Raw genomic sequence first — 144,179 nt, 5'->3', positions numbered from 1 at the left:
AAGAGCTCAACTATACAGGACAAAATATAGAATTAAATAATAAAGAAGAGTTTGGAACATTTTTAGAAAGAAAATTAAAAAATCCCTGAAGACATTATGTTCCTCCTGCACACCCCAAACAATAGAAATGCAGGAAAAGGAGTGAATAAATACAGCTGGTGAGGGCAGTAACAGCAACAGTGTGACAACAGACAGAGTAGTAAGAGATTTCTTTCTGATGTACCAAAGGAGACATGAGTGAAAGCAGAAATCTGATAGAGGTAACAGTGAAGAGGCTGATGGGAATTATAGACAGAACCTGGCAATACCCTGCCTACAGGTGAATGTTTCTTTTGTGGGACTACATTGCAATTTGGGAGTGTACATAGAAGAGTGAGGAGGTAGAAGTGGGATAGAGAGATACACTGGGGCCAAATCAAGGACTAGCAATGAAGGGAAGGTGGCTTCTGTGTTCTTAGAAAGGGAAGAACCTACAGGGGAATAGGTGAGGAGGAGGGGGAAAAGATTGAAAAGATTATGGGGAGAAAAAAGGCAGTCTTCCTTTGGTAGTGGGAAGGGGTTCACTGCTGAATGTTCCAAGATGATCAGAGAAGGGTGATGAGGACCTTACACTGGGTGAAGCCAGGTGCCAACCTGGAAGAGTGGGAAAACATGGGTAAGGGTAGAGTTTCTAGGAAAATCTAGAAAAAAAGTCAACAAGAGAGATTATAGATCAACGGTGGGCTTCATGATCAGGGACTTAGTTGGGGAAGAGCACTCCAATGGCACAGTGTCCTCTCTGACACTAGCGGTAATTCTGGAAGTTCTGCAATGTTCTGGAAGTCAGACCCAATGGAAAAGGGGAATCTATGGGAACCCTATGAGGCAGTAGCAGAAAATTTCTAGAAGGGAGAGTCTAGAATGCATACCTTGGAAGCTTTGATTGCATGAAGAATACAGAGAAAAGAGGCCAGATAATTAGAGAGATCATGAATCAGAGAATGAGGCTCTAGAGTATACAGAAACAGAAGATGGATAATGAAGGGAACAAGAGAAACACTTTTTGGAAGAAATCTCAAACCTAAGGAATAATTAGTTGAAGGGGAGGAAAAAAAGAGGAATCTACTTGACTGAGAGGAAAAAAAACAGGGGGGGGGGAGAAATAAAAAATAAGATAAAAACAGGAGACAAAAAGGAAATAATAAAGCCCTAAAGGGAAAAGATCATCAAAACAGCAGAGGGATGAGGGGCCTGAGTAAGAGTAGGAACAGGGCCACTCTAAAAATATGAGAATAACCAAAGAAACATAATACTGTGTTAACAGCAGTAGAGGAAACTTGAAACTAAAAAGCTTCTCCACAGAAAATATTAATGCATCTAGGATAAGAAAAGAAGTGGTCAAATGGGAAAAAAATATTTGTACTAAATTTTTCAGATAATGATTTGATATCCATGATATATAAACAATCAAAAAGTTTATATAAGATTAATAGCCATTCCCCAATGTATAAAAAGATAAATGGTCAAAAGATATGAACAAACCATTCTCAAAAGAACTGCAAAATACTCAGAACTACAAGGAAAAAATATTCCAAATCACTAATAATAAGAAAAGGAGAAATCAAACAACTTTGAAGTGTCACCTCATGCCCTGTAAATGGGCAAAAAATGACGAAAATGGCAACAGTCAATGTTGTGGCACTATGGAAAGATAGAAATATTGTTTGTGTAGCTGTGAAATGGTAAAATCATTTTGGAAAGCAATTTGGAATTATATAAATAAGTGATTAAAATGTCCATGCCCTTTGAAACAGAGATTCCATTACCAGATTTATCTCCCAAGGAAGCCACTGATAAGAAGAAAAAGTCTCTATATACCTCAAAATATTTATAATGCAGCACTTTTTGTGATAACTAAAAATTGGAAATAAAGTAGATGCCTATCAGTTGGCTAATGGCTAAACAGATTGTGGTACATGAATGTAATGGAATATTATTGGGCTGTAAGAAATATCTGTAATGATTAACGAATACAGAGAAGCATTCAAAGAGCTATATGAATTGATACAGAGTGAAGTAAACATAGCCAAGAGTAGAATATACATAGTAACCACGACAATGCAAATGGAAAGCAAACCTACACATCAAAAAAAAAATCAAAAGTAAATGAAACAAAACTATAAGGATAAAATGGGACTTAAGAGTTGTGAAAATACATTGCCAACCTACCCCTTCTTGGAAGTAGGAGGTCTTCAAGTGTTAATGTGCACATGCCATATGGGATGACTTTCCAGGAAGGGAACATTGGATATTATGGTGATGTAAAAAATGGAACATATTGGTAAGATCACATAGTTATTATATAGAAGGAAGTATAGGTATTATGCAGAAAGAAAAGGAGTTGAATCCAGGTGCTCTCACACTAAATCCCATTATCTACACGTTTACAGAAGTCATCCCATTGTCTGAGGAGGGTATTCTATTGGAAAATAAAATGAAGGGTAAAAAACATAGAAGAATCCTTTGAGAATTGGGAGAAGAGAATAGAGTTCATAAAGATAAATGAAAATTAGAGGTGCTTGGGACCATGGCAATCAGTAAATCTAATCGCTTATTTTACATAGGATGAAACTCTGACCCAAAGATTTTGTTATTTGTTCGAGGCTGCAAAGCAATAAGCATGTGTTGGCTTCATATATGGAGTTAGCCTTTGGGGTTTTGAGTTCAGATATTCTGAATCCAGGTCTATGGCTCTTTTAATACTCATGAAAGAAAAATGGAATACTTAAATAGTATGATGGATATTAATATAAAACATTAAATATTGCAAAATGGATTGGGCAAAGTGAAACATATAGCAAATAAATCATCAACTTTACACAATTTTTCAGAATCGTAGATTAGTCAATTTTTGGATTCCATCTTTCTTAATTTAAGAACTTAGATACTCAGAATCAGAATAAGCTTAAACCTCCATTAGGTTATGTCCAGAAGTGTGCTGGAAAATATTTAATAACTGACTCTGAAAAAAAGTGATCCTCCTCTATCCCAAAGAGATCATAAAAATGGGAAAAGGACCCACATGTACAAAAACATTTATAGCAGTTCTTTTTGTGGTGGTCAAGAATTGGAAATTGAGGGGATGTCCATCAATTGGGGAATGGCTGAACAAGTTGTGGTATATGAACGTGATGGAATACTATTGTGCTATAAGAAATGATGAACAGGCATACTTCAGAAAAACCTGGAAAGACTTATATGTACTGATGCTGAGTGAAGGGAGCAGAACGGGGAGATCATTGTACACAGTAACAGTAACAATATGTGAGGACTGATTTTGACAGGCTTAGCCCTTCTCAGCAATGCAAGGACCTAAAACATTCCAAAGGACTAATGATGTTAAACGCCACCCAAATCCAGAGAAAGAACTATGGAGTTGAAATGCAGAGTGAAGCAGACTATTTTCTTTTTCTTTCTTTCTCATGGTTTCTCCCATTCATTGTAATTCTTCTATGCAACATGATTAATGTGAAAATGTGTTTAATAGGAATGTATATGTAGAGTCCATGTCAGATTGCATGCTTTCTTGGGGAGGGATGTGGGAGGGGGGGGGTAGAAATTTTAAAACTTATGGAAGTGAATGTTGAAAACTAAAAGTAAATTAATAAATTGGAAAAAAGTGACCCTCTTTTAAGTTTATTCTACATTATTAACACTTTCTCCATCTCTTAAATTTAGATAATCAACAAAATAATAAAGCAATGCCTAATTTGTTGCATTTTGCTTATTTTGGCCATATAATTTAACAAATTTAATAATTGTATCTTTCTTTTTTTAGGCAGTTTTGTAGACTTGCCCAGGGTTAAACAACTAATAAGTGTCTGAGGCCTGATTAAAACTCAAGTCTTCCTGATTCCAGGGCTGGTACTGTATCCACTGCACCACCGAGCTGTCCCAACAATTGGCTCTTGCAAGATGGTTTAAGCTTGTTCCATCAACAACCCTGGTTATATCTCAAAGCTGTTGATATCATGCCTATTTTCATAATGAAGAGCTAGTTTCTAGAATTTTTTTAATGGTTTCATGAGTTTTTGGTTTGGGGTTAGAACTTGTTACACTGTGGTCTGCAAGAACAATTAGCTGCAAATGATCTTGGTGTTTTAAACTTTTTTACTCCTAGGATACCATTTGACATGCTCATTTGAATTGCAGTGTCACATTATGAAATAACACAATCTGTTGCTTTTATAGTCACACAAATTAATTTTCAACGGAAGTATAAATGTCAGATGATGTATGTCTTATTCAGCTTAGAAAAATGTTTTTTCTCCTCTATAGCTTTTTTTTTCTCTCAGAAGAAAACATGCTTAGAATAAACTGTGAGGGCTATGAATTGAGAAGGGGAGCTATTCTCTTAGATTCAAATTAATTTTTCACACTGAAGCAGGATAAATACTCCTGGTGAAGTGTGTGTCTTAATTACAAACCTCAGGGATCTCAAGTTTTATGGCACCATTTTATCATTGAGACCTGTGCAGCATAACTTAAGGTAGCCACCTTGCTAACTGTAGTGTGATAAATCATTATTTTACATGAGGAGACATATTGAAAAAGAGGAAGAATTAGGGGCAAGTCCCTTTTTACCTCACCTAGACTGAATGCCGTTGATTTTCCAAAGAGCCTTCCACTCAGCAGACCCTCCTAGTCTGGCCTGGAAGCTGCATCATCCAGGTTCTTCAGGCAATCAAGAATCACCATTTTGGTTCTATGGCTAACAATTGAAATTTAGCCTTCAGATTAACTTCATTAGTATGCAGTTGATTAAGAGGTGCATGTTAGTAAATGGAAGGATCCCTGGATTTGCACACTGAGTGCAAAATCAGATTCCTAAAGATTTGGGGAACATATATTTTTTTTAATTTAAAGGGACATTTGTCAGCTTGGGAACCTAAAATTCTAAGCATAGTTTTTCAATTCTTTACTCAGTTCTTTTAATTATTTTTGGCTCTTCCTCCTATCCTTTGATTGCTTGTATGTGTGTGCACATGTGTGTGTGCATGTGCATGTGCATGTGTGTGTGTGCATGCACATGCATGTCTGCATAAAAAAGGGATCAATAACAATTGAGCAAATTTTCAACCATAACATGAATTAATAAGTTAATTAGAAACACTTCACATTTATGCTTGCATTTTGTTTTTGAAGTTCTCTTTTCTAAATAACTATAGCTATGGGGAGGAATTTTATACTTAGGGGGCACATAAAATATTAGAGAAGGAAACAACTCCTTGCCTCATATTTCTACCAAATGCCACTGGCTAGCTGTGCTGCCAGCCAGTATCGGAGCAGCTATTAATGCTTTTAATTCAGGTGCAGGATTTTAGATGCATTCTCCTCTAGCCCACTGGTTCATACCCAAGAAGGTCTTGGGCTATAGTCTGAGGATGCAATGTGTTGCTGGAAATGCTAGAGAAGTGGAGTACAATGCATAACCCTCAAATTGTTGTTTAATGTCCCTTTCTTCACACCTTCTATGTAACTTGGTAGGTGGTCAGTGGTTGAAAACTTCTAACTGATATTTTCAAATGGGCCAGTGTTTCCTCTTCTTTGATTTTAAATTTTGTAGAAAATAACCAAACAATTTCCTGCTGGGAGTATAAAGTATAAAATTTCTCTTCTCAACTTCAGTAACATATGCTATAACTGTAGGAAGTTATCTTTGGTCTTTTTTTCCTCCATAGGAAGGAAAAGAAAATGTAAGGATCATAACACCATTAGCATGTTCTTTCTTCCTTTTTTTAGGATTCTATTTCATTTTTTAATTTATTTTATTTTCAATTCAGGGAAAAAAAAAGCATTTCTACAACATAGTACAATAAAAAAGATGATTGCATATAACACTGCAAATCTGCCCCGTACGACTTGCTATTCTCTCTAAATATACAACAAAGTTATCATGTAAATTTCTTTTCTTTTCCTTTTTTTATTCTCTTCCCCCCTTCCCACCCCAGAGATAACTACCATTAGACACAACAGTCTTCTATTATTGTTCTGACACATATCCTCACTACACTCAAACTGCTAAATTAAGGGAGATTCTCAGTGGTGTTGTATGTAAAATCATATTTGTCACTATGGTTGTGTTAGTAAGCAGAATTATAGGCAACTATTGGACTAAAATGATGCTTCCCCTTTAGAACAGAAGCATCTCATACAGAAATGACAGCCCAGCATAGAAAGCACAATATACATTAGAAAAGATTCCAAGAGCCCATCTGCCTTAGCTACCTATGAATAAATAATCATTTTCTTCCTTCTGCCACGTTTCTGACTAAGGAAAGAGGAGAAGTAAATGGATGGAGGGACACCTTGGTATCTTTACAGCCTTGTGAGTAGCTATAATTTTAAAAGAAATTGACATCATTTAAAAAATTCTATGTGTATATTAGGAATTCTAGAGATCCAGCAATATACTACTCTTTTAAAATCTGTGTTTTTAAGTTCTTTCAGGTATGTGGGTATGCATGCACAAAACCCTGAATATTGTGTTTTCACTGGAAAATGAATCTCATTCTATTTATATTGTCATCATTTATTCACACGTAGCCTGATTTTGTTTAATACTTGATAAGCCTAAAGTTGAATTAACTTTTAATATTAGCCAATAAGGAATACATATACTTCAAAATGACCTTGAAAAATAGTTTTGACGATAGGCAGATGTTTATTACACTATTAAAAACCTGAACTGACTCCCTTTTGTCTATCAAATGAGTTCAGACTCATCAGCCTATCATTCTGAACCTTCTATGGCCTATTTGCCTCACTCTTTAGATGAAGTTAGGAGGTACGACAGATAGTGCCCTTGGCCTGGGCATCAGGAAGACAGATTCACATCCTGCCTCAGACACTTGCTACTGTGTGACCCTGGGCAACACTTAAGCTCTGTCTGCTTTAGTTTCTTCAACTGAAAATGGGGATAATTATAAACAACTACCTTTCAGGGTTGTTGTGAAGATCAAATGGGATAGTAGTTGTAAAGTGCTTAGCACAGTGCCTGGCACATAACAGGCATTTAATAAATGCTTTATTTCCTTCCTCTTCCATTTTTACACCCTATACTCCTTGACATGAACCCTCAAATTATTTATTCTCCTATATGTCCTGCTTATTCTTAGTTTTATGTCTTTGTCATATTCTTTCCCTTGCTTCTTAGGAAGCCTCTCCTTTCCACATATTAAGGAGGAAATATGTTATAAGGGAAAGAACACTGAACTATGAAATTAAGACCCTAGGTCTTTGTTCTAGCTCTGCCAGTAGCTAGTGAATCTTGGATGGGTTGCTTAAGTCCTCTGGGTCTTTACATCATTGTTTTGTAACATGCAAGGGTTGTGCTAGATGACCTCTATGGTCTCTTCCAGTTCCACAGTTCTATGATAAATCTAATCCAATCTTCAAAGCCCTGATCAAGGCCTATTTCTTCCATGAAGACTTCCTGAGGATTCTATATAACATTATAGCTTTCTTTTCTAAATTCCTATATTCCATATAGTCCAAATGATAAATATCAATCAGTCAACAAATATGTGTTAATCTCCTACTATGTGCCAAAGACTGTGTTAGGCTCTGGAGTTATAGTTATAAATAATGAAACACTCAATTCACAAGGAATTTGCATATAATGGGAGAGATAACAAGTGCATATAAAATACATACAGCATAAATATAATCAAAATGTATGCAAAATAGTTAAATATAGGATAATTTGGGAGGGAGGGCAGCAGATGTTGGGGCAATCAGGGAAGGCTTCATGTGGAAGATGTGTTTTAGCGGAGTCTTAAGAAAGAAAGGGTTCTATAAGGCAAGGATAAGGAAAGGGAATACATTCCACTCAAATGGAATGGCTGGTACAAAAGCAATTTGCTTATGTAATTCTGTAATCAAATAGCATTTGATCTTAAGAAGTTCTGTATTTTCTGATGCATTTTGTGTGGACAAGTTATGTGTCATCAGTAAGATTATAAGACTTTTCTTGTAGGTCTGTGTCTTGTGAATCTCTTTTGTCTACCCTAGCACATAGTTGGATGTGTAATATCAATCAATGGGGCAACAAGCATGTATTAAGTACATATTAGATGTCAGGTTCTGTGCTAAGCACCTGGGATATTAGCGTAAAATGAAAATTGTCCTAGCTCTTGAGGAAGTAATAGTCAATCAGGGGAGATAGTATGTACATATATGTGTAGGGAAATAAGTATAAAAATTAAAATGGGTTAATTAGGGAAGTGAGGGCACTAGTAGTTGGGGGATTCAGGAAAGGCTTCATTTAGAAGGTAGTGTTTTAGTAGAGTCTTTTTTATTTTTAGTTATTATTGCTATCATCTCTTTTGGAGGGGAGAGATAAGGAAGTGGGGCATGCCAAGCATGGGGACATCTATGCAAAGGAATGAAGGTGGAAGATGGAGTCATGTAGAAGGACTTGCAAGAAGGCTATTCTGACTAGATTTCAGATTGCATGCAGTATAAGAAGCAACGTATAACAAGCTTAGAAAAATAAGTTGGGGCCAAGTTTTTAAATGGCTTTAAAAGCCAAGCAAAGTTTGTATTTGGTCCAAAAAACAGAGGAGAGCTACTGGAGTTCATTTGGTGGAGTAGTGGCGTGGTCAGCACTACACTTTAGGAAAATCACTTTAGCAGCTATGTGGAGGATAAATTGGAGTGATGAACCAAGTTATTAGCATTAGAACGTTATATGAGGTTGGAATTTAATCTATCTGTTACACTGTTCATTATCTATAATTTAAATCTGGTGTCTAGTTTAAAGTATTCCCAGTTCAGGAAGAAATTTTAGATAACTCCTAAAGATAAAAATAAAATTTTAAAAAAGAGGAAGTAGGAGCTGGGATGAAAGGTTAAGGATGTTTAGATTATTTAGTCAAAAGAAGAGGAAGTTAATATGTGACTTAATTGAGTTCTGGTGGATTATGACTGTTCATTTTAATGAAGAGGGTAACCAGGGATGTATTTTAACTTAGGTATTAGGAAGGATGATTAATAAGTAATGAATGGTCAAAGGGAATTGGGATTTGACATAGAAGAAAGTCACCTGTTGTCTTCAGGTATACTTTAAAATTTTTTTTCATGGTGCAGGATGCTAACCAATATATTGTCAATGAAAAAAAATCTTTATTTGATGTAGGAAAGACTCTGGCTGGGTATAAGTAACAATACTATTTATTGTATTTATTACCATGTAAGGAAAAACTAAATTGTTAAGAAAATGAAATGGCAAATGAGAGAGGGAGGGAAAGAGAGAGGAGAGAGAGACAGAGAGTGAGAGAGACAGAGAGAGAGAGAGACAGAGAGTGAGAGAGACAGAGAGAGAGAGACAGAGAGAGACAGAGACACAGAGACAGACAGACAGACAGACAGACAGACACACACACACACACACACACACACACACACACACACACACAGAGAACCTGGTTAATAGAAAAGCACTCTAAATGGAATTAGAATACCTGGGTTCAAGTCTTAGATCTATTACTTCATAGTTCTGTGACATGGACGAATTACTTAAACTCTCTAAGCATTGGTTTATAACATGCAAAGGTGCTATAATATAGTGTTTAGTTAGATTTGACAAACATACTAAGTACCTTCTAGGTAAAAAGCAACAGACATAGCTCTTAGGATGTAGGTAAAAAGCAAGTTTCTTGAATTCAAGGAGTTTCTGATGACCGCATGAGATAAGACACACACACAAATAAGTATAAGAAAATGTATGGAAAATAATTTTATAGCATGCTTTAAAGTTCACAAAGAACTTTACCTACATTTTCTCATTTGAACCTCTCAACCACCCTGAAGGTCCAGGTGGTGGAGTATTATCCTGATATTGTAGATGAGGAAACAGCCTGAGAAAGACTACCTAACTCCTAGCCACACACCTAGTAAGTAGGAAATGCAGGATTTACATTCTGGTCTTCCTGGCTCCCAGGCCAGAATCAAATAGATTCTAGCATAAAACGATCTTTCAAGGTGGAGTATGATAAGAGCACAGCAGAGATGCAGAAATACAGAAAAAAATGAGGTAAAAGAGAAAACATTCAGCTAGGAGGACGAAGGAAAGCCTCATGGAGAGATTAGGAGGATTAAGTGAAATACAGCACATGAAAGTGTTATTCAGAGATAAATTCTTATTCTTAATTTGTAGTTCCCTTCTCTATTGACTTTGAAGACAATTGTGTATCCGGGAGCCAAATTTTTCTAGGTGAAAAAGATCTATTTTTCAATTTTACAAAGCCTTGAGGTCATTAGTGTGGGATTCAAGGAATTTGTTAGGAAAGAAGCTTCAAGGAAGGGAAGGCAGAAATACTTAAACAGAGTTGTGATGGGGCTACTTAGCTGTAGTAGCCACCTGATTGAGAATACTGCCAGACACAATCAGGTGGGGGTGATATAACATTGAAGACACCTGGTTTAGACATCATTTGCCTAAATGCAACTGACCAGATTAAATTATGTCCTTGAAGTCTTCTATCTCTGTTTTTCTAGCACCAAATGTACAGATAGGAACTATGTAACCATTTCAGAGATTGAAGTTGTAGAGAACAACCAACATATCTGATTTTGGTGGTAGCATTATACAGTGTTTCTCAAGACCTTGAAACTAAGTTAATCATTATGGTTTGCAAGTACTATTCTCCGGAAAAAGGTAGGAGATTTACTAGAAAAGAATGGAAGAATTTAAAGTTCTACTTTCAGTAATATTGTAGGTGCTAATACTGGATCTAATCTTCCAAATTTAATTTCTTTTAAGAATCTGTTAATTATTCACATAAATCCTTTAATATTTCAATTGTATAAAACCCCCTTTTGCTATAGCCTGTAATAGTTATGTCTGTATGCCTTTCATATCCATTGCAAGAATTTTCCCAAAATATTAATGCATTAGCAAAACTTTTCTTAAATTGTCTCTCTGTCATCAAAAGAAAAAAAAAACCCAAAACTTAGAGGCAAAGAACTAGCCTTGATGTGTTGAGGTACCTTCCAGGTTTGTAATTCTGTGAAAAATAGAAAACAGTTATGAGATCCCAGGATGATCCTAAGTAGAGGAAGACAAGAAAGCATCCATTTGTGATAGGAGGATTGAATTCAGTCTCCTTTAGAAATTCATTACTGTCATAAAAATGAAATATTTTCTCACTATATTGACTCCTGTGTTTTTGATCAATTTTAAGATTATTTTTAGTTCTTCTGAAGTCAGTATTTGCTTAATATTTTTCTTAAGTGTTAAAAGACAATCTGTAGGAAATTTGGGCATGAGAATGTTAGAAAAACCAAGTTCATGAACTCTTTTATGTGGAAACGTTGTTCCTCCACTCTTAGCTGATACCTTAATTTTTAATTTATAGATACCATTGTGATATGCCTCTACTAAAAAAAAAACAAAAGTAAAAATATGACACAAGGGAACATTAATATAATCCTTGAAAGATTTTCGCTGAGTCACAATCCTATCAAATTTACTGGCCAAGAAATAAGGGCAGCATATTTTATTATTTGCAAGAAAGGGAATTAAAGACTCATTTGTTTTAGTCAAATAGGAGAGTAGGAATAATTAGAAAGTAAGTGAACCGACTGAATTTCTTTTTTTTTTTTGCATGTATGTGGTAAGCCAAATTTTGTTCACCACAGAGACTTTCAGTAGCAGAAAAATGATACTCTTGTGAATCACTAACCTTCAAACACTGGAAGAGGTTACTGAGGAGAGGTGAGAAATTTCATTCATGGGGAATCATTAAATTCTCATCCATCTGGGGTGGTGACTTAGGAGTTGCCCTTTTTGAAAGCAGGGGAATGAATTAAATGATTCCTTAAGGATTCTTTTCTTCTCTTTTCCTTCCTTCCTTCCTTCTTTCCTTCCTTCCTTCCATCCTTCCTTCCTCACTCTTTCTTTCCTTCTTTCTTTCTTTCCTCTCTCCCTTTTCCTTTCTTCCCTCTTCCTTCCTTCCTTCCTTCTTTTTTCCTTCCCTCCTCCTTCCTTCCCTTCTTTCTTCCTTCCTTCCTTTTTCTCTCCTCCTTTCCTTCCTTTGTATATTTGACTCATAAATAGAATAAATTGCTTAGTCACCTGTTTTCTGAAATCATATATTACTGCTGAATAGAATGTTTATGTGGGCATGTATTACATATATACACATACATATAACATGCACATGTGAACACCTTTTCTTTACTTAAAGAAGTAGTGTGTATTTCCATAAGCAAGCCCACTGGAATGAACAAGTTTAGAGTTGTCATCTGCCCAACATGTAGTCTCAATAGTTCGAGTTAAACTTTCCAGTGAAGATTATTGTGCAAGAGGGCTTTGTTATAATGAGTTTGCTCACATATTGCGGATTAGGCCATCAATTGCCAATAATACTTGTTCATGATCTTTTTGTGCTTGTTTAGATGGAAAGCAGTGCCATTATTCACGCATTTTAATCACTCATTGAGTGTGGCCAGTTCCATTTTTTTCTGGTCCCTTAGGAGAGCAACCAGGACTTTGTTTCTTGTGCTCCTGTCTGTCGTAGTTTCTGAGACACATTTCAGGACAAAATGAAAAAGAAAACACTTTAACCTGGTAGAACAAATAACTGTGCTTATTAATATCAGCATTTTCTACTAAGAAAGTTATTTTTAAAAGATCCTCCTGATCATATGTGAAATACACAGAAAATAAAGTTTTAAATGGAATTTAGAAAAGGTACAAGTCTTGTTTTTACCAATTAGCTTTCCAGAAAGTGTTGTCCTGCAAGTAGTATTTTTATAAGGAGTCATATGTATTGGCATGTGTGACAAAGCTGGCATGGAAGATAATTTCCAGTCTCATTAAATGTGATTGTTTTCACTAGTACCCCTCAGCAAAATTATAAAGTGGGTTTGAAAGATGAGATTTCACTGTCCAAGGTAGGTGGGTTATTTTGGCATGTACTATATGCTTTTGCTTTTCCCATACCTTCCCATGCCCTTGGCACTCTTCCCTCCATCCATTCCCCCAGAAACCTTGTACCTTGAGGATGCTTTCAAGTTGTCTAAAGCTCCCTCTGCAACTTCTATTTAGGTTTATCTTCCTCCAGAGTGCTCCATGTTCCACAATTATCCCCTTTTTCTTTTCTCTCTCTCCCCCAATTAAAGCTCTTTCACCAGTTTGGCTGATCTTGTTTCTATGGAAGAAAGCAATCTGATTATCTGATTAAAGTAATTCACACTAAAGTGAAATCCCTTCTATATGCCAACCTAACCCCTTACATTCCAGAAAAGTAGGGGTTAGCGATTTGGCAACTCATTTGAGAGAGGTTGCCAATCCTTCTTGTACACAAGCAATATGCCTGATTCTCCTTTGGAGGCAGATCGGCTGTGCCTGTCCCTCTGGCCTCTTGAAAACTGTTCTTTGATGACTTTTTGTGTGTGCTGTGCTTTGGTTTATTTATGGGAAGACAAAGTAGTAGGCCTACCTTTGGTGCCTATTGGTTTTGTGTTATGGAGTGGAATAGGGATTGAGATATTTCTGAGATATTTCTGTAGTACAAAATGTTGATGTTGAAGTAAGATTTAGAAACCCCAACTGGCCAAATTCACATTTACCACTGTCTTTCCCTCAGGCTTGCTCCCTCCTTCAATGTTCTTCAAATTACTGTGCAAAGAGTGTTCTTGGTCATTATTGAGCTTTATTCCCATAACACATTATAGCACTCTAATTTCTGAGTGCTAAAGATATCCTACAACTATTTTGGAAAGATTGAAAAAGCAATTTACATAGAAGCCTTAAAGATTTTTAAAGCATTTCTTCTTGAACTCTTCCTAAGGGTGTTAGCCACAGTTTCATTATTTAGGTATCATGTAGCTTTGAAAAGAGTCAATCTCTTTGCAGGCAAAGGAAGAGGCATCCAGGTAAGCCAACCATCCTGAGAAATATAGTTTAGCATTTTCATGTATCTATGACTTGGTTGAGTCGAAGGAGTGACATTTACTTAGCTCTGATAATTTTTAAATTTAATTTTTATTTTATTTTACTCAATCACATGTAGTCAAAGTTTTTAGTATTCTTTTAAAAATAATTCTGGGTTAAAAATTCTCTCCTTTCCTTCCTTCCCCCCTCTTTGAGAAGGCAAGTAATTTGATGCAAAACATTTCCATATTACCCCTGTTGTAAGAGAAAACACAGACAGAAAAAAAGAAAGAATAGTAAGGAAAGTGAAAAAGTATGCTTCAGTCTTCATTCAGGCTCCATCAGTTCTTTGTCTGGAAGTGGATAGCATTTTTATCATAAGTCCTTTGGAATTATCTCGAATCATTGGATTGCTCAAAATGGCTAAATTGTTAACACTGATAATCATACAATATTGCTGTTACTGTGCACAATGTTCTGTTTATTCTGCTTATTTCACTTTGCATCAGTTCATGTAAATCTTTCCAGCTTTTTCTAAAAGCATCCCATTTGTCAATTCTTATAGCACAATAGTATCCCATCACAATCATATACCACAACTTGTTTAGTCATTCCCCGATTGATGGACATCCCCTCAATTTCCCATTCTTTGTCATCACAAAAAGAGCTGCCATGAATAGTTTGGTACATATAAGTCCTTTTTAAAAAAAATCTATTTATGATATAAATCTAGTAGTACTATTGCTTGACTAAAGGGTAGGCACAGTTTTTATAGCCTTTTGGGAATAGTTCCAAATTGCTCTCCAGAATGGTTGGATTGGGTTACAATTCTATCCACAGTGCATTAGTATCCCAATTTTCCCATATCCCCTCTAACATTTGTCATTTTTCTTTCCTGTCATATTAGCCAATCTGATAAGTTTGAGGTGGTATTCCAAAGTTGTTTTAATTTGCATGTCTCTAATCAATAGTGATATAGAGCACTTTTTCATATGACTATAGATAGCTTTGATTTCTTCTTCTGAAAACAGCTTGTTCATATCCTTTGACCATTTATCAATTGGGGAGAAACTTGTATTTTTATGAATTTGACTCAGTTTTCTATATATTTGAGAAATGAAATCTTTATGAGAAAACATTGATGTAAAAATTTCTCCTAGTTTTCTGCTTTCTTTCTAATCTACATTGGCTTTATTTGTCCAAAACCTTTTTAATTTGATGTAATTAAAATTATCCATATTTACATTCTGTAATGTTCTCTATACCTTGTCTGGTCATAAATTCTTATACATAGACCTGACAGGTTAACTATTCTATGCTCTACTAATTTACTTATGGTATCACCCTTCATATCTAAATCATGTTATCCATTCTTTTATCCACCTCCATTTTATGAGTGAGTTCATCTCACTCACATTAACAATTACTATTACTGACTGTATATTTCCCTCAATTCTACTTTCTCTCCCTCCTCCTATCTATCCTTCTATCTCTCTCCTTTCACCCTGTCCATCCTCAAAAGTATTTTGCTTCTGACCACTGCATCCACCAAATGACCTCCCTTCTATCAGCACCAACTTTCTTTCTTTTCCCCTTCCCCGCCTAATTCCCTGTAGGGTAAGGTAGATTCCTATACCCAGCCAAGTGTGTATATTATTTCCTCTTTGAGCCAATTCTGATGAGAGTGAGGTTTAAGTGTTGCCTACAACACCCCATTCCTATCTTCCCATCCATTATAATAATTCTTTTGTGCTTCTTCTATGTGAGATAATTTACCCCATTGCACCTCTCTGTTCTCCCTTCTCCAAGTACATTCCTATTTCTCATGCCTTAATTTTATTTTTTTGGATATACCATCCCATCATAATCAACTCACACCTGTGCCTTCCTTCTAACTGCCCTAATAGTGATAAAGTTCTTAGGAGTTACAAGTATCATCTTCTCATGTAGGAATATGCAGTTTAAACTTCTTAAATGCCTTATTTTTTTCTCTTCTTGTCTACTTTTTTTAAACCTTCTCTTGAGTCTTATGTTTGAAAATTAAATTTTCTATTCAGCCAAAAGGAGTACTAGAAAGTACTCTATTTCATTAAATGTCTGAATTGTCATTTTTATTATATTGGTTCAGTCTACTCATGAAAAATTAATATTTCTCCATTTGTTTACATCTGACTTTATTTGTGTGAAAAGCATTTTGTAATTGTATTCATGTAGTTCCTGGGTTTAACTTGGCAGGTAGACTCCCAAGTATTTTATATTGTCTGCAGTTATTTTAAATGGAATTTCTCTTTCGATCTCTTCCTCCTGGGATTTGTTGGAAATATGTAGAAATGCTGATGATTTATGTGGGCTTATTTTATATTCTGCATCTTTGATGAAAGTCTTAATTATTTTAACTTTTTTTAGTTGATTCTCTAGGATTATCTAAGTATAACATCATATCATCTACAAAGAGTGATAGTTTTATTTCCTCATTACCTATTTTTATGCCTTGAATTTCTTTTTCTTCTCTTATTGCTATAGCTAGCATTTTTCGAACAATATTGGATAATAGTGGTGATAATGTGCATCCTTGCTTCACCCCTGATCTTATTGGAAAGGCTTCTAGTTTATTTCCATTACAGATAACACTTGCTGATGGTTTTAGATAAATATTACTTAGAATTTTAAGGAAAACTCCATTTATTCCTGTGATTCCTAGTGGTTTTTTGAAGTAGGAATGAATATTGTATTTTGTCAAAAGCTTTTGCTGCATCTTTTGAAATAATCATGTACTTTTATTGGTTTTGTTATTGATATAGTCAATTACGCTGACAGTTTTCCTAGTAGTGAACTAGCCCTCTGTTCCTGGTATAAATCCCACTTGGTCATAGTGTATTATCCTGGTGATAAATTCTAATACTCTCCTTGCCAGTATTTTATTTAAAATATTTGCATCAATATTCACTAGGGAAATTGGTCTATAGTTTTCTTTAACTCAGGAGAATTTTGAATAGGGGTATGCAATAAGAGTTGGGGAAAAGAAACATAGGAATGAGCTGAAGATTGCAGAGGGTTATTTCAAGTTTACACATAACTGAGATAGCCAGCATTGTCTTCTACCAGAGGCAAATAGGGCTACAAAAACTAGAGTGAGAGATAAACCCAATTTTTATAAATTGTTCTCCATGTACAAATCCAGGTGGATAACAGAAAGTTGCTCTTGCCATTACTTTCTCTTTCCCTCTTCCCTTGTAGGATCATAGAACATATAGACTTAGAACCAGAAGGGGTATTGGAAGTCATCAAGACCAACCTCCTCTTTTTATAGTTGAGGAAACTTGAATCATATGGAGATTAAATGACTTGCTCAGGGTCACATAGTATGTAGAAGGTTGAATTTGAATCCAAGTCTTACTGACTTCAAGTTCAGTGTTCTATCTTTCCCTTACACCATGATGCTTCTCAAATTTTGAAAGCGACCTCCAGATATAAATCAGGGACCTCTTGATCTGTAGTCACATTCTACAACTAAACTATACATTTATCCAAAAGGAGTGGGATTTAAATCCAAAGTGTCTTGTTTCCTTTTTAGGCTGTTCTTCACTGTTTCAATACTAGTTTAATTAAAGTTTCTTTATATAAAAGATGAGGCAAATCTCAGTAGTTCTGCATGGATATCTTTAATTGAAAACAGAGAGTACAGCTCTAGTGTCTCTGGCTGTTTTGCCTGCACAGAATATATCTTTTGCAGCTTGGCAATTAGGTGCTACCTGGGGGAACAGTAAACCCTTTCCCCCTGTATTTTATTAATAATCCTATAAATTTCCCCAAAAAGGGCAGAGAAAGGATTTCTTGTCAACCTAGGTCATTGTCTCTGGACAAGTCATTGTTTGTAGGTTAGTAGTCTACATGCTTAAGGCTAGGCAATTCTGAGCGGGAGAGGGAGGCAGAAAGGGAGGGGAGACAGAGCAAAGGGAAGAAGAGAGAGAAAGAAGGGAAAGAGAGGAGAGGGGAGAGTAAAGGTAAAGACAAAATGGAAACTGACAGTAGTTGGCTGAGATAGGTATTACCTTTGAGATCAGCCTCGAAAGGGAGTGGGATGAAGCACTCTTCAGCCAGTCGTTCTTCATAATAATGCCTGCTGGTTACTTATTTAAAATATTGCTGGGGGGCGGGGGTGGAAGGAACCATTCCTCTTTCTCAAAAAATTAGTTCATAGTTTACATAAGCTAGTTTTTCTTGAGACTGAATTTTATATTTAGGTTTCTTGACTTGCCCCTGTGCTCTAAGCAAGTCTGTCATTTATTTTAGGTCAATTTAGACATACTATTTACATTTTTATTTCCTTGTCAGTTGAGGTTTAATTTGACTATTTGTTCCAGCATTCTGTCACTTTTTCTTTGCTAAAGAATTCTGACATAATATTCATTAGCAATTGACTTCTCTAACAATGAGAAGATTTGGGTACTAGGCCTAGTACCAGCACTGTTTAGTCACTTCAGCAAATCATTTTATCTTCATAGAGTCTCTAAACTGGCAAATGAAGGGGTTGGAACAAAAGCCTTTTGAAGTCTCTCCTATATTCTTTTTTGTTTGTTTCTTTAATTCTTTTTTGGCTTTATTTAAAAAAATAATATTCATTTTTGAAATTTTCAGTCTAAATGTTCTCCTTCCAGCTCCTCTCCTCTCCATTGACAAAGCAAGCAATATGATGCCCATTATACGTGTGAAGTCTGTTCTATATTTTAAGATTGTAACTTGACAATTCTGAGAATTGACCATTGTAGGGACAGCTTGAATTCCATATGCCCAAGCAAAATATTCCTCCAAAGTTCCCCTTGTAGTCCCAGAATGAATCCCTGTTTCAATATGATGATGATGTTGATGATGATAGCTAACATTTACATAGCGCTTGCTATGTGCCAGGTTCTATGATAAGTGCTCTACAATTTTTATCTCATTTGACTCTTACAGCAATCCTGGGAGGTAGATGTTGTTATTATCCCCATTTTATAGATGCAGAAACTGAAGCCACTTGCCCAGGGTGACACAGCTAGTAAGTGTCTGAGACTGGATTTGAACTTAAGTCCTCTTGATTCCACACTCAGTACTCTATCTACTTTGCTACCTACCTTCCTCTCTATGTCTGACATAACAGCAAGGTGTTTGAAAAAATCTTTGACATTATTGTTGAAGATAATATGGAAGGTTGTGGACTAGTCAAGTGGCTCTCCTTTGCCTCTAGGATAAAATACAAACTGCAATGTAGGGCATTTAAAGACCTTTACGATCTGTTCCTGCTCTGCCTTTTAGAATCCCCAGGTCTCCCCAAAGTTTGGCTTAAATGACACCTCCTATATGAGGTTTTTCCTGATTTACCCTGACTGCTTATCCCTTCCTCCCCCAAATTTCGTATTCATCTAGCATGTGTGTGTGTATTTTATATCCATATACATACACACATGTATTATGCATATACATGGATATACGTATATGTGTATGTGTGTATATATATATGTTTACTTTTATGTTTGCATGTTGTTTCTTTTGATAGGATACAAGCTCCTTATGGGCAGAGGTAATTTCATTTTTCTTTTCAATATTTAACACACTACCTGGAATATAGTAGGTGCTTTAACAAATGCCTGTTGAATTACTAGGTGATTCCTTAGGGTAGGTGCAGTTGGAGGTGGTTAATGATAAAACTCAAAGAATAACTCTTAATGATTGCATAGCAGCTGATAAAACCTAGAAGAAGGTATCTGGTGGCATTGCAAAGGGTTCAGTCCTTATACTTAATCACTTAAAATAACACTCTGCTAATTATCTGGACCACAAAGGAAAAAAGAATTAGTCCCTGCCATCAAGGGGTTACTTGCTACTTTTAAGATATAGCATGTACACAGATAATTAGATACGGAATAATTTGAAGAATGACTGTTAACATTACTTTCAGAGGAGGGGGAATGATACAACTTCCAATTTTTTGTCTCATATATCCCCAAATTATTGGGATTTCAAGACTCCTATGGTCTTTCGGCCTTGCTCTTAGTGTACCTACAAAACTGAATTCCACTAAACAACCACAGATTTTTTTTTTCTTGAGACAGATACTTAATAGGGATCACCAGAGTACTGAATATTGAGAAATTCTTAGCTCAGTAGTTAACATGCCATCTACAATAAGCTGAAATACCCAATTCATGGATCAGGGGAATAATTAGGTCAGCAACATTCAAATTTATCATTAATGATTTCTAGATGATAAAAACAAAATCTTAATAATAATCCTAAAAAATGTAAAACACATAATTATTCCTAAAAAAACTTATATGAGTGATTCAAGAAAAATAATGACTATAGCAATATAGACAGAAAGAACCTACAAAAATATTACAACTGAATGCTGTATACTGATAATGACCAAGCTTGGACCCAGAAAGAATGAGTTGGAAAAAGTCATCTCCCTTCCATCATTGCAGAGGAGGGAACTATGGGTAACAACTATGGCATATATAGGCAGAAAAGACTCTCCCTGTGTTGGTTAGTTTGACCTTTTTCTTTTCTTTTAAAATCTTTTTACAACAGATTGCTCCCTAGGTGTGTGTGTGTGTGTGTGTGTGTGTGTGTGTGTGTGTGTGTGTGCGCGTGTGTGTGTGCGTGCGTGTGTGTGTGTGTGCGTGTGCATGCATGTGTGTGTACATGAATATGCGTTTTCAGAAATGAATGTGAGGTAAAAAAAATAAACCAAAAGCATCCATATAAATAAGATTTAATTAAAAAGCATTCTTTTGAATATTACAATGATTGTAAGTAGAACCTATCATAGGTCAATAGTTCCTGCCTGGCCATGAGGAAATAGGCTTTTCAAATTCTAGAGGACAGATGAGAGAGGAGAGAAGAGGAGGAGGAGGAGAAGGGGAGACAGACGGGGAGAGAGAGAGAGAGAGAGAGAGAGAGAGAGAGAGAGAGAGAGAGAGAGAGAGAGAGAGAGGGAGAGAGAGAGAGAGAGAGAGAGAGAGAGAGAGAGAGAGAGAGAGAGAGAACACAGAACACAAGCAGGTACAAAGAGGGAAAGATAAGGAGCTAGTGAGCTCAGAGAAAACAAACAGGCTGCAAAGCTAGGTCTATAGTACTTGGCTGTAGGTAGTAAACAAGACCAGATGGGAAGAGGGTACAAAATTCTGCTAGGCAATGAAAGATGAAAGGAAGGTTCAACCAAGGATGGCTAATTTTTACTATAGTCAGAAGTGAAAAGAGAGCAAAGGTAGAAGCAGAGATAACAAACTTTCTCAGTAAGTAGTAGAAAAGAGACAAGATAAAGGAATAAAGCCATGTTTCTCAATTTCTTCATGGTTGCTTGAAGGAAGATGTCTGTGAGCCCAGCCACGTAATAGAAAGGGACATATGAACTAGGCGTGGTGATGGTGGCAAGTAGAAGAGGGATTTGCATTTTAAACTGAAGGCCACTAAAAGTTCTCAAACAGGATGGCAATATAGTCTGACTTCAGCCTTAGGAAGATTATTTTGCACTTACATAGAAGATTTATTGGAGTTAATGGTGAGAGTGAACACAGGGAGACCAGGTGAGATGTTATGAAGGCCTGATGTATTTTCTTTACATGAGTAGATAAAATGAAATGGATGTGAGAGATTTCATAGAGATATAATCAACAAGGCTTGGTAACTGGATATGGTATATGTGTGTGTGTGTGTGTGTGTGTGTGTGTGTGTGTGTGTGTGTATAGAGTGGGAATTGGGATGGGGAGGTGAGAGAAAGGAAAAATCCTAAATAGACTCCAAGGTTATGGTCTTGGGTGGCTGATGGGATGGTGGTGCTTTCATGAAAAGCAGGAAATTTGGAGAAGAGGCAGATTAAGGAAGGAAAATGATGGATTCTTTTTTTGGATATGTTGAGTTTGAGGTCCTGATGGGACATCTAGGTAGACATATCTAACCAGCTATTGATGATGGTGGGACTAGAGTACCAAGGAGGGATTAAGAATGCATTTGGAATAATAAGTGAACCAGCAGTAACTGCTCAATGAAGATAAGGGTGTGTGGGGGACTTTTATATATTTGCCTCACCTAGGTGAGATCACCAAGGAAATGAATATAGAAAAAGGAGAGATGAGAGCCCAGGAGAAAGGCTTGGTGGGTAGATAGTCATCTTTGGGAAACAAGAATAAGACGTGGATAATGAGCCCTGAAATTAATTTGAGAAGGAGCCATCTGACAGGCAAGAAGCTAAGCAGGAGCAAACAGTGTCATGGAAGGCAAAGGTAATATTCATGAAGATGGAGTAGTCACTCTCAAAGTATGGTCTGTGGACTCCTGGGGGGTCCCAAATATTTTTTCAAAAGGGGATCCATAAATTCAAAACTATTTTTATCCTAATACTAAGACATTTTAATATCTAATATGGTCAGTATTAATAGACATAGTACATATAACTAAAAGCTTTTGGGAGGGGTGTCCTCAGTAATTTTTAAAAGTGTAAAGAGATCTTAAGGAAAAGAAGTTTGTGAACTGCTAGTCTATGGTATCAAAAACAGTAGAGAATTCAAGGAGAACAAGGATGGGAAAAAGTCCTTTGGCTTTAGCAGCTAAATCATTGGTAACATTTATTTCAGTAGAGCAATGGATTTGGAAACTAGAATGCAAAGGGTTGAGGGGGAGTGATTGATGAAAACATGAAAGCAGAAAGAGTAGAGACTTTTTCTAAGATTTTGGCAGCGAATGAGAGGAAAGATTTTAGATAACAGCTTGAAGGACATTGAAAAGGAACTAATAGAAAAGGAGAAATTTAATAGGAGAAAGAGGAGAAAGAGATTGGGAAAATGATCAATGAATTAGAGTTCTTTATGGAAGGGCAGAAAGAGCATCAAAAGCACAAGTAAAGAGACTAACCTTATTAATAATGATAATAACTAACATTTACATAGTAATTCAAGATTTTCAGAGTACTTTATATTAATCATGTGAGATAGATAACTATAGATATTATCTCCATTTTATAAATGAAGAACTGAGGCTCAGAGTGGTTCACTGATTTTCCATTGTCACAGAGGAAATTGTTGTAGAGGCAGTGGGAAGCTGTGTTTCCCCTAACTCCAAGCCTGGCACTCTACCTAAGGGACCAGAGCAAATAAGGAGTAGATGAGTAAAGATTTTAAAGGATTTTGAGATGTTGGAGTTTGTCAGATGGGAGAACTATTTATAGAATAGCCTCAATTTTCTCTGCAAAATGTGATGTGAGGTGATCTGTTGAAAGACAGCGTGGTAGTGATGGTATTTGAGACTCTTAGAGAGAGGAAGGTTTATGGAAATAATCTATCAAGAAAGGGGAAAAAGTTAATATTCACATAGTGCTTCCTAAATAGTATTTCCTTTTTTCCCTTACAATGACCCTGGGAGGTAGATGCTATCATCATGCTTACTTTACATGAGGATACTGAGGCCGACAAAGGTTTAGTGCTTTGTTCAGGATCACATAGCTAGTAAATGTCTGAGTCTGGATATGAACTCAGATCTTCCTGGCTCTACGTCCAGCACTCTATTTACTGGACCATCTAGCTGCCTACTATGCATCAATGAAGAAGAGGTGGCATATGGGGGATTTTACATATCTGTGCCTCACCTAAGACTGACTTGTAGCTCTTTGTCTCAGGTTGGCCCTGAACATAAGTCTGAAAAGTTAAGGAGAGCAAAGGGATTGAGAAGAAGAGATTCATTTAGAGATGGGGGAAATTAGGGATATTATTTTGGGCATGTTGAGTTTAAGATGCATATGAATGAGGCATCCAATCTGAGATTCAAGATGAGGTTAGGACTGAAGTTAGGGTTGGAGAAATATATCTAACAATCACCTGTAAAGAGATTATTGAGAGGGATGGAGCCAAGATGGCAGAGTGAAAACAGGAACTTACTTGAGCTCTCCCACAAATCCCTCCAAACACCTCTAAAAATGACTCTAAACAAATTCCAGAGCTATAGAACCAACACAATGACAGAATGAAACAAGTCTCCAGCCCAAGACGGCCTGGATGGACACTGGAAAGGTCTATTACACTGTGCTGGGAGCAGAGCACACCCCCGGGGGGGGGGCAGCGCACAAGGACAGACCAGGCCAGAGCAGACCCAGGGTGGTGGAGGTGGCTATAGGCAGCTGTGGTAGCAGCAGTGGTGGCAGCAGCAGCAGCAGCAGTGGTGGTGGCTGATTCTGGAGCTCTAGGCCCACAGACAGTGGGGGGAATCAAATGGCTGATGAGAGGAGGAGTGCAGGGATCTCTTTGCTGGGGCTGAGGCAGGATTCTCTTGCTTGTCCTGCTTGGATCTGGGTCACAGTCCTGGCTGGTAGTCCTGGGGTGAGGAGGAGTGCTGTTGTGGCAGAGCTTGTGGTGGCTGTGGAGAGGGAGTCCTTCTGGTAATTACATTGCAGAGGAGTAAACACCTCTCATTGGATCATACCACCTCAGAAGAACTGAAAATTTACAGGCACCTAGAAGTAGCTCTGAAAACACAGCACAAAACCCCTGAAGCTTGGGACAGAGCAGAGTTCTACTTTGGCAGAGAGCTAAAAAGTCAAGTAATTGGCTGGAAAAATAAGCAGAGTGTAAAATACCTAGGACTATAGAATCTTACTTTGGTGACAAAGAAGATCAAAACATACAGCCAGAAGAAGACAACAAAATCAAAGATCCTACATCAAAAGCCTCTAAGAAAAATATGAATTGGTTTCAGGCCATAGAAGAGCTCAAAAAGGGTTTGGAAAATCAAGTAAGAGAAGTAGAGGAAAAATTGGGAAGAGAAGTGAGAGTGATGCAAGAAAATAATGAAAAACAAGTCAACAGCTTGCTAAAGGAGACCCAAAAAATACTGAAGAAAATTACACCTTAAAAAATAACTAACCCAAATGGCAAAGGAGGTTCAAAAAGCCAATGAGGAGAAGAATGCCTTAAAAAGCAGAATTGGTCAAATGGAAAAGGAGGTCCAAAAGATCACTGAAGAAAATAATTCCTTAAAAATTAGAATGGAACCAAAGGAAGCTAATGACTTTATGAGAAATCAATAAATTATAAAACAGAATCAAAAGAATGAAAAATAGAAGACAATGTGAAATACCTCATTGGAAAACCCACTGACCTGGAAAATAGATCCTGGAGAAATAATTTAAAAATTATTAGACTACCTAAAAGAGATGATCAAGAAAGAGCCTGGACATCATCTTTCAAGAAATTATCAAGGAAAACTGCCCCGATATTCTAGAACCAGAGGGTAAAATTGAAATTGAAAGAATCCACCAACTGCTTCTTGAAAAAGACCCTAAAAGGAAAACTCCTAGGAATATTGGTGCCAAATTCCAGAGTTCCCAGGTCAAGGAGAAAGTATTGCAAGCATCCAGAAATAAACAATTCAAATATTGTGGAAACATAATCAGGATAATACAAGATCTAGCAGCTTCTACATTAAAGAATTGAAGGGCTTGGAATACGATATTCTGGAGGTCAAAAGAGCTAGGTTTAAAACCAAGAATCACCTACCCAGCAAAACTGAGTATAACAGTTCAGGGCAAAAAATGGAATTTCAATGATATAGAGGACTTTCAATCATTCTTGAGGAAAAGACCAGAGCTGAATAGAAAACTTGACTTTCAAATATAAGACTCAAAGAAATCATGAAAAGGTAAACAGGAAAGAAAAAACATAAGGGACTTACCAAAGTTGAGCTGTTTACATTCCTACATGGAAAGATGATATTTGTAACTCATGTGACCTTTCTTAGTATTAGGGTAATAGAAGAGAATATACTATACTATATATATATATATATATATATATATATATATATATATATATATATATATAGAGAGAGAGAGAGAGAGAGAGAGAGAGAGAGAGAGAGAGAGAGAGCGCAAGGTGAGTTGAATATGAAGGAGTGATATCTAAAAAAATAAAATTAAGGGGTGAGAGAGGAATATATTGGGAGAAGAGGAAAAGGAGAGATAGAATGGTGCAAATTGTATCACATAATAGAGGCAAGAAAAAACAGTTATAATGGAAGGGAAGAGGGGGTGGGTGAAAGGGAATGAGTGATCCTTCCTCTTATCGGATTTGGCTTAAGAAGGGAATAACATACACACTCAGTTGGGTATCTTACCTTACAGAAGAGGGGATGATAAAAGGGAAGGCAGATTGGGGGAGGGGGTAGTCAAAAGCAAACACTTTTGAGGAGGGACAGGGTCTAAGGAGAAAATTGACAGAATAGGAAGGGGGAAAATATAGTTAGTCTTCACAACATGACTATTATGGAAGTGTTTTGCATAACAATACATGTATAACCTATATTGAATTACTTGCCTTTTCAAGGAGGGCTGGGTTGGGGAGGGAAGAAGGGAGAGAATTTGGAACTCAAAATTCTAAAAACAAATGTTAAAAACTGTTTTTATATGCATCCAGGGAATAAGATATACAGTCAATGGGGTATAGAAATCTATCTGGCCCTACAAGAAGGTAAGGGGGAATGAGATAAGGAGCAGGGAGTGGGCTGATAGAAGGGAGGGAAGACTGGGGAAATGAGCAATTAGAATGCATGCCACCTTGGGGTTGGGGGGGGAGGGTAGAGATGGGGAGAAAATTTGTAAGTCAAAATCTCGTGAAAATGAATGTTGAAAACTAAAAATAAATAAATTAATCTTAAAAAAAGAGATCATTGAATTGGGACCTATGAGATCAACAACATCAAAAAAATCATGCTGAGGGAAAAGAAAAGATGTCTGAGGAAATAGCCTTGGGGGACATCAATGATTAATGGGCATGACCTGGCTGAAGAGTCAACAAAGGAAAATGAGAAAGGGTGGCCAAATAGGCAAGAGAACCAGCAGAGAACAGTTTCAAGAAAAATAAGAAAGAAGAGTATCAAGGAGAAGAGTATTGTTGGGGTCTGCAGAGAAGGCACAAAGTATGGGGATTGAGAAAAAGCCATTCATTTTTGCAATGAAGAGGTCATTGGTATCTTTGCAGAGAGCATTTTCAGTTGAATGATGAAGTCAGAAGCCAGAATACAAAACATTAAGAAGAGGATGACAGATAGGGGGAGGAGGTAATCAAAAGCAAACACTTTTGAAAAGGGACAGGGGCAAGGGAGAAAACTGAATAAATGGGGACAGGATAGGAGGGAGGGAAATATAGTTAGTCTTTCACAACATGCATATTGTGGAAGTGTTTTACATAATGATACATGTGTGGCCTATGTTGAATTGCTTGCCTTCATAGGGAGGGTGGGTGGGGAGGGAAGAAGGGAGAGAATTTGGAACTCAAAGTCTTAAAATCAGATGCTCAAAAGAAAAAGTTGCTTTTGCATGCAACTGAGAAATAAGATATATAGGGAAGGGGGAATAGAAATCTATCCTGCCCTATAAGAAAGTAAGGGGAAAAGGGATGGGGGGTAGTGGGATGAATGAAGGGAGGGCTGACTGGGCAACAGGGCAATCAGAATATATGCCATCTTGGAGTGGGGGGGAGGATAGAAATGAGGAGAAAATTTGTAACTCAAAATCTTGTGGAAATAAATGTTGAAAACTAAAATATTAAATAAATAATAAATTTTTTAAAAAAGATGAGGATGAGAGGAAGGGGCATAGGGGCAGCCATTGCAGATGGCCTTCTCAAAGAGTTTAACCAGGAAATGGAGTAGAGTATAGGATGATAGCTAGTGGAAATGGACTAATCAAGTTAGGGTTAGTTTTTTTTATGGGAGAGACCTGGGTACATTTATAGACAATAGAGAGATAGCCAGTAGAAATGGAGCAATTGAAGATAAGTAAAGGAATGGGGATAATAGAGGGGTCAATCTGTTGGAGGAGGTGGGATGAAATAAGATCATATATGTAGTGGGGTTTTTCTTAAATACCAGAAGGCCACTTCATTATGTGAACAGGGGTGATGGAAAAAATAGTAGCAGAAGGCATTGCTGTCCTGTAAGATGAGGAGGAGAGAATAAGCAGGAGCTCTTAGAAATTAGCCTCAATTTTCTTTCCAGTAAAATATGAGGCAATGTTCTCAGTTTGGAGGGTAGAGAGAGGGAGCTGTGAGAGGTTTAAGGAGGGGTGAAAAAGTTTTGAAACAATGCTATAGACAGTGGGATAATGAAATGATTAAAGAGGTATAAAAGGATTGTCAAAACCTTATCCCAGTGAGGGCCCAGTTTAGGTGACCTATATAAATTTGTAGTAGACTCAGTCATCATGGTTTCATGATTTTTCCCAGCTTTGTTCAGCAACATATGATTGATAGTGAAGACAGCAGATGAGAAGAATAATCGAAGACTGAGTTTTGGCAGGGAATGATCTTTGACTGGCTATTGGAACAAGGAACTCGAGAGAACAGTATAGAGCTGAAATGGTTTGACAAGGACTCTAGAAGCAGAAGGACAGAGAGTGTTAACAATGCAGTGTGATGGCCTGGAAGAGCAATGGAGGATGGAAGGATTGGAGGTGATAGTAAGGAAGAAGAACAGGATTTGGAGTTTCAAGGCAAAAAGGGGGAGAATAACAACAGATTGTGATCAGATAAAGAAATTTCAGAGTTCTTGAACTCAGAAGTGGAACACTGCTGGTTACTGGTAAGATCAAGATTATGACCATCTCTGAGTGTAGTTGAGGAAAAGTGGAGGAGTATATTGTGGGAAATTAGTAAGTTGAGGAATTGGGAATTTAGTATGTTTGAGGTATGTATGTTGAAGACTCCTGTCATTACAGCATGGTTTTTAGAGGAGAGGAGCACTGTCAGCCAGTCACTGAAATCACAGAGGAAGGAAGGAGAACATGTTGGGGGTCAATAGAAAAGAATCTTGATTTCATGATAAACATGAATTGAATGAACCTCAAAGAAAAAGAGGGTTCCTGAGTGATAGTGGTTGAGGGAGGACCTGGAAATGGCAATGGGGAGTGAGGAGTGTTTCAACTCCCCCACCAGGCCCATTGAGTTGAGGACTATTGGTAAATATGAAATTAGTGCTGGATAGAATGGCCAGGGAATCTGTTTCATCAAGTGGGAGCTAGGTATCAGCAATGGCAAGAAGATGGAGAAATTGAGAAAAAAATAGTTTAAGATGAAAACAAATTTGTATTCTATGGAGCAGGCATTTCAAATTGCACAATGGAAAGGAAGAAAGCTTTAGAGTAGGACATGTAGGAAGGAGGGTTAGATTGAGCAATATGGGAATGTGACTGGTCATTAGGGGATAGAAAACAGGGTTTGACCAATGGCAGCCAATTGATCAGAATCATTGGGAGGGGTGGGAGATGATGAAATGGGAGTACATTAATCATTAAGGAATGAATTCAGGTAGGTTATCATTGCCCATCTAGGTTCAACTTTCCCACAGAGTTGTACCAGGGTATCAGATAGGTGTGTATCTGGAAAGCAGGGGCAAGACAATTGCTTTGGAGTCATAGGAAGTTGGAGAGGGTGCCTAGAGTGTGATGGAATGGCTGTTTGTGATGTGTAGGAAACTCCCCTCCTTGCATGACAGCTGCAGGTGAGGTGAGGCAAGGCAGGCAAAGGCTATGGAGTTGCAGAAGGCTGGAACTCTGTATTTTATATGGTTCCTGAGCTCTAAAAAATGTCAGATATGTGCATATTTTAACTAGGTGGAATAAATATGGTTTTATGCATACTCATCTATAGCCCAACTGATTCGCTTTAGAGTTTTGCTTAGCAAGATTATACTAATGTGGTAGGATCTGGGACAATTAAATTAGTCCTCAAATTAGCTCATAGTTACTTTTTTTTCTAGTATGTAGTATAATGTTTACAAAATGGTTCTCAAATTCAGACCCACCAAAATTATATTCAGCCCATAAAATGTGTATCAGTTCTTTCAAATTCATGAATGCCACTATCTCTCTCCTCTAGCCATCCCCAATTCTCTACTTCTCCCTGTATTACTAGAGAAAAAGAACATTGGTATCTGCTACCAGCTCCAATACCCAGAAGCAGTGATTTCAATGAAACCAAATGAAATGGAAATGAAAGACAGATAATATTCAGTTTTATCTATATTTTTTGAATCACTTAAACGTATCAGACTCAGAGCTGGAAAGAACCATAGAGATTTTGCATCATTAAAAGTCTTCTAGATGACATAGTTCTAGGAAAACTATTTTGAGGGCAATGTATTAATATAATTATGTGAACTTACATAGATCTATGAATCATTTGCATATTAAAGAGTTAACATATTCTACCAAATTTAAAGGGGGTAGGACTGATCATGGTTCCTACTTCATTTCCAAAGTATCCTTCACAAAACTGAGATTGCTTTAAAGAATATATGATTATAGTTGTAACATCAGACTAGGTTAAAGGCTAATTAATTTTTTATCTGATATCAATTAAGTGAACACACAGGTTGAGAGATGCAGAAAAGTTGTTCTACTGAAGAAGATCCTGAAAGTATTATCCTGGGAAAATGGAAAAGCAGAAATTAGATTTAGACTAACATTTTATACTGTATTTTTATAATAAATTCATAAAATACATGTGACATGAATACTAAATATGATGATGAAAATTAGACCAGCAGATCATATATCCCTTGTAATTATAATTAGGGCATGAATTCTTAACCAGCAAATGATAGATGTGATTACAAAAGACAAACTAGGCAATTTTAATTACATGGAATCAAAAAGCTTTTGTACAAACCAAACTAATGCAACAAGGATAAGAAGGAAAGAGATTGAGTGGGAAATATCTTTATATCAAATATCTCTGAAAAAGGTCTGATACCCAAGATATACACTCACAGCAAAAAAGAACATAGACCAAAAATCATTCCCAATAGGTAAGTGATCAATGGATATGAACAAACAGTTCTCAAAAGAATTGCAAACAATTAATAACCACACAATAGAATGCTTCAAGTCACTAACATTAATTGAAATGTGACCAAAATAGCCCTTAAGTTTTACTTCATATCTAGCAAACTATCAAAGATGATAAAAGATAGAATACTTGTTGTTGGAAATATCAGCATACAAATTTATTTTTGGTAGAGTTCACATTGATTCAACCACTCTGGAAGTCAATTTGAATTTAATTTAAACAGAGCTACTAAAATATCCAAACCTTTTGACTCAGTGTGCAACTACTAGGCATATATGCCAAAGAGGTCAGTGACCTGTTTCGTGGAACTTTTTGTAATAACAAAGAATTGTTAACAAATTATATGACCATTGATGAGTGAATTCCTAAACAAGATGTGGTACACAAATGCAAAGGAACATTTTTGTCTTGCAAAAAAATGATGAATGTGATGGAGGCAGAGAACCATGGGAAGACATATTATCTGATGCAAATTGAATAATCAAGATCAGGACAGCAATGTACATGATTCCTACAACAGTGCAAATGGAAATAGTAACAATCATAATAATAAAACAATGAAAACTGACTTATGAAATTATAATAACCAAACTTTGTACTAAAGAAGGCAAACCAATTACTTATTAATCCTTCTGCTTTTGCCTGAGAGTATCAGCATATATTTCAAGTCCGTCATCACTACTAAGTCATGCCTCTATGCCAGGCTTGTAATTCTTATCTTAATTCCCTTTGCATTTCTTGCTTAGGCCCAGATCATCTCCAATGTACTCTTGACAATATCAATTCTGTTTCTTCTTCCATTGATCTTCACCCAAATTTTCCCTACCCCCACTTCTTGGATTTGTCTATATATGACTTTAAAAAAATCTAAATTGGTCAATGTAGTAGCTATGCTTTTATATTTCTTTCTACAGAGGGTCCCTCCCTTTCTTCTTCATAAAAATATTTTTTTATCATCATAATTTGATTATTGTTATTTCTATCCTTCCTGCCCTATCTTGCCCTGTAGAATTTTAAACTTTGGGATCTTAACCTTTAAAAAATTATTTTATATTCATTCTCTCAAAGTCTAGGACAGGAGTGGGGAACCTGTGGCCTTGAGGACACAGGTGAGAGCATGTAGCAGGCTGTGCCTGGTTTTCCTCTCATCTCTCATAAACTTTAAATTTCACTGGTCAATTTACCTCAACATTTCTAGCTTTTCTACTTCAGCAAACAGTTCTGACTCTTTGATCAGAAATAAAGTCAGAATATTATTTTCCCTTGTTTCTCTTTAGAAAAATAAAATAATTATTCAGCTAAATCAAGAAATTATCTGGTGTTGTATAGGAGCTCTCTCTATGTCCACAGCAGAAGACTGGATATTTCAAGTGCCACATCACTCTTACATGATATATTCTTGTCAAGTTTTGTTATCTGTTTCCCAAACTTATCACCCATTTCCTTATTTTTGATATTCGTTCTGTTACTCTCTCCACTGATAATCATAAAAATTCCCATAACCGTTTAGATTTACAAGTGAATTCTACTAAACATTTAAGGAGTAATTAATGCCAATAATGTATAAATTATTTGAAAAAATAGGTAAGCAAGAAGTTGTACCAAATTCCTCTTTTGAAGCAAATAAAGTTTTGATGCCTAAACTAGGGAGAGCAAAAACAGAGAAAGAAAACAATAGACCAATTTCCCTAATGAATGGCAACACAAAAATTTTAAATAAAGTACTAATAAGGAGATTATAGCAATATGTCTTAAAGATTATAACCAGTTGGGATTTATACCAGGAACAAAGAGCTGGCTCAATATTAGGAAAACTATCAGCATAATTGACCTTATCAATAACAAAACTAACAAAAAATCATATGATTATATAACTGAGAGCAGAAAAAACCTTTGACAATATATAACACTCATCCCTATTAAAAACAATAGAAAAGGTAGTAACAAATGGAGTCTTTCTTCAAATAATGTATCTCTCTGAAACCAAGAGCAAACATTCTCTATGATGGGGATAAACTTGAAGCCTTTCCAGTAAGATCGGGGTAAAGCAAGGGTGTTCATTATCACCACTATTATTCAATATCGTTCCAGAAATCCTAGCTATAGCAATAAGAGAAGAAAAAGAAACTGAAGGAATTAAAATAGGCAATGTGGAAACAAAGTTATCACTTATAGTACACTTAAATCATAAACTTAGACAATTTAGATAATCAACTGAAAATAGCTGAAACAATGAACAACTTTAGCAATGTTGCAGGATACAGAATAAGCCCATATAAGTTATTAGCATTTCAATATACTACCAACAAAACCCAGCAGCAAGAGACAGAAAGAGGAAGAAAATTTAAAAAAAGACTGCAAACAAAATAAAATATTTGAAAGTCTACCTGCCATGACAAATCCAGAGATTATATAAACACAATTACAAAACACTTTTCACACAAATAAAGGCAGATCTAAACAACTTCTCATGTGTAGGCTGAGCCAATATAACGAAAATGACAATTCTACCTGTTAATTTACTTATTCAATGCCATATCAATCAAACTTCTAAAGAATTACTATATAGAGCTAGAAAAATTAATAACACAATTTAACTGGAAAAACAAAAAGTTGAGGATATCAAAGAAATCAATGAAAACATGCAAAGGAAAGTAGCCTAGCAGTAGCAGGTTTCAATCTATATTACAAAGTGGTAATCATGAAAGCAATCTGGTACAGGGTAAGAAATAAAGTGGTGGATCAGTGGAAAAGATGAGATACACAATACACAGCAAATTACCATAATAATCTAGTATTTGATAAACCCGAAGATCCAAGCTGTGGAGGTAAGAGCTCACCAATTGACAAAAATTGCTGGGAAAACTGGAAAGTATCTTGATAGAAACTAGATATAGACCAACATCTCACACCATATACCAAGATAATGTCAAAATGGATAAATGATTTAGACATAAAGGGTAATAGCGTAAGTAAATCAGGGTAGTATGGAAAAATTTACCTGTCAGATCACTTGATAAGAGAAGAGTTTATGACCAAACAAAATAGAGAGCATCATGGGAAGTAAAATAGAAAAATTTGATTATGTAAAATTAAAAATCATTTGCACAACTAAAATGAAAGCTAAAATTAGAAGGAAAATTGCACATTGTAAAAATATTTAAGACAAGTTTTTCATTTCTCAAATACGTAGAGAACTTGAGCCAGATTTATAAAAATAAAAGGCAATCCCCAATTGATAAATATTCAAAGAATATGAATAATCAATTTCTAGAACAAAAAATCAAGCTATCAATAGTCACATGAAAGAAATGCTTTAAATCACTACTGATTAGAGAAATGCAAATTAAAATGATTCTGAAGTACCACCTCAAACCTATCAGACTGGCTAACACAACAGAAAAGGAAAATGACAAATACTAGTATGCATGTGGAAAAATTGGGACTCTAATACACTCTAGGTAGAGTTGTGAACTAGTCCATCCATTTTTGGAAGCAATTTGGAACTATGCCCAAAGAGCTATAAAAACCCTTGACTCAGCAATATCATGATTAGGTCTATATCCCAAAGAGATCAAAAAAAGGGAAGATGATCCATTTGCATAAAAATATTTGTGGCAGCTTTTTTGTAGTGACAAAGAATTGGAAATTGAGGGGAGGCTCAGCAATTGGGGAATGACTGAACAAGTTGTGGTTTATGACTGTTATATAATGCTATTGTGCTATAAGAACTGACAAACAGGATGGTTTTGGAAAAATCTGGGAAGACTCATATGAACTCTTTCAAAGTGAAGTGAGCAGAACCAGGAGAACACTGTACACAGCAACAACAATATTGTACAGATGATCAACTGTGAAAGACTTAGCTCCAATCAAGACAATGGTCTAAGACAAATCCAAGGACCCATGATGAAAAATGCTCTCCACCTCCAGAGAGGGAACTGATAAACTTGCAATGCAAATTGAAATGTTATTTTTAAAGTTTCTTTATTTTTCTTGTGTTTTTTGCATGTATTTTCTTTCGCAACATGGCTAACATGGAAATATATTTCTCATGACCTCACATGTATAATCAATATCAAATTGATTGCCTCCTAATGAAGAGGGGAGGGGTAAGATGGGGGAAAAGAATTGGGAACTCAAAATTTAAAAAAAAGGATTGTTAAATTTTTTCTCATGTAATTGGGAAATATTCAATGAAATAAATACAATATGTTTTGAAAAAAAGAAGTGCATCTGCCACTGGAGAGGGTGGCAAAAGAAGGAGTGTCATCATAAGGGAAAAAATTTCAGAGCATGCCAAAAGGTAGAAGGAGTTAGAAAGGAAAATAGTTTAAGAAGAAAGGATGTTATTATTATAGAGCTAGCATTCCAAAGGGCACAGTAGAAGTGCCAGGGAGAACTGCGAGTGGGAAATTGAGTTGAGGAGCATGGGAATAAATGAGTGCACAGTTGGGGAAGGGGAATGAGATTAATGAACATATGTGATACACTTGTCTATATGCCTGATACATATATGTGCATATAATTTAATGTTGCTTTTCTTGAATATTGTCTCCTCTTGATCATGGCTCGTCTCATGTTTTTCTTTCTGTGTTGTATCTACTACTGCTTGTGGCTTGGAAGATAATGGGGGCAACTTCTTTTCCTTCTCTCTCCTTTTTTGGTTTAAGCCTTGTTCATTTTCATAGGAACAAACACATGTATGTGTGTATACATACATATACATGCATGCATGTATATATATGCATGTATGTATGTATGTGTGTATGCATGTGTGTATTTGTGTGTGTATTTCATCCCTCTTTTTACATTCTGGTTCTTGTTACAGACAATCCATACTTGACCAAGAATCTGTCAATCCTATATTTTAAGTGGTGATACAGAAATCTAAATCCTGTTCCTTGAAGAAAATCTTGTTAATCAGCTCTTTTCTTTCCTCGATCTGCTTTTCTCTTTTGAAGTCTCTGTCTTAAACTGAAAATATGAATGGAGAAAACTACCTTACCCCTTCCATCTTCAGTTTCTTGCCAAGGATATCATAATCCTTCAAATTATTTTTATATTTTTTCTTATAATGTCATTTATTTCAACATGAATTACTAAAAGCAAGTAGCAATGGCTGGGCTGGATAAGTCTTAGAAACATCTTATTTACCTGGTACAGTGGATAGAGCTCTGGACTTGGAGTTAGGAAGTTAGGAAGATTTGTGGTCAAATCTTGCCTTAGACATTTACTAGCCATAAGACCTTGGTCAAGTCATCTCCCTGGGTTGTTATGAGTATTAAATGAAGTAATTCTCTCCCTCTCCCTCTACCACTCCTTCTCCCTTTCCCTCTCATTCTCTCTTCCACTTTCTCTCCTTCCCTCCCTCCCTCCCTCTTTCTCTCTCTCTCTGTCTCTGTCTCTGTCTGTCTCTCTCTCTCTCTCTCTCTCTCTCTCTCTCTCTCTCTCTCTCTCTCTCTCTCTCTCTCATACACACACACACACACTCACCATGCACTTTGCAAACCTTAAAGCACTTCATAAATTAAATGTTAGCTATTATTTCTTGTTCTTGTTCTTCCTATTCCTTTTCCTTCTCTTCTTCCTTCATCCCCAAGTACACTTCATTTTTTTTTAATCTGCAGAGTATAGAATGGTTTTCCAGGACAAGTTGTAGTATGTTTATACAGAGCCACTCATGTTGTCTTTCCTGGATCTCCTTAAAACTGATAGCAATTGATTTAAAATTCCTCATAAAAAATGTGAAACAGTTGTTCTCTCTGTGAAGTCAGTTGACCCATATGGGCATTGAACCTGTGACCTTAGCATCACCAGCACTCTGCCCCAGCCAAATGAGTTATTGGGTTCATCACAAGCTGTCATTTCAATATCCCTCCAGGGGGACTTTTTAAAGGTCTAGTGAATTTCTGTCCTGGAAATTCTATTTGTTGTGACCTGCGGTATAATCATTCGGAAGTTTTAGGGTTTGAGAAATGCACATAGTGAGCCGGAAACATACTCCTTACATTTTTATAGCTATGGAAACCGGGGCTTGCATAAGTGAAGTACCTTGTCATCTTGCAGTATTGAGTTGGTTCTCAAGCCATTGATGTTATTCTTAGATCCAGACTATGCCAAGCTTAATAATGGTACAGAATAAGGCATATCTGTTTCATTCCAAACTTTTTTAGAAAGGTTTAATGTGGTCCAAAGACTAGGACCCGTCTCTGGAGCCAGGTCAATCTTCTAGCCTATACTTTCTAGTTAGTTTCTGCATTAGAAGAAAAATGACTTGGGAAAAAAGAAAAGACTCATAAAATAGACTATAAAAAGCCTAAGAGAGCATTTTAAAAGTGGGAATGATGGCTTTGAAGAAAATTGTAATACAATTGGCTAGACAGTGGAGTTGTGTCTGAGGGTTGTGATGTGATTGCATGTCTTTGAAAGTGTGAGAAATGTAGATGGTAATTTTCAGCACATACTGTGAGCTAGAGGGTTAGTACTAAAAAGAGACTTCAGAGAAGGGAATGATAGTATCTTAAACTAGAGGGTTATTTCATTTAAATTGCATAATCTAAAAGTGGCATTTTAGCTGTGTACTATGGAGAAATAGCTTGGGTAAATGGGTAAATGTTTTGTATTGAAATAAGTAACCTTGACCATGATTCGCATGCATTTATGTTTTCTGAGTTGTTAATAAATGGTTTAATTAGCAATTCCTAGTAAAACTTTTTACAGAAATGAATATTCTATAAATATAGATTAGATAGGAACATATTATTCTCTCCCATCAATAGGAATAGAACAAGAAGTAATAGATTTAAATTGCATTGAGGAAAATACTTCAATATAAGGAAAACATGAATAGAGTAAGCTCCCAATGGCCATTATGAGAGATATTCAAAGCTGACATGAAAGGGACACTAAGAGTCTGGAGTTATACATCCCTTTGAAATTCCTATACCTTCAATTCCCAAATTGATTCTAAAAATATATTGTGGTAAACATAAGCAGGAATAAGTTGGAGGTGAGACAAAAGATTTGAGTGAACCTTAGCTACCTGTGTGATAAGGCAGTTTAACCTAATCAGACTTCAGGAGCCAGAAAATTTACCTAGTCCTACCTGTCAACAGGCTACATTTTATTTTTTTTTGACAATTATATATTGAATTTATTATCTACTTAGAAAAGCAAATTCTTTTTTTAATTTTTTTATTTTTAGTTTACAACATTCGGTTCTACATAATTTTGAGTTCCAGATTTTCTTCCCTCTCTCCCCTCCTCCCTCCCCAAGATGGCATGGGATCCCATATAGCTTCCATGTATAACTTCGCAATGAATTAATTTACACACTAGTCAAGTTATGGAGAAGAACTGTGATCAACAAAATGAATCATGCAAAAGAAGAAACAGGACCAAAAAGAAAAACAACCCAAAAACAAAAACAAAAGAGAGAAAAAGAAAAAAAGGGGAGGGGGGGGAAGGCTAACATGAAGTGTGCCTCAATCTGCATTCATACTTCATAGTTCTTTCTGTCGATGTAGATAGCATTCTCCATCGTGAGTCCTTTGGAGTTGTCTTTGTATCTTGTGTTGCTGAAAAGAGCGAAGTCTGTTGGGGTTGGTCCTCACAGAATCCATATATCTGTGGTTGTGTATAATGTTCTTCTGGCTCTGCTCTGCTCACTCGGGATTATGTTGTGTAGGTTTTCCAGGTTGTTATGAAGTCCGTATCAACCCCATTTCTTATAGCAAAATAGTATTCCATTACCTTCATACACCACAGCTTGTTCAGCCATTCCCCAATTGATGGGCATCCCTTTGATTTCCAATTCTTAGCTACCACAAAAACAGCCACTATAAATATTTTTGTACATATGGGTCCTTTTCCTGCTTGTGTGATTTCTTTGGGATACAACCCTAGAAGTGGTATTGCTGTGTCAAAGGGTATGAACATTTTATAGCCCTTTGGGCATAGTTCCAAATTGCTCTCCAAAATGGCTGGATCAGCTCACAACTCCACCAGCAATGCAACAATGTTCCAATTTTCCCACATCCTCTCCAGCATTTATCATTTTCCTGTTTTGTTATTTTAGCCAATCTGACAGGAGAGATGTGGTATCTAAGAGTTGTTTTGATTTGCATTTCTCTAATCAGTAGTGATTTAGAGCATTTTTTTCATATGCCCATAAATATCTTTAATTTCTTCCTCTGAAAACTGTCTGTTCATATCCTTTGACCATTTCTCAATTGGGGAATGACTTGTATACCTATATATTTGGCTCAGTTCCCTGTATATTTTAGAAATGAGGCCTCTATCAGCAGGCTACATTTTATAAACTACTTGCTAAACAAAAATCTATGTTTACCTTTTATCATAACCTGATAATGTTATATAGCATTAAGATATTTTTTCATCAAGATTATTACTTACGTCTTGCTAACAATTTTCTTTCCTTTTTAATAGGTCAGTGACTTGTGATGAAACTTTAAATGTTTCTGTGGTATTTGACAACTGGTTTTGCACACAAAGAATAGGCAAAAACTAATATGATTTGCCTATAATTAAATATTAAGAAACATCACATTAAATATTTAATTCATTTTTTTGAACTGCAACAGAGTAGTTGAGAAATGTGAAACCTTCCTCTTCACTTAGAGGGACACTGGCTATATAACAAAATAAATTATTTAAACCTTTATTACTATTTAGACCTCTATTATCATCCAGTAATAGGTATGATAGGAATGTCTTTTCTTGCAACAGATAGCACCAGAGTCCTACAACAATGTGTTAATCTACTATGAGCCAAGAAAGTCAAAATATAAAATGACATGATTATTTATTAACACAACAAGTGATGTATGTGTTCTGTTGGCATGGTTTTATGACATAGTTTTAGTTGTACCTCGGGCCCACTCTTTTCTCCTGAAGTATAACCAACGACATAGGAAAAATCATTATAAATAAAGTGTATAAAGCAGGTGTTTGTCCTGCCCCCAACACCAGCATGATAGAAGGATTCTAATGTCATTGGAAGAGACACATTTTGCATCTTAGTCATGTGGACTATGTGCCAGAGAATGTTAAAGCTAGAAATAAAAAGAGCATTATTTGTATTCTGTTTAAGTTAACGAGGATCAATAAGAACCTTCTACTCAAGTTTGGCTTTGGGGTGTTTCAAGAATGTTTAAATATTTCTCAATTCAGTAGGCTAGATACTGAAGAGATAATTGTGCTGCATGTGGTGTGTGTGTGTGTGTGTGTGTGTGTGTGTGTGTGTGTGTCTGCGTTTGTCTGTACCCGCACAGGCACAGATATAAATTATTTGAAACCCTTTGAAAGCTCCAGACTGCAGTACAAAATGGGAGGATGAATCATGTGCATGGAGACTTTTCCTACAGGGAGCATGTAACTCTTGAGTCATTTATAGTTGGCTGTCTGTCCCACTTCATGTTGTCACCTTTTGCTGTGTGGAATCCCTTGGTGACTTATTTTCTGCTTACTTTGAAAATTGACTGTCTTTCCTTTTGGACTTGCTGTGGTAATTGAGACTGATGGAGGTGCAACTGGTAAGGAGCTAGGAGTTTGTATTTCTTGGGGTGGGGTTCAGGGGGACTTAATGAAGAGTCAAAGGCAGGCCTGAGTAATGTCCACAAAGTTAGCTTGGAAAATTCATGAAGCCAGATCATTGAACAGCATTTCTAAGGCCACTGGATACCCCTGTTCTTTTCTATCTCCCACTGGAAAAGCACAAGCATAGAACCCTGTTACAATTTTACTTCATTCCCTATGGGGGAACTCAATAAATTAATTAACAATTACTATATTTCATCAACTCTCTTCCCATTGCCTGACCTTCATCTGACTGCCTAGGTTCCTGCCAATGTTATTACCAAACAGACTAAATATAAGACAAGAGAGTTTTTAGATATGGTTTGTACCAGAATTAGAAAAAAGCAGTTAAAGGTATAGTCTCATATTCATATATAAGAATGCCATATGAGCTCATTCATTCATTCATTTGCTTAACAAACATTAATTAAATTCTTACTTTGGGTGATGTTGGGGAAAATAAAAGCTATATACAAAATAGTCCCTTCCCTTGTGGATCTTAAAAACACACATATAGACAACAGCAGTACACAGTAATACATGATGTATGTTAAAGAAGAGTAAAATCATGTGCTGTTTAATTGGGGGACATCAATGAAGTCTTCATGGAGGAGGTAATACTTGTGTTGAACCTTAAAGGATTAGCAGCAATTCAGTAGTTAAAGAGGAGAAGAATGGCTATGTCAGGGGTAAGAAACCACAAGAACAGAAGGACAGAGGTGTAACAGACTAGGCAGCATTCAGTGGGCAGTTCTATAGCCAGACTGCAGTGTACAAGCATGGTGAGGAAGTCTGAGTGGACTGAGAATGGCACCAGAGTGTAGAGAACCTTTTATATTACATAAATGAATTTCATCTCTATTTAAGCAATGGGAAGCCACTGAAGATTTTTGAACAGAGACCAACAGGACCAAATCATAAGGAAGACTATTCTGGTAGTGGATAAATTGAAAGCAGAAATACAACAGAGATAGAAAGCTCTATTAATAGTCCATTAGAATAATCCTGACATCAGCTCAGACATCTCATTTCTCACTTGGCTGCATTGCTTGGGGCCTTTTCTAATTGCTTTCTCCACTATGCCTCTGATTCAGATAGCTTCCTGCCTTCCCCCACCTCACCCCTTCCTCTTTTCAGCTTCCTTTTATGTTTTGTCTTCCCCAATTAAATTTTGAGCCCCTTGAGGGCAGGGACTGGCTTTCTTTTTTTGTAGTGAAGACAAATACTAGGGAAGTAGGAATGAGAAAAGGGATATTAATAGTGTTTATTTAAGATCCTTGAGGGCAGAGGTTGTTTTGATTTTGTTTCTCAAGTCCCTAGCATGGGTACCTAGCCTATATTGCTTGTGTAACAAATGCTTACTGAGTGACTTTATGAATTTAGAGCTGGAAGAGATGTTAACGATACTTATATTAATGAAAAGATAAGCTCAAATAAAAGAAGTGACTTATTGAAGGGTCACAAAGGTAGTGTAGAAATAACAGTCAGAGTTAAAACCAGGACCTCTAGCTCCAAATTCAGTGCTTTTTCCAGGATAAAATGCTGAAAGACCTGGAATAAAGAAACTGTAATAATACTTTTTCATCCTTGCTTTCCTTTTATTAATTTTTATTATTTAGGGCTTTTTGTTAACCCAAATCCTCTCTTCTGTTGATATTAACCTCACCCGACCAAAACCTGACTTTTAGAATAATAATATTAAGGAAAGACTGACATGCCTCTAATAAAAGCTGAAGGGGAGTTTGAGCTCTCCAAAGTGATTTAGTTTCTGTTAGCTTTCCTAGCTTCCTACAAGGAAGAATTTCCTTGATACTGGTTTTCTTGGTTATCTTGGTGACTCGTAAATCTTCCTCTTCAAACAGCCTATTGTGAACCTTCCAAATGTAGTTTAATCTGTAACCTGACTTAATTTGTCTAGACTCTATATAACTAGGTCTGTTTCCTTAGAGAATGTATAAAATTATAACTTTGATTAACTAAGTTTGTTCAGCTTTTATAACATTGAAGGAACCATGGGATTATCTGTCTTTTCTTTAACTTTTACATCCTAAGAGGAACGTACTAGACTGCAATATGTAAAAAGATTATTTCTCTGTCACTTTGATATAATTTTGTCTATAAGAGGCTTTTTAAGAATCTTAATCTCCATTCACATTTGATTTTTTTTGTCTGAGCTCTGAACCTATGTGTAAGCATAATATAATCTAAGTTTTAACTTTTATAATTTCTGCATTGTGGTAGATGAATTTTGGCAATGTCTACCTACTGCACAATATCAGAGAGGAATTATTTCTACCATAAAAAACCAGGATGGAAGAATAAATGACAGGACTTATGACTGAATAGGAAAGAATAGGGGAGAGTCAAAGATTCACCAAGGTTTCAAAACTTATGAAACTGGGTGAATCATGGTGACACTAATGGAAATACTGAAGTCAAATAGAGTAAACTGGTTTAAAGGCAAAAGGAATAAATTGGTTTAGAGAGTAGTAGGTCTTTTTTTATTTTATTGGAGACTTCATATAGCCAATAAATCAGTTGCAGTAAAAATGGAGTTTAGTGACCAGCATCATCTGCTGCTGGGACAAGTGTTTAAAGTTTTCCTGGATGTCTTTGCCAGTGCATCTGACCTTGCTCTGACGATCCATTTGCTGCTGTTTCATTACTGTGCTTCTTAGAGAGAAATTTCTAGGGAGAATCAAAGAATACTGGCTGCTGAAGTACAGGTAATGCATCCTTTACTGCTATTGCCAAATGCATGTTGGCTAAAAAATTACAGAAGTTGGATCTGATTTTCTTGCAGGTGATAACTTGTAAATAATTTGTTCATGGTCATGGTTTTATGCAATTTATTTGATAGAATACTTTGGAGTTGGACTACAATCACTCCATGGTTTTTGAGTACATTGTTTCATTTGGGTAAATATGAGTCCTAACAAGCAGTTCATGGAATCATAGATTTACACCTAAAAAGACTTTACTAGACTAGTTCAACCTCTTCATTTTGTAGATGAGGGAACTAAAGCCCAAAGTTGTCTAAGTCCTAATGGAGGCAAGATCTAAATTCAGGTCCTCTCATTCTAAGTTCAGTGTTCTTAATCCTACTGTACCATTCTGCCTTAACTTACCTCATTGCTACTCCCAGTCACTCTGCTTGGACAATGGGGCCATAAGGTTTGGCTTCCGTTTAAAAAGAAAGCTCACTCAGACATTTCTCACTGGGCTGCACTAATTTTTTTTTCTTCTCTGACTGACTTCTCCACCATGCCCCTGATTCAATATTATCCCCCCTTATTTTTAGATTCCCTCTGTGTTTTGTCTTCTCCCATTAATTATGAGTTCCTTGAGGGTAAGGACTGTCTTTTTTTTTGTTTGTTTTCTTTTTTTGTATCTCCAATGCTTAGCATAGTGTCATGGCACCTAGTAGGTACTTAATAAATGTCTATTGCCTGTTTACTATTATTAATGGTACTTATATATTATATTGTCTTATAATTTTTTGTGAATGTGTCATGCTTTTCTACTGAACTATGAGTTCCATGAGGGCAAAGATGATTGTGTTTTGCCTAAATCATTGGGCAGTCCTGAGTACAACTTTGCACTTTTGAGACATGATAAATAATTTAATTGAATTGAAGATGATAGGTTGCCTTAGGATTTGGTTCATTATTGTTCTGTTTTCAGGTCAATAGTGAGCATTTTGTGTCCTAGTACCTCTTTCTTATGTTAAATCTGAGATCTCCAGTCTTGGCAAGCTGATCTCTTATTCAACATTGGGCCAAGAAGCAAAGTCATAAAACCAGTTAAAATGTTCACTGGCTGGTCTGATGATGATTGACAACTCGGTCAACTGGAGACTGATAGAAAGAGGTGGAAGGATTGGTTTCCTGCTCTTTTATCCTTATGAGTCTCATAACTATTTTGGAGAGTCCATTAGTATTTTTATTTTGGGAAGGAGAGCCTTGTAAAGCATATATCATGAAGAAGAGATATAGGAGTCTTATTAGGCTGGATATGTGATTCAATGTACATTTTTACAACTGTCCTTAAAAATACATTTAATTCTTCTTAGGATGAAGATTAGAGATAGAAGCAATTTAAAAGAGAGGAATAGAGGCTTTGTTTTATCAGGTTTTAAATTATTGTATTATCATTGCCCATAATGAAAATTATGATTATTAATACTTTCCAGAGACTTTGAGATGTGTTCAGTGAACAGAGAAAGAGCATGGTATTTAGAGCATGGATTTGAATCCTGGCTCTGACTCTTAATACCTACATGACCTCAGGTGAGTTAATTTACTTCTGTGGGTCTTAGTTCCCACATCTATAAAGTCAAGTCATTGAATTAGATTATTTCTAAGGCCCCTTCTGGCTCCAGTATCCTACTTTAAATTTTAATGTCTCTTTGTATTGTTGGATCAACTGAGAAAAAAAGATTCTCCTCTAACTTCTCTTCTCTGAGGTAAAAGTTTTGTCCTAAATCCCCTTTTCTAAGGTTACTAGAAACAAGGTTGGTTTTGTGCCTAAGTTTTAGGGGCTCTGATTTCAAAAATGTTTTTAAATAGTTCCATTCATATATTCTGAAGGCAGTAAACTAAGAGGAGCATGAGGCAAAAGCCTTTCTTTTTCAGTTTTCCTTCTGTTGTGATATTAACACCTGAGTTCATGGTCCATAGACACTTTTCCTGAAAAGCAGAGCAGCAATGTCAAACCTTGAATTTTCATTAGAAGAGTCTTTCAAAGAAATTGTTCCTGCCAAAAGAGATGGGAAACAGACCCAAATCATTTGTTTCAGGCTCTTCTCCCATCTGCTGAAGGAAGTGAAATCTCTTTTAAAATGTCTCTGTAGGACCATAAAAGTGGTTACTGAATATAACAGGAGAGCACCAGTGATACCTGTGCCAGTTTCTAAGCTACCCCTGAGAGTTCATCTTTCTTCCTGTGCCATAAAAGTCATCTGAAGATGCATATTGGCCAAGATGTAAAACTGTGGGCAGATAGTTCATTTGTTCTGCAGCTGGAGAAACTATTGTGGTTTATTTGAGAATTATCTTAATCAGACTTCTCATTCTTTACCGCTATATGTTCACCTGATGAATAACTGCTACGTCTCCTAAAGTGACAGTCTCTGGAAGCTCCATGGGAATTACACTTTAATTCCTAGAGGTTTTAATATTGGGTATGTTGCAATTTAGGTTTGTATGTCCTTTTTCCTAGTCCATGTCAGTGTCATCTATTTTAGTGAAGGTTTTTGAAGACAGATACTTCTAAAAAGTGCATGGAATAATGCCAAAAACATTTAGGGTCTTGAGAAGTACATGATGACACTAGATTATAATACTAAATTATCTTTTTCAAGAAGCATTAATTAAGCACACCTTAGTATTAAACTTTTGACTCAAACTAGGTGTCCTGTAGACATCTTAAAGTCAACATGTTAAAAACTGAACTCATTTTCTTTCCCGCCAAAACACTCCCTGAACTTCTCCAAACTTTCCTATTACTGCAAAGGTCACCACCATTCCCTCAGTCTCCTGGGTTTTCAATGTCCTTCTTTGAAGTTCTATGTGATTTTTTTTTCTATTCTAAATTAAAGTTGAATAAAGTTAATCTTGTTTCAGAAGTTTTCTGATGTGCCTTGAAATGGCCAGAGAGATCTTAGAATGGGAAGAACTAGAATTGGGAAATTATTGGTCTAAAATAGGTGTTCTTAAACCTTTTGGGTCATAGACCCCTTTTGTAGTATGACAAAATCTAGACTCCTTTAAATAATTTTCTTAAATTCATCAAATAAAATATATAGGATTACAATAGATATCAATTATATTGAAATATAATCATACCTGTCTATGTGTCTATCTCTCTGTCTTTCTGTCTATCTCTATCTGCCTACCTAGCTACCTACATATCTACCTATCTACCTACCTACCTACCAATTCATAGACCCCAGGTTAAGATATATTGGTTCTAGAGGCTAATATCATTTTATTAGTTTGGTGATTCTTAATTTTTTTAATCTGCAGATACATTGGGGAATTGAACCCCAGATTAACCTCATTCCTCCTGGTCCCAGATAACTTTATGGGAACTAATGGGACAAATAGGACTTAGAGGAGATTATCTCAGTGGTCCTTTGAACTTCATATAAATGATCTTAGGATGACAATGTTGGTTTTGGAAAGTTTCTATAAAGTGGTGTGTTGTATCACTTAAGAAAGCTCCTATTTCATAAGAGAAAAAAAAAACATAGCCCTTGTATTTTGTAGCAGATACTAGCCTCTGGGCCACTGATAGTTACCAGATGAGTTGAAGTTGACATTATCGGTACTACAAAAGAGTATTTTTGTTTATTAGACATTAATTTACCTTATTATGCACATCACTATGGTCTATTCAGTTTTATGCACCAAATATTTAGTAAGCTTCTCCTATATGTGAGGCACTTTACTAGATGCTAGTGATACAAAGACATGATACTTAAGTCTTACTGGAATAGAAATTTATTTTGTTTTCTAGGAACTTTTTCCTCTCCAGGCATGATCACTAGCTTTTAATGTGACAGGAAAAAGAAAATGCAATTGATGGTGCAATGTTGACCTTGGATTTGATGAATAGGTATTCACTAAAACAAAGTCTAAGTTGCTCACTAAAACAAATTCCCTAAAAGGAACATTAATTCTGAACATAGAGCCTCAAAGTTTTTAGTGGGTGGTTCTGTACCTGTTCGCATAATTCAGCCAGAAAAAATGAATAGTGACAGTTGGCACCATGCCAAAAGCACATCATGTTATACCATTTAAATAAATTGGATTAGAAGATAAAAATAATGGCATTATGGGATAAGTATAAAACATGGCACATTTACCAGGTGTCCATTTCTGTTTAATTACCCATGCCCCTCTTGAAGCTTCTTTTTTTTTTGCCTTACTTTCTGATGAATTTTCAGTGACTTTTCCTTATATGTCCACTTTTGGGATAAAGAAAAATATTGGCCCAAGTGTTGAACAATCTTTCATTTAAAAAGCTCTTAATTAAAGCAATTTAACCTGACTATAAACCTGCTGTGTCTTACTATAGACCCGCTGTGATTTCCAGCCCTTTGGATTAGCCCCACAGTATGAACATAGAACTCTTGTTGTTTGGAAGGTTAATGATGGACGCATCTCATTTCCTAAGAGACAGAAAAAAAAGTAGGAAGATTGCTGTTTAAGGCTACTTTAACTAAATATGTGGCACTGATAAATGGCTTGATTATATCTAATTTGATACTGGTATCATGCTCTCTGAAGGTTTGCAACTCCTAATTTCAAGTTTGAAGTCACAGAAAAACTACAGCTGCAGAATTAAGATGAATATTTATGTTAATCCCGTGATTAAATTTTCTCTTCAATCTGTCATTATTTTTGTGAGACTCTGATGATACCTTGATTCAATATTCCTTAAGGTGATTTCTGTAGTTCCCAGAAACCTGGTACTGAGTGCTAGTCACATACTTTAAAAGATTCTGCTTGTCATTTTATTTAAGAGAAGATATATATTTAAGCTATTTCTCCCTTTCTTTTCCTACCAAATTTTTTCATTACCTTTTTTTTTTTTTTTTTTTGCATTACTCAGTTTTGCCTGGCTTTTTCTTTCTCTTAAAGTTCTTCTCATCTACAAATCCGGCTCCACTTTTCCCTTGATCTTTGACCTCAAAATGTACTCCCTTGGGGGGTAACTGTTGAGCTATGACTGAGGAGTTGCATAAATTGCTTTGTTCTTGGACAAAGATTTGTAAATTTCTGTATAAGCCAAAAAAAGAACTCTTTAATGAGTTGAAATGGAAAAATTAAAGCCCTAATATCAGCACACCTCTGGCACAAATTGGTCTCTGAACAAGCTTATTAGCAATTATATACATGTAATATGGATAAAGATATTTCTTTGAGACTTTTGCATTTCCTTTTTAAAATGTTATATGATAAGATTCTAATTCTGATATTGCTTGGTAAATTATTCTTAGTTTTTGAAAGAAAGAAAGTATGTTTTCAGATAAGTTTATAATGATATTGTTCTCTCCCACACTTTCCTTTGGAGCTTCCCATACACTTAACGAGCTCTGGCAATGTGTGTGTCAGCCTCATCATCCTATTTGTATATCCTTGGAAAGTATACTGCCAAGGTTAATTAATGTATCCACAGCTTCCAGTATTTCTCCATTTGCTGTAACCAAAGACTCCAAGTATGGAGAGTGTGGTGCTGGCTGGTGGAGCACCTATGCTTTCTCGGTATTAATTGTTAGGCCAAAATTAGCACAAGCACCATAGTTTATTGCTTCTCAGCCTCAGAGGCTTCACTGAGTGCGCAATCATCCGCACACAAAAAACAATGCACCAACTCTCCCTCCACTTTAGTCTTAGCTTGAAGCCTTTTCAAGTTAAATAATTTACTGTCAGTGCAGTAGCTGATGCCGTTTTCATGCTCACTGAAGGTGTCTGACAACATTGCTGAAAACATCATGTTAAAAAGCATGGGACCAAGCACATAGCCCTGCTCCACTCCACTGGTGACTGGGAAAGGGTGAGAGCATTGTCCATTATTCAGAACTTGTGCAAGCATGCTGCCATGAAACTGATGAATCATATTGATGAACTTCTCCAGGCAACCAAAGTTTCCAATAGCCCTCCTGACTGACAGTATCAAAGGCCTTGGTCAGATCAACAAACACTATCTGCGGAGCTCTGTTCTGCTCCTGGCATTTCTCCTGGAGTTGTCAGGCAGCAAACACCATATCAATCATTCCTTGGCCCTTTCTGAAGCCACATTGGCTCTCATATAGATGATTATATTCTAAGTGAAGGCTTGATCTATTAAGGAGGACTCTGCCAGCAATGACCAAGAGAGAGACCCCAACTGAAAGTCTACAGGACTGTTGTGCTGACCTCATTGTTGCATGCCTGTGAAACCTGGATAGAGTGACATGCCAAAATACTGAATCTCTTACATTTGAATTGTCTTAGAAGGATTCCGGAGATATGATACAGGACTCTGAGGTCCTTTCTGCAACTAAACTGGGAAGTATTCAAACTCTACCACAGAAAGTGCAATTCCAATGGGCTGGCCATGTTGTTCAAATGCCAAATGTATGTTCAAATGCCAAATAGTATTGAGGACTATTTTATGAAGAACTCCCGCAAGGCAAGTGTTCACCTGGAGGTCAGAAGAAGCAATCCAAGGACACTCTCAAGGTCTATCTCAAGAACTTTGGAATCAATTGCATGACATGGGAGACATTGGTAAAAGACTGTCCAGCATGGTGTTCTTGCATCAAAGAAACTGCTGTGTTCTGTGAGCAAAGCACAATTGCAGTAGCTCCAAAGAAACATGAGATAACACAAATTTGGAGACATCTCCACTCCAAATATCCACGTGGACTCTTTGTGCCCTACCTGTGGCAGAGCTCATATTGGTCTGATAGCCACAGTCAGACACACTGTACCTTGACTCCAACATAATGATATCATTTTGATCCTCTTTGAGAATTAAGGACAACAACCAACCAACCATCTAGCCAATCATACTGAAGGACTTACCTTCTTGACTTTCTCAGAGTCCAGTTAGTATATAAATAAACATATTGTCTGGGAAATGGGTAGCATATTAACCTCCTAGTCATTAGCTGTATTTTTGGGGGGTTCTTCATCCAGGCCATGTCTGCTAAACCTGGGTATCCCACAGGACATTGTCCTAAGCCTTCTTGTGTTCTCCCTCTACACAGTTTTACATGGTAATTTCACCAGGTCCCATGGATTCAATTATCATCTCTGTTAATGTTTTTCAAATCTATTTTTCAAACCATGATCTGCTTGCCTCCAGTCTCATATCTCCAACTGCCTTCAGACATCCCAAACTAGGTGTCCTGTAGACATCTTAAACTCAACATGTTCAAAACCAAACTCATTTTCCTTCCCTCCAAATCCTCTCTGAATCACTCCAAACTTTCCTGTTACTATAAAGGTCACCACTATCTCTCAGTCTCCTAGACTTGCAATTTAGGAACCATTCTTAACTCTTCACTCTCACCCATCACATCCAATCTGTTGGCAAGGCGTGTTGATTTTATCATTGTAACATCTCTCAAATACATTTCTTTCTCTTTTCTGATACTGCTGCAGCTGTAGTAAAGGGCCCTATCTCTGAACTATTACAATAATTTCTTTTTTGTTCTGTCTATCACAAATCTCTCCCCACCCCAGGACATCCTCCATTCAGCTGCCAAAGTGATTTTCCAGAAGCACTGATCCAATCATGTCAATGCCTTACTCAGTAAACTCCAGTGGTACCCTGTCACATCCAGATCACATATAAAATTCTCTGTTTTGTGTTTAAAGCTCTCTATAACCTAGCCTCCCCTTCCACATCTTTCTAGTCTTCTTATGTCCCCCACTCCCTCATGTACTGTTAGGTCAAGTGACCCTGGAAATCTTGCTGTTCTTTGAACAAGATACTCCATCTCTTTCCTCTGGGAATTTTCACTTACAGCTCCCATGCCGACGATGCTCTCCCTTCTAATCTCTACCCAGTGGCTTCTCTGGCTTTCCTTCAAGTCCCAGCTAAAATTTTACCTTCTGTAGGAAGCTTTCTCCTCAAGCACTAATTATATGTAGCACTAATCTGGCAAAAATTATATAATGCAGAGAATTTTTAGTTTGCTTTAAGCATGTTCACCCTGGCTCTCCAATGAGTTTATAAACTTTTTAATGAAGCAACTATCCCTTACACCTTTGTATCCCCTTTATCATGTAGCACAATATATTGCAAATGCATTCAATAAGTGTTCACTGATTTTTATTTGTTCCTGACAGTTTTCTTGGGACTGAATACAATGCATACTAACAAAACAAGTATGTTTACTTTGCAAATTATTTATGTCCATCATATAGTAGGTTAATAAACAATAACTGATGAAAATTCTATACTGGTACAGCCACTAAGCCTTTCCCACTAAAGAATAATTTGATTTTAAATGCTCAGAAAAATGATGAAAGCCCATAATTTATCCTTACTCCAAAGCAATAGCCAATTGAAAGTTCTCCAGCCCCAGCAAGCCAGCTACAATGGACAGAACTTCGGTCTTGGAATAAAGGAGACCTGATTTCAAATCCAGCCTTAGGTACTTAGCTGTGTGACCCTGGGCAAGTCACTTAACTTCTGTCAGGCTCAGTTTCTTCATCTGTAAAAGGGAAGTAGTAACAGTGCTTACCTGCCAGGATTGTTATAAGGATTGAATGAGAGTATGTGTAAAATATTTTGTAAATCTTAAAGTACTATATAAACATTATCATCATCATCTTAAAATATAAAAATGTTCTTAAAATAAAATAAAAATTAAAACCTGCATATCTGCTTCCCAAGGAAAGATACAGTGTAGTTTGTCAACAAGGGGAGCATGTGTGTGTTGTCAAGTAGCGGCAGTGAAAGGGAACCCCCCCAAGATGGAATCAACCATCCAATTTAAAGAGTATGAGGGGTTTGCATGCTTTTAGGAAATATGTCTCTGTCTCTGAAAATCAATAGAAGGCCGTAGGTAATTATATATCAGTTGATAAATGCATGTATTGTAGTATTATTATAGCCCAGCAAGTTGAAAAACTTTCTACTTAAGGACTCACAATAGTCTAAATGTAGACACAGATGTTGATGATTCAGATAAGATTCCTTTTTTAAGGGCTTTTCTTAAGAGGAAGGACTTATAGATCAGAACTATTAAGCAAAATTTTAAAAGGGAAAGTTTGAAGGTATTATAGTTAATTTTTATAAGTTGTCAAACATTTTTAACAGAAAAAATCCATAAATTCTATATTTGAATGTTTTGTAATGGGAAGGTGATAATTGCTAGTCTCTGTGTGCTAATACTAAAGGAACACCTAGGGCCATGTCTAGTCATTTAGAGACAAAATTCAACTTGAATTCTCAACTTTTTCTTCACTCCTTAAAGCCCTTTGGAAATCTTTAAGTGTCATGTAAGTGTTACTTGTTTTTATTATGTCAAGTTAAAAGTATCTATTCTTGTAGGTTCTGACATATCTGAACCCAAAATGTATATAAATGATAAATTGTTGATAGAATTTGAAAGGAAAATTAGATTGAATAAATAACACTGATGCGCAACTTTAACTTCCTTTGGTTAAAAAGTCTATGGATATTTTAGGGTTTTGTACAAAATTATTCTTCATTCTTGTTAGGAACTTAAAAGGTTTTTTAAGGGAAAGATTTGAATGTTACTTAGTATCATGTAAATTTGAAATGTAGGAAATAACTATGTTCCCTTTGTACCTTTAGTTTAAAATAGAATTTATACTTATTTTAATTAAACTTCCAGCTTATCAGGAAAATCCTTAACATCAATGCCAAAGGTGGCTTATTAGACAATTTCTGAGTTCCTTATTTAGTTATCTACATTAGTGAGTACACCTATAGATTTTTTATATGGGTAGTGATTCTTTTTGTTTATCACTACAACATTATTGTTATAAAGAAGAATGGGGATCTGAAGTGTTGTCAGGTTTTTAAAAATTATTTAATGAACTGGATCAAAGTCTCAGTACTTTAACAGAGTGAAGTATTTATACATAGGTGAAGATAGATTTAATAAACAGAAAAATAAATTCCTTCACTCTTTCAAAACTTTCATATTTTCATATAAGTACTACCGAGAAGCTTTGTTAGTAATTTGCTTCTTTCTTCTTAATATTTCAATGTAAAAACTGGAAACAAAACCACCAAAGCCAGGCAGCTCTTGAAAAATAGTAATAGGAGAAAAACTAAGAAAAATGCATGTATGGTGTCAACTTCAAAAGTCACAGAATAGGTTGTGTCTTTAAAGAAAGGAAGGCATAACCATGTAAATGCTCTATTTTGGAAAAAAAATTCAGGATCTCTGTTTCCATGTTTATGCAGAAAAGAACTTAAAGAAGAACATGAATGCATGGTAAGATACATGTGTATTTTTATGTGTGTGGTTAGTATATAAAAGGAGTGGAGGTGTGTAGTTAATGGGAAGATCCATGTCTAAACAGTGCAGTACAAAAAGAAATGGGATTTTGCTAGGGAATGTCAAGGTGAGGTCTACAGTAATGTTCTGTATTGCCCTTGGTGATAAAACAAACAGTGGATACTAGTTCTTGCTGTCTGAATTTTTCATTGATGAGTGGCTAGAGAACTAGACAGAGAATTGAAGTCTGTGTTTGAGCCTCCAGCTAGCCTTATTTCTGGATACCATAGGAAAGCAAGAAAAGAAGAAAGGAATGAAAATAAACTTAAAGGAGGGAAGATCATCAGTAACAATGTGCCAAATTGGCTAAATTTTTAATGATATAGGGTGGAAAGGCAAATGAGAATGCCCTAGGCCAGGCATGGTGGCTAGAGTCTATAATCTCTGCTACTGAGGATGTTAAGGTTGGTGGATTGTTTGAGTATGGCAATTCTGAACTGCAGTGGACTATGACCAATCAGGTATCCTTACTAAGTCTGGTGCTAATGTGGTAAACCCCAGGGAACAGAAGAACAACCAGGCTCTCTAAAGAAGGGCAAACTGGCCCAGGTCAGAAAAAAAAAGTAAGTCAAAGCTTCTGTGCTGATCAGAGTTGGCGTTGGACATACAAGTGGCCACTGTACTAAAAGATTGGGTGAGACAGGGACATCCCATCCTCCCTTTCCCTCAAAAATCATAGAAATCCCCATGTTCTGGGAAATTATATTTGTGATCTGACCTTATGCTACCTTAGAGAAGACTGATTTATATAAACTCCGAGAGGGTTGTTGTGAAGAACAAATGAGATATTTATAAAGAACTTATCGCAATGCCTGGCATATAGTAGGCACTTAACGAAATCTTCTTTCTTCCTCTCTTTATGAGGTAACTGGTAGCATAGTGGATAGCGCACTGGGTCTGGAGTTAGGAAGACCCGAGTTCAAATCCAGCCTCAGACTAGCTGTGTGACCTTGGGCAAGTCATTTAACCTCAATTTGCCTCACTTTATTCAAACTGTAAAATGGGGATAATAATACCTGTCTCGTGCGCAGTTAGGTAGCACAGTGGATAGAGTACTTGACCTGGAGTCAGGAAGATTTGCATTCCTGAGTTCAAATCTGGTTTCAGACATTAACTAGCTATGTGACCTTGGTCAAGTCACTTAACCCTATTTGCCTCAGTTCCTCATCTGTAAAATGTGTTGGAGAGGGCATCACTCCAATATCTTTGTCAATAAAACTCCAAATGGGGTCACCAAGAGTCTGACAGACTGAAACGATTGAACAACACCTATCTCAAAGAGTTGTAGTGAGGATCAAATGAGATATTTATAAAAAGCCCTTAATATAATGCCTGACGCATAATAGGAATTATATGAATGCTCATTCCCTGTCTCCTCCACCCTACGCCACAGTGCCTTAAAACAAAAATTCCTTCCTGTATGGCTAAGTGAGAGGAGGGAGGAGAAAGAATCTGTGTTATAAGAGGTCATTAGAAAGAGAGTATTCATCACTGAATAGGGACTAGAAATATATTTTAGAAAGGAAGAAAGGTTTCCTCCGGGAAAGACCACTGCCTAAAATCCCAGGGATTTGGCTGGAGTTAGTGCAAAGTACTTAATTTATTAATGTGACATATGTTTATTAAAAGTTCATTATCTGTGCAAAGCACTGAACCAGGTGCTAGCCAAAAGAGTTAGGGGAAGTGGTTCTTAGCCCCCTTAAAAGCTTACAGTATAATTGCAAGGCAATATTTTAACTAAGGGCATGTCTTGCATCCCACTTAGCATCTAGTGTGTTTCTGGGCACAAAGTAATAATAAGAACTTAAATTTATTTTTACTTAATTAAAAAAATATTTTCCTTGGAACAGTATTGCAAAGTAGAAAGGGCAGGTAGTATTCTCTACAGATAGGGAAGCTGAGATTTGGAGAAGCTAGAGATTTGCCCATGGCCATACAGCAGCTACTAAGTAAGTGGCAGAGATTGGATTGACTCTGAAGTCCCCAGATTCAAGGCCAGCATTCTCTCCTCTAGGCCACAGGGCGGCTCCTTTGATTAATGGACTGCTGACACATACTTTGGGGAAAAGGAATATTAACCTGTAGGTGGTATCAGAACAAGGTGATTCTTCAAAGACAAAGGACAGTTAGATAAGAAGACTGAAGTGAATGAAGGAAACATTTATAAGCATATCTTGAAATTCCTAATCCCCCCAAGTGGGTGTCATTAAGCATTGAAGCTTTAAATACATCCGGCTGTTCAAGTGCACCTTAACCATTTTCTTCCTTATTCTAGTTGTTTTCTCTATTCCCATCCCAGATAGTACTTGCCAAGGTTAAGTGAAAATATTTTATGACTTTTGCAAACACCCAGGCAAAAACAGTTAAGCTTCTCTTTTTTCACAGTAATCTGTTATCACCTTTATTTCCCTGCGTGATGCTTCTCTCCTTTTAAATTCAAGAATATTTTTTTTTCTCTTACCTTTCCTGTCTTTTGGAAGCTATACACTAGCTTTGGCTTCATTTTGTGCATCTGCTATTTTTCATCTTTAGAAGGGCAAGATGGGGGAGGGGAAGTGGGCAAGGTCATGGCAGTGGATTACCTGAAAAAAAAATCAAGGGGTTTTTTGTGTAGTACAGGCCCAATACTGCTCCATAAGCTTTGCTAAAATGGGTTCGGTTTCAAGGACCAGAGAAGCATTGTAATAGTTCCATTCTTCTGTGTCCCTGATGGACCACATCCAGCGTTATTAAACTCTGGTTCTGAAAACCACATTTCAGGGAGGACATTGACAAACTGGAGACAATCCTGAGGAGAGCAACGAGGACAGTGAAAGGTTTCATTATGCTGGATGAGAATTGGCTGAAAGAACTGGAGATCTTTAGCATGAAGAAGTGAAGGAAGAAGACAGGATGTGTGCCTTCAAGTATTTGAAAGACTGTCATGTTGATGCTTAAGTATACTTCTGCATGTGGCTCTAGAGGACAGGATTAGGATTAATGGGGAAAAGCTGCAAAAATAAACATTTAGTTGGGAAACATTGGGAAAAGGCTCCTTACTCCTCTTCCCTCCCCCAATATTATCCAAAGCTCTTTTTTTTAAAAAAGAAGCTATCCAAAATAGAAAGTCTTTGCCTCTGTAAGAAAGGAGCCCTTCTCACCTCCCGAGAGGTCTCAGAACAAAGGTTGGATGACCCTTTTCAGGTAGGTTGCAATGAGGATTTTTGTTCAAGTCAACAATCATTTATTAAGCAATTACCATGGGACAAGCACTATGCTAAGTGCTGATGATATAAATATAGTAAAAAGAAAGATAGCCCTTCTCCTTAAGGAATTTACATTGTATGGGGGTGGGGGAGGGGAACCATAAATGATAGGAAGCTGAGAAGCGAAAAAGGAAGAAGGTATCTATTGGGGGGGAACATTACATGGTGGTAAAGTACATAGAGTTAGGAGAGCCAGAAAAGGAATGAAGAATAGCTGGCCAGGGCCCTTCATCAAAATGGATACTCCAGGGGGAACTCAGCAATGGAAAAATCTCACCAGTGGGAGAAGGCTACAGGGGTGGAGGGATATTCCAGGGTGGGAAGGCCGCAGAGATTGAGGCTTCATTCAAACTCAGAGATTCTCTGTTTCTCCTATCTGCCCACATAGTCTAGCCTCTTTTCCACTTTCTACAACATTCTCATTCACCACTTTAAAAAAATCCTTGATCATTCTGGATTTAGCCAGTCTTGTTGCAGATGAAATTCATTTTCTCTAAAGTTCATTTTCATTATCTTCTTCATTTCTCTCCTTCCTTTCCTTAGGGTCCAAAATGTTGTTATCATTGGTTGCTTGAAACCACATTTATTGCTTCAACTAATTCGTCCCTGTTTAGTAACTGAATTAAGAAGAACATCTGTCTTCATTGATTCTTTCATCTTCTCTATGAGGAAATTGTTCTTATATACTGCAGTTTGTGAATGGTTTTTCTAGCCAAATATTTGGGTACTCTAAATCCCTTTCAATATAGCCAGACACTGATCTAAAATTGCTTAGGGAAGTTGACCAAAGACAGCCTCATTTACCTTCTCATAGTTGGTAAATATTTAATGGCTCCCTACTGCTCTTACTTTTTAACCCTTTTGCTTCAAGCAAGATCATTTCCATCTTGCTGCTTTTTTTTACATTACCCAAACCTTGGGGCATGTACATATTACTTTCTTGATATATGGTATACTTTTCTCCATGCTTGTATTTGTTCAAGGCTGATTTACTGTGAAGTTGAAAATTCTCATTTTAGGTCCACATAATCCATAAACCAAAAAGTTAGCTGTGTCTCAGGACAATTCCCACAGTGTTGACAAAGCACTCTGTGTGGTGAAGCTTCAGAATTTTGGCTATACCAAATATAATCAGTGTTTGACTGATTAAATACGTTACTTGCAAAATATTTTATTAGTATTGCAAACTCTAATACATGGCCTCCTGTCCTGTTTCTGATAGCTAAGGGTGGATGTGGAAAGTTTTAATACATCGAGTGTCTTCTCTTTCCTGATAGATGTCTCTGTAAAAAAATGGCCAAGGTGATGAGATCAGAATCAGCTATGTTTCTTATGCAGAACCGGTGCTTGAGATGCATGCTAACTCCCTAGCTATGCATCTCATTAACTTGCCATGCAGTAGGATCTGCATACTGACTTTGAAAATATTTCATTACTGTATTTTTCTAAAGGCAGCTTGCATTTGCCAAAGCACTGACAAGATATGTGTCTCTATAACTCAGCTAGTTTTATATTATGATCAATATGAAAGATTGCTTTTGATTAACTGAGGAGTCCATGAAACTGTTAAGATGTATTAAACTTGCAGTTTATTTTCGGATTGATTGAATTTGATAAAATTTAGAAAAGGGCAAATTGAAAGTTTTCTTTTTATTTTACATGATACTTCTACCTACTCATGCCTTCCTTTTTAAAATACCCAAAGCTAATTTATTGATTCAGGTAGCACCTTCACAAGGAGATTATAAGAATGGTTGTCTTTATTTCATAGAAGGAAAAAAATGGCAAAAACAAATGAGTTTTCTGAAATTATGAAACCAAAAGTAAAAGTTATTACTAACTTCCAGTTCTGTGCTTTTAATGGTGAAATAACATCCTCTAATAGACTTCCTCATAAGAGAATTGGTTCACAACTTGAAGCATTCATTTGTGCTGAAATGATTTTTAGGAGTAGAAGTTTTGAAGGAGAAGAGACCACGGGAGAGCCATAACTAGGCTAAAGAGAAGAATAATTTGTCCCAGGGTATTGAATTTAAAGGGAACTGATAATACTTAAAATCATCACATGGAAATTACAGAGCTTAGCACCTACTTAGCAAAAATACATTCTAGTATCTGTTCTCCTCAAACTCAGTGTCTTAAATCCCCTTAAGATTATCCACTCTTCTCCTCCCCGCTGCCCACCCCCCCTTTTATCTGCTTCAATCTCTGAAGAAGTGGCCCTTCTTGTCCAGGTCAGTCCCCCAACTTTTCTTTTGATCCCATTCCATCCCATATCCACTAGGAGTTTGTTCCTTTAATTACTGCCCCCAAACTTACCCCAACTTTTCATGTCTCCATTGGTTCCTTCTTGGCTGTCTAGAAACATACTCAGATGGCCTTCATTCTTTTTTTTTTGGTAATTTTTTTAAATTTTAAACTTAAATACAAAATGAGAAAAGAAAAAGAAATCATTGCCATGTGCACAGCAGACCATAAGAAAGGATTCAATATAAAGCAATACATTTGCATTTCCATTCAAAGAAACAAATTTCCATTTTCCGTAGCAAATGCCACACGTTGTTTTCAAAGCTGCCTAGCTTTTCTTTGCTTCCTTGTTGATTTTCTTTTGATCTCTGCTATATATTTTTTACATTATTTTTTCCCTTCCCACCCCAAACACCCTAAAGAAGGCTACAATTAAGTGTGGAAATGTATACATATATACCCACATACATCTACATACATGCATATGTGTGTGTGTATACACACATAGATATCTACAAACATATACATATATACACATATGTACTTATATATATACATATATATACATATACATACATACATACATATATATATGTATTTATATATATATATATATTCAAGACCATACTATGCTTATTCCCTCCTATTGTCTGTTTCTCTGAAGGTGGATAGCATCTTCCTTCATAAGTGCAAGTCTTTTCATATTTTTCTAATTCATTTCTAAGTCAATCTAAACCAACTTATCATTTCTATACCACAGCAATATTCCAACCAATCACATCCTATTTTAGAGATTGTCTATGAAAGTTTTTCTCTCTAATTTTCCACATTCCTTCTATTCTTAGCTATATAGGTTTTACTTATATAAGGAAATTTTAATTTAAAATAAAATAAATAAATAAAATAATTTAAAATGAAATAAAAATGATCATTTTTATACTTCAACAATGCTCTTTTCTTAAAATATACTTTAAAGTCTGGTACTGCTGAATCTGGTTATTTGCATCTTTCTTTCCTCTCTTTTCTTTTTCTGAAGTTCCTGACCTTTTGTTCTTCTTTTGTTATTATTTTTTTCTAACTCAGTAAAATACTTTTTTAGTAATTTAATTGGGATGACATTGAATGAATAGATTAGGTAAAATTGTCATTTAAAATTATATTGGCTTTACCTACCCATGAACAATAAATATTGCTTTAATTATTTAGATCTGGGTTTATTTGTATATAAAGTGTTCTATGTTTAAGTTCATATAGTTCCTGTTTATTTAGGTAGGCATATGCTCAGGTATTTTATACTCTCTAGGTGTTTTAAATAGTCTAAAACAATGTTGAATAATATTGCTAACACATAACATAGTTTCTCTGTTTTTCACTTTTGATTAAATCTGTTTTAACTTTAACTTTATCTGAGATTATGATTACTTCCCACCCCTTTTTTCAATATACTAATTCTTACTCTTTCCCTTTATTTTTTCTTTTTGTGTGTCTCTCATTATTATAATGTTTCTTGAAAGCAACACACCATTGAATTCAAATTTTTAATCTGCTATCCATTTCTGTTTTGTGGGTATATTCATCCCGTTCACATTCTAAACTACAATTTACTTGTTGTGTATTTTCATCCTTCCTATTTTTCCTCATTACCCTTTTCACCCTATTTACCCTACCTCTCCTCACTCCTCTACTTTGCTTCTACCCACTACCTTGCTCTCCTATTCCTTAACCTACCTACCCCTCTAAGAGTCCCTCCTTGATCTAGTCTCCAAATCAGTTGTTTTCTGATGAGATGTTTTACTTTCTCTTCCATTTTTTAATCCTTTTTATTGTGTTTTATGATTTCTTGGTGTCTTAGAACATCATTAGCTTCCCCTTGCTAAATTCTAGTTTTCGGGGAATTATTTTCTTCCTTAAGTTCTTGATTCTATCTTTCTAATTGGTTGACTTCCTTTTCATAATTTTCTTGATTTTCTTGGATTGGTCTTATTTTTTTCTAATTTTCCTTCAATTTCTCTTATTTGATTTTTAAAGTCCTTTTTAAGTTCTTCAAGAACTCTTTTTGTGCTTGGGAGCATTTTACATTTCTCATTGAAAAAGGAGATGCTTTTTTTAGTGCCATTGTCTTCCTCTGAATATGAACCCAGATCTTCTCTTAACCCACAGTAACTTTCGATGGCTGGATTTCTTCTTTGCTTACTCATATTTATTTACTTTTTGTTTTCTTTTCTTTTTTGGCAGCTATTAGTGTAATCAAGTTGTAGTCCTGAGGTATGGGGAATGATGCCCCAAGCCACAGGTGCTTCTTGCTGTTATTTCTGAGGTCTGTCTTGTGGGCCCACACTGGGCTCTCCTCTCCACTCCTAAGCCACAGGTAGGGACCCCAGACACACTGTCCCACAAATGCTCTTACTCCCTGCAGTACCTTGGGTGGCTGCAAACTTAGCTGCCCTCTCTGCCCGGAAACTGATACCAGGGACTCTGTTCAACTACAAGTGCCCACAGCCATTAGGGTCCCTGCTTCTTGCTACTGCATGCACCAAGTATGTGCTAGCTCCTTTTCCCCACAGCCATAGCCTAGGATGCATCTGATCAGCACAGTTGTGCAGTGCATCCCTCAACAATGGAAGCTCCTTTAATCTTCTACTCAGCCATCAGACCCCTACACTGTCTGCAAGGTGAAAGTTTCTGAGGCTGCCTCTCAACCCAGCTGCCCCCAGGGCTTGTTGTTTGTTGATTCTGTAGAACTGACCTGGAGGTGTTTTCACTTTACTCAAGCTCAACCTCCACCCCTGGAGGTCCAGTCTTCCCTGGGATCTTTTCACATTGTCTTAGTAGAACAACTGCTTTACCTCCTATTTATTTGTGATGCTCTGAGGAGATGTTCTGTCTTTTTCATGGAAAAAATTTAGAGATCCAAAAGTTTTCTGACCTACTCCACCATCTTCCCAGAATCCCCTCCTCAGACTTCATTCTTACAGAATTTTTTGACCCTGCCATCCTCTCATTCTACTCACACAGCCAAACTAGAAAAAGCCATTTTCTTGCCTTTTACTTTTTCACTTTCCATTTCAGTTCTTAACTCCTTTCAGTCTGATTTCCAGTTTTGTCATTCAACTGAAATTGTTTTCTCCAAAATTAACAATGAACTCTTAGCTATCAAATGCCCTGACATTTTTTCATTTATCATCTTTCTTTACTTCTCAGCAGTATCTGGCACTGTTAACCATCTCTCCTGGATGCTCTCTCTGTCTGTCAGAATGATGCATAAAGAGGGCAAGATTTGGACCTTCCAGTTCACTCTCTACCCTGAATCTGCAGTTCTGCTTGGCTTCAACTCCATTGAACACTTATAAGCTGCTCACCCGAAAACTCTTCACTCTGCTGCTGACTCAGCCTTAGATACTCAACACCATCCCAATTCCTTCAGCCTCCTCTCCATTCCGATCAGAGGAGCACTAAACTCTTCCCAAAGTTCTCCTTTAGAGAGGATAGGATCTGGAATTTCCAACTCTATCTCCATTTCCATCTGTAGCTCTAATTGGTTTCAATCCCACAGAATATGATACCACCCCATTCTCGGTACCCTCTGAGGTACTCTGCTTCTTGCTTCCTTTTGTGTGTTGACTTTCATCATTGGATTGTAATCTCCTTGAGGCCAGGGACTATTTTTCTTATTCTGATTTGTATCCCCAGATAGTTTAGCACAATGTCTGGCACATAGTAAGCACTTAATAATGCTTACTGAATTGAATTGATGCTTCTCAGTCTGCTTTGGTATATCATGATCCATGTACCATTCCCTAACCCCGGTTGCACTTCATTGATCTGTCCTGTGCTCTCTTTCTACATTCTCAGCTCCCATTAGCCCCTATGGATTCAATTATCATTTCTATGAACTAACTTCCAGATTTCCATATCCAGCCCTTATCTTTCTCTTTATCTCTAGTCCTACGTCACCAACATACTGCTGGACGTCTCCACTTGGGTGTCTCATCAGCATCTCAGGCTCAGTATGTCAAAAATCAAACTTGTCTTTTCCCCTAAGTCCACTCTTCTTCCCAAATTCCCTATTTATTTTGAGGACACAGGCATCCTTCCTATTACTCAGTTTTACAATTTAGGAGATATCTTTGACTTTACTCTCCTTCATCATCCTTATCCAATCAGTGGCCAAATCTACCTTCACACTCATATCTCTCCCCTTTTCTTCATCATCTTAGTTCTCAGCTCCCCTTGCTTGTAGTACTGCAGTAAGCTATTCATTAGTCTTCTACGTTTCAGTTTCTTTTTCTCCAATAAATCTTTCACATACTGCCCAAATGAAATTCTCCCCACCCACCCTGCCAATGATATTCCTAAAATATAAGAAAGATAATGATGGTCTCTTTGCTCAAGAAGCTTTGGTTCTTCCAGAATGAAATGCCACTTTCTCTTCTTGGCATCTGTCAATATTCATGATTTGGTTTCCACCTCACTTTCCAGGTTGATTTCATAAGACTCCTGAAAGAATCTATATTCCAAGCAAGCTGACTGACTTGATATTTCCTGTAATTATATCTTGTAACTTTATTCTTTTGCCAATTGTTTTTTTCATTCCTTCAGTGTCCTCCCTCCTCACCTCTGCCTCTTGTAATACCTATCACCACCTAGGGCTCAGCTCATCTTTTAATTCCTGTGTAACATATACACACATAGAGATATATGGATATAGATATAGATATAATGCCCTTCTGTCTCCCAATTACTTTTTATTGACTTAGAATATATTTTTTGTTTTGTGTGCATGTTTTCTGCCACCCCTCAGTAAAATATAAATTTCTTGATGGCAGGGGCTGTTTTCATTTTTTGTCCTCATATTTCCAAGGTCTAATGCAGTGCCTGGCACACATTGCATATCTAATTAAATTGTGGGAGAAATCTTCCCTGGATTTGTACTTTAAAGGATCAGGGTTCAAATCCTGTATCTGCATCTTATTAACTCTATAACCTTAGTGGGTCACTTCACTTATATAGTCTTTAATTTCCTGTTCTTAAAAATAAAGGGGATCCCCTCCAGCTCTAAATCTTACGATCTCAAATTAAGGATAACTCCCTCGGTTTATTCAATGAATTGAATTCCTATCGAACCACAGAATGAAATGAATAAATTAAATTCCAGTATATTGAAGGCCAGAATAGTTGTGACTTGACTAAATTCATGCATGTTGCTGCTTCTTGCCGTAACTAAAATTCTAACCTCATTGTTCTGGGTCCTAGTTCAATGATGTTTTTCACATGACGCTATCTTACTTAAAAGGTGGTAAGGAACACTGTGTATTGACTAAGGAGGCTATAATATGGAAGGTGAAGATAAAGGAAACTAGAAATTAGTTGAGAGACAGTGAGGAAATGTGCAAATTCTTGTGGGAAATGTTGCATAATAGGTGAAAACTGGTGAATGAGTGATAGATGACATAATTGGACAGATGTATTACTTTACACTCGTTTTTGGAGCCTACACATTACTTCTACTCCTATTTATGCCCTGCTATTTTATTTTAATTTGCACAATAATTATATTTGGGGAAAAATCTGATTTTTCCCCTTGCTTCATTCCTTATATCTTTTAATCTATTTTTTATACAATAAAAGCTATAAATTGTGAATCATTAGGGTGCCATAATCTTTTACTGAGTGAATGTGTGCCAGTTCTCTATGTTGCCTTTTTGTAGTAGCCCTTCTACTCAACTTGTTTTTCTGGGTACCATATGTGATTCTCTGTCTTCATCTATATCCAGTTGTGTGTGTGTGTGTGTGTGTGTGTGTGTGTGTGTGTGTGTGCATACCTGTATCTGACTACATAAACAAGGAGAAAATATGACATATGGTGCCTGAAAAGACAGACTCAATCCAGGGTTGTAATCAAGAGTGCAGATGTTTGGTATTTGGCAAATTGAAATTTGTATGTTAAGCTGTTTTAGTGTATTTAGTTAAAAGATGGAAAATTAGCTGCATTGTATAATGAAAATTTTTTTCTCAGTGAAAAGAAATTAAAAAGCGAATTTAACCAAGCAAACAAGCCAAGCCCCCAGTGGCCCCCTAAATATTTGTTTTTCAGGGACTCAGATTTCATTCTTATTTCCTCTTGGGGTTTTTGTTTTACTCCTGCCTTCATGATCTATTGTCCTAAGATAGCAAGTCTCCCCCCTCACCTGCTTTTTAAACATTAGCTTAACCCTCTGCTTTCCACCAGTCATTTAGAAATATAAAGGATTCATTAGATACTATAAAGCTTCCTTTCTCAGTGGTTTTTATTTTCCTTCAACTTCAATTTTTTGTCCTCCCCTTTCCTTACTTAGCCTATTAAGGTTTACAAAACCATTTATTTATATCCATTTGCTCTGCCCAACAACTCATTGCAGCATGTATTATGGGTGTTATTATCTGCATAACAGAGGAGGAAACTGAATCTCAGTGAGCTTAAGGGGCTTGCCTATGGCTACAAAGCTAAAAGCCATGGGAGGAGAGTGTATATTTTAGTAGAGAGGGTCAAAGTGTTGGGAAATGGGGAGCTATAGATGTGAAATGTGATACATAATTTCAGATGAGCTCACTGTATTATTAGTATTATTGTTTTCCTTTGTTATGAGAGACTTCTCATGAAGGGGTAATCCACTAAGTGTAATATAGAAACAAACACATCAATAAAATTTTTAAAAGGTCAAAAAATACCAAGGAGGATGGACACAGAAAAAAACGCGGCAACATGATTTGGCAGTTAGAAAGTCATCGCGGACCTTAGAGAGAACAGTTTCAGGAGAGATGATTGACATTTTAGTTCTCTCCAGATTCCCCTAATTACTGCTAAATCCTATCATTCAAGGAAGAATGAACTGTGTGTAGTGGGAATATCTCTGGATTTGACTTCGTAAAACCTGGGTTCAGATCCCAACTCTGCCACTTACTACCAGCGAGTCCTCAGGCAGGACTCATAATTGGAAGCCTCATTTCTCCCTCTATAAAGTAAAATATAATATTGTTGTGGGAGTATGCCGGCCTAGGTTCCATCAGATCCTAGGGAGAAATTTATCTACCATGAGGTATATAAGACTGGGGGCTTAAAAAGTGAGTAGCCTGACTGAAAGGTAAATAAATTCATTACTGCACCAAGGAAGACTGCTTGCTGTGGGAGATATGTCAGCTTTCTTAGGGTTTAGCTTGGGTTTTTATAGCTTTTCAGGCCCACTTAGAGCATACAGCCAATCAGTGGCCATCTGCAGAAATGGGGGATATGTACAACCCTTAGGATCACAGAATTTGCTAATGGTTAAGTTTGTTGTTGTGGGACATGCTTCTCTGTGTTTAGTCTTATCAGAATTCCTTGTAGTGAGAGGAAATCTCTAAAATGATGGAGGCCTCTTTTAAAATAGAATCATATTTGTTCATCCTGCTGTTGCCATTAATTTAGGGAAATTAAAAAGCAAATCCCACAGTTCTGTTTCCTTGTCCTAAAAGATGACTTTACCTGGGGAGCAGGTGTTCCTCCAAAAGTCATAGTGTGTAGGTTTACCAACCTCTTTCGCAACATCAAGCATTTGTACAGTGCTTTAAACTTTACAAAGTAATTTTATTTGATCTTCCTAGCCACATGTGAGGTATGTATTTTTCTAAAGATAATATTATTTCCATTTTATGGGTGAGGAGACTGTGATTCAGGGAAGTTAAGTGAGTTGCCCAAAGCTAGTTAGGAATATGAATAAAAGGATTCTAACATAGTTTCCTGATTTTGAGTCCTCCGTTCCTTCCATGATACCACTCTGACTTTCAGAATGAGTAAGTCTGAACTAATGCGATATATACTTATAAGTGCCATCTTCTTTGAAACCTTATTAAGTGTCTTTTATCAGTGCTTAACCTTAACCTGAGTTAGTTTATTATAAAGAAGAAAACTTTAGACTATCAGGAGTTAGATAACAGAATGTGGATGATGCAGCGATGTCCATCACTTTTAATTAAATTTAATTAAAATTTAATTAAATTTAATTAAAATTTCATTGCATTGCATTGGTAAGATGGATGCTGGGTTACTACTTTTTAAAAATTATATAACTGAAGAAGAGAGATGGGAAGCTGATCAACTTCAGAGTTTGAGCGATTCTTTCAGAATGGAGCTGTGATGGGGTAACCATCTCTTACTGGCAATAGTACAGCCTTTGAAAGCAAAGGATAATAGTTTGGGTAGTTTTTTTTCCTCTAGAAACTTCTCTTTTTTGGTTAGTTGTTTTTCATGATCTATCCTTTCCCTTTATTTAGATTAAAAGAATAATTGGAGCTAGTTGTGGTCACATGAGCTATAGGGGTTCAAGTTTGGGTCAGGTAATTTAAAGGGATTGGTGTAATGAACATTGTTAGAAATACCTACTTTGCAATTTTCCTCTTGTGTATTCAGTCACATTTTAAAAACTGCTGATTTAATGCTTAGTTTATAGAAAAGGATTCAGTGTATATTGCACTCAGGCAAGGTGCAGAAGGCCAAGTAGAATAATTTAGATAGTCATTAAAAGCCTTTTTCTTTCATGCAGAAGGCCAGCTCCCTTAACCTTTGGTCAAGTTATTGAAAGAGAGGGGATCTAGGTTAAGGTGAAAGCAAAGGTCTAATATTAGCCTACGAGAAATACCAAGATGCGATTTTAAGCTGTAAAAATTGTAGTTAATGTCAAAAGAAGAAAAAAAAAACTTTGATTTTATTCCTTCTTTTATAAAGGTAGAACTCAGCCTTAACAACTCTTTTTTGTGAAGGTAAAGAGTTGGAAATCCAGGGGACACCCATCAACTGGTGGATGGCTGAACAAGTTATCATATACAGTTGAGATGGAATACTACTGTGCTATAAGAAATGACAAAGAGGATGATTTCAGGAAAAAAAAAAGAAACCTTGGAAAGACCTGTATGAATTGATGCAGAGTATAGTGAGCAGAACCAGAAGATCATGGCACATTGTAACAGCAATATTGTAAAGATTATCAACTGAGAAAGACTTAGTTATTCTGATCAAAACAGTGATCCAAGATAATTCCCAAGGACTCATGATAAAAAATACTATCCACCTCCAGAGAGAGAAGTGATGAACTGAGTGCAAACTGAAATATATTTTTCGCTTTCTTTTTTCACTGCTTTTTTGCAACATAATTTATATAGAAATAGATTATGTATTTTTTCACATGTATAATTGATATCATATCACTTGACTTCTCAATTGGTCAAAGAGGGGCTGGAAAGAGGGAGAAAAGCTGAACTCAAAATTAAAAAAAATATTAAAGGGAAGAAAAAGCAACTCAGCCTTAATAACACTGGAAATTTCCCTGCTGGTTTACATTAGGATCTTGAAAGGTAGAAGTTGGTTGTAGCATTCCTCTAGAGGCTAAATTTTTGCTTTTTTCTCCCACACTGGATGTGCTAGTACCCGAGAAGTTTGTTTGCGATTCTACAAATTGTGCAGAGAAGTACAGTTTAGTTGCCTTGCTTCTCTTGGGATTAGGGTGGAATATCTGACTGGATATTCTATAGTTCTGGTTTTTTCCTCCTAGAAATTTCTCTTTGGTTTTAATTATAGTTGTGTTTTTGCTGTTGCTGGTTGTTGTTCAGTCATTTTTAGTCCCGTCTGACTCGTTGCCGCTGTATTTGGTATTTTCTTGGCAAAGATACAGGATTCAAATGCAATTTCCTTCTCTAGCTCATTTTACAGATGAGGAAACTGAAGTTTAAATTAAGGGTTAAGTGACTTGCGTAGGGTCACACAGCTAGTGAATGTCTGAGGCCACATTTTAACTCAGGAAGATGAGTTTTCCTTACTCCAGGTCCAGCACTCTATCCACTGTGCCACCTTGCTGCCCTTAAATGTGCTATATAAGTATTAACATAAGTTAGTTACCATTAGCCTAGAGCCATTAGAGAGAAGATAGTAACCCAAAACAAATTGAATACTTTCTTTGCCTATTCTGTCTGTAGCTTTCTTGTTAGTATCATCAGCCCCACAAATACATTTGGAAATCTAATTATGTTAACTATGAGGAAACATTTGTGTTATCAAATGATACAAGATTAAGGTTTGGTGTGGCAGCTGGGTGGCGCAGTGAATAGAGCACCAGCCCTGGAGTCAGGAGGACCTGAGTTCAAATGTGACCTCAGACACTTGACACACTAACTGCATGACCTTGGGCAAGTCACTGGACCCCAACTGCCCTGCCTTCCCCCCTCAAAAAAAAGATTAAGATGTGGAAAAGTTTAAGGGTTAAACTTGCTAAACACAAATGGAGATAACTTCAATTCCATGATTGGTCTCTAGGATTTCTCCTGCTAGACTGGAACATGATGTGAACCCTCACAGAATCTCCAAGTTTAAAGGGACCTCAGAGATGTGTCAGTCTCACCAACACTATACACTACAGGAATACCACTATAATAAGGATTGGCAAACTATGGGCCAGAGAGTCAAATTCTGTTTTCCTATTGTCAGTTAGCTTAGAGTGGTTTTTATGTTTTTAAATATAACAAAACTTGGTTGAAAATGTACTTCAGGAAATGGGAATTTTTTTTTTATTAAAGGACCATTCTTTGGCTCACTTCTTAAACAGCCTTAATCAATAAATGGGCATTGCCTCAGTCAAAGTGAGAACTGGGAAGGACTTTAGCTTAAAAAGACCAAGGTTTCCTACTGCATCTGAGGCCATCTTCAGTTGTCCTGATCTATATCTTGCCACTGTACCTAGATGGCTCCAGAGGAGAAAGTGAGGCTGGTGATTTTGCACAGCCCTCTCTCACTTAAATCCAATTCACTTGCAAGTCATGGCATCATCTTCTTGGTGTCATGGTCCTCTTCGAGAACAAAGAACAAAAGACAACAACAGGAAGTGCAAAGACAGATAGAAGGTTGTGTTTGTTTCATGGGCATAAGTTTTCTGAATCCTTCTCTGTCTTGTATACCATCCTCCTCTAAATATAGTCATCCACTTGTTCTGGAAAGATCTTTATTGAAAGTAATCTTACTACCTCCCCCAAATCTCATTTTTCTTTGGGAAAATTTAACTATTAATATCTTTTTCTCACATTAAGTCAAAAACACCTCTAAAACTTCTGCCTTTCTCCTAGAACTGCTCTGTGGGGCCAGGCAGAAAAAGTCTAACTTCTCTCTTACATGACAATCCTTCAAATATTTGAAATAGCTACCATGTTACCTTAAGTCTGCTTTTTTCAGCCCTGTTTCTTTCCCTGATTTTTATGTGGTATAGTGTCAAGACTTCTGACCATCCTGATTATTTTCTCCAAAAAAATGCTACAAATATATCCTGACCAAGGCAGAATGATCACTTGTCATACACTGAACACTCTGCCCATCTCAATACAATCTAAGATTTTATTAGTTTTTTGGTTGCCGTATAATATTGTGGATTTATAGTGAACTTGCAACCTAGTAAAACATCTAGATCTTTTACTCAGAAATCATTAGGTATCTAGGAAGCACAGCGCTGGGTTTAGAGTTAGGAAGAGCTGAGCTCAAATCTAGGCTTAAATACTTCCTAGCTGTGATACCCTGGGCAAGTCACTTAAACTTTGCCTCAGTTTCCTTACCTTTAAAATATTAGACCCTTCCATCTTGTTGTAAGGATAAAATGAGAAAATATTTGTATAATGCTTAGTGCAGTGTCTAACACAGAGTAAGCACTTAATAAATGCTTGTTTCCTTCCCTCCCTTCCCCACCTCATGGATAGGGATACACAGACACATAAACAGACACACAGACACATAAACAGACACACAGACACACACCCCCCTTATCATCATAGGTTATATGATGATGAGGGGTGTGTGTGTGCGTGCATGTGTGTGCGTGCGTGTGTGTGTGTGTGTGTGTGTGTGTGTGTGTGTGTATGTACATCCACACATATGCAGCTAGGTGGCACAGTGAATGGATCGATGGGCCTATTTTTAAAGGGCTTAGCACATGGCAATCTCCATATAAATACTTATTCCCTTCCCTATTTTTTATGTTTTATAGATACAGAGAGAGAAAGATGACAGATAAATAGCTAATAATAATGATAGCTAGAATTTGTATAGTGCTTTGATTGGCAAAATACTTTACAGATATTATCTCATTTGATCTCCACTACAATCCTGGGAGATGAGAAAGCTAAAGCAGACCAAGGTTAGATAGGATTTTAACTTAGGTCTTCCTGATTCTAGATCATGTTGACTATGACATACCTATCTGCCTTACTCTATCTACAAAGAAAGATAGTTTGTTATTGTTCAGTTATCTTTCAGTCCTGTAATCCCATTTTATGATCCCATTTGGAGTTTTCTTGGCAAAGATACTAGAGTCATTATTTTACAGATAAGGAACTGAGGCAAATAAGGTTAAGTGACTTGCCCAGGGTCACACTAAAGTAAATATCTGTAAAGCCAATCTGTAAGTGAAAGATCTTTCCTGCCCATTGAATAGGCCTCAGGTGGGGCCAACAGAGGGAGGCCTGATTAGAGGCAGCCCCATGCCTTTTCACTAACTAGGTTTGAGGCCCTAGGCCCCACACCTTTTTGCTAAGTAGGCTCTGAGCCAGCAGGGCCCTGAAAAAACAGGGCATAAAAGCTCTGAGGTTGGCATTTTGCATTTGGGGGCACACTCATTGGAAGAGTGTTGGTGATTTGGCTAGACAAGACTCAGGGTAGCTGTTGGAGACCCGCCCCCCTTTCCCACCTTTGAAAACCCAGATGCTGGTGCTTCTCTGGTAACTGTGTATTGTGATTTGGTTAGATGGAAATGTTGATCCATTTATATTGTCTCTGTTAGTAATTTCTGTTTGCTCTGAAGTTCAGAGTACTGACTTTCCCCCCGAACCAAGTGAATGATATATGCATGTTTAATTAAAGTAAGATTGTTAACCCCTTAAAGTTGCTATCCTTAGAAAAGCAGATCAAAGAACCTGTACTAGCAGCCCTCCTGTGTGCTGGTGTTATTGGCCTTACACAGATGCAGTAGTGACAAGCAACATTGTTGTTACAGTGTCTAAGGCTAGTTTTGAACACAGGAAGATTTATCTTCCTGGCTCTAAGGCCAGCGCTCTATCTACTGAACCACTGAGCTGCCCCACAGAAAGATATAGGTAAGATGATAAAGTAAGATAAGGTAAGGTATGAATTTATTAAACACTGTACCAGGCATTGTGCTAAGCAGTAATGATACAAAAAAAAAAAAAACAGAAGACCATAAGTTCTTTTTTTTTCATAGTTTATTATTTAATATTTTTAGTTTTCAACATTGATTTCCACAAGATTTTGAGTTACAAATTTTCTCCCCATTTCTACCCCCACCCCAAGCTGGCATATCTTCTGATTGCCCCATTCCCCAGTCAGCCCTTCCTTCTGTCACCCCACTCACCCCATCTCCTTTCCCCTTAATTTCTTGTAGGGCAAGATAGATTTCTATGCCCCATTGCCTGTGTATCTTATTTCCCATTTGCATGCAAAACAACTTTTTTGGGGGGCATCTGCTTTTAAAATTTTGAGTTCCAAAGTCTCTCCCCTCTTCCCTTCCAACCCACCCTCCCTAAGAAGGCAAGCAATTCAACATAGGCCACACATGTATCATTATGCAAAACACTTCCACAATAATCATGTTGTGGAAGACTAACTATAATTCCCTCCACCCTATCCTGTCTCCCTTTATCCAATTTGCTCCCTTGACCCTGTCCCTTTTCAAAAGTGTTTGCTTCTGAGTACCTCCTCCCCCATCTGCCCTCCCTTCTATCATCCCCCCTTATCCCCTTCCCCCTACTTTCCTGTGGAGTAAGATGACCAATTGAGTGGGTATGCTATTCCCTACTCAAGTTAAATCCAAAGAGAGCAAGATTCATTCATTCCACCTCACCCTTTTTCCTTCCAATAGAAGTGCTTTTTCTTACCACGTTTATATGAGATAATTTACCCCATTCTATCTTTCCCTTTCTCCTTCTTTGAATATATTCCTCTCTCACCCCTTAATTTTATTTTAGTTTTTATATATCATCCCTTCATATTGAACCCACCCTGTGCCCTCTGTCTATATATGTGTATATTTCTTTCAACTACCCTAATGCTGAGAAAGAGCTCATGAACTGCACATATCATCTTTCCAGGTAGGAATGTAAACAAAACAGTTCAACTTTAGTAAGTCCCTTATGAATTCTCTTTCTTGTTCACCTTTTCATGCTTCTCTTGATTCTTGTGTTTGAAAGTCAAATTTTATATCCAGCTCTGGTCTTTTCATTGAGAAAGCTTGAAAGTCCTCTATTTTATTGAAAATCCATATTTTGCCTTGGAGCATGACACTCAGCTTTGCTGGGTAGGTGATTCTTGGTTTTAATCCTAGCTCCTTTGAGTTCCGGAATATCATATTCCAAGCCCTTTGATCCCTTAACGTAGAAGCTGCTAGATCTTGTATTATCGTGATTGTGTTTCCACAATATTCAAATTGTTTCTTTCTGACTGCTTGAAGTATTTTCTCCTTGACCTGGGAACTCTGGAATTTGGAGACAATATTCCTAAGAATTTTCTTTTTGGGATCTTTCTCAAGAGGTGATTCAGCAGATTCTTTCAATTTCTATTCTAGAATATCAGGGCAGTTTTCCTTGATAATTTCTTGAAAGATAATATCTAGGCTCTGTTTTTTGATCACAGCTTTCAGGTAGACCAATAATTTTTAAATTATCTCTCCTGGATCTATTCTCCAGGTCAGTGGTTTTTCCAATGAGACATTTCACATTGCCTTCCATTTTTTTTCATTCCTTTGGTACTGTTTTATAATATCTTGATTTCTCATAAAGTCACTAGCTTCCACTTGCTCCAATCTAATTTTTAAGGTGGTATTTTCTTTAGTGGTCTTTTGGACTTCCTTTTCCATTTGGCTAATTCTGCCTTTCAAGGCATTCTTTTCCTCATTGGCTTTTTGGAGCTCTTTTGCTATTTGAGTTAGTCTATTTTTTAAGGTGTTATTTTCTTCAGTATTTTTTGGGTCTCCTTTAGCAAGTCATTGACTTGTTTTTCATCATTTTCTTGCATCACTCTCGTTTTCCTTCCAAATTTTTCCTCTACTTCTCCTACTTGCTTTTCCAAATCCTTTTTGAGCTCTTCCATGGCCTGAGACCAGTTCATGTTTTTCTTGGAGGCTTTTGATGTGGGCTCTCTGACTTTGTTGACTTGTTCTGGCTGTATGTTTTGGTCTTCTTTGTCACCAAGAAAAGATTCTATAGTCTGCATCCTTTTTCACTGCTTGTTCATGTTCCAGCCAATTACTTGACCCTGGAGCTTTTTGTCAGGATATGACTGCTTATAGAGTAGAGAGTAGTCTGTCCCAAGCTTTAGGGGCTGTACTGCTGTTTTCAAAGCTACTTCTACTTCACCCTCATTGCAAGCTCTGCCACACCAGCATTCCTCCTCCCCCAAGAACCATCAACCAGGACCATTACCCAGATCCAAGCAGGGCAAAGCAAGAGAACCTGCCTCTGCACCAGCAAAGCTCTCCCTGCACTCCCACTCTGATCCACCACTTGATTCCTCCCAAGGGGTGGGCCTGGGGACGGAGGCAACCACAGCTGGAAACAGCCAGAGGAGCTTCTTGCTGCTTCCATTGCTGCTGCACCATCTCCACTGCCCCCAGGGCTGGGGCTGGACCGCTCTCACTGGGATCCAGCAGTTTTCCCACTAACCTGCTCCTTTGGCTTTTGGTGTTTGTGGGTTGAGAAGTCTGGTAACTGCCACAGCTCAGTGATTCATGGCCCTCAGGCCTGCTCCATCGACTCCTGATCTGGTTGGTCCTGGTGTGGCCCACGCTGGGCTGCACTCTGCTCCCAGCACCATGTGATAGATCCTTCCCTGGCTGCCCTGGGCTGGAGACCTGCTTTCCTTTGCTATTCCATGAGTTCTGCAGGCCTGGAATTAATTCAGAGACATTTTTACAGGTATTTGGAAGGATTTGGGGGTGAGCTTAGGCAAGACCCTGCTTTCCAGCTGCCATCTTGGCTCCACCCCGCCCAAGCCCTTAAGTTCTAATTGTGGGAAGACAATACATAAAGGGCGGTTGTAACTGTGCCTCCCCCATAAAAAGCCTTATTCAGCAATTAAATGTAATTTCGTTAGATTCAACTATTCATTCGAGTATGTCAAGATGTCCTGCGATCATGATTGTCATCCATCATGTTACCTATCTTTTTCCAACTTTGTATAGTCCACACCCTTGATGAGCATGCCATCTTTGACTTGATCCAAATCCCTGACGAAGTTTTTTGAACAGCCCAGGTCCAAGCACAGATTCTGAGGTATTCTGTAAGAGGTCTCCTTCCTAATTAACTCTAGCTCATTATGATTTCTTTTGGGGTCTGGTCATTCAACCAGTTCTTGAATCTGCCTAACTGATCTAACTAGTTCACATCTTTCCATCTTGCCTGAAAGAGTAATGATAGATTATGCAAAATTCTTTATTGAAATCTAGGTGTGCTATTTCTGTAACTTTCCCTCAATCTACTAATTTAGCAACATCATTTAAAAAGGAAATGAGGTTAGTCTGTCATGACCTCCTTTTGAGTAAACCATGCTGACTATTAATGATATCCTCTTCTTTTTCTAAATACTCATAACTTAGAGATTTAACCATGCATTCTAGAATTTTGTGAGGCAGGAATATCTCTTGCTCACATGGAAAAGCACCAAGGGAAAGGCAGTCAGAAAAATACCTTCAACATAAGGCTTTCTTGGGCTTCAGGGTATTTGCTTCTAGTTCCCTCTTTTCCCCCAAATTTGCCATGTAGTCTCCATTTTGTATATTTTTAAAATATAATATTGATGTCACCACCATAGAATATACTCTCCTCAAGGCACAAGCTGTTCCATTTTTAACTCTGCATCCCCAGTGTCTTAATGATGAATCAATTGCAATAGTGTGAATTGTGATACCGGTTTCTCGCAGAAACAAAAAGCAGTCCCTAGAGCAGAGCTTGTTAACCTGGGGTTCAAAGACTCTTACAGTGTCCATGGAGAGATATCAGGGAATCTTTGAATGTGGATAAGAAAAATTATGTCCTTATTTCAGTATAATTACTTTCCCCTGTAATCCTATGTATTTTATTTTATGCATTTAAAACAATTTTTTTGAGAAGGATCCATATGTTTCACAAGACCACCAAAGAAATTCATGACATAACAAAGGGTACATGCCCCTGCAATGACTATTATTGTTATATAGCCTTACAAGTCCCATTATCTTTCTGTTCAAAGTCAGTTGTGCCTTCTAGATTATTCTTAGAGGCATTTACACTTGAAATAGAGAAAGAAAAGAGTTTATTTGTAGGGTCCACTATTTATTCCCTAATAAATGTGAGGACTGCATTTCAAGTTTTGTATTTGATCACAGACAGAATCTTTTTGTGACCTCTCTAAGCATCATCCTTCCTGTCTTGAGAGATAGGAAGTTCTGTTTTTAAAACAAGTAGCTGTTCATTTGTATGAAAGGTGAGTCATTGTGCTATAATATTTAAATTTATCAAAACAATTTGAATGATTTCTAAAATCAAATTCCATTTTAACATCTGCCTATTTAGGCTTTTGCTTGCAAATGTTTGTTCTTAGAATTTTGTTTGTTTAGCATTTCCTCATTATTTTTGGAGCAAAATTCTAAAGATGGATTGTTCTTTCTTAAAAGTATATTATGTTTTTTGTGAAATTCTATTCCATGTTCCAAGAAGAGAATATTCTACATATCTTAGATGATTAGATAAAGGCCTGAGGCCATTCTTGATATTGATAGAATTAAATAGGGATTTGAGTTGATTTAATACAGAAAAAGATGATTTAGAATCAAAGTCTGCTTATCTTTGTTTTTCTAGTAGAAACTTACCTCATCACATACAAATCATTTAGAAGATTTCTGACTCTACATTTTAATTTTCATTTTATGGAATAGCAGTCTGCTGTTATTAAAAAAGATTATTACATGTGGGAAGAGCATTCATCTGGTGTCTGTTTTCAAATACTGAGTTACAAAATTTGAAGTTAATTTCAGAGCACAAAAAGCTACTAGTCAAAACAGTGCTATCATTTTGAAAATGTTATTCAATTATTTAAAGTATATTTATGTGAAAATGTGGGGGATGGCTGCACAAATATCTTATAAAGAGAGCTTTAGACCAAAAAGCAACTACTGATCTGTAGCCTAGAAACTGGACAGAGGGATCTTGAGAGGATAATTGGGGCCTGCCTTGCCAATTGGACCACACTCAACCCTTTCCAGACAGATGGAGAATCAGTCCCATTTTAAAAGACCTGTGAAGTAGATTCTATTACCTCCTTCTATATCACATTACAGAATCTGAAAAGCCCCATGGTTAGGGTGTTTTTCCCTTTATTCACAATGCCAAACCTATAGTTTTAAATTCTGTCCTCTTATTTTCTAACAATGGTGATGGAAACTCAGTACACTCTTTGTCTCTCTCAACACTTCTTATAATTATGTTGAATTCCTCTATTTTTTCCTCATCAATATTGATTTCTACTCTCTAATTGTTGTCTTGATCTTCATAGTGTCAAGTTCTATGATCTTCATAGTGTCAGGATTAGTCTGTAGTGAACACTGGATTTAGAATGAAGAAACCTGGCCTCTAATCCTGCCCCTGCAACTTGTTAGTTATGTCTGTTTTCTCATCTGCAAAATAGAAATAAGAATACCTATACTACCTATTTCACCTGGCTTTTGTAAAAGACTTTGTAAATGGTGAGGTGATTTGTAAATCTCATCATTATACTTACCTCATTCTCATCTTTTTTTATACTTTTCAAATAGAAAAAATCCTGGAATAAATTGTTACACCGCTTTATACCTTTATATTCCTTTTTCCATGAACTATTTATCTAGGTAGATAAAAGAATCTGCTTTTTGTCACTGCATAAAATATTAAGTTGGAAACTCATTTTCTACAGGCTCACAGAAAGCATGACTACAAGACTTGATAACAGAGATAACATGTATTTCATCCTGTTCCCACATATTTAGATCTCCTTGTTCAAGTCTTTGTACTTTGGTTTTTATTTTTATTAATAGTATTTTATTTTTTTCCAATTATATGTGAAGATTTTTGTAAAATTTTAAGTTCCAAATTTCTCTCCCTCCCTCCCCTTCCTCCACCCAAGACTATAAGCAGTCTGATACAGGTTATGCGTGTAGAATCATGTTAAACGTTGTAAAAGAAGAATCAGAACGAAAGGGAAAAAACATGAAAAAAAATGAAGAGCCAAAAAAGTGAAAATAGTATGCTCTGATTTGCATTCAGACTCCACAGTTCTTTCTCTGGATGTGCTTAGCATTTCCCATCATGAGACTTTTAGAATTATCTTGGATCATTGTATTGCTGAGAAGAGCTAAGTCTATCATAGTTAATCATCATGTAATGTTGCTGTTGCTGTGTAAAACGTTCTCCTGGTTCTGCTCACTTTACTCAGCATCAGTTCATGTGAGTCTTTCCTGGTTTTTCTTAAATCTGCCTGCTCATCCTTTCTTATAGCACAGTAGTATTCCATTACATTCAGAGACTACAACTTGTTCAGCCATTCCCCAATTGATGGACATCCCCTCAATTTCCAATTCTTTGCCACCACAAAAAGAGCTGCTATAAATTTATTCGTACATCTGGATCTTTTTCCCTTTTATATAAACTCTTTGGGATATAGACCTAGTAGTGATATCGCTGGATCAAAGAGTATGCACAGTTTCATAGCCCTTTGGGCATAGTTCTAAATTGCTCCCCAGAAGGGTTGGATCAGTTCATAACTCCACTGACAATGCATTAATGTTCCAATTTTCCCACATTTATTATTTTCCTTTTCTGTCATGTTAGCCAATCTGCTAGGTGTGATGTGGCACCCCAGAGTTTTAATTTACATTTCTCCAATCAATAGTGATTTAGAGCATTTTTCATATGATTATAGATAGGTTTAATTTCTTCATCTGAAAACAGCCTGCTCATATCCCTTGACCACTTATCAATTGGGGAATGACTTGTATTCTTATAAATTTGACTCAGTTCTCTATATATTTTAGAAAGGAAGCCTTTATCAGAAACATTGGCTATAAAAATGTTTCCCAGCTTTCTGTTTTCCTTCTAATCTTGGTTGCGTTGGTTTCATTTTGCAAAATCTTTTAAATTAATGTAATGGAAATTTTCTATTTTGCATTTCATAATGTTCTCTATCTCTTGTTTGGTGATAACTCCTTCCCTTCTCCGTAGATCTGACAGGTAAACTGTTCCTTGCTCTTCTAATTTACTTATGGTATCATGTCTAAATCATGCACCCATTTAAACCTTATCTTGGTACAGGGTGTGAGATGTTGTTCTGTGCTTAGTTTCTGCCATACTATTTTCCATTTTTCCAAGCAGTTTTTGTCAAATAGCAAGTTCTAATCCTAGAAGCTGGAATCTTTGGGCTTAACAAAGAGTAGATTACTATAGTCATTGACTACCATGTTCAAGTCTTTTTACTTTGAAACTTTTTGTCCCACGTAAATATCAGGCCATTGGACCCAGATGGCTCTGGAGGAGAAAGTAAGTATGGCGAGCTTGCACAGTCCTCCATCACTCAAATCAAAGTCAACTGCAAGTCATGTCATCATTTCTCTGATGTCATGGTCCTCTTCAAGAATGAAGGACAAACACACAACAACCCATGTATCTTGGAGATTATTTGTATTTGAAATGGCAACATTGATTTGAAAAGTTCTGAAGTTTTTATGAATCAATATTAGGCCTGAGCAATTGCGGGCAACAAAAATAATTGTGTTCACTATAGTTTGTTGGTTGAAGCACCAAGAATATTTACGGGTCTATAGTGTAGTGTATAATGTGTAGCTATTCTCCCAAATCCTATTTGCATTGGTACTGGAGAAAATAAAGATAGTAAAAATAAATAGAGTGTTTTTCACATCTATTCTAGAATGACTTTCAAATTAGAATATAGTGGCTTCAGATTTTTTGGGTATTTTCCCAATCTGTTATGATCCATCTTAAAATTTTGAAAGTATACATTAATACTGGTACGTAGTAGGTAGTAATCACTTTAAACATGTTTTTCCCTTCAGCTTTGATATCTGTATGTTAGTAAGTCTCTTAAAGTTTTCAAATGAGCCCTTCTCTTTGATATACTTATGTTAATTTGTTTTGCCTGGAGTAGACCAAGGCATTTATAGGTGTTGCCTCAGTGTGATCTCCAGATTCAATCTTGATACCTTCAGTCTCTGTCTTTCCTTAGCATACATTCAGAATTTTACACTTAATGAGTCCAAATGATTTTTGATAACACTGGATAAAGATTCTATGAATTGAAGGAGCTACTTAATGTGTTTTTGGTAGATCCATCTTATTTATTGTCACCCATAGACATAAAGTGATTTTGATTAATAAAATATTTTAGTTAGGCTCCTATGATTTATAAGCCACGCTTAGTTCTTTTTAGGAGAGGTGGAAAGTTATTTAAGCCTAGGTTGAAACATAATGACCTTAATCTGTCTCCCTGAAAAAAATAACACATTTTAAACGATTATTTCTTGATGTTATTTGTGTTAGTGGCATCTTTTAAGTAGAAAACAATTTTCCATGTGAATATTAAATGCTTTCATGTTGTCATACTTTTTGGTCTGTTTTTATATTTATAGTATGTGAATAAGGGATGAGTGTAGAACTGAGTCACAGGCTTCAAAATAATCAAAAGTTTGTCATAGTGCTTGCAGGCAGTTTGTTCACTAATTACTTAATTGATAATGTTATTTCTTATTCCCCTGGAGCTTTCTGGCACACCCTCTTTGCTCTTAAACCAATAATAATTTTTCTTCTTGGAGCTGTTTATAGATTTTTGGGGGGGTATAGATAAAATATGTGAATAGTTTATTTCAGTATATACATGTATATTTGGCCTATATTTGGAGGATCTTGTTCTAATCTTTTGGAAATAGGTATGAGATACCTATTGATAAAAGCTAGTCAAGTGCATGACTAGTAATTAATGTACAACTGTTGAGTGAATAGTTGTCCTATTTTGTAATAGTCTCAGGGGCCTGGTTCTAGCTCTGGAATCATCAACTCCAAAACTTGAAGTCTTCCACTATTGCTATTTTTATACATAGGTCCAGAGCTATGTGACTTATTCTTTTAGTCACTCACAAAATGTTTCCATCATTTCCCTTAATCCAATACCCAAAAAGCCTACCATCATTTCAAATTGATTAATGATTGGTTCACACATTGAATTACAGAAAAAAAATCCTTAATGCCTATGTCATGCTGTTGGATAATTGATTGATTCAGTTGAATCATCTGGGGTTTCTCTGATCATATTGTTTGAAGTGCCAGTGAAACCTCCCACACTTTTAGTGAAGGTAAGGAGGGAGTGCATTCCAGGAATGGAGATAGCTTATGGAACATGAGATGCTGAGTACAGGAAACACATGAGCCAATTTGAATGGAATTTTGAGTTTATAAAGGGAAGTGGGAGCAGATTGTGAAAGGTTTTGAATGCCAAACTGGGGAGTTCATATTTTATCTTTGAAGTGATAGGGATCCAATGGATATTCTTAAGCAACAGAGTTACATGGTTAGGCTCTGCTTTATGAAGATTTATTTTGGCACCTTTGTAGAGGCTAGATTAGAGACTGGAAGCAGGATGACAATTGAAAATTCTCTTGGTGAGAGATGATGAGGGTCTGCATTGTTCATATTAACAATGGTAATAGTTAGCCTTTGAAAAGCTTCTTATGTCCATTATTCAATCTGGTTTTTATGAGAGACATAGAGGTACATACTGCCATTTTCCTTTTTTAATAAATAAGGAAGCTAGGAGAGGGTTTCTGGGCAAGTAGAGAGAGGGGACAGATAGAAGTAATATTGTGATGATTGAATAGATAACAATTGGCAACATCAGTTTGACTGTGGAGTGAAGGAGAGTGAAGATTTGAGGATGTCCTTAAGGTGTCTAGCAGGACAGTAGCAACCTCAACAGAAAAAGGAAAGTGATTTTGCCAAGGTCACACTCTTAGTAAACATCAGAGATTAGGTTTGAACAGGCCTTACGTTTCCTCAGATGGAATTTTTTCTGCAACATGCTTGCAATGCTTCTTATCTGTTCAAACTCCTCCAAGACAATGTAGAATATGTTAATTTTTTTTGAGCTTGACTATTGGCCCTTGTGGAACATGCATAAGAAGTGTCTCTAAGTTTTAAAAATATTTCTGAAAAATTGGGGAAAAATCTTTACAACCAGTGTCTCTGATAAAGGAATCATCTAAAATATGCAGGGAACTGAGCCAAGTTTATAGGAATACAAGCCATTCCTCAATTGAGAAGTGGTCAAAGAATATGAATAAGTGGTTTTCAGAGGAAGAAATTAAAGGTGTCTATAGGCATATGAAAAAATGCTCTAAATCACTATTGATTAGAGAAATGCAAATCAAAACATCTCTCAGGCACCACATCTCTCCTGTCAGATTGGCTACCATGACAAAACAGGAAAATGATAAATGCTGGAGAGGATGTGGGAAAATTGGAACATTGTTACATTGTTGGTAGAGTTGTGAACTGATCCAACCATTCTGGAGAGCAATTTGGAACTATGCCCAAAGGGCTATACAATGTGCATACCCTTTGATCCAGCAATACCACTTCTAGGGCTATATCTCAAAGAGATCACACAAGTGGGAAATGGACCCATATATACAAAAATATTTATAGTAGCTATTTTTGTGGTGGTAAAGAATTGGAAATCAAAGGGATGCCCATCAATTGGGGGATGGCTAAGCAAATTGTGATATATGAATGTAATGCAATACTATTGTGCAATAAGAAATGAGGAACAGACATACTTCATTATAACCTGGAAAGACTTATATGAACTGATGCTGAGTAAGGGAAGCAGAACCAGGAGATCATTATACACGATTACAGACACACAGTCTCTGTGAGGACTAACTTTGATAGACTTGACTCCTCTGATCAATACAAGGTTCAAAGACAGCTCCAAAAACTCATGATGGAAAAAGCTACGGACATCCAGAGAAAGAATTATGGAGTCTGAATGCAGATTGAGGCAAACAATTTGAACTCTTTTTTTCCCATTCTGTTTTGGTTTTGTTTCTCCTTTCTCAGGATTCATTCCATTGATTATAATTCTTCTTTACAACTAGACTGTTATGTAAGTAAGTTCAATGTGAAGGTATATGTAGAACCTACATTGGATTACATGCTGTCTTGGGGGGAGGGGAGAGGAGAGGGAGGGAAAGAAAATTTGGAACCCCAAAATTTGTGGAACTGAATGTTGTAAAGTAAAAAAAATCTGTATTAAAAATATTTCTGAAATAATTTCTCTTTCTCTTGTGTTTTTTTCTAAAGCATGGTTCCTGGCCTGTGAAATTATTTAAAACAATATTTAAATAGTTATTTCAATGCTTTCCTTTGTAATTCTATGTATTTTATTTTATTTAAAACATTATTTTGAGGAATACATAGATTCCTTTGTAGTTGCTTGCATGTTATATCCCCTAGTAGAATCTGTTCTCTTTGAGATCAGAGGTAGTCTTTTAACCTTTCTTTGTACCCCTAACACTTAACACAATGCCTAGAACATAATAGGTTCTTAATAAACTTTTATTAACTGACAGACACAAAATTCAGACTTTCTGTCCTAGACTTACCTTCTACAGATAGAAACTTCTCATTTACTATTTTCTAAGGAAATGAGAGGGTCCACTTATTGCACTAGAGATCTGGGGAATCCAAAAATTAATGCTTGGCTTCAAATATTTTACTGTAATTATTCTGTTGTTTTGTAGTATTTCCCACATGAATTTGTTGTTAATTTGTCACTTCTTCATGCTTTATCAAGCTGTGGTCCAGTCCCCTCCAAGCTAGCTAGAAAACCGTCAAAAAGATACCATGAAATGGTGAAGACTGAGAACATGAATTTGTCAAAGAAAAGGCTTTAAAGAGAATTGTTCTTAAAGAATAGCCAGCACTATAGTGTCATCACTTCCTTTATCATCTGAAAGATTTCTGTGTTTTCAGGAAGAAAATATTATCCATCACTGTTGCACTAGAAAAATTCATACTGGGTCATTTTATAGATGTCAAACACCATAGAAGGAGCAAAGAGACCACACGGTATTAACACTGAGCTTCAGTTTGTGTGCCTTGTACCTTGTTCAAAAATAATTGACTCATTAATCTTACCCATATCAATCTGGTCCCATTATGCAGGTTAAACAGAGGGTAATTCTCATAAGTGGATATATGTTGGTTTACAGAGAGGCATGCATTTGACATATTGTCTTAACATGAAATCAATAATAAATTAACAATTGCAAAGAAAGCAGGTAGATGTTTTCAAGGTAAAAACTCCATTGAAATGCATGAATTCTAATATTTTGTTAACAATATGAAAAAAGTAGTGTATTAAGTCAGAAGCCTATAATAAAATTCAAGAGATACCTAGGTTCCGAAAGTTATTAGTTTTGTGACTAGGGGCAAATCATTTAATTTCTTTGAGACTGTTTCCTTATCTACAAAGTAGGTGTAATAATTCCTGTAATATCTTTGTCACAGGACTATTGTGAGGTAAAGGGAGAAACTTTACAATGTAAAATGTTTTGTAAACCTTAAAGATCTATGTCAACTATCATTGATGCGTTGGGAGTAGCTGGATGGTGGGGTGGATAGAGGAGTCAGGAAGATCTGAATTCAAATCTTACCCCAAACACTAGTCTTGTGACCCTGGCAAATCATTTATACACTCAATCCCAGGTTCCTTATCTGTAAAGTGAAGATAATGATAGTACCTCCCTCAAAGAGTTATTGTGGGGAACAAATAATACATATTAGCCACTGGTGTTTATTATTATTATTATTATTGGTGGTGGTGGTGGTAGTAATAGTAGTAGTAGTAGTAGTAGCAGTAGCAGCTGTGGTAGTAGTTGTAGCAGCAGCTGTAGTAGTAGTAATGACTGGTTGCTATTCATACACATCAGTATTTCACTGAGTTGTTGAATATTGACTTAATGACTCTTTGAGTTGAAATTCCCTCAATGAAATCTGTGACAGGTCGTCTTCCCAGCTAAAGCTTACTCTCTTTCAATGATGAGCCACTCATTACTTAGCAAGTCAGACTATTTCATTTTCAGACAGCTTTTATTGTTGAAACATTCTTCTTTCATAGAATCTCAGACTTGGACAGGACCTCAGAGATTGTGTAGTTCAGCCTGTATCTGAGTAGGAACACTGTTAACGACATCGCTGACAAGTCATCCAGCTTCTGCCTAATGACCTTCTGGGGTAGGGAATTTACTACCTTTTGAGGCAGCCTTTTCCACTTTTAGACACCTTGAATTGCTAGTTTCTCTTCATATTGAGATAAAATCTTTTTTTCTTTATATTGAGATAAAATCTTTTTCTCTGTCACTGTCATCCATTATTCTTCATTCTTTCCTTTGGGAACAAGTAAACATGTCTAATTCCTTTTACCTGACAGCCCTTCAAATATTTAAAGACACTTGTCATTTGTCCTGTGTGTTTTCTCTATATCAAGGGGAAAATTGGGTCATGGAGCAGAATGTAAACATCTCTCCTCTTCATATAAAGAACATTTCCATATTTCCTAAGTCAAACCTTTTAGGGGAAATGCTGTATCACCTGAACCCCACAGCCATTTATGGTAAACTCATCAAGTAACATTTAAAATAGGGATCGACATGATGTAATGGAAAGATTGTTGCTCTGAGACTTAAGAGCTCTCTCTAGCTTCTGGTTCTAGCTCTTCCATTAACTCACACTATGACCTTTCATGAATCACATGACCTCTTTGGGCTTCTGCATCCTTATCTGTAAAGGGAGGGGGTTCAACTTGGTTATACCTAAGGGGAGTAGACTGGTACAATAATAAGACTGTTGGATTTGGAATGAGAAGCTTGGGATTTAATTCCTGACAAGTTTGGCAAGTTATTTCACTTCTTTGTGACTCAGTTTCCTCATCTATAGAATGAGAGAGTTGACCAAAATGGTTTCTAAGTTTTCTTTTCACTCTGAGTTTATGTTCCTCTGACTGAAGTTCCCTTGCCCAACCTTGGTCAAGTACCTTTTCCTCTCTAACACCTTCCTTGACAACTTCAGCTCTCCCTTCCAAGAATTCCCATTTCCCTTTTGACCATGTTAATCTGTAGAATTCTATAATAATGAGCTTTCCAATGATGGAAAAAACCTCTTTTGTGAATAATCTTTTTGTGGTTAAAGTATGGATAATTATGGTGGACCATGTTTCCATTATTAAATCTCTACTTCTAAGATAGGTTATTATTGCTTTCCAATATAATTAAATGATATTATGGAAAAATATTTTTATTTTTTTCTTGCTTTTTTATTGGGACATACGTCAGAAATAAACCTATGAACCAGCATTCTATTTATACTCCTAGTGTCAAGGATAATAATTTGTTTTAAAGATGGTGCACTTCCATTAAAGCCATCAGTCTCTATGAGTAAAAAAATAGTGTTTCTTTTTCTTTATGTGTATTTGAACTTTATGCCTTTTGCTTCAAACAGGGTCCTAGGCTTAGTGAACTTTTCCATAATAGAAGCTGTAATCAAGCCCACAGTAGTGCTCGAGTTAACACCTGATCATCTTTCATAATATAAGAGTGAACAGAATCCATATTAATGAATTTAATGATTACTTTTCCTCATTGTAGCATATTCGTAAAATATATGCATCCATTCAAAGATGATACCTTTTGTAATAATTATCCATGAAGAAAAGCCTTTCTTTTGGTTTGCAGATGAATTCAGAGTCATACCCAGATACTGCTAAAATACTTTAACCACAAAAAGATTATTCACAAAAGAGGTTTTTTCCATCATTGGAAAGCTCATTATTATAGAATTCTACAGATCAACATGGTCAAAACGGAAATAGGAATTCTTGGAAGGGAGAGCTGAAGTTGTCAAGGAAGGTGTTAGAGAGGAAAAGGTACTTGACCAAGGATGGGCAAGACAGCAGAAGATGGGGATGCAACAGAATTCTGTAGAGTAGAAAGAGTTCTACTATATTTTAAGCTTCTTGAGGAATGAGGCCCCATCTTATGCATTATGTGCTTTTAAGGCTGTGTATAATATAAAGTTTTGGACACAATAGATGCTCAGTACATATGATATGAATGGATAAATGAAACAGCCCAGCAAATATAATAATGAGGGTAGTGTGTGCAGGTTTTGATGGACACTAGGCTCAATAGAGAAGGATTCTTTTTTACAGGCAGTACTAGATCTGGAGTCAGAAATCGTGTGTTCAGATGCTGCTTTTTACTTTTTATAATCTGTATGATTTTAGTTACCCTGGTCCATAGTTTCCTCAACTGTGCATAAAAGTCTGAACTAGATAAAGGGTTCTTTGTTAGGAAATGGTGGATCCCTTAGGGGGTCTGTGAACTTGGATGGAAAAAATATTGCTTCATTTCCATATAATTGAATTATATTGAATTCAATTTTAATTGAATTTCTTTGTAATCCTATGTATTTTATTTTGTGTATTTTTAAACATTAGTCTGAGATAGTGTCCATAATTTTTAACAGACTGGTAAAGGGGTCTGTACCATATCAAAAATAAAAGTTAAGAATCACTGGGTATGATTCTTAAGATCCCTTCCAAAAAGAAGTCCTATAACCTACCAGATCTTAGCTCAGCTCTATAATGGGGCAGGAAGACAATTTTCTCTTCATATTTGGAAAAAAACAAATTCCCCAGTGTGAGAACAACAATCACTCAGTATTCCTAGCAAGATTTTGTAGACTGACTTAGTTTTCATCCAATATAGTTATTTAATCCTGAAGGCATAATTGAGTTTAGTGGGTTTTAAAAAAAAAGCTATTGTTAAAGAAAAAATCCACCACCTCTTCCTCCTTTGGGGTTTCAGGTCAGAGAAAAAGAAAAACAGGAAGGGAGTGTTGTAATCACTGAAATGACATGACATGTTAAACTGCCGTGAAGATTGATTTAATAAGACAACAGATATATGTAAAGGAAAGTTGTTCTTTCTGGTTTCAACTCTTAGATGAGGCTCAGTTTATATATGAGAATGGATTTTTCTTACTTTATTTTTTTCATTTCTGTATTTTTATTGATTTGTTAAACATTTCCCAATTAAATTTTTTTGATTTATTTAATTTATTTAATATATTTAGTTTTCAGCATTGATTTTCACAAGAGTTTGAATTATGAATTTTCTCCCCATTTCTACCTCCCGCCCACTCCAAGATGGCGTATGTTCTGGTTGCCCCATTCCCCAGTCAGCCCTCGCTTCTGTCACCCCACTCCCCTCCCATACCCTTCTGCCTTCCTTTCTCGTAGGGCAAGATAAATTTCTATGCCCCATTGCCTGTGTATCTTATTTCCTAGTTGCATGCAAAAACTTTTATTTTTTTGTTTTTGAACAACTGTTTTTAAAACTTTGAGTTCCAAATTCTCTCCCCTCTTCCCTCCCACCCACCCTCCCTAAGAAGGCAAGCAATTCAACATAGGTCGCATGTGTATCATTATGTAAAACCCTTCCACAATATTCATGTTGTGAAAGACTAATTATATTTTGCTCCTTCCTAACCTATCCCCCTTTATCCAATTTTCTCCCTTGACCCTGTCCCTTTTCGAAAGTGTTTGTTTTTGATTACCTCCTCCTCCTATCTTCCCTCCCTTCTATCATCCCCACTTTTTTATCTTCTTCCTCCTTCTTTCCTGCGGGGTAAGACACCCAATTGAGTGTGTATGATATTCCCTCCCCAGTTCAAATCCGATGAGAGCAAGATTCACTCATTCCCCCTCACCTGCCCCCTCTTCCCTTCCTACAGAACTGCTTTTTCTTGCCACTTTTATGCGAGATAATTTACACCATTCTATCTCTCTCTTTCTCCCTCTCTCAATATATTCCTCTCTTATCCCTTAGTTTGATTTTATTTTTTTAGATATCATCCCTTCATTTTCAACTCACCCTGTGCCCTGTCTCTCTCCCTCTCTCTCTCTCTCTCTCTCTCTCTCTCTCTCTCTCTCTCTCTCTCTATATATATATATATATATATATATATATATACACACACACACATACACATACACATATGTATACATACATATATACATATATATACGTATATATGTATATATATATATGCACATTCCCTTCAGCTACCCTAATACTGAGGTCTCATAAATTATACACATCATCTTTCCATGTAGGAATGTAAACAAAACAGTTCAACTTTAGTAAGTCCCTTATGATTTCTCTTTCTTGTTTACCTTTTCATGCTTCTCTTCATTCTTGTGTTTGAAAGTCAAATTTTCTATTCAGCTCTGGTCTTTTCACTAAGAAAGCTTGAAAGTCCTCTATTTTATTGAAAGTTTATATTTTGTCTTGGAGCATGACACTGAGTTTTGCTAGATAGGTGATTTTTGGTTTTAATCCTAGCTCCATTGACCTCCAGAATATTTTATTCCAAGCCCTTAGATCTCTTAATGTAGAAGCTGCTAGATCTTGTATTATTCTGATTGTGTTTCCACAATACTCAAATTGTTTCTTTCTGGCTGCTTGCAATATTTTCTCCTTGATCTGGGAGCTCTGGAATTTGGCGACAATATTCCTAGTAGTTTTCTTTTTGGCATTTTTTGAGGAGGTGATCTGTGGATTCTTTCAATTTCTATTTTACCCTCTGGCTCTAGAATATCAGGGCAGTTCTCCTTGATAATTTCTTGAAAAATAACGTCTAGGCTCTTTTTTGATCCTGGCTTTCAGGTAGTCCAATAATTTTTAAATTATCTCTCCTGGATCTATTTTCCAGGTCAGTGGTTTTTCCAGTGAGATATTTCACATTGTCTTCTACTTTTTCATTCCTTTGGTTCTGTTTTATAATATCTTGATTTCTCATAAAGTCACTAGCTTCCACTTGCTCCAATCTAATTTTTCAGGTAGTATTTTCTTCAGTGGTCTTTTGGACCTCCTTTTCCATTTGGCTAATTCTGCCTTTCAAGGCATTCTTTTCCTCATTGGCTTTTTGGAGCTCTTTTGCCATTTGGGTTAGTCTATATTTTAAGATGTTATTTTCTTCAGTATTTTAGCAAGTCATTGACTTGTTTTTCATCGTTTTCTTGCATCATTTTCATTTCTCTTCCCAATTTTTCCTCTACTTCTCTAACTTGCTTTTCCAAACCCTTTTTGAGCTCTTCCATGGCCTGAGACCAGTTCATGTTTTTCTTGGATGCTTTTGATGTAGGTTCTTTGACTTTGTTGACTTCTTCTGGTTGTATGTTTTGTTCTTCTTTGTCACTAAAGAAAGATTGCAAAGTCTGAGACTGAATCTGAGTCCGTTTTTGCTGCCTGGCCACGTTCCCAGCCAACTTACTTGACTTGAGTTTTTTGTTGGGGTATGACTGCTTGTAAAGAGTACTTTGTTCCAAGCTTGAGGGGATGCGTTGTTGTTTTCAGAGCTATTTCTATACAGCCAGCTCTGCCACACCAGCACTCCTCCTTCCCCCAGAGCCACCAACCTTGATCTGACTCAGATCTTAAGCAGGGTCTTTACTCCTGCTCTGATCCACCACTTAATTCCTCCCACCAGGTGGGCCTGGGGCCAGAAGAAACTGCTGCTGTAGTTCTGTAGCTGCACCCCCTCCGCTGCCTCCAGGGTGGTGGCCGAACCATGAACTCCTATCACTCTGTCCCCTGCAGCTTTTCCCACTAACCCTCTCTGTTGTCTTTGGTTTTTGTGGGTTGAGAAGTCTGGTAACTGCCACAGCTCACTGATTCAGGGCACTAGGGCTTGTTCTGCCTGCCTCCTGGTCTGGTTGGTCCTGCCGCCACCCATGCTGGACTCTGCTCCGCTCAGCTCCCAGCTCCATGTGCAATAGACCTTACCCAGAGACCATCCAGTCTGTCCTGGGCTGAAGCCCTGCTTCCCTCTGCTATTTTGTGGGGTCTGCAGTTCTAGAATTTGTTCAGAGCCATTTTTATAGGTTTTTGGAGGGACCTTGCAGGGAGCTCATGCAAGTCCCTGCTTTCCAGCTGCCATTTTGGCTCCACCCTGATTTTTCTTACTTTAGCAACGCATTGAAGGTGGAATTAACTATGCTTAGAATGGCAATTAATTTTCTGAAAATTTTTACCCCAACAAAAATTGACAAGTAAAGTGGTGATGGAACATTTTTGAGACTCAAATGGATCATTTCCACTGATTTCTTTGAATTTGAATTATAGCACACCCCAGTACTTTATGAACATTTGTTTTAGATCAATTTGTGCATAAAATGGGGTAGCTGAAATTCTTATCTTCATAGATAAAGCTTGGATTTAATGTTTGTGATAACTCAGCTATTGTGGGCATTTGACACATTTTGGTTCACTCTGAAAGAAGGATGGATGATTTAGAGCAAGGTTAAGAGTCCTTTGTATATGTCAGTCGGTAACATTTTTGAGTACCTATTTTGCAATGATTGTAGTTCTTATTTATATAGTAATTTAATGTTTGCAAAGTACATTCTCTACAACAACCCTTTGAAGTAAGTGTTGCAAGTATTGATCATCCCTATTTTATGGATTACAAAGCTGGTGAGTGTCAGTCTGGGATTTAACCTTCAGTCTCTTGACTTAAAGTCTACCATTCTCTCCATTACCTCGTCATGTCTGTGCTAAGAAAACTAAGTTTGATGAAGGGTGTAGCTGAATAAAAAACACGACCCCAGGCTGAGATGACTTTGCCATTTGTGGAAATGTTAAATCTCCCTCGCTCCCGCAGAGAGGTGCTTAGAATCAAATACACATAAACAGATGGACACACCAACACTAATGTCATCTGTGTTCTCAGCACAGTGCCTGGCATATAGTAGTTGCTTAATAAATGTTTATTTATGGATTGATCTTGTAGAGTTAAATATATCACTGTAAGCATGGCATGTTACCTAGTTGCTGTGAAAGATTGCTTCCAAATGTGTTAACATTTACCACCTGAAAATATGCTACAGTTTGAAAGAGTATTGTAGGCACCTAGGTAGTATCAATGAAAAGTGTTAGACTTGAAATTAGGAAGGCCTGAGTTTAAATCTTGCCTTAGATACTTATAGCTGTGTAACCGTGGGCAAGTCACATCTGTTAGTCTCAGTTTCCTTATTTGTTAAATGGAGGATATAATAATACCTACTTTACAGGGTGGTTGTGACGATAGAATAAGACAATTTGTAAAGTATTTTGCCAACATTAAAGCACAATATAAAGTTATTGTTTACTATTATTATTATCATTTATTATATACTTGTTCAGCTATGTGTACATATGCATCCTCTTTAAGACTGTAGTGATTTTTATTCTAAGTACAGCCAAGTTTTAAGCTCTGATAGTAGGAGAAATAGGGGAAAAAATGTCAATTAAATAAAGGCTGCCAAATAGGCAGGCAGCCTAATGTGTTGGAGAGAGCATTTGAGTCTAGCTTTAGACACATTCTGCCCATCTCATTGCTTAAAGTCATTTTCCTATAAGTGCTCTCAGGCAACTTTTGAGACAGTAAGTTGGGAAATGGATGCTGATCTTCATTGTAGAGTGAGTTTCCTCACTGAGAGCTCCTTGCACCAATGAAATCACAAGTCTGGACCAAAAAGTAGACTACCCTTGTGGAAATAGAACTGGAACCATTGTATTCCCCCCTTAGGCTTGAATTTATGCTTTGGCATGGGTGGAACCATCTCTCTCTTTAATCAAAAAAAATCTACATTTCCCCTCTTTATTTCCTCATATTTCAAGCAGGTGCATTTCCATTGCATCATAAACTAACTCCTTGGGGGAAGGAACTATTTTTGCCTTTCTGTGTGTTCTGAGCACTTAGCACAGTGCCTGGCACATAGTAGGCACTTAATAAATTCTTGTTGATTTGATGTGACAAAATGTAGTCAGTATTTTTGATAGAATCATAACAACAACAACTAAAGTTGTCTCTTGTTCTTCATCATGGCCCAGAGATAGTCTTGTGTGCTCAAAGTGCTCAGGGCACAGCATGAATTACAAGTCCTACCAAGCTTGTGAGTAGCTTTTGATAATGGATCCAATGTCTGCCATCCATGGAGCCAACCTAGCTAAATTCAGAGAGGCTCACGTTTAGATTAACCATAAGGTGCAATTTTTTTAAACCACAACAACTTTTGAAGACCATTTAAGTCATAAAGGTTCATAACATAATATGTTTAGAGCCAGAATTGACATTTGTTCAGACATTTTCAGTTGTGTATGAGTCTTCATGACCCCATTTAGGGTTTTCTTGGCAAAGATTTTGGAGTGGTTTCCTATTTCCTTTTCCAGCTAATTTTACAGCTTAGGAAACTGAGGCAACAGGGTTAGGTGACCTGCTCAAGATTGCACAGCTAGTTAGTGTCCAAGGCCAAATTTGAACTTAGGAAGATGAGTCTTCTGACTCTACATACAGTACTCTATTAACTGTGCCACTTCACTGCTCAGAATGAACATTAGAGATCATCTAACCCAAATTCCTCATTTGACTGTGCCTTGCCCATGATCTCAAAATCCAAATTCAGCATTCTTTCCAATGTACCACAACTGGAATCTTCACCAGAGGGTCCAGAACCTATTGGAAATGACAAATCCTTGAAGTATTGAAGTAATATATAAAACAGCAACAACAACCAACAACATTTATTAACAGGCAAGTATCCTAAATGTAGATAAAAATAGGATCCTTGTTCTCATTGAACTTAAAGTCTACTATTCAGAGAAGATACCAACACAGATAATCCTAATGTACAACACTGCATGGGATGTGCATTGGATAGTTACAAAATAAAGTTCTACGTGAGGTCTGACTGGGAAATTTCTTACCAAGTAATGGGAATTAAAGAATTCTTCATGGAGGAGAAGGTATTTGAATTATTTAAAGAGTGGGTAGGAGTTCAGCAGACAAACAAGGATGAAGGACATTACAGGCAACTACTAATGGCACACAGACATTAAAGTGCAGATTGAATGAGGTAAGGTGGAGAATGAAGAGAACAGAAAGTACTCCAATTTAACAGGAATTTATTATGGGCTTACTATGTATTAGTACTGGTACAAGGCTAAGCACAGTGGTTACAAAGACAAAAACAAAACAGCCCCTGCTCTCAAAGAGCTTATCTTATATTTGGTGGCAGTAACATGCACATAGTAAGTTCAATACAAAATGTATTGAAAACATTTTGTGGAGAGGAATATAGCAAATGGGAGAATTGGGCTATGCTTCCTGAAAGATGCAGTACTTTACTTGGCTTGAAGAAAGGCAGAGGTCAGAGGTATCCTCACAGTTCAGTCCAGGCATCGGCAAAACCTGTAAGAAGGAACAAATATGATTGAATTTTGTGTTCAGGGAAATGTAAACAGGCCAGTTTGGCTAGAAATTGTTGTGTAGTCATTTTTCAGTCATGTCCAGCTCTTTGTAAACCCATTCAGGGTTTTCTCAGCAAAGATACTTGATTGGTTTACCATTTCTTTCTCCAGATCATTTTACAGAGGAGGAACTGAGGCAAGTTTAAGTGACTTGCCCAGGTGCACAATGTCTGAGATTGGATTTGTTATGCTCTCAGGCATCCCCTCAATTTCCAATTCTTTGCCACTACAAAAAGAGCTGCTATAAATATTTTTGCACATATGGGTCCTTTCCCCTTTTTTATGATCTCTTTGGGATAGGGGTATTGCTGGATCAAAGGGTATGTGCAGTTTAATTGCCCTTTGGGCATAGTTCCAAATTGTTCTCCAGAATGGTTGGATCACTTCACAACTCCACCAAAAGGGCATTAGTGTCCCAATTTTCCCACTTCTTCTCCAACATTTATTATTTTCCTGTTTTGTCACGTTAGCCAATCTGCTAGGTGTGATGCAGCTCCTTAAGGTTGTTTTAATTTGTATTTCTCTAATCAATAGTGATTTAGAGCATTTTTTCATTTAACTATAGATAACTTTAATTTCTTCATCCGAAAATTTCCTGTTCATATTCTTTGACCATTTATCAATTGGGGAATGACTTATATTCTTACAGATTTGACTCTGTTCTCTATATATGTAGAAACAAGGCCTTTATCAGAGACACTGACTGTAAAAATAATTTCCCAGATTTCTGCTTTCCTTCTAATCTTGGTTATATTGGCTTTGTTTGTGCAAAAGCTTTTAAATTTAATCTAACTAAAATTATCCATTTTACATTTCATAATGTTCTCTATTTCTTGTTTGGTAATAAATTCTTTCCTTCTTCATAGATCTGACAGGTAAATTCATTCTTGCTCTCCCATTTTGCATATAGTTTCACCCTTTATGTCTAAATTGTGTACCCATTTTGACCTTATCTTGGTACATGGTGTAAGATGTTGTTCTATGGCTAGTTTGTGCCATACTATTTTCCAGTTTTCCCAGCAGTTTTTGTCAAATATTGAGTTCTTATCCCAGAAGCTGGAGTCTTTGGGTTTATCAGACAGTACATTAATATAGTCATTTACTACTGTGTCTTGTGTCCCTAACCTATTCCACTGATCCAGCACTCTGTTTCCTAGTCAGTACCAAGTAGCTCTCAATAAGCATTTTTTAAAGCATCTACTCTGTGCCAGGCATTGTGCTAAGCTCTGGGAATACCAAAAGAGGCAAAGGTACTTTCTGTGCCCTTATGAAGCTCACCTTCTAATGGGAGAGACCCATATAAATAATTATGTATAAGCATGATATATAGAGTAGATGGAAAGTAATCTTGGAGAGAAGGCATGTGCATTAAGCAGAGAAAGGTAGATTGGAGTCAGATTGTGAAGGGTTTTAAAAGCTAAAAAGATGAATTTGAATTTTATCTTACCTGTGCTTTATGAACATAAATTTGTCAGGTTTGTGGAAAACAGATTGGAGAGGCTAGAGGCAAGGAAAATATTTAGGAGTCTATTGCAGATGTTAAGGTGAGAGGTGATGAGGGCGTGAATTAAGATTATGAACATGTACATAGAGAAGGGGAGATAAGAGATAGATTGTCAAGGCAGAATCAACTTCTACTGTTGTTAGTTGACCGGGTATGAGGGGTAAAGGAAAGGGAATAGTTCAAGATAGTTCCACACCTGGATGATTGAAATGATAATTGTGCATTTAAAAGATACTAAGATGATGGAGCACCTTGGTGGTACAGTGCATAGAGAACTGGTCCTGGAGTCAGGAGGATCTGAGTTCAAATATGGCCTCAGACACTTACTAGTTGTGTGACCCTAGACAAGCCACTTAACCCTGATTGCCAAAAGAAGGAGGGAAGGAAGGAAAGAAGGAAATTAAGAAGTTAGGAAAAGAGGAAGGAAAAGACATTGTGCTTTGAACATGTTGAGTTTGACACAACAATGGGACTTTCAGTTGGAAATGTCTAATAGGCAAGCAGTTGGTAATGCAGTGCTGGAGTTCAAAAGAGTCTCAGGCTTGATGCATCAATCTGAGAGTTGTCTTAATAGAGATAATAGTTGAATCCATGGAAGCTGATGAGATCAATGAGAGAGTAGAGGGCCTAGCACAGAAACCTGAGGTATACCCAGACATTAGTGATAGGACAAGGGAGATGATCCTAAGGAGAAAACTGAGTAGTGTTTATACATGTAAGAGGAGAGCAAGGAGGTATCACTGTCATGACAACTCAGAGAGAGTGGGTATCTAGAAGGAGAGAGTGATCCATAGTGTCAAATGCTACTTAGAAGTCAAGAAGGATAAGGAGTGAGAAAAGCTCAACCTATTTTGAAATTAAGAGATCATTAATAAGTTAAAGAGATGTTTCATGAGTCACAAGTTTAGAAACCGGATTTTGAGGAATGAGATATAGAATGGTAACTTGACAGCAAGGTAAATGAAGACTTTTCAAGGATAAGGGAAGCTCTGGATGTGTTTATAAGCAATAGGGAAGGAGTCAGTGGAAAAAGATAGATTAAAATTTAGGGGGAGGAAATTGATGAGTTGGGAAGGGATGGGATCAAGATCTCAAATAGAATGGTTAGCTTTTGCAGGGAGAAGCATGACCTCTTTCTCAGAGATTAGAACAAAAGAGAACAGAAGAAGGGGGGATGTAGAAGTTATCTGAAACGTAGAGTTGTAGAAAAGAGGGAGCTCATAATATAGGATCTCAATTTTTTTATCCATAAAGTATTTGTCAAGATCCTGTACTGAGAAGGAGGAAGGAGATTAATGTTATAGATGAGTCAAAGAGAAAGTTCGAAACAGATACTAAGGGAAATAGGATAGCGAGCCCATTAAAGAAGTATATAAGCATTGTTGTACAAGAGAGAGGGCCAAGTTGAGATCATATGACATATATTTGTTATGTATCTAGGCAGTAGGGTTGATCTAATTCCTGTACCTGAGTTCAGTAGCATGAATGTAGGATGTAATGATAGGAGGAATCCATATTGGGGTTCAGAAGAGGTTGAGTGTGGTAGAACACCAGTGCATGATCATCCTTTCATTTATTCAGGTGTGGAACCTCAGAATCATCTTCAACTATTCTCTTAAGGGTAGAGACCAGTGTCAAGTTGAACTGCTTAACTATCAGGTGATTATTTTGAAGGAATGAAAGTAAGATCAGACAGGAGTGATGGCCTGGAAAGCAGAGAGGGTAGAAATGACTCTAGGTTTTGAGGAAAATGAGGGAATTCACAGAAGATGAGGTACGGGGAGAGATGAAAGGACAGGAAGGTGTGGTGAAATAGAGGAATATGGATAGTGAAAGGAAAACACATGGCTAATGGCAGCATCAAAGGTATGACCATCTATGTGTGTGGCTGACGTTGAGTAAAGGTATAGCTCATGGGATAGTAGTTGTGTTGGGCTATTTAATGCTAAAGAATCTAGTCACCATTATAAAGTGTTTCTCCTTTAAAAAAAAAGGATAGTTTTATAGTCCCCGGTTTATTTCAAGATTCAGCTCATATACCATCTTCCACAGGATGCATTTTCTGGTGTGGCCCTAGCTATTAAAGCCTTGTCATTCAAAGTTGCCCAGTCTCCCTATGTATGTGTCTTGTGCATAGGCCTGTAGGTACATGTTGTCCCTCCGGTTCAAATGTAAGCTCCTCGAGGCCACGCACTGTTTTTTTTTTTTTTGTTTTTGTAGGGCCTACACTTAGCCCTGCACAATGCCTAAGGGCTCAGAATGAATACTTAATGAATAATGATTGTTCCCTTGATTGAATGCTTAGTTTCCCCCCAAAGTTAGAAGGTCTCTGCTTTCTTTGCCTTAGGAATGTCAAGAAACACCTGCTGGTAAAGGCAATGAAAGTTATTCTGAATCAAATGCCGAGGTGATGTTTGAGTTCCCTTTGCTATTTACTCTTTGTGTACAGCTTGCTTGGTTCTAATTCTGCTCTGTCCTTCATGGCCATTGTTAGTGACATCAATGGTGATTTGTACTTGGGAGCATCAGCTTCCTAGGTTATTATCTATTCTGGTAGACCAGGGAAAATGATGACCAGGTAGTTACTGAAGACATTGAGGCAGAAGGTCTAATTTGATGTCTGAAAGCCATTCTCAAACATCTCTTCTTTGTGTGGATGTAGATAGGTGTGGAGGTGTGAGGGGTATATTGAAGAGTGTTGGAATGGAGCCATTGCTAGGAAATGCAATCATTTCGCTCATTAAACAAATGAAAACAATTTCTACTACTGTAATTTGATAATGGGGTTTCTATGTTGTGCTGCAAGAAATAGAAACAACTCCATAGCACCTGCCTGATTTTCTTTACTTATGGAGGCTAATGCTAAATAATCAACATAAGAATTGTGTATAGATGCCCTTATTTTATTAAAAAAGCACTTTGTGATTTCCATTTCAACCTACTTAGGAATGCATGTGAAATCCACGTGGCACGAGCATAATCATATTTATACAGTGAAAATTGCCCTGCTACTATATAATTTCTTTTACTCACATGATGTAGAATCATTTAGGTAGGGTATGATCAGAGATAGATCTCTTAAGAGGTTAGTTATAGATTCCAAGGACTTGACCAATTTTGTGATATTCCTATGTCCATAGTAACTTTAAGACTGCATAAAATTCACTGGCAACTTTCTTGAGACACTATCAGTGAATAATAAATGTCAATAATAAAAAAATAATAATTGAAAAGTAGAGAGTTCATCTTTTTTATTTCCTCCTGGGCTTACACTTAGTAAAAGGTGATATTTAGAGTTTATGTAAAGCTGTAGCTTTTGCCACATGAGAAACATTAGACAAGAGTTTCAACATTAAGCCCACTTTCAGTGATTTATTACAAAGATGACTTTTATTACTGTGTAAAAAAGAAAGTAATGTTGTTTGGGAGTTTCAGTAGAGACATGCTTTAGCCCATGAGAGTGATTTTTACTTGAAATAAACCTTTTGGGAAGCAAGCTTGCTGCCTATTTAGGAAAGACTCTGGACACAGGTAGTCAAGGTGTCACTATGCTAATATGTTAGGGGGAAGTAGAAAGGGAATGTTAGATTGGGTCAGTGGCTCCTGGGAAAGAAGCTTCCTGGATGGCAATGAAGATTATTGAAAGTGTTAGTTTTAGTTCTGTCTCGGGCTGCCTGAAAACCAGTCCTAAAAGTCAGGAAGGTGTACCTCTGATGGAAAGGAAGGGGCTTAAAACCAAGCTAGAGAACAAATGTGGAGACGGGGAAATGTAGCCTTGACACATAGAGCAGGATTTCAGACCCTGTTTGTGTGATCAATCCTTTGGCTATTTGGTGAAGCCTAGGGAACCTTTCTCAGATTACAAAGAACACAAATTATGTTGAAATGAAATGATCAAAATATTTTTAAAAGTTCATAAATTTTGTTAAGTTTAAAAAGGTCATAGCTCTGGTTAAGAATCTTTGATTATGGTGAATATTGTATAGGGGCGTAGAATTTGGAAAACCTGGGTTCAAGTCCTTCCTCAGACACCTGCTTTGTGACCTTGGACAAATCTCGCAACCTCTCTCAGCTTTAGTTTCTTCATCTTTAAAATAATGGGGTTGTACTGAAAGGCTTCTGAGGTCTCTTCCATTTCAAAATCTTTTATCCTATTCAAAGGCCAAGTTAAAAAAGATGAGTAGATTTCCAGATCCAGGGTGAATTCAGAAAAGGAAAATTTGTCTGCATGTGTATATTAAAGTTTTAATGTGATGTGTCTGTCTAGGAAGTTGGAACAACGTGGGTGACATAATCCTTTTGTTTGACAGAGTTCAGAACATCACTTCCTAACAGATGAAAAGCCACTTTCTGAGGACTGCTACCTTCACAGACTAGTCTGTCTAATGACCATCTTTCAAACCTAAGCAAAAAAAAAAACATCAAAAAAGCAAAGTGGTACCTTTGGTGATTATTTGTGCTCATGTTTCTTTTTAGAAAGTATTTAGGAATTCTCTCTGCAGCTACAGGCCTTACTAACTGGAGAGATACACCTGAAGCATACTTTTTTTTTAAGTCTGAATACTTACTGGTTTCAAGTAATTTCACTTGGCCATATGCCCATTTAATATGATAACAACATGTATTTTGAGATTCTGTGCTACAGCCACCATACTTCCAAGGGACCTTCAAGGTTGTGCATTATAGGAATCTATTCTAAAACATTTCTAAGAGATGAGGATCTAGCTTCCATTTGATTACTTCCAGTGACAAGGAGATCACTACTTCATAAAACAACCTTTTTCTGGCACTGAACAGATCTATGTTTTCCCTACATTATGATAAAATTTCTCTCTCTATAACTTACATCTTTTTTTCTGATTCTGGCATATGAAAATGAAATATCACCTGACTAACCGATTTTGTCTTCTTATTAGTTATGTGACTGCGGGCCTCAGTTTCTTCATTAGCAAAATGGGAGTAGTTGCTTTGTAGTTGCACTTGCTTACCAAGGGCACTTCTGAAGCAAATAGTGTATATGTGTAAACTATGATGATGATGATGAAGGATGGAAATGATAATTTATATAGTGATTTCTTTGCAATGATCTATCTCTAATATAGCTACTCGGTAACAGTTGTCCTCTTTTGGGGGAGACATACTAGTGTAATTCGAAGAATGTATCCTGGGTATTCTAACACTAATTAGTTATTTAACAATTGGCAAGTCACTTTACTTGACTCTCTCCTTCTTCCCTGAGTCTCCACTTCTAACTCCCTGGACTTCTTTTTCCTTCAACTCCATCAGCCTTCTCACTCTGGAAACCTCCTTTGCAACCATCGTCCAGTACCTTTGTCATCCTAGAAATCCTCTGTCTTTCCCTCTTTCTTCTGAAACCTTCACTTTAAGGAAAGGCTTCCAGGCTAATTATGTTCACTCCTTCACTCCCTCTAGGCCAGGATCCTGACTTTTCAGATTCCTTTCTCTTTCCACCATGTTCCCCCATCCCACTTCATGCCTGCCTCTTCCCCTGTTCCCTCCACCCAGCTTCCTCTTATGTGTTTTCTTCACTCATTAGAAGGTAAGCTCCTTGAGGGTAGGCACTATCTTTCTATTTGGTTCTTTTTGTATCCTCAGCACTTGCATAGTGTCTGGTACATAGTAAGTGCTTAATATAAATTCTTGTTGACTTATCTGAGATTCAATTTCTTCATGTACAAAATAGGGTTAATAAAGTTGTTTTGAGAAAAAGAGCCTTATAGGTAATAGTCATGTTAATAGCACTAGAGACCTGAATTTGAATCCTACCTTCAACACTAACTAGCTGTTTGACCATGAACAAAGCATTTCAACTCTCTGACCTCCCAGTTTTCTCATCTGTAAACTAGAGATAACACTCCACAGGATTGTTGTGCAGCTCAAATGAGGTAATGTATACGAAGTACTTCTTAACACTTAAGGTGCTATATAAATTTCAGCCTTTATTGTTGGCTCTTCTCTAAATGTGAGTTATCATTTGTCATCATTGATATTATTATTATTGTGTTTGTAAATGAGAGTGCTTTAAATATGTGTGGATGCCTATCTTGTCGTTCCTTTCAATTCTCCTTGTGTTCAGTTGTTTCAATGACATCCAACTCTCCTCTTGGTTTCCACATTGTCTTGATTTCCACATTGGCTTTGGGTATGTACCATGGGGATTAATAGCTGCTTTTTGGAGATGGGGATGGGGTTCTGAACAAGAGGCTGAGCACCAACCTCTTGAATTTCATGATTTTGCAGAAGGCCAAGCTCTGTTTGTAACATCTTCCCATCATGCTCCTGTTCTTGTATTCGGTGTCATAGTTCTTTTCCAAATTACCTTTAAAATGAAATTTCATTGCCAGTACTAAATCCTCTCTTGAACTTAGTTCAATTTACTCAGCACTTGAAGAGATGGATAGCTCAATTATGAAGAAGTGCATATTTGAATGGTATCTGAAATTCCTGCTAATTGTTTCCTGTGAATATTCCATTTTGATACTTTCTGTTTAGTCAGTGGGAGAGCTAGTGGATTTAGAAACTGATTTTCTGACATGCCTCATTTTCTCTACTTTGGGTCAGAAGTCTGGATAGGTTTCTTGTCATGTTACTCTGCTTTGAACTGATTCATTGCCACTGTCACCAAAAATGTAGTCCCTCTTTCATGAAAAATAATTTAAAGTAGAAGCATTAAATTAAAATTTAAATTGGGTATATTGATTTTAAATTGCCTACAATTTAGAAATGTGAATTTGTGAAGCAATGTACCCAAGTTTAAATAGCTAACATGGACCAAAATGACAGGTCCAAAGGTTTAGTCTCCATGAAACCTGGCATATCCACATGAGGCTTTGGAACATAGTAAGAAAGTCACATAAAAACTTTATACATTTCCCCCAAAATGAACAGTGTACTCAATCTTCTGTCCAGTGCATCATATAGGCATGTGGATAGAAGAACAGTTTTCATTTCCCTCCCAAACTCCATGATTTATTTTTTATAAATGGCATCAGTATGGACATGTGTTTTTAAAATCATTTTCTCCATTTACATTTATGCTTGAGTTTTCTTATTTCATCTTAATAAATAAAAATGTAAAGAAAAAATTTTTAAATATGTGAGGAGTTTCTTTGTGAATACTATATTGTTTTCTCAAAAACAATTCAACACCACCAAAAACAGAAAAGAAAACAACAACAATGAGGATCCCAGGCTTGTACACCATTCTCCATGTTGAAGAGCAATGTAATTTCTATTCTTCAGATGACACAGTTGTAATTTCTTAAGCTGTTACTCATAGACCTTATTTTTCTATCCTTCCAATTATTGTTGGAATAGAATTATCAAGAAAGGCTAAAATTTTATTTTCAAAAAAAAAACAGGTAGATGATATAAATCTTTATCCCCATCTCAACTCAGAAGCATAACTAAACCATCCTTTTTGTTCTAAAAGTGATTATTAAATTTCTAAATCAATTATTGCCTACTGATTTATTAGTATTGTTTTTCTATACCAAGATTTTTGGAACTCTTTATGTCATATTGTCTGTAAATATTCATTTGGAAGATTCAAAATTGAAAAAATTCTTGAATTTTTTAGAATGAATTTAAAACATGATAATTAAAAACATAGCAGAAATGTCTTTATTTCATATTTCCCTAGATAGTTTTGTTATTGCCTATTCAGTATTTAATAATAATAATAATAATGTTATCCATTATCTTTATCATTATTATTATAGCATTTATTGCAATTTTTAAAGTCACAAAACATTTTCACATATACTATCTCATTCAGACCTCCCAGTAATTTTGAGTTAGGTAGGGTCAACCACTCATTATCCCATTTGTCAGAGGAGGATACTCTCTCTAGGCTACTGAGCTAATAATTAGTAGGTTCAGAACTTGAACCCAACTCTTCTCATTTAGCTCAATGTTCTTTCTCTGAAGACAAAATTCCCTGGTTGTTGTGTAGATTTCTGAATCATCCTTAAGCCTTCCTTCAGTGGAATATTTAATCACTATATAAAACATATGGCCTTTTCCACATTTCGCATTACTTTGATAATGATAGATTATGTGATTTCAAATTCTTCCAGCAACATATGCTATGTTTAGCTTAGCTAAAACTTTGGTCCACTGTGATTACAAAACTCTGTAACAATAACCCATTTGCTTTTTTCCTCCTTTCCTTCAAGAATATGTTGGAATTTTATATTGCAAAATCAGTCTGATATTATAGCTGGACAGGCTCCCTTATATTCATTATCTGAATTGCTACCTCTGCCCTCTCTCCCCCCAAAGTAAAACTAGAAAAAACTGGGCCGACTTCCCATTATTTTTTCCTATGGTGTATCTTCATTGAATTATTTCCAGGTGGATGCAGCAGATGTTCATCAAGTCACCACCAGCTTCCACTGTTAATTGAACTATAATAGGAATGACAGCAGGGAAGGACAAATGATAGGAAAGCGATGTAATTTGAACTTTGTTTTTTCTGTGACCTTCTTAGAATAATTTTACTATCCTAAAGACATACAATTTCTAGTGCTTTTCATAGCATATACTTGCACATTTATGTTGGGGGTGGGTATGGAAATATCTTGGCTAAAATTGAGTCCTCTAATATCCACTGAATTGCAGGTTTGCTGCTGTGGCTCTAGACCCCTGATATTCACTTAATTATTTATTTGACTGTCCTCATTGCAGACTCTTGGCATATTTTATAAACCCATTAGAATGGTTAGATTTAGCAAAACATGGAATACAAAATTAACTTAATTTACCTCTTTGTCAGCTGAACATCATTTTGACTTGATTATGGTGCTTATTGGAAGATTACAGCTGTCTATTATATAAAATGTAAGACTGAGAAAAGAGGTTTCAATCAATACATGTTCCTAATATGTTGATCGTTGACAGCATTTAGGTAGATAGAACATAATAGTTAACAGTTAGCACTTTAAAGTTTCAATGTATTTTCATTATCTCTTTTAGCTTCACAATGCAAAAAAATCAATAGGCATAAATTAAAATGGATTTCAATAGAAATAAATGTAAAGTATACACTTGGATTCCAAAGTCAACTTTTTAAGAACAAGCTGGTTAACAGTCATGGTTAGATAACAGCCTGTATGAAAAAGTTCTGGAAGTTTTAGTAGACTTCAAATTCAATATGAATCAGCCGAGTAATGTCACAGCCAAAAACTAGATAAAATTAAATCTTGCAAGGGCTGCATTAAGAGAGACGTAGCTTCCAGGAAGAAGATTATAGTCTCTCTGTACTCTTTTCTTATATGACTTCATCAAGAGTATTTCGTTCAGTTGGGGCAGTTTAAACTGCAGTTGAAGAAAGATCTAGGAAAGTTGGAGAATATCTGAGTATCCAGACGAGGCCAACCACAATGGTTAAGGGCCTCGATTCCTGACCACATTTAGGATTCGAAAAATGTTTAACCTGGAGAAGAGAAGATTCAGAGAACATGATAGTTGTGTTCAGATATCTATAGGGCTGACGTAAAGAGAACTTAGATTTATCCTGTTTGACTTTAAGGGAAAGAACCAGGAGCAACGAGGAGAAGCTACAGAGACACAAAATTAGGATTGCCATCAGGAGAAACTTTCTAACAATGAGCAACTGGCTGAAAGTAGACTAGGCTGTCCTGAAAGTTGTATGTCTATTTGTCACCTGTGGTACAGTGAGGATTCATTTCAGGTACAAATGATACTAGATGACCACTGAGGTCCCTTCCAACTCTCAAACTTTACAGTCCTGAGATTAGTAACAACTGTCTAACCATGCTGTACCCATGTGTCAGTTTATCATAATTCCATTTCATTTTATTGGATTTGATCCAATGTGACAGCCTATCAAGACCTGTCACTGAGTGTTATTGCCTTCCTTCTCAGCTTTGCTTCATCAGCAAATTTGATAAACCATCTGTGCTTTCATCTATCTCATTGATACATATGTAGAAATACACAGGGCCAAGGACACATCTTTGGGATATTCCCTTAGAGCCTTCTTTCCAATTCGGCACTTTACTATCTTTGGGTCCAAATATTCAACCAGCTCTAAATCTATATGCCTAGTATTATCCAGTCCACATCTTTCTATTCATCCACAAGGATAGCATGAAGGACTTTGGCAAAATTTTTGTTGAAACCCATGTATCATGTGCTTATTACATTTCCTTGATGTAACTGTCTAGTAAGGCTATCAAAAGGGAAGACACATTGTCTAGCATGCCCAATACTTGATGAAGCTTTGTTGGATCTTAGAGATCACTGTTTGTTTTCTATATGCTAAAAAAATCACTTCTAGAATATTGTCAGGAATTGGACAGACTCACTGATCTGTAATTTGCAAATACAGTTCTATTATCTTTTCTTAAAAAAAAATCAGACATTTGCCTGTGTCCAGGTAATGGAACAGTTCTAGTTCTGACAATTTTTTGAAGATCACTGAAAATGGCCAAGCAATCATATCTTCTAGGTGGAATAATGCATAGAGTGTTGTGCTTGGAGTCAAGAAGACCTGAGTTAAATTCCTGCCTCAATTAAAACCTGGGTGACCCTAGGAAAGTAATTTAATTTCTCTTTGCCTCAATTTCTTTGTAAAATGAGGATAATTATAGCACCTACCTTTCAGATATTTTGTAAAGATTAAATGAGAAATCATATGTAAATCACTTTATAAATCTTAGAGCATTATATAAATGCTATGTGTTATTATTATTATGTTACTCATTTCAGTGTGGTTTATTAGAATGTTGAATTAGTATGAGTGAACACTATGACTTTTGGCAAGTCAATTCCATTAATTTTAGTTTCCTTATCTATAAAATGGGCATTTTAGTTGCACTACCTGCCCTAAATATTGCCTCTGACATACAAGGGGCAAGCCCCAAATCATACAAATAATAGATGTCAGAAATAAATTTAAACAAAGAACCTCTGACTTGAGAGTCAGGGTGATTTTATATATGATGCTGCTTCCTCAGTGCCCTATGTGATTCCCTAAGACTTTGTTTCAGAAATGTTTCTTATCTGCATTTGTAGCAGTAATTTCCTAACTCAGAATTTCCTGTGCCAATTAAATCACAGATAAATATACACATACACACATATGTGTAGGCATACCTTCAATCTAACAATCATTCTATTTATCTCTTTTTTTTTTGAGAAAGTGTGTACCTAGTGAGAAAGTATGCTTCCTTTAATATTAGGGAAAAAGCAGCTTGTATGGAAGCACTATTCCTGTTGGTCAACAGATGTTCTGGTATCTAACACCAAGCCACAATTCACACTGTGAGTTATGCTAAAGTCAGAGCTAGTCTGTATTGCTCTTTCAGTAATACAATGGTGTGCACTCAGATCCTCATCTCTGCTTATCCCTGGAGGATGTGAATTAGCTTCAATGCCTGGTTTGGGAAGTTTTATAAATATCACCTAATACATATAATATGTATCCTGGAAAATATATGTATTATATAATTCATTATGATCAGTTTGAGTTAACAATATTTTCTTTAGAAATAAAAAAAATAGATTGTGTTTTCAATTTGAGCGGATTTGGTAGGTGCAGCTAATTGTATGATTGGCCAACATTGGGAAAACTTGTGAATCTATAAAATAAAACTTGTCAGGAAAAATTAAAAGAAAAAATGGCTTGATATGTAGTGCTTGTATCTATGTGGCATCAAGTTTCTAGAATTAACCACGATAGGTCAGAAAACAGACAAATGTATTTTATTTGCTGGGAAAGAGTGGAGGTGGTAGAATATTTGAGGAAAAGAGGAATTGTGAGAGAATTGTGATGAGATGAGGATAAGGTAAAATTGGTCTTGGCCTGAGATGGAATGCCCATGATGGAGCAGATATGCTTTCTGGGGATGATAATACATTTAAAGTTAATTAGAATTTTATTTTTTCCCAACTTTCATGTCTTTTACATTATTTGATACTTAGAACCACTCCAGGTAGAGATAGGTGGTTACTTAATCCTGCTTTAAGTAACTTGCCTAAAGCTATAGTTAGTTCTTGGTAGAGGCTAGATTACAATATAGGTACCTTGCCTCCCAGTACAATGCTCTGGGCAGTAAGTTCTCTCCCTAGAACAAAACAAGACAAACAAAATAAAGTGGGATTCTAACCCATGTTACCATACAAAGCAAAGAGTTCCCAGATGGGGGTGTGTGTGGGGGGGAGGGGGAGTAGAAAACTTCAAATTTGGCAGTTTAAATGAAAGCCACCTGATGCAAGCACTTTTGTTTCCCTTCTACTACATCTCAAAACTTCTCTTTACTGCATCTCCCTGCATCTCATCTTCCTTGTCTATCTCATGGGAAAAGTGGGTCTTTTTTTTTGCTACAGTTAACTCTCCGACTTCCATTTTTTTTTACTCATTCCTTTCTTCCTCGAGGACTTTACATTCATTGAACATAGATATAGGTATGTTTACATTTGTATATGTGTGCATATATTCATTTCTATTCTTTCCTCCTGCCTATAAAAATAATTTGATCCTAATTTAGAGAATAACAAAAAGTCTCCATTAGATCCAGTTACTAAGTTGTCTTTCCCTGACAAACTACTGCTTTAAAAAAAAAAACAACCAATTTCATTGATATCTTTTGCTTCAGCATCGTAATCATTTCCAGAGAAATTCCTCTTCCCTATCACCTTCCTTTAGCCTTCTCTTGTGACAAAGTAATTAAGCAAAACTTTCTGACCCAATGACCATATCTAGCCCCCATATGCAGCATTCCATGCCCACAGTGTTCTCTTACTCATGAAAGGGAGTACATTTATTTGTCTCTTCTTTGGAGAAAAAAATGTCATTATAACTGCAGTATGTAGCTTTATTTTATTTTTCTTTTCATTTACATCATTGCATATTTTCCCCTGGTTTTGCTTACTCTACTCTGATTCGGTTTATACATAACGTCCATATTTCTCTGAATTCCTCACTTTTTTTTTGCATTTCTTACACAGCAATGATAGGCCACTATATAGATGTATCACAATTTATTTAGTCATTCTCCAATTAAGGAGCACCCGTTTTATTTCCAGTTCTTATCTCCCTATTATACGAAATCCAAACTCCTCTAAAGACACACTGCAATCCCTACCATCTCTTTGCAACCACATCTCCTATTTTCTCTTCTGCGTAAAGCCTTGAAGTTAGCTCAAGTAGTTTGTTCCATCCTTTAATGAATGAATGAACAAAAATGAAATTATTTTACTACTTGCTATTCTATACCAGGCACTATGCTAGGCACCAGGGATATACATGAAAATGAGACAACCTTTATCCTCAAGAAACTTTCAATATATTGAGGGAGACAACGAAGGGTATGTGGTGGCTTGGGAATTAAGTTTAATTAAGTTTGGGCCCAAAGATTTATAATGATTATTAAGGGAGTGATAGGAAGGTCAGTCGTCATACCCTTTCCAGTAATGATGCTAGTTAGTATTGATTTGGTTACTGTTTCCAAAAGAAGAGGTAGAAATTATGTGTGGGGAAGATGGGAAAGGTATTCATTGTATTGGTTAATTGCAGCAAGGCAAATGGCGAGATGCCTGGGTAAGACCTGGTTTGTTGGAAAGTTATGGTTAGGTAGGATATGAAGAAGAACCTGAGGCCAGCTAGAGATAGTTGATTAGGAGAGTTTGTCTTCAGTCATTCACTAATCAGAACAGCTCAGCCCCAGATCAGGGTTACCAAGTTAAGTAGATTGTTACCCAGGGGTTTGGGAGTAGATAATGACTTTTACAGGTCAAACCCATATGATAGCTGTTCCTGGAATGAAAAGGGAGGCAGTCCTGGCACAAGGAGAAGATACCCAGCTAAGCTCTGGCGGATTTCCTGGTGAATTGTTGCTCATGGGATACTCTGAGTCTTTGTTTGTGTAAATATCCATTTCTGAAAACAAACCCTTTTTGCCAATTGTCTAAACATACTTTACTTTGAATACTCAGCTCCATTAATTCTTCCCTGACCATCCTCATTCTTAATAAGTTTAGTACTGCAAACCCAAGAAACATTTATGATCTGTACCATTCATTTGGCATTTAGTATTTGCTACTTTCTATTATCTTTTTGCATATATAGTCTTCTCTCCACAAGACTATAAAATCTATCAAGTCCGAGATCTTGTTTAATGCCCTGCTTTGTACTTCCTGTTTTGTACTATAACCACATACAGAGTAGGAAGCTGATATGTAGTTGATGATTGGTGTCCCTGATTTGAAATTATATATTAAAAGGAGTACAAGAATCACACTGGGCAATATGTTTCAGGGATACTGAGCCCTGTTGAGCTAATGATTGAAGTAAAGGATAGACAAACATCCATAAAATCAGGTACAAGTCAAATCTAGCCACCATGAAGTGCCCCAGAATCTTTTGTGTTAGTTGCTTCTGTAAGAGAAGTGGTACAAATTGATACAATCAAATTACCTACCTCACTAGAAGTAAGTGATAAGATGGCCCAATACCTTAAGAAGGAGAGTATAGGTTTCTATCAATTGATCAATCTCCATAGTAGGCTTTATTTTCAATAAATCAGCCAATCATAGAGACAAAGTATAGAAAAGTCCATATAAGTGGAGTAATGTTGCACCAGAATTACATTCAGATTGGCTGAGGAAGCTTGATCATACCCTAGGGCTTGTCTATAAATTATCAAAGTAGTTTAGGATCAATATTATTCCAGAGTTTGGAGTGAATTGAGTGTTTTAGTAAAACCCTTGAGAAGAAATGCCTTGCAGGGAAAGGAGATGTCCTGGCTTTTTCCTCAGCTTAGGTCTTCTTATTCTTCTCTCTTCCCCCTTTTGACTGGATAAAGACCTCAGGAGGTTAAAGGAATCCAAAGAATTTTCAACTTTACATCATCAGCACCCTAGAGGTGTTCTCAGGGCAGCTGATGGCAGTGTTTATACTGGGAAGAACAGATTGGACATACATTAATGGCTCCATAATGAACCCTGCAAAGAAGTTATACCTATAGTTATGCCTAAGGGGAACTTTTTGATCATCTCACAAAGAGAAGTAAAGGACTTGAAATAAACAAGGATTGAGATTCACTCCTTTGTCACATGTGCTCCCTAAACTTCAACCCATTTCCCCCTGGACTCTGTATGTACTCATGGGATAGTGTATATTATAATTCTGGAGTGATGTGGTATACCAACTCTTCTGCACCTCCTTAGTAAGTAACTTTTGCTAAAAGTTATTTAAGATTGATCAACTAAATTGCTTCTTTTTTTTGGAGGGGAGTAGGCAGGGTAATTGGGGTTAGATAACTTGCCCAGGGTCACAGAGCTAGTAAGTGTGTCAAGTGTCTGAGGTCAAATTTGAACTCAGGTCCTCCTGCCTCCAGAACCAGTGCTCTACTCACTGTGCCACTTAGCTGACCCAACTAAATTGCTTCTTAACTGATTATCTTGGTGGGACTGGGGTAGAGTATATAGGTAAGGGACTTGTGAGCTATGTAATACTAGAAAGACAACCTGCCCACTCTTCAGGGTTATCTTTAGAGCCCTGATGGGATGTAGTAGCCCATCTCTGGGATTCTGACTCATCTGGGACAATGAGAGTTGGTATATTAACTCTATAACATGTACTGTACCCTCCTTTAGTCACATGATTATTGAATAGTTGACTGGATCTTGGAAATCCTTTGTTTATATGGAAACTGTGATGTGATTTGGCCTGTAGTCTCAAATGGACAGGCAGATGGAGGAACCAGGGTACTGGTGAGAAAAGAGATTCTGAGGGCTGCAGGGTAACAAAGAGGAAAGCTAGTGGAGATGATCAAAGGTGCTGCTCTTTATTTGACTTTGGTTCCCATCATCAAAAATCGGGAGCAGCATATGCCAACATAAATCAGGTTGAACGTCCCCCTCCAGGCAGAAGGAAATCGTTTACATTCATTCTAATATTCCTGTGATAAAAGGGATAAAAGGAAGCCATGACAAGCCTTGATTACTTACTCAGGGCTTAGAAACCCAAGGGTCTGTTTCCTGTCTTGCTCCAGGCATTTCCATTAAAAGTTGATGGCAACTCTTGTGTTTAGATGAGCTCTGTGCTACACAGAGGAAGAAGAACACAAGTCCCTCCTTTATGACTTCAAGAAGAAGGAGTATAGGAGGAAATAATACCATTTTTAAGGTAGTAGATGAACTTTCTTTTTTAACAGATTATTTTCCTCGAACGGGGAAAAACTGTTTCACTCAGCATTTTTTAGCTATCACACAGAATAGAGAAGTGATCTGGTGACTTTAACTTCCTAAATCAAAATCCGATTATTAACAATTTAATATTTACTAAATCTCTACCATATGCCTAGAACTATACTAGATTTTGTGTTGGATTAAAAAAAAAGATGTATAACTGATGCTCCTTGCCTTCAAGGATTTATAATCTAATTGGGGAAAAAAACCCTAAAAAAACAAATGAACACACCTGAAACCATGCTGGTCTGTTTCCCTTTGGCTCTGATTGACTGGTTTCCCATAAATGGTAGTCTGAGTTGGTTTGAACAAACACTGATTTCTAAGGCCAAAAAGAAAATCTAACAAGCAAACAAATAACAAGATAGAAAAAACCCAGTCCTAACTAAAACGCATGTAGCAGTTAGAGGAAGTTTAAGCAGAAAAATTGTGTATTATTGACTATGATTCAATACAATGGACATATATTAACTGAATAGTATAGATAAGACATTGTACACTCAAGGAGAATTCAGAGATGGAGGAGGTTGGCAGCTAGGTATCCTCTTGAGGTAGTGCTTCAGTGGTTCCTTGAAGAATGGAGTAAGGTTAAATAGGTAGAGGAAAGAAGGGAGGATGTGTGTGTGTATGTGTGTGTGTGTGTGTGTGTGTGTGTGTGTGTGTGTGTGTCAGTGTCCAGTTTGACTCATTCAGAATAGAACTCAACTCAGAAACCAGCCAAGCCTCTAGGTCATTTTCTTGATTGATATTAGCCACTTGGTCCTTTTGGATGGTCATTGATCCTCCACTTTTTCAGTGTCCTTGAAAGGGACATTTGAATGGATGAAGTATTAATTAAGTGCCAATAACTATGCTAAGTACTAGGGTTGCAAATGGAAAATACAGAGAGAATCCTTGTTCTCAGGGAGTTACCATTTAAATGGGGGAGATAGCACAAATGATGGATGGTGTTTTATTTTGGGAAGTCACAGAGGTGGTGAGTGTAGCCATAGGGGAGTTGACACACCCTTCCTAGTAGCAAAGACAGGGCTGATTATGGTTTAAGAACAGCAAAGGAGAGTCGGGCCTGTGGGGGGAAGAGGATAGCAAGATAAATTGGTCTACCAGGACAGATAGCTAGATACAGTCATCCAAAGGATGCAGTAGCAAATAGTAAAAAAAAAAGATGGCTAGGGTGGAATGTAAAGCATGGCTTAATCTGCTTCCTAAAATGGCCCATATAAGTTACCCGCTAATCAGGGCAATGTGGGCCCCAGAGATTTCCATATCTAAAGGTTTGTGTTCCAAGGCATGATTATTTAGGTATGGAGATCTAGAAGGTGCATGCAGAAAAACCTGCAGTTCAATGTTTTCTATGCTATTTACTACTTCTGTGACCTTAGACACTGCCACCCCCATTCCCCAACTTCAGTTAACTAATTTATAAAATGAGGGGCTTGAACTAGATTACTTTTAGGTTCCTTCCATCTGTTGCTGTTTCATTTAACGCCCTTGGAGTCTAATTTAAATTTGGAGCCATAATTAACATTGATTCTCAGCAAGATTCTAAAATGGATTAATAGATAGATTGACAGTGAGTGCTGAGAAAAGGAAGCAGTGGTCACTAGGAATCATCACGGATTCAGAGCAATGTCTTTGTTAAGCTAACTTTATCTCTGTTTTTAACATGGCTGCCAGTAGCTCAAGGGAATGCCAAAGATAGATCTTGATTGCATTCAGGCATTTGACTAAGCCTCTCATGATATTCTTAAAGACAAGATGGAGAAATATGGGTTGAATGATAATATGGTGAGATGGATTCTTAGCTGGCTGAGCAACTTTGCCCAATGTATGTTGATTAATGGATCAATGTCAATCTGTCAGGAGATCCCCGCTGGCGCATTTCTGGCTTTTGCGCATGACCCTTTTTGTTCAAGAAGAAAAAAAAAAAACAACCCAAAAAGGACAAGGACAAAGATATTGAAAGCAAGCTGGTCAAATGTACAGATGACACCAAACTGGGAAGGATAGCAAGGATGTCAGATAACAGTGAGGACTCATAAAGAGCTCAGGCTAGAATGATGGAGTGAAACTAACCACTTGAACTTGTCTAGGAATGAATGTCAGTTTCTGCAGTGAAGTTCAAAAAGACTAGTGTAAAAATATAGACTGGGGGAAACTTAACCTGTTAGTAGTTCATGTTGAAAAGAGGCTTAGGGCCTGTGGGCTCAAAAGGAGCCAGCAGTAAGCTGTGATCATTGAAAAGCTAATGCAATCATAGGCTAAATTGATAAGATAGTATCCAAAATGAGAGAGGTGAAATTCCCAATTTACTTTGCTGTGGTCAGAAAAATCTACATTATTGTGTTCAGTTCTAGGCACCACAATTTAATAGAATTATTGCCAAATTGGAGGCCATCTAAAGGACAGCAGACAGGATTTTGAGAAGTCTAAAAATTATATCATATGATGAAAGATTAAAGGACTGGGAGGTATTTTTTTAAAGGCTCTGCCTTCATATATTTGAAAGAAGCATTCAAATTATTCTCTGCAGTTCCAATAGGTGGAACTAGAACCAATAGATAAAACCTATGCAAGGAGGGGGTGAGGGGAGGGTGGCAGCAGAATTTTGGTTCCATATAAAGAACATTCTAGTAATTAGAGATTTCTAAGTATAGGTTGACTTGTGACTGAAGGATCTTTTACACTTATCCTCTTCTCTCTTCTGGTGGGGATACCACTTTACTTCAGTCCTTCCTAGGCACTCATTTAGATTCTAGTAATAGCTTTTCAATTAATCCCCCTGCTTCAGGTTGCTCCCTTCTAATCCAACCTCAATCCAGTTTCCAAAATGCTTTCCCTAATGCCTACATTTCATCATGTTCTTCCCTATTCAGTAAACTCCAGTGACTTTCTATTTCCTGTAGAATCAAACGCAAACTCTTTTACGAGACTTTTAAAGTCATTAGAAAACTGGTTCAGATCTATTTTTTCCTAGCCTTACTATCCTTTACTCTCCTTTATTCACTCTATGGTCCAGCCAAATTGACTGCCTTTATATTCTTCACATAAACCAGTCTATCTCTCATCTGCATGCCTTTGTACATGGTTTTCTCCAAGCCTGGAATCTTCTCTCCTTACCTCTACCTTTTAGAATATCTAGTTTCCTGCAAAGCTTACCTCAAGTGCACCTCCCTACCTGGGGACTTTTCCTGATCTCTTTAGCTGTTAATCTCTCCCCTCACCAACTACTAAAAATTAGCCTTCGTATTTTGTACAAGAGGCAATATGGTGCCTCGTATAGCAAGTTGGCCTTGAAGTCAGGATTCCAATTTTGCTTTTGATATTTTACTGGCTATGGGGACCTCAGTAAGTCATATGCTCAGTGCTCTAGGTAACTCCTAAGACTTTAGAGAAAGTACTTAGCTGAATGTGGGAAGAATTTTCTTATCTGGATATTTCCTATAACAGTTAAACCATAAATCCAGTACCTATCTCTCTGTATTTTGCATTTACTTTTATGCATGCATATTGTAATCCCCAACACCAAGTAAGTTCCCTGAGGACAGAGTCTGTTTCTTTTCTGTCTTTATATCCCCAGTGTGTGGCAAAGTGCCTGGTAGGCACAATAAGTACTTAATAAAAGCTTGCTGATTACTTGAGTAGTTGTGAGGTAATGTGTATTATTACTGGAAGGGTCTGAGCAGAGACTGGATAAGCATATATAATGAATTTTGTAGAGTGGATTACTCTCTTAAAGAGTTTAACTCTTTAAACCTCTGAGATGCCTTCCAATTATAAAATTCGTTAAATTTCTTTATCATAGAAGTTGGATGTAATGTATATCTTTGTTCTTTTGTGTGCAAAACAGCCTAAAGCATCATGATATTCATTATTGATTCTTTATTGTATTTGTTTGAGTGTATGTGGGGGAGGGGGGGGGTCTGTGCCAAGGTGCAGAATGTCAGAAACTGTTATGATTCATAGGCGGGATCTGATTTAGAAATAAAATGCTAAGTATTAAGAATATTTTCTTCTCTTTTTAAAGGAAAAATTTCAAACAAAAAATACATTGATCATTAAATAATCTTTCAGTACTAGAGATCACTTATCGTTAGGGTAACAACCTTGTCTTTTTTTAAAAAAAATAGGTTATATTATCTTTGTATTTATCCCTTTATGCTTTATCACCCAGACCCACTTATGACCATTTGCATGTATTTCCATGATAACAGAGTAAAGTCTGATAGGACATGTAAGGACACAATTCATAACCTTGATCTCATTAGCATCCTATTCCATTCCACCATATTCAGCCAAAAAAAAATTTAGATTGATAAGCATGGAGAAAAGATGATATACACTGTTTTACTTCTCAGGACACATCATGCATGATAAATAAGTGTAATAACCATTGTTCACTCTTTTCAGTGATGTATATAAATGTTAAATGACAACTTATACATATTTTCATGAGGTCCAATTTTAATTTCATTCTTATCAGTTAGAAAAATCTACCATATATATGCATCTAAACACACTAGTATGTTTAAAGGAAATTAATTTTTATTTTATATATAATGTTTTAAAATGTCTCATGTATGTGTGTATATGTATGTATGTATGTATGTATATGTACAGTTCTCTTAGAACACAATGCCTTTCTTTCTGTCTTCTCTATTTGTGATATTTCTGAATATTTTTATTGTTCAGTCATTTCAGTCTTGTCTGACTCTTTGTAAGCCCATTTGGGTTTTTCTTGGCAAAGGTACTGGAGTGGTTTGCCATTTCCTTCTCCAGCTCATTTTACAAATTAGGAAACTGAGTCAAACAGGGTCAAATGACTTGCCCAGAGTCACACAGCTAGTAAGTGTCTGAAACTGGGTTTGAAATGAGTCTTCCTGACTCCAGACTTGGTGCTCTATACACTGAACCACTTAACTGCCCATATTTTTGAATATTAGACATGAAATCATAGACTATTTGAAATGGGAAGGTCCTTAGAAATCATGGAGTCTAGCAGTTCTCAAAGTGTAGTCTCTGGGGCTTCCTGAGAGTTTTTCTTGAAGTATGAAAGGTAAATATTATTTTCACAATAATACCAAGCCTATTAAAATATGACTCCCTTTTTGAACAATATTTCTGTATGAGGTTGAATTTTTTTATATACTTAAACCAAAACTACATATCACAACAGATTGAATGCAAAAGCTAATTTAAGAATCCAGCTGTCTTCTAGTCAGTCTAACATTGGAGAGATTTTGAAAAAAATGTAAAATAATAATCCCATTCTCCTTATTAAATTATTTTTGATTTTGAAAACATAGTTATTTTTCATAAAATGTTATTTATGTTAAATGAATGAATAAATATTTTTTAAAAGTTATCTGCTTTCATTTCTTATATGGAAAATATTGATAAATATAACCCACATAAAGTAAAGCTCTTTGGGTCTTCAATAATTTTAAGAATTCAAAGGGACTCTTGAGACCAAAACGTTTGAGAATTGCTGATCTAATCTAATCTCCTTATTTTTCTGATGAGGAAACTGAGTCCAAGAAAGGCATAGTGAGTTAACCAAGTTATAAAGCTATGGAGGAATAAAGTCAGAATTAGAACCAAAATCTGACTTCCTGTCTTCTGTTCTTTCTATTACACGATGAGATCTCTTCACTTTAGCCAGTGGAAAGAAAGAGCTTGTATCATGTGAAAGGCCTGCAGTAGGCTTCCAAGTAAAAGGTAACAAATTTTAGGTCTTCAGAGAGTAGTCATATTTTGAAATATCTAATTGAAAAGCATAATTTTTCCTTATTATGTTAAAGGCATAGGATCTCAAATGACTTCCTGGACATGACTTTTTAACTGTACAGAGTTGATGAATCATTGCCAAATGCTCAGAGGTATCAGATTTTCCCTGATTTACATGAGTAGTTAAAACATTTTTTTCTTTATTATTCAGACTTTTTCAAGGTATCATTTGATACTTCTTACCTAATCTGAAGAAAGGCAGCATGGAGTAATGGATAGTGAGGTTAGACTTCAGAGCCAGGAGAACCTGGTTTTGAGTTCTGCCTCTTGTACATATTGGTTATGGGACCATGTGCAAATCATTGAACCCCCCAGAGTTTTAGGCAATTCTCTAGGATGATTTCCTCCAGAAAAGGTGCTGATCTGCATGGTAGAGGGAGTTTCTTCAACTCTTGAGTTCTCTACACCAAAATATTCACAGTCTAATTCCTATGCCTAGTTAATTGGAAATGTTACTTAGTGAAATCTATTTTATGACCCTCTCTCCTCCCCCTCCCCTCACCTTAGGAGTTTGTTCCCCTTCAGAGGTTTACTTATCCTTTACTAAGGTTTTATTTACCTAGCCTTAATCACTGGATGGGCCTTTGCCTCAATCAAACTAAGATTTGTTAAAGATCTTAGTTTAAAAAAGCTAGGGTCGCCCACCACATCTGGGGCCATCTCCAGTCATCTATAAGTGGCCACTGAGGAGAAAGTGAGGCTGATGACTTTGCACAGCCCTCCCTCACTTAAATCCAGTTCACTTGCATATCATGGCATCACCTCCCTGAGTCATGGTCCTCTTTGAGAACAGACAAACATCAAATTACAACAACATTAAACTTGTATTCATCTATAGAGTAAAGGCATTTTAGAAAGTATTGCTAATGAGGCATGTAACTAAGCAAATGGAGAGAATGCACAGGGTGTCTAATCTGTACATAAACATACGTGGTTTCATAATTCTTCAAGGGTTCACTTCTGGAGGTATAAATGGAATTTCTTATAGTCATCTGTTTGATATTACTTTTCAATGTTCCCTAGCCCACTGTTTTGTTTATGGAATTCTTCATCTGAATAAAGATCCAAATAATGCACAGTCTCTTGCTAGAAATTGAAAAAAAAAGCTAACAAGAACAGCAAAAAATTACCTCACCAAAATGAATGGGAAGACAGCTACTGTTTTTTTTTTTAATGAGGCACCAATTTAGACAAGGTAGTTTTTGAAAGGTCACATTTCAAGACATAAACAAAAATATAAATATGTTGTATTAAAAAATTTCAATTCAACAAGACTACCTAGCGGAACTTTGTGGATCCTATCACTAGAACTGGGACTATGTGATCCATTAGTTACTGCATGAACGTATAAATTTCTACCTATCTGCAGTGATTGTCATCTTCTTTCAGGCCCAATATAGACAGGATGGAGAAGTACATAGAAGGTTTAAGGTGACCGAAATCCTGATCTTGAAAGGAAATCATTGAGCCAAATTTATAATATTTGAGATTACTCATCTGAGTGAAGATTGATTTGTACATAGCCTGTCAGTAAACAAATAAAGTGAATTTTTCTCCAATTGCATTTCTTGGACTGACCTTTTATCTTATTTTGCCTTCTGAGCGAGATTGAAAGTTTAGAAATGTGATTTCAAGTGTAGAAGAGTTTTACAGAATACATTATACAGTAAATAGTTTTAATGAACTGTGTGTAACAGTAATATCATTTTACAGAAGAGATCTATCCTATTGCTGTTTAATTAAAATCTTTCTGCTGATGGAAAGTTGCCTCTCTGGTGTTTTCTTTAATGCATTCATAATGCATCTGTTTGGGCTCCCTTGCTAGAGATATCTTTCATTATAACACACTTATCTAGGTTATAATTAAACTTCTAAATGTAAAATTTCCAATGGTAAATTTCCACGGTACACATTGAAAATTTCCTTTCTCAAAAAGCAGTTACTTTTAAAAAATATGATTTAATAATTTGTCCAGTTTGAACAGTATTTGTTAAGAATATTTGATAAGTCTGCATAGTTTTCCTCTTTTATGTTTTTCTCTTTTTTGTAATTGTTTCTATGAAATAGGAGATAGTATTGCTAAATGCACATTATATAAAATTAAAAATTCAGGAAGGCAAACAAGTAGAATATATTTTAGGATACCAGACCTCAGGACTTCCCAAGGTATATTTAAACATAGAGGAACAAGCAATGAAAAACACTTGGAAGGTGCTATATTGCAACTTGTTTTCTACTAGTCAATGATGTATTAACAAATTTTCTTGAGGCTTATTTGTTCAAGTGTTATTAGTGAATATTCTCTATTTCATTTATTAGTTGAGATATTATTTTATTATTCTGGTAGTATCCAACAACACTATATTGGAATAAGTCACTGAAAATGGACAAACTAATCTTTAGCTGATGTCCAAATGCTAAAACATGGTGAAAAAAGGGCATCAAATATTTTTAAAAAAATAACTGGAGAGAATTGTTAGAAAATATTACAAGCATGCTATTACTTATAGGTCAACAGTGGATGCATTTTCAATAAGTTTCTTTGCTACAGTAGATGCATAATTCATCGAGAACTCAAACCTATATTTACAGTTTAACTGGATAATTCTCCTGACATTAAATATTTAGAATCCTAAGATGCACAAAATATTAATGAGTAATTAAGTATTTTTAATTTCAAAGGTCAACAGTATCTGAGAAGATGTTGCTGTCACATTCTTATACACTATCTTGGATTTTTAAAGTTCCATACAGCTTACATCATGCATGTGTAGTTTTTTTTAATTAATAGTTCATAGAACTTCACAAAAGTTTTATTTATTTTAAGGGAATCAAGTTCTGCCTTCAAGTAGAATAATAGCTACTGTTAATAATGAGGAGGAGGAAGAAGAAAAAGAAGAGGATAGCTAGCATTTTAAGGTTTGCAAGGCACCTTACAAATATTTGTCTCATTTTATCTTCACAACAGTCTTGGGATATTTTTAATCCCATTTTACTGATGAAGGAACTGAGGGACATAGAGGTTAACTGACTCATCCTAGGCCATATCACTAGTAAGTGTCTAAGGATGAATTTGAAGTCAGATCTGTTCTCCTAATTCTCAAGTCCAGCAATGCACTGTGCCACTTAGCTTCCTGGTGATAGTAGAACCAAATATTATCATCTCTGACAGTGAGGAATCATAGGGTCATAGGATCAGAGATTTAGAGCTACAAGAAACCTGAGAAGGCATTAAATCTTATACCTTCATTTTACATAAGGAAACTGAGGCCCAAGGAGCTTAAACGACTTTCCCAAGGCCCCACAGTTAGTATCTGAAGAGGAAATTAAACCCAGGTCTTTCTAACTTTAAGTATATCTTGCTATCAACTACTTTACCCTATTTTGAAGTGAAAGATTCTACCCCACCCCCCTCACCTTAGTCACCATTTTCAATGAGTAAACATTGTAAATTCTTGTTTGCAAGTAACCTTCATCCCCTCAAACTGCAGAAGAATCCCATTTTCCCCTATACTATTCCTAGTAGAGATATTTGAAGCTATTTGAATTCAGTGATCATTAGAACATGTTTGCTGACTACCTTCATAGAATAAGGAGGGAAATAGGATCCTGCCATCTGTCAATTTTTTAGTATAGAGTACATGCACTTTCACATCTGTCTGATTTTTGTTCCAGCCTTCTCTTCTTAAAAAATTAATATTTTATTTTTCCGATTTCCTATAAAGCTATTTTCTAATATTTGTTTTTTTTAAATTTGAGTTATAACTTCTCTCCCTCCCTCCTTGAGACAGCAAGCAATTTCATATGTTATACATGTGCAGTCATGCAAAATGTATTTCCATATTAGTCTTGTGGGAAAAACAAAAAAAATCACACAAAATAAAGTAAAGAAATAGTATGCTTCCATCTACATTCAGACTCTATCAGTTCTTTCTCTGGATGTATATAGTATTTTCCATCATTAGTCTTTCAGAATTGTCTTGGATTATTATATTGCTAAGAATAGCTAAGTCATTTGCAGTTGATTATTGTACATTATTTCTATTTCTGTGTACAGTGTTCTCCTGGTTCTGTTTATTTCACTTTTAATCAGTTCATGTAAGTCTTTCCAGGTATTTCTGAAGTATCCTATACTATAAATTCTTATAGTACAATAATATTCCATCATAATTATATACTACAACTTATTGAGCCATTCCTCAATTGATGGGCATTCTCTCGATGTCCAATTCTTTGCCACTTCAAAAAGAGCTGTTATAAATATTTTTGTACATTATAGGTTCTTTTCCTTTGTAAAAATAATCTCTTTGTGATACAGATCGGGTAGTGGTATTGCTGGGTCAAAAGGTATGAATACTTTTATAGCCCTTTAGGCATAGTTCCAAATTGCTCTCCAGAATGGGTAGATCAGTTTACAACTCCACCAACAGTGCAATAATGTCTCAATTTTCCCACATCCCCTCCAACATTTATCATTTTGCTTTTCTGTCATATTAGCCAATCTGAAATCTATGAGGTAGCACCTCAGAGTTGTTTTAATTTGCATTTCTCTAATCAGTAGTGAATGAGTATTTTTTTATATGTCTATTGATAGCTTTGATTTCTTCAACAGTATACTGCCAGTTCATATCCTTTGATCATTGATCAATTGGGGAATGACTCATATTTTTATAAATTGAACTCAGTTCTCTGTATATTTTCTTAATGAGGCCTTTATCAGAGAAACTTGCTATAAAATTTCCCCATTTTCTGCTTTCCTGCTAAAGTTGGCTATATTGATTTTGTTTGTGCAAAACCCTTTCAATTTAATGTAATCAAAATTATTCGTTTTACATCCTGTAATGCTCTCTATTTCTTATTTGGTCATAACTCTGGCATTCTTTCTTGATCTCCTCTTTTGGGATGCTAAATGGATTTAATGTGTACGATTAGCTGTGAATTAATGGGATGTCACAACTCATTTAATCTCCTTAATATCCTGGCTACCAAGGCCCTCCCACATTGGTAGCTCTCCTCTTCTCCTACATGCTATGCTGAACACTATTATTAAATATCCAGACCCCAAGAAATAGCACTTTCTAGTATTTTAACAAAAAACACTGTCTTATTGTGAAGCCCAATTTCTGTAAATGACGTTAGCAATTGGTTTTATCTCTTTTAAATGCTCTTTAAAAGTTGTATAAGGCTGTTCCAACAAATTATGGAAGTTATTTTGAAAATGCCACATTTCAAACAATCCTCCCCTCCCCCAACCAAATGAAGAGAATAATTTCCTGAGGATACCTTTTCACCAAAGTGAAAAGTAGGGAATCCTTTATTAGTAGTAAGTGTCAGGCAAAGTACCATAAAGGCATAAAAGTCACAAAGATAAGAAATGAATATCAATAAACCTTAGAATCAGTGCAAATGATGGATATTCCCCTATTCATTTTGTACAAATTGTTATTTTTTATTATTTTGTCCTTTCCTTAGGGAATTAGCAAGTTCTACTTTTTGAGGGGAAGGCCACATGTGGCTATGTCATAACTATTCATTCAGATGTGACCTTTGGAATGCCTTTTATTTCTTCCTTTTCCATTATATTTGATTATGTGTTTGAAATTTTTTATTCTTTATAATATGTCTTCAATATGTTTTTATTTTGAGAAAACACTATGTTGATTCTTTATTGAATATAATTTTATTTGCTGAGGAATAAAAGACTACTGGATCATGTATATGAAATCTAACTGAGGTATTTTTGCAAAAATATAATACATATTTATTACACAGCTATTATGTACCAGACACTGTTTAACTGCTGCAATATAAAAAAGTAAAAAAAGTTAGTCCTTGCCCTCAAGGAGCTAACAGTCTAATGGGGGAAGACAAGATACAAACAGAATCTGAACAGGAGGAGGCAGCTCCAGATATTACAGAATGGAGGGCATGATGATGCTGGTTGAGTTATGCACAAAGAGAGCAGCTGGTGGCAAACGAAAAGATGGCTGGGGATTTGAGCCCTCTATTAAGGGAAGCTATGGGAGGAGGAGTTTTCTTTTAATATTCTTCCCCTGTACTCTAGCTCTCCAATCAGTGAAGTCAAAACAATTGAAGGGGCTGATGGGTTGTTAGTACCAAAGCTGAAGTAGTCTCCACGACGATGAATTTCCTGGTGACGGGCTTATCCTGAGGGGAGGAGGGCATGATGATGATGACGATGACGACAGTGTTGAAGTCTAAATATATTTTAAAATGACATTACAAATAAAATACACATTCTCCTGTGAGAGTAATGTGTACTTTTAGAGTCATCTGACTATAACGTACCATAGCTCAGTGCTCCTGGGGAGCCAAAATATCCTTAATGTGGGCATTCATTCCAATGGTGCCTATTGAAAAGCCTCTTTACCTCATCCTGTAGGATTCTTGTCTGTGGTATCTGCCCACTATGCTAGAGGACTTACTTTAGGTATTTTAATGATTATACTAACAGGGTAATATTCTGTCAATCTCTTATCAGTTAATCAAAAAATTTATTAAGGACCTACTATGTGGCAGGCACTGTGCTAAGCCCTTCTTCCTGCTATAGGTTGACCCATTTTCTTTTCCATTCTTCATTTCATACATATGTGGATAGCCCTATGTGTATGTATGTATGAGTGTGTATGAATATATATGCATGTATATAGATGCATGCATGTATGTACACATATCTATCTATCTATCTATCTATCTATCTATCTATCTATGTATATAGTCTTGCTCCTTGCTCATTATTAGTGATGTATTAAGACTATATAGATTCCCTTACATTTCTCTCTTGCTGTTTAGGTCATCTGAAATTTAGTTCTTAAAAGGCTGAATCATTCCATGATTTGCAGCCACATAGCATCATTGGAGGGGTATTGATTTAAAACAAAATCAAACTAAAAGAATGGGGTTCTGTTTTTTAGAGAAGCTTGGGATTCTTGAAAGTATTGTACTCTTTCTCAAAGGTGACAGTCTGTTTTCTTCCTCCTATCCAGCTTGGACTCAACTTCTTAGTGTGGATTTGCCATGTCTGTCTGACAAGGTATTTCATCTCCTACATTTTGCATTCCAAATGACATTGACTGTCAAGGATCAGTCTAGATAAATGCACAAAAGTTCATCGCCAAAAAGTTCATCATCATGTTTTCTGCCCACACCATCAATACCATCTACAAAGTATGGTGGGATGGAGATCTGTCAGTGGAGGGAATGCCCATGAAATAGTTTGCCTATTTCCCACAAGAGGTCACACAGACAGAGAACCTAGTGCAGGGAGAGAAACAGGATTACCTGAGGACCATTTCCTATGCAAAATATTCTGTGCTGAGGTTGGTTGCCATCTCAGGAATGTGCACCTAAATAAACTTTGCATCCTTCAAAATCCTCTTATTCAGTGCCTCATGCTAACTCAATGCAGCATTGAAACAAATATCAACTTGTGACTACATTTATTGTGCCTCCTAACATTTACTCTTGTGTAGAAGTTTAGTGGATTCAGGAATTAAGTTGCTTTCAGATTGTGTCCTGCTAGAGTCCACGCAGCCTCATGGATAAAGTTTAAGGACAGCATCCAGGAGACCTTGGGGACTATTTATCACATGGAATCTTGGTCCAGTTTTTTAACCTGGGTGTCATGCTATACTTTGAGGTTACTTGCTTATAAAATATACATAATAATACCTGCCCTTTATTTTGCTTTGCAGCCTTGATGTGAATCATTAATGGTTCTCTAGTGCCAGAGTGCTTTTTGGCCTTTAGAATAAAGGCATAGCCACCAAACCGCAAAGGACTCTTTGCTGTGGGGCAGTCCTGCACTCTGACTATCCCTTAAAAATATCTGGGAAAATCATCTATACATTTATTCATTTTAGTGGTAGAGGAGTGTGTAAGTAACAAAGACCACTACTCAAATTAATCAAGACAAAGCTTGGATACCTTAAAAGCAGAAAGGAGTTTATTGCTTTCTCATGATAAAGGGTACAGTTCCTCAGGGCTCAGAGAAGCACGAGATATGGTGTATGACTTGGGAGCCATGCCCCTGCCTTTTAGCCCTGAGGCAACATTTCTCCTCCCTAACCCCCATCTCCTGGTCCCATTGGCTGGACCTAAGAGTTCACAGTCTGTTGGTGGGAACCTTCTCCCACAAAAAAGGCAAGGCAGTGGAAAGTAGACAAAAAACAAGGAAGTTTTTCTGCTAAGTGCTGAAAAACAGAGTTGGGGGTGTGTATGGTGGGGTGCTTCGGTTCAGCTACAAAGCATGTTTTTTGCAAGATCAGCTAGCTGACAGTGTTGTTTTGCAAGTGAGTGTGTTTTCAACATGAAGTATAAGAAGAAACTGTTAACCCTTTGAGGAGACTTCACTTCTGAGAGTTCACCTCTCACAATTCTCCCTCTTATTTCTTACACTTTGATGCCTCCTCACACCATTATTTTCTTTCTCATCTGAATTCTTCCCCTTAACCATCCCCCACCCCACCCCCCTTTAAGTAAATATAGAAAGGATTGTTCGACACATTGACAAGTCAAAGGGGCAGTCCCCTTTATAAATACAGATACAGAGACCCATAGGAAAACAATAATGCAAGTGTCCCTACAACATCCAAAAAGTCTCTTCCCATACAGCTGTCTGGCAGGGAACGTTGTGAATGAAGTCCTTTGGTCCTTGATATTTGTTCCAGCCATCTCCAGCACAGCCTCTCAGCATCTTCTTCTTCTTCTTGAAGCAACCAGCTTTCTTTCCATTCTCCTACAAAAGTGACCTTAGCAGTTTTAAGTTACCATTTCTAATCCTTATACCCTGATCATTTTTACAAATTCAACACTGAAACTTTGACCAATTGTCATGTTTAAGAAATTCACATCAGAACCCGGTTTCTTATACTTTCCATTAACCCATTATTAATTTCCTCACCAGGAGGATGAGATTTCACTAAGGAATTAACGATAGGCTCCAGGACATACATAAATACATTAAATAATCAATTTTAACACTTAAACTTATAACTTAAATTTTATAACACTTAAACAATCTTAAACTTATAGTCATGCCATGTTTCTTTTAAGGCATTTACAAAATAAACCACAAGCCATTCTTCTTTTAACATTACTAATTGTAGCAAAACTATAGACAAACATGATATTTACCAAATAACAAAATAATATTCTCACAATCCCCTGACGTAATTATCTCCATGCCATTACCAAGAATCAAAGGACTCTAACTTATACATGACCCTGTAAAGGGCCCTTATAAACTACCCTAACTTACACAGGACCAAACACAGGAACACTATTCCCAGTGCTAGAGTAACCTAAGATGTTCCATAATCAATTATTTTAATAGATTTGTTACCGTACTTACAAAACCCTCTGATTATAGAAATTTGCCACCAAGAGAGTAGGGACTTAACTTATAGTAAGGAAACATTTTCTCAACTTTATGTCAAATCCAGGCAGAAGTTATATCCAACTGAAAGCTACATTGAGCCAGGCTTAAAGTCTGCCAGGTTTCAGTTAAGGAATCAGGTCAAGAGGGTCCCACCTCAGCACATGCTGAACAGCTGCCCTCTCAGCCTTCCTATGAAATCCTACCTGCAGTTCATACTTGCCCCTGACAGGGCTGCTGGCACCATGGATCAGTGGCTCAGACAGCCTTCCTTAATATTCATCTGGAGTCAGACTCAGAAAAAGTCAGTTAACAGTCCCATTAAGTCTTTATATAGCAAGTTCCAATAATCATTTTAAGATAAGACTATAATCTCACATTGCTTAAGGAACATCCTTAAAGTGAGTCTTAGGTAGCTTCCATGCATTTCCACTCGTCTTCATAAAATCTTCCCATTAAGATGGTAAGTTATTGCTATAACCCATTTGCATCAGTTTCCTAGGCTTCTCTATTCCCCTCTAACTATGCCTGATCTGAAAGAATGAGATATACTTCAAGAATTGAGCCATATAAATACGATAAGTTCAAACACTAACCTTATCTCTGCATTTTAATTTAGACCATGGAATGAATTCAAATCCAAACAGCCACATTTAATTTTTCCCATCACTGCAAAAATATCCTGCAACTTATCTCTCTTTAAGGAACTTATACTGGAATTCTTTTCCCCAAACTGAAAATGTCTCTGATTTAATTCCAGTAATTAATTACACCATTTGCATTAATACCCAAGCACTCTTACATCTCTTTGAAATGTTTAAGGACCTTATTCCACATAGATATAAAATAACTTTAAATCCCAGACTTAGTCTATGGGATTATGATTCAACCTTTATTTGTATCTTTATTTCACAAACTTCTTCCCTTTGTCTAATTATTCCCATTAATATTTAGAAAGAATGTTATTTTCATAGAGTACCAATTTACCCAGTCATTTGATTAAAAACAGCAAGATTTGAATTAATCAAGTTTTCCATTTTTCCCCATAAAAACCTTCTAGATCTTTAGATATCACAATGTCACTTCACAATAGTAACATCTCACAGATACCTTTCCTTTTATCACTAATGATTTAGTTTTGATTACAGAGACCTGCCACGAAAGAAAAGGAAAAAAGGCATCATATCTATCTGCTCTCTTTCTAGTAACTAATGGCATCTCCCCCAGGGGGTGGGTTCTTTTACATCAGATGGCAAATTTTGATACTTTACCGGGACCCACATCTCAAAATCTAATCTTATCCTAAAAACCAATCACTTTCTGCTGACTTTAAAAAGCCAGGTTTGGAGGTTGGCTGGCTTCTGATCCCTGCTGTTATCTTTCTTTCAGTAAAACTTAAATCTCAGTAACTGCTGCCCTTCACCCATCCTTCCCTTCTACCAGGTGGGGATAGATCGAGCTCTCTCTAGTTATCTAGACCAAGGGAGACTAGGGAAAGTGGGTAGGGGTAAGGGATGAGACCAGTAAGGGCCATGTTTCAAAGTAGTCCCAAATTTTTAATTTGAGGGTGTCTCAAAGTCTCTTGTAGAATTTCCTGTCTCTACCTCATCTTCTGTCCTTGGTCCCATCCAGAGACTCATAAGATTCAAGATTTCACACAGCGTTTATTAGAATTTATAAATAGATGGTTCCAAAAAAATCCTTGTTTTAGTTAACAGCCCCAATTGTTGATTAGATACATTTTTTTTGCAGGGAGGAAGGCAGGGCAATTGGGGTTAAGTGACTTGCCCAAAGTCACACAGCTAGTAAGTGTGTCAACTGTCTGAGGTTGGATTTGAACTCAGGTCCTCCTGACTCCAGGGCCAGTGCTCTACTCACTGAGTCATCTAGCTGCCCCCCATTAGGTACAATTATTAATCTAACAACATCTAGATTATAAGGGGTATTGCTTTTAATAAATTCCCAAAGTACTATGTAACAACTACATTCCTAGATATCACAAAGTGACAAATTGTGACTAAACCTTTCTGTACATGACTGACAAAAATTACAAGAGGAGATGTCACAAAGTCTTAGTTAACAATCTTACAAATGCTTTTAAGTGATAGCAAAATAATTTTAACTGAAAGTTTATAATTTCAGCAATAATTCAATAACAGCTTTTAACCCTTTCATCATTTTTATCTGACAGTACAATTCTTATCAACATTTAAACCATACAAATGTAATAATACCTTAAACATTTTTATGTATTTAAAACTTGAAACTACCCATCAAGTTAGGTGAATGCATTTCTAAGTCTCCTTACACAGAAAGTCATACATTTTTATAAAGAGCCCAGATTTCAAAAGGAAAATATGCTCTAATATTACTTGTTTATAACCAAGTGTAACAGTTTCAAACTATCACATTTTTATCACACCCTTTTTTAAAAGATCAATTCATATTTAACAAAATTCAGACCTCACAAGGGTCTCTCAAATTTTACAGCCTAAGAGAACTCTAAGAATACAATTTAGAAATAAGATGACCTCAATTACATTTTCAGATTATCACATATAGAAATTATTGATCCTGCTACTTCTGGTATTTATATATTGATATATATTAATATTTTTATAACATATATTAATACGTTACCATAATAACATATAATAATACATTAATACCTTAAATACCTTTTATTTATTTATTTAGCACTGTACAGCTCTTCTTAGCTAACTGTTGTCTCTGGCCTGGGTATTAGGAATATTTGCCTGGCCATGAGTGAATTAAAAAAAAAGATTTTATTCCATATCATTACTTGTTTTTATAATTCATGCAGATTTGACATTATCATCCTGACCCTCAATGGTCAGCTTTTGCCAAGCCCCATCTTAGGCATTCCAATTCCTGACTCCAATTCTTCTAAGTTTTTACAAAAAAAGTTTGAATTAACAAAAAGTCTAAGGAATTTGAAGGAGGTATGGCCGCCTCCCTTCCAAGAAAAAAAAAAAAGACTAAGGTAAAATATTTTAGTTTCCTTTCCATTTGTCTGCCTCAGAAGACTTGAGGAAGGATCTTTCTCAATTGTGGAAGAGTCTAAGAACAAAAGAGCTAGCCCTTTTTAGATATGCTGATTTTCAGGGCCTATAGCTTAATTTCCTATCCCTAGCCACTAGTATATGACTTCAAATTATAATTTTATACAATATCTGTGGAAACAAAATCCAAATCATACCTTACACAAGCAAAGCTTGTTTTGTAATTATACAAATCAATATCTTTACTATAGTCAATAAGACCTTTCACTACTAACTAATCAGCCTTATTTTCCAATCAGGCTACAAGCTTCTTTCAGCCCCATTTCCTGATTGACACACTCAGTCTTCCAATGTGGAGTGGGGGAGGGGGTGGCTAAGAGCACATGGACTCGGAGCAATGTGGACTTTAGTTGTAGTTTCACCTCCACTCAAATTCCCTTACTTCCAGTTTCTTTCCCAGTCTTTACTGAAACATTTTACCCTCTGTATTCTCACTCCAATTTCAATCTCTTTCCTACTCTTGACCCAAACTAACTCAAACATTTCAAGTAAATGAAAGAAAAATATATTATACTCACCAAGCTTCTTTTCCAGCTGAAAACTTAAACAACTAACAATTTAATCACATTCTAAACAGACCACTGAACCTTTAAAATGACCATCAAATTATTATACAGAAGACCCCTTTACTTCTACAGTTTTAAAAAACTTTGCTTGATGTCAGATATATTGAGTTTAATGAAAACATACAGATTTTTAACCTTTGGGATCTAATTAAACCTTAATTCAGAGCTCTCGGCTTTCTTCTATCAGCCCTCTTTTCTTCAGGGCTGCTTTGGCTCTGATTCCTTATCAGTTCTAAAACCTACTGGCTTTTCACAATTCAGCTTCTAGTCTGGTATTCCAACTCGGTCAGTGTTGGAACCAGAAAGAATTTTAATTTCCCACTAAAAGCCTAAGAAAAAATGGGAATTCTTTCCCAATCTTAAAACCTGAAATTAAATAACTAACAATTTGCATACTAAAGGAGCTCATTTCTGTCCCCCAACCTGTTTTCTTTCTCCACAGCCTTCCAGGGACCTTTCTTTTGCTAATTAATTCCTTTTAACCTGCCTGTTCCTAGAGTTAAAAATTTCCAAGGAACATAAAACATAAAACTTTTCTTAAACACACAGAAAAGACATTAGACAAGACACTGCCCATGAACAATTTAGAATTTGAATTCAGACCCATTCCAAGCCTTAAATTAAAAAAAAAACACATTGCATGCTTCACATCTCACCTCGCAGCTGTGTATCACCACATAGACAAACTTCCTTTCGTGAGATTGTGAGAGGTTTTGAAATGAAAATCAATCTACCTCTCCCTGAGAGAGAGTTTTTACCACCCACAAGCTTCCAAATCCCTTTTCCCTGGATCAACCCACCAACATAAAACACAGAACATATACAGACAGAACACAACAGGGAGAATCCTTGCACAAATTAGACATCACTGGCATTTTTCTTTTCTCCTTTCCCTTTGTACTTTGGTAACTCCCAATTAGCTAGTCTGGCCCCTAATGGGCTATCGTCCAGAACATTTGGAAAGGAACTATGTTGCTGACGACCTGCTTTTGATTGGGACTTCCCCATGGTTTACCAGTTTTTGCCTTGTTAAGGCTCACCAGCTCTTGTCATGAAGGCTCACCACTTATTGCCACAATATAGGAGCTCACCATATCTTGCCTTCTTTTGGAGGTTCACTGTCTCTTGCCTCCTACTGGAAGGCGGGGCTGGCTATGTCTTGCCAAGGACTCACCAGTTTTTTTCCTCCTTCTAGAAGGCTCACTCTCTCTTGCTTGCTGGCCTCACTAAGCTCAGCCCTCCCCCACACCCTGGTCACCCAGAGACTCACCAGTTCTTGCCCCAATATAGGGGCATGCCATATATTGTCTTACCTGGGCCTATGTGCATTAGATTTATGTGACTGATTCAATTCTTCAGCGGGGGTGGTTGTTGTGTCCCTTCCGAGGTTTCTGCTTTAAGGCAGTCGTCTTTCTTCGGGTTGTTTGCTTAAAAGTAAAAGGGAGCCCCCAGCCATTCTGTGGATCACTGGCAAATGGCCAGCCAGGACCTGTCTTAAGACTGGCCAGGTGACCCTGTCCCAAATCAAGGGGTTTTCTGGCCAACGCACCAAAACTGTGTGTGACAAAGACCACTACTCAAATTAATCAAGACAAAGACTTGGATACCTTGAAAGCAGAAAGGAGTTTATTGCTTTCTTGTGAAAAAGGGTACAGCCCCCAGTGGCTCAGAGCAGCACAGGACAGGGTGTATGACTTGGGAGCCATGCCCCTGCCTTTTAGCCCTAAGGCAACATTTCTCTCCCTAACCCCCTGTTTCCTTGTACCATTGGCTGGGCCTCAGAGTGCACAGTCTGTTGGAGGGAATCTTCTCCCACAACAAAAGGCAGGGCAGTGGAAAGTAGACAAAGAACAAGGAAGTTTTTTCTGCCACATGCTCAAAAACAGGGTTGGGAGTGGGATGGGGAGGGGGGGGGCGCGGTTCAGTTCAGCTACAAAGTACGTCTTTGCAAGGTCAGCTAGCTGCTGGTGTTGTTTTGCAAGGGAATGTGTTTTCAACACAAAGTATAAGAAGAAACTGTTAACCCTTTGAGGAGGCTACACTTGTGCGAGCTCATCTCTCACAGGAGGAAACCACCCTTTTTTGTGGTAACAGCTCACTCATTATCTGCTGCCCTTACCCTTACCCCCAAAACCTTCTCTTTTGAATTTTGCTATTACTATTTGAGGGCACTATCATCCTCCCAGTAATCTAAGCTCACAACGTCAGTGTTATCTTCAACTCCTTATCCTCATAATCCAACTGTCATTAAATCTTTTTTTTTGCTATCTAAACGTTTCTAATATGCATTCCCTTCTCACAGTTCACAGATCCACACAAACTTATTTCAGGCCCTTATAACCTTTGACTTTTACTATTGTATTGTATTGTATTGCATTGTATTGTATTGTATTGCACTGCATTGTACTTATTTCATGCCTCAAGTCTTTCCCTGCTCCAGTCCATCCTGTGCTCAACTCCCAAAGTGATGTTCCTAATGCAGTAGCCTGCCCATATCATCCCCATCCTTAATAAACTTCAGTGATTCCCTATTGCCTCCGGGATAAACTATATAAGGTCCTCTGTTTGGCATTTAAAGCTATTCATAACCTGCCCCCTTCCCACCTTTCCAGTCTTCTTATGTACTTGACTTTCTTCTTTATACTCAGCCATCCAGTTACACAAGACTACTTACTGGGCCTTGCATATGACATTCCACCTCCTGGTCCTTATGCTTTAAACTCACAGTCCCCCATTTTTGGAATACTCTCTCTTTGCCTCCGCCTCATAGTTTCCCTGGTTTCTTTAACATCTCAACTTAAATCCCACCTTCTTCTGGAAGCTTTTCACAACCTCCCCACTCCCCAGCCAAGAAATGCCTTCCTCTGTGAGACTTTTTTATATTTGCATTTAGACACCTTGTACATACATAGTTCTTCACCTGCTGTCTCTTCCATTAGAACATAAGCTGCTTGAGGCAAGGACTGTTTTTACCTTTCTTGGCAACCCCAGCATTTAGCACACAGAAGCACATAGTAAATGCTTTTTGTGTATATACTTTAATGTCTCTAGTTTCAGAGACAGACCATGTCAGTGTCATTTTTGTTCAAGAAATTTGTGTTTTTAAAGTGAAACTTGGGCCATCTTACTTGGGAAATATGCTTGCATAGAAGATATTAGGAATATCTCCCACATTTGGGGGATAATAGACACCTTCCAATAGAAGAGGGATCATGGTATGCCAGATAGAGTTCTGGTCTTGTCAGCAACTCATAATTCAAGCCCTGTCTCAGATACTTCCCAGTTGTGTGACTGTGGGAAAGTCACTTAACCTCTAGCTCTCTCAGTTTCCTCACCTGTAAAAACGAAGAAGCTGAACTTCTAAGTTGGTAGTTCCAAATTTATGACTGTGTGATCAATATGCTACAGGTTTTTGTTGTATCAGCAATTAAAGACTGAATGTATGATGTGTGTAGTAAGTAGAGTAGTTTGTGAATCAGCCATCTTGATTTAGTCATCTTTTATGCACAATTGCCATGAGATGGCACTACAGAGATATACATAATTACATTTTCCTATCCATTCATGGGAGGCCATTTTTCCAGACTAAAAGAAATCTAGTGGTAGTATTTTTTTGGTGCCTTTTAAATATTCAAGGGCCTTGATGCTAGGAATATATTTAAGGAGAAATGAAATGCATATAAAACATTTGGCATATTTTTCATAGTTCAAATACCCCTTAAGTGATGGTAAAACAGAGGCTAAAAGGAGAAAATGTAGCTTTGAGTCTTTTCTGTGTTCATCAGTTTACAGATAAGCTTGCTAATGCATTTTGGAAGCTAGATTTACAATATCTAAGTTGATTTGAAAACTTGGCGGTCTTCATAATATAAATTATTCATTGCCACTGTGGATGGCACATGTTGTCTGTGTAATATTTTTTATTGTTAGCTCACTCAGTGTTCCCATTTGTGTTATGCAAACAGAGATGTGGTATCTCCAATTTTTCTTGTTTTCTGTCATTTTATTTATAGTAAACCCTTGCACAACTTCTCAGATAATGAAGATGAGAATGACTATCAATCTTTTTGGAGAACTTGTTTAGTCAGTGTGAGCTTTTGAGGAAAAGGATAATGAGGAGGGAAACGGAGAGGGAATCAAGACACTAAAAATATGGCAGAGTGTGAAGTTTCTTTGGAGGTATAATTTGAGGTGACTTCTTTCAAATTAGGAGATACCTGCTTTGAATTTTTGTCTTTCTCAGAATTATGTTCACACTGTCCATTGACACTTCCAATTACTTTTCTATTAGATAGCCTGGATGAGGTTCAGTTAGGTAGAAGAGGGGAGGGTGACTAAGAAAGATGAAGGCCTAGCTCCCTCTATAACTGTATGTAGAATGAGGCTTTATTAGGATTCTTGTACACTAATTAACATGCTTTATTATTTAAAATTAATTTTTCTTGTAGCACTTAGTCATACTTAAATATTTCACAAGCTCTGCTGTCTCTTTTACGTGGATATTGTCTCTGGTGTACAAATCACAGTCCCCCTATATTTTTTCATCATAGGCCAGTCTTATTTGAGTCCTCCAAGAAATTCTCCACTGGGGATCCTTTCTCTAGTTCCCTTCACATTTTGAGCTGCAGAACATGGGCTATTATCCCTTATTCTTGTTGCATGGCCAACCTCTCTCCTTTTTGAATCCTACATATATTTGTGATACATTTTTATATTGCTTCTTGTGTACCATTTGTCACTTTTAACATGCTACAGGCTTTTTTTTACCCACTTTTACCCCAGCGCGTGTCTCCATTGCCTTTTGTGTGACTTGCAAATTTGATTCTTTGGAGGTTATGTTCTTCCATATCACTTAAAGAATATTGGTATTAAAAAGATGGATTATTTCAGGGAGAAATTTGTGATTGTTGAATACATTAATTTGTTCACAGAATGCAATCTGTCTTCTTTTTTGTCCTATCCTATACTAGGCCAACCTCATTGCCCTTCTGTTTTGTCTGTGCAGAACATGCACATTGATGGACCATCTCTAAGGGCTTTCTATATGATCATAGATTAAATTGGGTAATAGGCATTTTTTCATCCACTTAGATTTTCCTACATAGAATTCTAGACACAATGTTTCTGAATGAGTTTTAGAAGGCTGTCTCATATTCTGGGGTTTAATGAAACCAGATTTATGTCATCTATAAACAGAGATTTCTAGAAGTCTTTTCTATATGTTGGGAATTTAGACTACCTTAGTTATCATCAATTGTCTTAATGAAAGTGGCAAATGTTTTGGGCAAGCATAGATTTTAGGCATTTATTTATATTTATAATCAGAGGATTATTGAATAAGATTACCTTGACTATTACTTATTTCAAGGAATCGTATATAATTTTAAAATACTTAAGAGGTTCCATGTTGGAGGAGAGCTTTTAAGACTGCAATTTGTTCCACTCCATCAATTTTTTTTCATAACTTATAAATAATATGCAATGTAGGATATTGTATTCTCTGCATCCTTCAATCAATGGTGTAATTAAAGAGGTGGTCTGATGAAGAATATTTTTAACAAAATCCTGCCTTATTCCCTTCTTATGTTTTTATCAAGCATGTCCTTGATAGACGTGTAGGTTACTTTAATAAAGAAACAAACATACAATTAGAGAACATATTTAAAGAAACAAAGGCAGATAACTGGAGGCATATTTGCTGTTCATATTTAGGCTATGTTAAAATAACAGAAACAACTAAATTTGGAGATTTAGTGTTATGCTAATCACGTTAGTGAGATAATACTTCGTAGAGCTAAACAATATAACAGCATTCATTTAAGAGTAGGGGTTCTCAACCATTTTTTTAAAATCTCCTGGTCCCACTTGGCAGTTTGGAGAAGCTTATGGCACCTTTCTAAGGCTGTTTTATTAAAAATAAAATATATAGGATGGCAAAATAAATTAATTATATTGAAATAGAATTATCAAAATATTGAAAGGTCTAAGTTCATGAACCACCTGAAACCTCTTCACAGACCTCTAGATTAGGAACCACTGAGTTAGGAAAAGAAAGGATTATAATTATTGAATCATAAGGAAAGAAATGGAAAAATAGGCATGAAGATCTAACAGGACATATAGGCCTCAAATATATTATGATATTATAATCATAAAAAGAGTTTGATACTGTTAAAAAAGCAGAGAAGTATATCTTCCCAAAATAAAAATATTAAATTCAATTATCTCTCTTTTCCACGGCCTTCACCTATCAGGAAAATAAAAACAAAACAACACAAAAACCATAAATTCAACAATAAATATTCATAGTCAAGAAAAAATTCGCACATTGAACATGTACAAATATTTAGGTCTAATAACAGATTTGAAGTCCATCACTCTCTGAATGAAAGTAGATGGTATCATTCATCTTCAGTCCTTAGTATGTTTTATTTTCTCATTCTTCAGAATTTGAAGTCTTTCATAGTTGTTTTTTCTCTAATCTAATTCATTAAACATTTATTAGCCTGCTCTCCCAAAAAGCCCCCGACAGATACAAAGAGTTTGTGAAATCATTTACAAACCTACCCTTCCCTCTCTCTCCTCCCAACCCACTGATAAAATATGACTTCTTAAAAAAACAAAAAACAACATTTATTAGGTATCTACTACGTGCCAAGCACTGTGCTAATTACCAGGGATACAATTAATGAAAAGATAGTGCCTGCCCTCAAGAGATTACAATCTAATGGAGGGAGAAAACACACAAAAGAAGGCAAGATAGTAGGGAAGGGAAGGAGGATAGAGGACACCAAGGGGTACCAGCTCAAGAGCATCTTGTTTGCTGGAGTTGAAACCAGGTTGGGCATCAGATGCAAAGTGGAATGATCTGTGAGTCTCAGTGTCTGCTTTCTATAAAGGAAAGCATCGGGAGGAGTTTGGTACTCTCCCCTCCAGTCCTCCCATTTGAGGGGATAAGAAGCTGAAGGAGGTGGTCTCAATCAATTTTCAGTTTGCAGTATGGTGATTATTTTAGAAGTGATTACCTTGACCTGAGAGGGGCAGCAGTTAAGACCAGACAGAGCAGCAGATGTGAAGTAGAGATCTTGTTGTCATTATGTAAATTGTTTTCCTAGTTCTGCTTGCGTAATTCCATATTTTCTTGAAAGCTGACCTTCTGGTGCTCTTAAATTGCGTTATGTATATCATGGGGCTTTTTATATGTATACTGGATCTGGTACCGCTCTGTTTTCAGTAGGGCCAGTTCTACTTCTTTGCAGTTCATAGGTCTGTGAACCACTACAACTGACAGGGAGAAAAGTTTGTTATTAATAGATTTAGATTACATTTTTAATCTGTTTGTATTCATTTGTCTAATGTTAACCTTAATATACTCTTGGGATGATTTTAATAACTTGATCTCTTGCCAAACCTTCTTCTCCACTCAATTACTTTTTATCATTTTGGGAGTAGGCAACACTACTCATACTACTTATTCCATAAGACTCAAAAAAGTTTTTATATTCTAAGCCAGTTTTACCCTTAGTGGCCGTTTCTTTTTCTTTTCATGGAGATGAAATGTCTGCTGTCAAAACAAGTTTCTAGGCTCCTTTGGCATCTTTGTTGTGGTTAAATTTTAGTATGAAATATTAATAGTCTTTTAATTTAGCCATTTACTACTTTTCTTATTTAAACAGATTAGGTTGGAGTTCTTTTAGTTATATATACATCACAGCTTCTTGTTTTGATACTTTCTGTTTGCTTTCCTATAACACTCAGTAGATAAATCCTTAAAATCACCTAAGAAGGGAATTTTTGCCTTAGGACTTCCTGGTAGAAATAAAGTAAGAGACACTGGAACATAGTGACAATCCCAAGCAAAGTAGGCAACCTGTGAGTGTAGTAGGATGATCTGCATGTTTAATGGTTTTGATGTTATTTAATTAAGCCGCATCATGCTGGTTGCTATGACTACCGAATGCTAGTGGCACCATTGTTGACATAGAAAATGAAGACATACAAGGCTGTGATACCTCTGCAGAGTTATTGCTACAAGTGATCCCATCTTCATCACCAGGCAGCTAGGTGGTTCAGTGGATAGAGCTCCTGGCCTACAGTCAGGAAGACCTGGGGCCTTGGACACGCGCTAGCTGTGTGATCCCGGGCATGTCACTTAACCCTGTTTGCCTCAGTTTCTTCATCTGTAAATTGAGCTGGAGAGGGAAATGGTAAACTACTCCAGTATCTTTGCCAAGAAAACTCCAAGTGGTGTCATAAAGGACCAGAACACAACTGAATGATTAAACAGCAACAGTGAAAGGGGACTAACTTCCTACACTAGGTGATAGGAGGAAAACACAAAGCTCTTTAGGGTTGGTGTACAACTGTAACCTGCTCAAGAAGCCCTAGTGGATCCCTGTTGCTTTTAGAATCAAATCCAAATTCCTTCATTAAAGCTTTTCACAATATTTCTCCAGCCTACCTTTCTAGCCTAAATATCTTTCTTGCCCTCTGTGCTCTGCCTGAATCTGCCTGCTTGTCGTACTCCATAAAAGACCTTTTCTTTCCTTTTTCTCTGTCTTGACACGAGCTCTCTGTCCTACATTACTGGAATATTCTTTTTGTCTCATCTTAATTCTTGGAGTATCTAACTTGGGTCAAATGCTACCACCTTTAAGAGGTCTTTCATTATTCCCCCACTTGTTAGCCCCTACCCCTGAATGCATTTATTGTACATGGATCCTATATTTATTTATCTGTAGACATGTTTTACTGGCCCCCCAACCCCCACCATCAGTAGAATGTAAGCTCTTTAAGGTCAAAAACTGCCTTGCTCTAGTATTTGTATTTCAGTACCTAGAATAGTACCTCTCATATGGTAAAGGTTTAATAATTGTTTATTGATTAACTAATTCAAATAAAAAATGATAGAATATTCCTTACTGGAACTTCTTATCTAGTGATAAAGACAAACTATACACATCAAATCTCTGTTCTCTCTGGCCAGTGATTGATATCTATGAATTCATATCCTTACTTTCTGTACTGCTCATTTGGTAGTTACCAGATGACTTTTGGACCTCATTTGTGATCATTTGTGTTGTGTTGTTGTATTGGTAATTAAGGTGGGACTTTTGTTTTACTGTTTTCTCTTTTAGCATGCTAAAGTAATCAAGTGCCTTTGATTAAGTCTTACTAGGTGCTAAGCCCCAGGCTCACACCCTTTTGCTGATTAGGTAAGAATCCTTTGTCCCTGAACAGGGTATAAAAACTCAAAGGTTAGCATTCTGTCTGGGGCTTTCACTCACTGGAAGAGTGGCACATGACTCTGGGCAAGTCATTGTAACTGCCCCCCACCCCCACCCCCAGCTTTGCTAACCCAGATGTTTGTTTGTATTTGGTCTGTTTATATTGTCTCTGTATGTAATTTATTTGTATTTGTTTTGAAGTTCAGGTTGCTGGCTTTTCCTCCTGAACTAAGTGAATGATATTTTTATGTTTAACTAAAGTGAAATTGTCAACCCCTTAAAGTTACTTTCCTTAGTAAAGCAGATCAAAAGAACCTGTGCTGGCAGCTCTTGTTGCTGGTTGTTATTGGTTTTACACAGCCACAGTAGCTGCTAGTTGAATTGTTGCTACAGTTGTTAATTCTTTTGTAAGGTCTTATTTTAAAATATTTACTTGAATCACTTCCTTGATTTGATTGTAATTTTCTTAAAGTCATAGACCTTTTCTTTTGTTTCCTCAAACAGCAAAGAGAATGCCTTAAGGGCCCATATGTTAGTCAAAAATCTGTTGAAGTAATTAATAAATAGGTTGATAGAGAAATAAGCCGAAACTTCCATTCTTAGGCACCTCTGAGAGCCTGGGAAATACCACTAGGAATCAAAGAGGCTTCGGTACTAGATTGAGAGTCTGTAGAGAAGTAGTAGTGTCCAACTTTCTAAATTAACTAAGAAATGAATATGGAAGAGAGATATAGGGCTACACTGGTAAATGTTTAAGAAAGCTGGGATTTGAACTCAGGTCCTTGTACTCCAGAGCTAGCTTTCTTTCCACTGCTCAGGCACTTTGCCTACCTCCATTATAGGAATTACTTACACTCTAGAGGAGGGAGAGAGTTATCATCAATAACACCCCTGAGTATGGCCCATTATCAGCCCCTCCCTCTTCCCAAAAGCAATGCTTTCTACAGTTCCCTAAGCTAATATACATATATATGTATATATATATATGTGTGTGTATATATATATAGAATGTATATATATAGAATGTGTATATATATATATATATATATATATATATATATATATATATATATATATATATAGAGAGAGAGAGAGAGAGAGAGAGAGGACAAAGGGTAGAATTCTCTCAATTTACATATGGTAAGATGAAGAAGAATTCAAGTAGGGTAGAGAGAAAAATCGCACTATGCAAACATGGAAATTCAACTTCAAGAAATCTCACATAGCCATGGCATACTGGGCAAAAATAACCAGCGGCTTTGGAAAATGATGAGGATTTGTTTAAATAAAAATTCTCCTTGACCTCTTAACTTTGAAACAATTGCTGAAAACACTAGTCGTTGCTGAAAACCAAAGAAGTCTTTTACTTTATCGAGCAAAATTAACTTGATTATGTATCCTAGTAGAAAGGAATATCACCCCCAAGTCATTTTCCTTTGGCTATGGAATGGGTTTTTTGGACTTATTCTTGCTTTAAAAGCTAGGCAAGGTAGTATGGTTTAATGTCCAGTAGAACATTGGACATATAGCCAACAGATCCAATTTAAATGTTACTAAACTCTAGCTGGGTAATCACAGCAATTTAACCCCTCACAACCTCAGTTTACTGAACTATCTACTATTTCATAGGTTTATTATAAGGAAAAAATACTTTCCAAACCTCAAATTATCACAGATGTATTTTTTCTACAAAGTGGGCATTTGATAATTATTGAATTTTGTGTAAATATATGTGTGCACATACGTGCACATACATGATTGCATATAGTCTCTTTTGCAAAATTTAATGTCCTGAGAAGACACTCCAAGTGAGATATTATAACAACCTTAATATGGGACTGATTTAAAAAAAGCTAAAAAAAAAGTCTTCCCACCAACTGTTCCCTGATTTTCACACCATTTTGGTGACGACCAATATCCCCTCTGCTTTCTCTGTTCAGATGTGTTGTAGCACTGACTCACACCTTCATGGCTGCAAATATGAATGAGACAATGATTGAACATTTTAGTTTCAAAGTCCTCTCATTGTAGGTGGAGGTGGAAGGAGAACGATATCACATCCATTTTAGTGCTTGAAAATCTATACTTGGAATTTTTTTTAAAATATGGGGAGGTTCTGCATGGCAGGTGGAGTATTTGGAAGCAATACTTTTTGATAATTGTCTTATAGCTTATGGAGAACTGATTCCACTCAATCACTTCCTAAATGGGTGGCCATGGAAATCAACTCACCTCTCTGAGCCTCCACTGCCTTATGGGTTAAATAGAGGTAATTCTTTGATGACCTTCAAAATCACAGGTTTGTTATGAGGAATGTGCTCTGCTCCTTTTAAAGCACTCAGTAACTGTGAGCTATTAATATAATTTTATTAAAATTTTGAAGATTATAATCTGATCACTGAAACCTACCTCTACTGCTTCATTAAGATGCTCAGTCTATGATACAGAACTACAACCTGTGTCAAGTCCTACTAAGCTGGAAAGGCTTCAACTACAGGTCCAGTGACGTCCTGTATTCTCTCTGAGGCCCAGCCTCACTACACGATGGAAATATTCATCATTAGGTTACCCAAGGATGATGAAGTTTTGGCCATAGATGTTCCTGGAGGCCCTTTGCTAAATTATAGAAGAGTTATACTAGTGAAGGGAGTGTCCAAATTAACAAAATTGCACATTCTATATTGAATTAAATAAGCTCCTTCAAAAGAATTGTCTGTATTGTGGTACCCTGACAAAAGAAATTTATAGCCTGTGACAATAGTGTGACTTTGATGAAAAAAGGTATCAGTCAGCCTCCTGAAATTCAAATAGTTTTGGTAAACAATGGATCTTGCAAGAAATTAAACTTCACATGTTCTATCAAGTATCAAAACTTATAATTAAAAATGTCAGTGTTTATATATTTATACATACACACACACACACACACACACACACACACACACACACACACATATATATATATCAGTTAGTCAGAAAGCATGTATTAAGTGCCTAATATGTGTCAGGCACTGTGCTAAGTGCTAGAGATAGAAAAAAAGGCAAATAATAGTTTCTGCTCTCCAGGGACTCATGGCCTAATAAGGGAGACAACATGCAAAGATATACACACATATGTATGTATGTATGTATGTATATATGTATGCATGTATGTATATATATATATATGTATGGATGTGTTATATACACACATGTATATGTACATGTATATATTTAACAAATTTGATTTATATTTAATTTAGAAAATTAATATTAACATTTAATAAATATATAATTAAATATATCTGTAAATATGCATACATATCTATAAAATTGGAGATAATCAATAAAGAGAAAACACTAGCATTAAGAGGGATCAGGAAATTTTATTACAGAAGATGAAATTTTTAACTATGACTTGAGGGAAGTCAGGGAAGCTAGGAGGTAGAGATAGGAAGGAAGGAAATTCCTGGCATACTAGGCCTATAGGAAATAATCAGCAAACATGCCCACAGCTAGGAGTCAGTTCAAGAGACTATAAGGAAACTAATGTCTCTGGATTGTAGACTGCATGGTAGAGAGTAAAGTATAAGACTAGAAAGGTATGAGGGGGCTATGTTGTGAAAGGCTTTTGCATGCCAAACAGAGGATTTTTTATTTGATCCTGAATGTCATAGGGAGCCACTGGAGTTCATTGAATGGGGGCAGGGTGGTGACATTTCAGATCTGAGCTTTAGGAAGATTAATTTGACAGCTGAGTAGAAGATGGATTGGAGTGGGAGTGACTCGAGACTGACGCAGGGAGACTAGCCAGAAGCCTATTACAGTAGTGTAGGCATGAAATGGTAAGGGCTTGTATGAGGGTGATGGCAGTAGAGGAGAAAAAGAGGAGTATATGGGAAATGTTACAAAAGGTAAAATCCAAAGGCCTTGGCAATAGGTTAGATATGGAGAGTGAGAGAGAGTGAGGACCTGAGGATGCCACCTTGGTGGTGAG

The sequence above is a fragment of the Trichosurus vulpecula genome, chromosome 2, assembly GCF_011100635.1.
Source record: "Trichosurus vulpecula isolate mTriVul1 chromosome 2, mTriVul1.pri, whole genome shotgun sequence".
In the NCBI taxonomy this organism is placed as follows: domain Eukaryota; kingdom Metazoa; phylum Chordata; class Mammalia; order Diprotodontia; family Phalangeridae; genus Trichosurus; species Trichosurus vulpecula.
The sequence above is the reverse complement of the archived record's forward strand: the minus strand, read 5'-3'. Positions refer to the sequence as shown.